General features: G+C 42.7%; 1 protein-coding gene and 1 long non-coding RNA gene across 2 annotated transcripts; one reads left to right on the top strand and one right to left on the bottom strand.

Annotated features, from left to right (window-relative positions):
- Nucleotides 1-26,081: 26,081 nt before the first annotated feature.
- Sppl3 (signal peptide peptidase like 3) lies at nt 26,082-137,867 on the top strand. Its single transcript, XM_041646576.1, has 11 exons — nt 26,082-26,551; nt 82,026-82,103; nt 98,812-98,900; nt 124,250-124,369; nt 124,883-124,961; nt 125,882-125,994; nt 130,375-130,481; nt 130,908-131,071; nt 134,307-134,506; nt 135,323-135,432; nt 136,334-137,867. The coding sequence occupies exons 1-11, from the start codon at nt 26,529-26,531 to the stop codon at nt 136,403-136,405; spliced, it is 1,155 nt and encodes a 384-aa protein (XP_041502510.1). The 5' UTR covers nt 26,082-26,528; the 3' UTR covers nt 136,406-137,867.
- Nucleotides 86,912-91,854, bottom strand: LOC121444861. The gene is made up of 3 exons (XR_005973833.1): nt 91,834-91,854; nt 90,029-90,088; nt 86,912-87,032 (listed from the first exon to the last, which is right to left on the bottom strand). It is a non-coding gene; the product is annotated as an uncharacterized LOC121444861 (long non-coding RNA).
- Nucleotides 137,868-144,179: the final 6,312 nt, after the last annotated feature.

The raw sequence follows: 144,179 nt of genomic DNA, 5'->3' as shown, positions 1-144,179 counted from the left end.
ATGACAAGCTAGTATTTAGAAGATCCCTCCTGGAAGACAATCTACATGCAATCCAAATTATCTCTAAGGATGAGGAGGTATCATTAATGGAAAAACTTAAAGACTTTGAATCATATGTACATGATAAGAACCAGAAATTAATTGATTTAATGAAATCATTAGAAATATTCACAGGTCAAGGGGGCTGGAGAAATGGCTCAGTGGTTAAGAGCACTGCCTGCTCTTCCAAAGGTCCTGAGTTCAATTCCCGGCAACCACATGGTGGCTCACAACCATCTGTAGTGAGGTCTGGTGACCTCTTCTGGCCTGCAGACATACACACAGACAGAATATTGTATACATAATAAATAAATAAATAAATAAATATTTTTTTTTAAAAAAAGAAATATTCACAGGTCAAGAAATCCAGACTCTACAAAAGACCATGATACATAGATTTAAAACCATTGAAGAACTTGTCAGAACTGGTAAGTAAGGAGATGAGATACAGACAAAAGACAATAATAAAATCTTAATACTGCCAGTATCTCTCAGAGTCAGGGATCACTTAGCAAGGGTTTTAGCTACCTATACTTTTACTATCTCTGAAAAGCCAGCAAAAGGATATACAGAATGTAAATGGGAACCAATATGTCTGAAAGATATAAAAGCTATTAAGCAAGCAGTAGTATCTTATGGCATGCATTCACCATATATGAGGAAGTTGGTAAAGACATGGGCTTCAAGAAATAAGGTTACCCCATATGATTGGCTTCAACTAGTCTCAGCTATATGAAACCATGGTTCACAGCTACAGTGGAAGAGTTATTGAAGACAGGAAGCTAAGGGCCTTGAATATCAAGGTCACATCAGAGGTTTTGAGGCTTCCCAAGATAAAATTCTTGGTAAGGGCTGTTATGCTGATCCAGATAGTCAAGATATACAATTAATACATCTTGTCCCTATGCTGTATAGCAGCCTTGAGTGCTTGGGACAAGGTTCAAGAACTAGGAAAAAGAGCTGAATCGTGTACAAAGGTTATACAAGGCCCACAAGAATGATTTAGTGACTTTTTGCAAAGATTAACTAAAGCTAAACAGGGGAAGCAGATTCAAAAATTAGACGAATACTCATTGAATCTTTGGCTTTTGAAAATGCTAATTTAGAGGCAAAGAGATACTAGGGCTTTTAAAGTTCAGATCAGTACCAATGAGCAAATGGATCCTACAGACTGCCAGACTTTTGACTATAACACTGAGGCTTGGTAGGAGAAGTGATTTCCAAAGGTATAACAAGACATTAAAAATCTAAATGTTTTAATTGTGGTAGAATAGGCCATCTGAGAAGGTATTGTAGACAGGGCATTCCAAGAAATAATGTTTCTTCTGGGACTGACCCAAATCGAAGGCCCCAACTTTCTGGATTGTGTAGAATATGTACAAAAGGCTGACATTGGACCAATGAATGTAGATCATCAAGAGACAAACAAGGCAACCCATTGTCATCAGGAAATTCCTTGGGGGGTCCTCTCGCAGGGCATCAGGTTGAAAGTGGTCTAGTCATTCCCAGTCACTGTGAAATACATGACTCCCCAGGAAAATTAGAAAATCCAGTGCCTGTTGTAAAAATCCATACTGCTCTGGATGAGAGAATAACCATGGAGGATGAATCAAAAATTCCAACAGAAAACATATATTTAGGCAGACTTCTATATAAATGATCAAAGACCAAAGCTAAGTGTATGAACAAATAACATTATAATGGAAGGATTATTAGACACAAGTGCAGATGTTACTCCAGAATCTTGGCATGCGAATTGGCCTCTTCAGGAGGCAGATGTTAAATTCCTGGGAATTAGAACCCTATCTCAGGTAAAACAAAGCAAGAAATGGGTTGAATGCATAGGGTCAGAAGGACAGAGAGAAAGGCTGAGGCCATATGTGGCTAATATAGTAGTGATTTACTGCAGCCATGGAATACCCAGATTAACATTCCTGCAGCTCAGAAACTGACCATAAACCAGCTCATGTTTCTGGGAAGGATATTGTAAGGTACTATAAAAAAATACAGTCACTGACCATTCAGGCTGTACAAAAACACAGAACAACTGCTGGTGAATTTGCAGAGGTACCAATGGCCCTGCCTTTAAAATGGTTAACTAAGAAACATATGCGAGTTAAGCAATGGCCTTTAACAAAAGAGAAACTGCACACTTTAAAACATCTGGTATGGGAGCAACAAAAGAGAAACTGCACACTTTAAAACATCTGGTATGGGAGCAACTACATGATCAGTATATTGAAGAATCAACCAGCCCTTGGAATTCTCCTGCATTTGTTGTTTAAAAAGAAATCTGGAAAATGGAGAATGGTAACAGGTCTAAGAGCTATTAATAAGCTGTTGATAAGGCCAAAGGGCCCTCTACAATCTGGAAATCCTCTACCTTCCATATTGCCTAAAAGATGGCCTCTTATAGTTATTGATTTAAAAGATGTTTCTTCACTATACCTTTACAAGAAAAAGACAGAGAAAAATTTGCCTTCACAGTGTCTACTTAAAATAATTCTCAGCCTGCTAAAAATATCAATGGAAGATTCTCTCACAGGGAATGTTACCAGCCCCACCCTGTGACAATAGTTTGTAAGTCAGACACTGGAAATTACATGTAAGCAATTTCCTGAATCTACAGTTTACTATTACAGGGACAAGATTTTACTTGTCTGATTTAAATGTAGGTGCTTTAGAAAGAACATTTGAAGAATAAAGAAAAATTTTGCCTTGTTGGGGATTACAAATTGCTCCTGAAAAACAAATACAAAGAGGAGATTATATTAATTATTTAGGTTATAAAAATAGGATTATAGAGAATTAGACCACAAAAGATACAAATTAAGAGAGATCGATTGCAGACTCTTAATGACTTCCAAAGATTGCTAGGAGACATTTTCAATCTATGACCCACTTTGTGATAAAACCTGATGACCTGATTTTAAAAAAGTTAGATAGTGACAAGGACTTAAATAGTCCCAGGGAATTATCAGTTGAAGCTGAGAGAGATTTGGCTTTGATTGAAGAGAAATTAAAGAAGGCGCATGTAGATTGTGTGGACTCAAATCTTAACTGCATTCTGGTCACACTACCTTCCAAACATTACCCTACAGGAATTTTAATACAGAAGAAATATATTATCTTAGATTGGATCTCTTTACCACATAAACAAAGTAAAAATTAAAAAACTTAAAAAAAAAACTAAAAAAAAACTAAAAAAAAATTAAAAAACTTACGTGGAAAATGTCTATGAGTTAATTATAAAAGGAAAATTGAGACTTTGTTTATTAACAGGAATAGATCCAGCAGAAATTATAGTGTCTTTTAATAATGATGAAGTTGACAAATTATGAGAAGGCAGTTAACCCTGGCAAAGAGCTTGTCATAATTTTTTGGGGGAAATTAATAACAACTATCAAAAAAGTGAGATAATTTGACTTATAAAGAGAACTAACTGGACTCTTCCTCACGTTGTACAGGACACACCAATAACTGGAGCCCCTACATTCTTTACTGATGCAAATAAATGAGTAAAGGCAGGTTGCAAATCAGAAAATTTAAGTAAAGTGGAACAAAGCCCTAATGACTCTATCCAAAAGTCAAAATTATGTTATTCTCATGGTACTAAGGGATTTTTGTTTTGCTTTGTTGTTGTTGTTTTGAGATAGGGTTTCTCTGTCACTTTGGATCCTGTCCTGGAAACTAGCTCTTGTAGACCAGGCTGGCCTCAAACTCACAGAGATCCACCTGCCTCTGCCTCCTAAGTGCTGGAATTAAAGGTGTGCACCACCACTGCCTGGCTCGTATTAAGGAATTTTAAAGAGCCTCTCAACATAGTTACCAGTTTGCAATAATGCAAAAAGAGTTGTTTTGCATATTGAACCTGCTGAATTTATACCAGATGATACAGAATTGACTTATTTATTTAGTTAGTTATAAGATATAATCAGGAATAGGCGTCATCCCATATACATAGCACACATCTGATCCCATATGGGTCTGCCAGGTCCTCTAGCACAAGGTAATGCAGAAATAGATCAATTATTGATTGGAAATGTGCTGAAGGCCTCAGAATTTCATAAAGAGTATCATGTCAGTAGCAACGGTTTCCATCACGTAGCAACAAATCAGGGAAATCATAAAATGCCCTACTTGTTCTTTATACGACCAAATACCACTACCTGCAGGAAGTAACCCAAAGGAATAAAATCTGGCAGATGGCTGGGTTCCCTTTTGTAGAATTTGAACAATTAAAATATATACACCACATGATTGATATGTATTCAGGGTTTCAGTGGGCAACTGCTTTGAGCTCAGAAAAGGCTGATTCAGTAATTATGCATTTATTAGAAGTTATGGCCATCATGGGTATACTTGCATTAAAAAAAGTCAGACAATACTCCAGGAGATGTCTGTAAGAAAATGAAACAGTTTTTTGCTGATTATAATATAAAGCATATTACAGGTATACCACACAATCCTACAGGACACACAGGTATGGAAAGATCAAACCGAACTATAAAGGGTATGTTAAATAAACAAAAAGGGATGATAAATACTCCCAGGAATAGATTGCACAATGCTTTATTAGTCTTAAATTTTCTTAATGCTAATGAGAAAGGAACAACAGCTGCAGAGAGACACTGGACAATAGAAAAACCTTCTGAATTTAATCAGCTGGTGTATTTCAAGGATGTAGTGACCTCAGAAGAGAAACCAGGAGATGTGCTACATTGGGAAAGGGGTTTCGCTCTTGTTTCCGCAGGAGAAGAAAAGCTATGGAAACCATCAAAATTAACCAAGATTTGGTTTGAAAGGAGAAGCCTCTTGATAAAGAGAAATGACAGCTCATCCACAGAGGTTACAATCCTACAAGTTGTAAGGAAACCTCATAAGGGTTGTGGAACGGTTCTGTTCTTGTTTTTGCAGGAAAATACCCATCTTCAAAATGTCCTAGACCTAGGATGTCTAGAAGCCTAAAGAAGAAAAGATAGCTATCAAGAAAGAATCACAAAGCAAAGAAAAATCTGATTTATGATAGCAATATTCTCTGCAGGGTAAAATCTCATTTCTTAAACATGCATATCTCCTTTCTTCTTGGTAGTCCCGACTCACTTAACAATCAAAGCTGGCTTTGGCGCTGGACTGTGGCTCTCCTTCTCTAAATCCAAGCACGTTGTTAAAAGAAAAATTCAGAGTTTCCATCTCATATCTGAAGAGCCACCTGGTGTGGGACAGAGGGAAGATAAAATCTAGGGACTAAGGTTATCAAAATTCTGCTTTCAAAAATTCTACTTCTCCCCATACCTATTTTTGTCTCTATGGTGCCTTTCTTTGGATTCATATCTATTAAAATTCAGACTTTCCGTTTTGTTATGAATTATGTTTAAGTTTCCACAGTGAACTACATATTTTCCTACAGTTATTTCTGAAGTTTCCAGGGAGAAGGTGAGACCCCACAACAATGATTCCACCTGGTCCATATGATGCCATTCAGCTGATAGCACCTCTTAAAAATAGGCTTTAGACTACAAACTGCTTAGAATAATTTCGAGGTGGCTAGCTGAGATGATCCAGCCTTATAGACTAATCTAGCCAGGACTTGAGACAAGCCCTCCACTTTCCCATTACACAGAGACTGGACAAAAAATAATACAGCTACCTAGCCCAGGACTTGACAATTAACCTATTATTTTTTTTCTTTTAAGGATCCCCTAAAGATACTGTCACCCACAGACAGTAAATTTAAGAATATGGCATCCACATTCCCAAGAGGTAGGGTAGGTGGTTTTGGTTGTTCAATGTCTTATGAATATTTGTCATTGTTTAGAGGGATAGGTTACAAGTTATTATTGGTAATGGTCAGGAAAAAAGCTAAACAAAAGAAATTAGATTCAAGTTTCTTGTTTTGAAAAGAAAAAAGGGAGATATAGATATGATAAGATAAAAGGGTAGATTATTGAATCTACTCTGAAAAGAAAGAAGGGAGGATAGAGATATAATAAGATAAAAGGGAGATTGTTGAGTCTACTTTTAGAAAGAAACTACTAGTTTTAAATGTTTTACATTTGATTGTACTTTTGTATATTATATACAAATTTTATATGTTGATATAAATTTGTTTTAACCTACTATACATATGTTTCTAATTTTGTTTGAGTTATTGCACTTATACAGCTCATTTAACAATGTAATGGAAATTGCTTACCTTTGAAAGTTATTATTGCCAACTGTTTAGGATAATAAGGAAATACAGGTTTGTAATTAGTCTCCTATTATAACCAAACTTGTAGTCACATTAGGTATGTTTTCAAAGTCAAACAAAGATATATTTTAGGTAGATAGGCCATCTTCTAATGCTTTGGAGATCTACAGGATACAGCATTTAGGATATTTTACTAACATAAGCTCTTTTTCATGACAATGTGGCATGTCTCTTCCTTGCAGCACTATTCTGCTTCAGAGAAGATAATGGGCATCGAAGAAACTCCACATGGAGTTTACTTTTTTGTGGCTAAAATAAGTCAGTGGGCAAGAAAATGCCCTTGCCTCGACTGCTGACAGTATGCTGTCCTAATTGGACAAGCAGGACACAAAAGAGTGACTACCAGACATTTTCAAGACAAGAAGAAACAGCCCTTCAGAATACAATGCTTCACAGAAGTCTGTTGGATATGCTTGGCCTGTAGGCTGAAGATGGATGCACCAGCATTTCAGATGAACTTTGGGTGACTGTCCAGGCAGCCAGCTGTTTCTGTCATTTCTCACATATTTTGGAAGTCACTTGCTCTCACCTCCTGTTTACGCAGTTGATATTATTTCCTTCTTGGGTCTCTGAAGAAGCTGAAGATTAGATAGTTAAAGTTTTCCTTGTTTACCTGATACAGAAAGCAAGTTATGATAGAAAGTAAATTAGGTACAAGACTTTGGACTCACCAAGATAAGATAGACATGGATTTTAGATAGTATTTTCTCTGAATTTGTCAAATGCAAATGGACTAGACATTGTTGAAATATTTATTGTCTGTATGTACTGAATATAGTCATTGTACTCATTGTGTATGGTTTTTCTTATGCAAGTTATAGCCTTCTTTTTTATTTTGGACAAAAAAGAACGTAGTGATACTTTATTTGTATTTTAATAAATAAAGCTTGCCTGAATATCAGAGAGTAAAACAGACCAGGGAGTGTGACACACACCTTTAATCCCAGTAACCAAACTAGTTTGCCATAGAAACCGGGCAGTAGTGGTACAAGCCTTTAATCCCAGCACCAGAGAAGAATATAAGATGGGAAAAGACAGCTCTCAGTCTCGTTTTGAAATTTCTGAAGGAAGGATCACCAGTGGCTGACGGTTTTGGTTTTCTGACATTCAGGTTGAATATATCTGCTTCTGGGTTTTTATTAATTGTGCTACAGTAGGGCATGGTGGTGTACGTCTGTAAGTCTAGCACTGGAGAGTTGTTAACATGCAGATCCCAGGAGCTCACTGGCCAGTCATCTCACTCAGTGAGCTCCAGGTTAGTGAGATTTTGTCTCAAAAATATGTGTTGGAGATCAATAGCAGATTCCTGACATTGACCTCTGGTGTGTGCACACACATAATATGTACATGAGTGTACACACACATATACATATATACACATATGCATACACATATACATTCACACACACATAAAGACACAGTCATACACACATAAACATGGACACACACACATACACATGAATGCACACATATACACATGCACACACAGAGACACAAATACACATACCCAAATTAAAAAACAGGTGGAAAGCAACAGAGGAAGATATTCCATGTTGACCTCTAGTCTTCATCTGTGTGTGTGCCCATACACACTTGCATATACACATATACACCATACACACCTGCATGTACACACATAGACCATATGATACGGTGAATTTGTGTGTATGTATGTAGGTGGACATGCTTATGTGTGTATAGGTACATGTACACATGTGTGAATGCATATGGAATCCAGAGGTCAACATCAGGTATCTTCTTCAATTGCTCTGACCTTGTTTTTGAAGCAGGGACTCTCACTGAGCCTGGATCTCACTGTGTTGACAGAGGTTTTCTGTCCTGCCAGGTCCCTCAGCCATTCTGCCCAGTCCCATAGTCGTTCAGCCCCAAAGAAACACACAGAGGTCTACATTAATTACAAACTGGTTGGCCTATTAGCTCAGGCTTCTTGTTAACACTTGCATCCTACATTAACCCATAATTCTTGTCTGTGTTAGCCACGTGGCTTGGTACCTTTATCAGTGAGGCATTCTCAACTTACTTCCTTTGAGTCTGGGTGACAAATGCAGACTGCATCTTTCCTCTTCCCAAAATTCTCCTGTTCTCATCGCCCTGTCTCTACTTCCTACCTGGCTACTGGCCAATCAGCATTTTATTAAAATACAAGTGACAGGGTACAGACCATTGTCCAACAGCACTACTGTTTCTGCTGGACTGACTGACCAGAGAGCCCTGGGCAACCTCCTTCCCAGCACTAGCTCACGGGGTGTGCGTCTGTGCACAGCTTTTGCTCTTCCTGTGGGTGCTGAGGGTCAGAACCCAGACCCTCACATCTCCACAGCAAGCCCTTTTCAGAGGGAGCCTTTTCCCCAGCCCCAATGAGGTAATTTTTGAGAAAGATCTTGACATAGAAATTACAAAGTAAATATGGTCCATGAGCCTGTCTCCTGTTAGGAAATAAAATGACCATTCCTGAAACTGCAGGTTTGGGCCTTTTCTTCCACTCATCGTTTCTTACTCTTTGATTGATGCTCCATTTCTCAAGCCTAGGTGTGCGTGAAGTCTGGGGTTCTTTACATGCAGGGAGGTCTCACTATGTAGTCCAGGCTGGCCTGGAACTCCCAGTGATCCTCCTGCCTCTGCCTCCCAAGCACCAGAATTACAAGCATGAGCCACCACTCTGGACTCTGTGTGTGTGATAAGCACATGTGTGGAGGTTAACAGTCAGCCACATGAAGGCCAGAGGAAGACATCAGGGGTGTCTTCCACTATCGCTCTCCTCAGGGTCTATCACTGAACCTGAAGCTTGCCATAGACTAGCTAGCCAACATGTTTCCAAGGTCCACCTCTCTCCACACCCCAGTGCTGGGGTTACAGGCTTATAGTGGGGTTGGACCTCTACTGGCGTCCCTTCCATTTCTCTCTCCACTCATGAGTCCTGAAGCACCTTACAGTTGGATAGAAAACCAAAATCAGGGCCTGGTGTGGTTCACTAATCTGTAGTCCCAACATCGGGGAGACAGGTCACACACACACACACACACACACACACACACACCAACAAACAAACAACCCTGATTTACAGGGTTTAGATTCCTTTTTCCTGAGCCTCACATTCTGAAAACATGAAAGACAAAAAAAAAGAGTGCTCATGCCTTTAATCCCAGCACTTGGAAGGCAGAGGCAGGTGGATCTCTGTGAGTTCGAGGCCATCCTGGTCTACAGAATGAGTTCCAGGACAGGCTCCAAAGCTACACAGAAACCATGTCCCAAAAGGCAAAAAAGGAAGGAAAGAAGGAAGGAAGAAGGAAGGGAGGGAGGGAGGCTGGGAGGGAGGGAGGGAGGAAGGGAGGAAAGAAGGAAGGAAGAGGGCTGGAAAGATGGCTCAGTGGATAAGAGCATTGGCTGTTCTTCCAGAGGACCTGCATTCAATTCCCAGCACCCACATGGCGGCTCACAGCTGTTTGTAACTCCAGTTCCTAGGTTTCTGACACCCTCACACAGACATGCATGCAGACAAAACACCAATGAACATAAAAATAAATTATATATATATATGTACATACATATATGTATACACAAATATATTTATAACACACACACACAGGACACTATCTAAGGTCCCTTCTGTCCTGACCTATGAATCGGGACAGTACTCAGTAATGATGAGAGACTCTTGCATCTGAACCTCATGTACATGTTTGGAGCTGTTGGAAAGCCCAATCCTCAGAACAGAGCAGCTTTAACTGCCTGAGAGTCCATCACAATAGGGTCTGTGGGCGGTTGACCTTCCCTCATAGAAGCAGGGCAGAAAGGGTCACTGAGTAGCCAAGGCTTCCACTTCCAGCTTTTTACAAGCCATTCTGTCCTAAATCCACAGGCCTTCCAAGGTCTCAGGGAGGGGCTGGAGTATTTAGATGGCCAAGTGAAGAGAAGGGACCTCTACCTATACAACTACAGGGAAGTCATCCTCCCTGCTGGGTAGGGGATCACCTATGCTCCTGCTGTCACTACAATCTGTAAGCCTAACAAGCTGACTGTGTCCCTAGGATGAATCTCAGTGAACTGTGACCTGTGGTTGGGCTCTGAGGAGGGGGACAGACTTTCCTTGCTTGTGTCTTCCTAGGGAGAGAATTATTAAAACAGTCCGAACATCAGATTTGATTCCATACTGTGAAACAAAGCTATCAGACATGTCTTCCTTGACTCTGACTGTTCAGGGAGAACAATGTACAACTTCTGCCCTGGCAATGCTGGCAAAGATTTAGCTCTGGTTGCAACCACCTGGCTCTGCTAGGCTTCTGTGAATTTTCTGATCTTAAATGCCCAGTTCCCTAAGACCCCAGCTATTCTAACTGGTCCTCACTGCCTAAGCTCCCAAAACCAGGTTCTATCTTTGGCAAGTGGAGACTGTAGCAGGCTGGGACCTTCCTACAGTGATACGCAGCCATGAAAAGATTTCCGTAAGTAGGAAGGAAACATCTTCCCATCATATGTGTCTCACGTCTCCCTGCACCTGATCAATCTGCCACAGAAGCAGGGTGTGTTCAGAGCCTGCACACAGTACAGGGTTAAAAAAAAAACAAAACACATCAGGCCTGGAGATGGCTCGGTGGTTAATAGTGCTTGCTGTTCTCGTGAGGGATGGGCGCTTAGCTGCCAGCCCTCATGTCAGATGGCTCACAACTGCCTGCTTCCCCGGCTCCAGGGGAGCTGATAACCTCTTCCAGCCTTCACAGTACCTGTGCACATGTAAACAGGTGCACACTCGTACACACACACACACACACACAAAAAATGAACTAAGCCTTCAACAGGCCAACCTGTTTTCTGGATCCCTTCTTACTGCAGAAATCTGGGTTTTCTGTTTTGTTTTACTTTTTAAATCTCATTTGCTCCAGAAAAACAAGACAACAACAACAACAAACAAGCAAACCAGGCCAAACCTGCTCAGATTTGTAAGCAGATTCTTTCAGTGTTCATGAACATCTTTTGTTCAGGGACCAATGTGTTTGGCAGTAACCAGCACCAGTTATATGTATTTTATCTAGAAATGTCATGTAAAAGTTTCAGATTTCTGAGCCAGTCAGTGGTGGTGCAGGCCTTTAATCCCAGCATCTGGGAGGCAGAGGCAGGCAGATTTCTGTGAGGCTGAGGCCAGCCTGGTCTACCAGGCAAGTTCTAGGACTCTAGGACAGCCAGGACTGTTAAACAGAGAAACCCTGTCTTGAAAACCAAGGAGAAGGAGAGGGAGAGGGAGAGGGAGAAGAAGGAAGAAGAAGAAGAAGAAGAAGAAGAAGAAGAAGAAGAAGAAGAAGAAGAAGAAGAAGGTTTCAGATTTCCAAATTTTCATGAAAAAAAAAAATCAGCCTGACCACACCAAACATGTGACAATGTTCATTTGGAGGAGCCGCTTTGGAGCCCAGTGGCCCAGACCCTTTGGAGCCCAGTGGCCCAGATCCTTTCGGATGGGCTGGAACTTGTCAGTTGCCAGGGCCTCCACTCACTCCCATGTTACACCTGGCTCACCTCCCGCGTCATCTCTGTGGGTCTAAGAGGCACTTGGGTTTACATCCTTTTGTTTAGGTTGAGGGGAAAGTTCGGCTGCCTTTCTTATTTCCTGGAGCCTGTCTCTGTTTACTTTTATGTGTATGAGTATTTTACTGGTACATCTGTCTGTGCCCACAGAGGCCAGAAGAGGGTTTTGAATTCCCCGAAAACGGCCATTGGGAGCCATCATGTGGGGCTGGGAATCAAACCCGAGTCCTCTGGAAGCGCAGCCAGTGCTCTTAACTGCTGAGCCATCTCTCCAGCCCCTGTCTGGTTTCTAATGGCTTCCTTTGAGAACTGGCAAAGCGGCACAAGTTTTGCAGTCCCCTCCTAGCTGCGGGACCTGGGTGTGTCCTTTAACTTCCCTGAGTTTCAGTTTCTTTTGCTGTGAATGGACAGTTCATAAAAAAGTATCGCAGACTTCAGTCTGGGGAGGTGACTTGTTAACGTGCTCTTTTGACAAGGAAGAGGACTTAAATTCCATTCTTAGGACCCACATTAAAAAGGTGGATCTCTTTGTGTTTGAGACCAGCCTGGTCTACATAGTAAGTTCCGGCCTAGCAGGGCCACTCGTGAGACCCCGTGCGTTTAGTACTATCCTCCGAGCTACACTGCCACCACTCTCGACCAGAGTTCAGTAGCTGGGCTTGTGGACGGTCAGCTCTCCTTCAGAGGAGGAAGGGCAGGAACAGTCATGGGACTCTCACCTGAGCACCCATGACTTCTCCAAACAGTGGCACGCAATTCTTCCCTAATTACTTGTGGCCTCTGGAGATGGCGAGGGGATAGAGGAGGCTCCATTTACCCAGCCATGGGGGAGTCATCATCCCTGCTGGGGTAGACATCTTTCATTGCGGCTGCCTTAAGTTCACCCACATCTCTGCCCATGACCCCCTCACTCTGTAAGTAAGTCTCATAAGTGCACTGGCTCCCCAGAGTGAACTTTGTGGAACAGCGCCTTGGTTTGTTGTTGGGATCACGAGGTGGGAGCTAGAATCATTTACGTCTTCCCAGGGAAGGAATTTCAGCAACACCCTGTCTTTAAAAACAAAAACAAAAAACCAGCCAGACTTGGTGGTGTGTTTCTAACCTCAGCACTGGGAGGGTAGAGACAGGAAGCCTTGGGGCTTGCAGGCCCCCCAGTCTAGCAGAGACAGCAAACTCCAGGTTCAGAGAGATAGAGAGACCCTACCTCAAAACATGAGGCTGAAGGATGGCGAGATGTCTCAGCAGCTGAAGGAGCTTGCCTTACGAACTCACCAGCCGGAGTTCTATCCTCCAAGAACCCCAGTACAGACAAAAGGAGAAACTGACTCCACAAAGCTGTCCTCAGATGACAAAATTCACTGAGACAAGGTCAGTACAGTGTGATCCATTGTAGCTACCCATGAAGCTAAAGGTGTAGGAGATTCTGAGAGCTTTCATTGGATATTTGGCTTAGAGCCAGGGCTCAGAAAACTTTATTTTTTTATCACGTGGTATTTGTTGTGCACGTGTGGGCATCCGCACCACAGTGACTGCACCCGTGGAAGGCAGAGAGCAACGTTCAGGAGATGGTTCTCTCTTTCTACTATGTGGGTCCCAGGGATAGAACTCGGGTCGTTAGCCTTGGTGGCTTGCCCTCTTAGCCCTGTTTCTTAAATGCTGAGTTTGTCAGATTTTGTTTGAACCCGGGTCAAGGCTGAGTAATCCAATCACACAGTGCTCTTGAGAAGGGGTCCTAGGGTCCAGGAACAGCCGAGTCCCCAGCTATCTTATGAAATACAGACTAGATGGGTGGATAGGACCTCTCATGAGACATATCCAGTCACATGCTCTGATACACATGGGATCTACTGGGCTTTGGGAAACAGGAAAGACATGCTGTGCAGGTATCTGAATTTTGGATTCAGACAGGCCCAAACCAGTCTAGTAGGCTTGACAGAAGCAGGCAAAAGTTGGATGGGCAAAAGCAAGAGGCCTGTGGAGAAAAACTCTCAAGAGAACTGCCATCTTGGAGCACCTGCATGAGGACTGGCCCTGCAGCATGGGGACTTAAGAAGCCATCTGAATCTGATGTGGTAGTACATACCTGTAGTCCCAGTACTCATGAAGCTGAGGCAGGAGGACCACCTCCAGTTTAAGGTCAGCCTATGTTACACAGTGAACTTCAAGTCAGCCTGGGCTACAGTGTAAGCCTTTGTCGCAAAATAAAACAAAAACAAACAAGCAAGCAGCCATCTGAGCCCAGCGTGGGTGCTCATGCCTCAAGTGAATTTGAGAGTTCCAGGCCAGCCAGGACTGTGTCAAAAGACCCTGTCTCAACCCTATTCACCACCAAAACCAAAACAAAACAAAACATCCCCACACACCCCCCAAAACAGTAAGGAGTGACCTTAGTAAGGATATTAGTACAAGCAAGTTATCACTTGGTTAAGGTTAACTTCAGGTGGCTGGGGCTGTGGGCCAGGCAGCCAGCCTCGACATTGGTGGTACCATGAGATGAACAGGGATAGAGGGGAGAAGGGTCACATCAGTGGCTTTGACTTGGGACCACTACTCTCAGGCTTTCTCTTCTTGGGGTTCTCTGTAGAATGGCTTCTCCGGGTCCTTGCTGTGGCTCCGGCAGGGAGACAACCCTAGGGAGAGAGTCTCACCACAAAATGAAGCTGAGTGGGTGGTTGTTCTCTAATGCACTGACAGGGGCCAAGAGCACTTGGGATTTGCTCCTACCTGCCCAGGGAGGCACAGGCTCCTGGGTGTGGCGATCTGTGACTCACCATGAGTGTAAGTGAGCCAGCCTCCTGTCCCAGCGCCAGCTCAAAGTCTCCAGGAGTAGGCTGTAACACCAGATGCTCAGCGAGGCAGATGATTGCTGTCTCTGGGGCAGCCTCTGGTCCTCTCTACACTATGTGTCCTGAAGTGGCTTTGATGGAGTTGGGGGTTCACTTCTGCCTCTTCCTGTGGGAAAGCACTGATGTCAGTGCTTCTTGGAGGCAGTGACCTGAGGTCATTTGGCAGCATTTAAGACACTTATTCTCTAGGGTGACTGATTGACAGCAATTCCATGCTGTATGCTCACTGCCTTTGCCCTTTCCTCCCACAGCACATCTCTTTCCCTTCTATTCCATCTCTCTTCTGGCAGTCCCTGGACCCTTCCGTGCCTTCCTGAATGGCCGCGTGTTGCTGGATTCAAAACTTGAACCCACTGCCCATCTCTTATTTGTCTGTCTTTGGCAGCTACTTTCTTCATATTTTTAGTTTCCTATGATGGAAAAAGAGGATGAAATTTCAGTTTCACAGGATTGTTAAGGATTTTCCTTTGATTTGTGTGTTTATTTTTTATTTAATTAAAATATAATTGTAGGCCAGGCGGTGGTGGCGCACGCCTTTAATCCCAGCACTCAGGAGGCAGAGGCAGGCGGATCTCTGTGAGTTCGAGGCCAGCCTGGTCTACAAAGGGAGTTCCAGGACAGGCTCCAAAGCTACGGAGAAATCCTGTCTCAAAAAACCAAAAACCAAAAACAAAAACAAATAAAATACAATTGTACCATGCCAGGCAGTGGTGGCGCACGCCTTTAATCCCAGCACTTGGGAGGCAGAGGCAGGCAGATCTGTGTGAGTTCAAGGCCAGCCTACAGAGCTAGTTCCAGGACAGCCAGGGCTGTTACACAGAGAAACCTGTCTTGAAAACAAAACAAAACAAAACAAAACAAAAACATAGAGAGAATATACATCACCTGTCATGAACAGTATGCTCAGTAAACAGTGGTGCTTCCTTCTTCCTTCCTATGGGCACTCCAGCGTTCTGAGAAAGCCCAGTGTTCACTGAAATCTCCAGACCTGAATCTCTGAAACAACAAGATGAGCTACAAGAGATGGGCCAGCCTAGTCGCCTTAGAATGTGCCAATCAAGAAGTTTCTCTGGGAAACTTGTGAGATGAGCAAGCTTTGAGGATGGCAATCAAGTCCTCTCTTCTAACTGGCGCTGCCACGTTCAGCTGGCTTCTAAAAATGAGACAGCGTTTGCCTTGCCCAGTCCTGGATCAGTCCTGGATTTTCATAGGGAACGGTGATCCATTCTTAAATCTCTGAACACAAACGGGGACCATCAACCATTTGCCCCTGGTTTAGCAGTTTTCATACCCCATGCGGATTTGCCACCTCAGTTTTCACAGACTGTGTGGTCTCTAGCTAGCAGGGAGGGCCATAATCTGAGGCTGGGGGTATCTGAACACTTCCCAGAGGTTCTCTGGGGGCTTTGGGATCAGTTTAAATGTTTCTTATTTTAAGAGTGTGGCCTGAGGGAGAGTATTTTTCTAGCATGTTTAAGGCCTGGGGTTCCATTCCTGGTACTGCAAAAAATAAATAGATACGTAACTAAAATGTTTCCTGTTCTTGGAAGAAAGCCCAGGAATGGTTGCATGGGTTGAAGGGTAGAGGCTGTGGGAAGGAAAACATGGGGAAAGGGAATCTGAAGTAACTTAGAGAACATAGGTATAATTTGACTGTAGACACCTGAGATAATATGTCAGGGATCGTGACAGAAGGAAACAGGAGGGCGACTATGCTAGGAATTACATAACAAGGCCGGGCGGTGGTGGCGCACGCCTTTAATCCCAGCACTCTGGAGGCTGAGGCAGGCGGATCTCTGTGAGTTCGAGACCAGCCTGGTCTACCAGAGCTAGTTCCAGGACAGGAACCAAAGCTACACAGGGAAACCCTGTCTCGAAAAACAAGAACAAACAAAATAATTACATACCAGAACTGGAGAGATGGCTTATCTGTTATCCTTGCAGAGGACCCGAGTTCAATTCCTAGCACCTACATGGTGGTTCACAACCATCCAGAATGCTAGTTTCAGAGGATCCAACATCCTCTTCCGGCTGCCTTGGGCACCCAGCATGCACATGGTGTATACACATATATGCAGGCAAAACACACATAGACATAAAAAAATAAATTTCACAAGCAATTGCAGTCTACTGGGGCCCGAGATGCACAACTGTAATTTCAGCAGCGGGGGCAGAGGGAAGCAGATCTCCAGAGAGTTCAAGGCCAACTTGGTCTGCCTAGCAAGCTGGGGCTACTTAGTGAGGCGTCTTTATTTGTTTGTTTGGGTTTTTTTTTTCAAGTCAGGATTTCTCTGTAGCTTTGGAGCCTGTCCTGAAACTAGCTCTTGTAGTCCAGGCTGACCTCAAACTCACAGAGATCCACTTGCCTCTGCCTCTAGAGTGCTGGGATTAAACATGCACCATCTGGTGAGACATGTCTTTAAAAAAGAAAAAAGTGATGTGTCTTTAAAAGAGAAAAAAAGTTTTTCAATCTAGAGGCTGCAGAGATGGCTCAGTGATTAAGAACACACCTTACTCTTGCAGAAGACCAGAGTTGGGTTCCTAGTACCGGTGTCAGGTGACTCACAACTCCAGGGCTATCTGACGCCCTCTTCTGGCCTCCACAGTCACTGCACTCACATGCACATTCCCTACCTCTATAATTATAAGCCATCTTTTTAAAAAATAAATATGTACAGCCTGCTGGAAGCTAAGGGGATGTCAGGCACCCTCTCACCCCTCACTTGCATTATCTTGCCACAGACCCATGAGGTTGGTACCAGTTTTTAATCTTCATTTAGGAGAGGAATCAGGAACCTCAGAAAGCCATTCTTTCCTGAGGCCTCACAGCTAAGAGACAGGACTTGAGTGATTTTAGAACCTCAGCATTCATGTCACCTGCCAGGTGAAGCCTGATGGAAGAGTCGTCTTGAGTGGAGGATTACCAGCAGGACGGACTGCCTCTGCCAGAGGGGGTTTCCGCCTGGCCAGGAAGTGGAATAAATTGCCGATTTCTCTGTCCCTACTGTGGAGAGATTACCTGAGTAGTTGAAGCATGCCATCTCTATCTTGCATGGATTCTCAAATGACGCTGGTGATACCTAGCCTTCTCTAAATAAGGCTTTGGAGACTCTCGCCTCCCCTTGTCTGTCAAGGATTTTCCAGAGGAATCGAGGCTGCCATTCAAACCACTCTTTAAGGTATAGTGGGGAGTGAGGGCAAGCGTGGAGAGGGCAAACCCTCTCTCTGTCCTGGGCTTAGCTGTGTGGCCTTGGACAATGGTTTTAGGGTTTTCCTTCCCAGGGCCTCAGTTTCCGCACCTTAGAAATGGAAAGAACGCTCAGTGAGTTGGAGGCAGTGCTGTGTGACTGTGACCCCAGCACTAGGATGCTGAAGGAAGGGGACAAAGAAGATGAAGCCAGCCTGTGTTACACGGGGAGTTCCAGGCCAGCGTGAGCCCTGGCTCAGGGGTGAGGGCTGGGCTTTCAACTAACGTTTCTGCATTTAGTGATGCTTGCTTTCAGAAGGACCCGTGTTATAGGAAATATGGAACCAGTCTTGTGCTGGTGGCATAAGCCTTTAATCCCAGCACCCAGGAGGCAAAAGCAAGTGAGTCTCAGAGTTCAAGGACAGCCTGTCTGGTCTACAGAGTGGGTTTCAAGACAGCCAGGGTTATATAGAGAAACTCTGCCTTAAAATTTTTTTCAGTTGATTGTGGTAAGTTAAAAATCCATGGCATTCATTCTTACTGTAGCAGCTAATAGAAAGCAATTTAGAGAACAAAAAGGGAGAAAGAGGAAGAAAGAAAGCCAATTAAAGGAATTAAAATATAATGCTAAAACTATTCAAGTCACATACTAGAAAATTAGAAAAACAAAACAAAGGGAAAATAACAATTAACAAAAGATGGAAGGCTGGCTCAGCAGATAAGGCATTTGCCACAAAAGTGTGTGGACCATGAAAAAGAGGGTGTGCATGAGCCACCTGCAATCCCAGCTCTGGGGAGGCAGAGACAGGCAGATCTCTGTGAGTTTGAGGTCAGCCTGGTCTACAGAGCAAGTTCCAGGGCAGTCAGGGCTACACAGAGAAACCCTGTCTCAGACAAAATATATTAATATCAGATAAAATCTTCAAAGGGGAGAGTTGATAAAAAGGCTCCTAATTAGGAGGATATTATAATTTTAAGTATATTTTAACCTAATCATATAGTGTCTGGGCTGTGGTGGTGGCTCAGTGGTGGAGCACCTGCCTAGCATGTGTACAACCCTAAATTCAATCCCCAGCACCACACACATACAAAAATGTGTATTAACTAAAGGAAATCAGATAGAATTAAAAGAAATAGACAGTCATAACATGTGGGGGTCTCTAAAAGTAGACACTCATAACCTCTGTGTGTGTGTGTGTGTGTGTGTGTGTGTGAGAAGGAGACAGTCATAACGTTTGTGTGTGTGTGCGTGTGAAGAAGGAGACAGTCATAACGTGTGTGTGTGTGAAGGAGACAGTCATAACGTGTGTGTGTGTGTGTGTGTGAAGAAGGAGACAGTCATAACATGTGTGTGTGTGAAGGAGACAGTCATAACGTGTGTGTGTGAAGAAGGAGACAGTCATAACGTGTGTGTGTGTGTGAAGAAGGAGACAGTCATAACGTGTGTGTGTGTGAAGGAGACAGTCATAACGTGTGTGTGTGTGAAGAAGGAGACAGTCATAACGTGTGTGTGTGTGTGTGTGTGTGTGTGTGTGAAGAAGGAGACAGTCATAACGTGTGTGTGTGTGTGTGTGAAGAAAGAGACAGTCATAACGTGTGTGTGTGTGTGAAGGAGACAGTCATAATGTGTGTGTGTGTGTGTGTGTGAAGGAGATAGTCACAACGTGTGTGTGTGTGTGTGTGTGTGAAGAAGGAGACAGTCATAACGTGTGTGTGGGGGGTCTCTGCAAGTTCCACTGCTGGCAGAGATGAGCGACAGGAAGGAAACCTGGTTCAACGCAACTTAGGCAGACAGGTTCAAACTTCTGGAGTCTGAGCCTGAGCAGTTTATTTTTTATATAACTAAGCACAGTACAACTTTGGAAAAGGTTTCCTCATGACAGGCATCACAGCAAAGCTTGGGGCACGACTACATCAAAACTCCTTTAAAGCAGATGCCTTTGCAGGGCACCTGTGTGTGACTTCCACAGGAATGAGTTCTGTTGACTGAGAAACAACGCTCAGGACAGGGGTCCAGGGAAGCCTGGCTCCCCAGATAGCAGATTTCCAGGATATCCACAAATCCAAATCCACTCCTGTCCTTCTGGATGGAAAACAGATGAGAAAAGCCTGCATGTTTAACAATTCTGGTTTCTCTATGTTTATCTGTAGGCACGTGAACCTCTTGCCCTCTAAAATAACAAAATTACTTTTGCTTTTAAATAACTGATTCAGGAAGCTGAAGTTGCTGCTCTTGCAGAAGACCAGAATTTGGTTCCCAGCACCCCACATAGTAGCTTACAAACACCTGTAACTCCAGGTTCAGGGGATCTGATGCCCTCTGCTGGCCTCTGTGGGCTCCTGCACACACATGGTGCTCATAAACTCAAACAAGCACATGGATATATAAATAAAAATAAATTAGTCTTTAAATGTTGCATTGCTAGAATGTGGCTGAAACAAAGATCTTTAGAAAACAGAACCAGTTCAACTCTGCTACCCCCCCCCCACACACACACACAGGAGGTAAAGATAAACTGTATGAACACAGTTGACTGCCCTGAATGAATTTACTGGACAGAACACCAACCCCTGAATTGTAACTGAACAAAGAGTAGTTGCAAAAATAAACTAGACTTTGGGTCATAATCACATTTTAATAAGCTTCAAAACATTGAAATCTTACAGAATATGTTAAATTTGAAAAATTCAACAATAAGATATCTGGGAAAGCCATAAGTGTTTGGGAAATTAAACAATATGTTTGCAAAACCCCAAATAAATGGCACATATGCCCAAACAAAGTCTGCTCGTGAATGTTTATCTCATTTTATTCATAATTTCCAGCCCTTGGAAGCAGCCAGGATACCCTTCATGAGTGGCTATATAAACAAGCCTTGAGATTTTCATCTCGCAGGGTATTGCTTGGTGACTAAGGAGGAGCTGTGTCTGGGCGTGCTGATTCAGGCTTGTGATCCAAGCTCTAGGCCCCTAACCCGGAACCCATGTGGAAGCCAGCAGGTGTCTTTCTGGGGCAGTTCTCTATCTTGTGAGTTCCGGGGAGCAAACCCAGGACATCAGGCCAGGCAGTTAGTGTCTTTACTTGCTAAGCCATCTCACAGGCCTTGTTTTGTTTTTTGGCAGGGACTCATATAGCTCAGGATGGCCTCCAACTTTCTATATGTCTGATCCCCCCTGCCTTCACCTCGCAAATGCTGGGATTACAGTATTTTACGGGGATCGAACCCCAAGCTTTTGTTCCTGCCAGGCCAACACTCACTTTCCCACCTGAGCCACATTCCTAGTCCTAGCTTGTACTATACAGCAAAAATCTGTCTCGAATTAAAAGCAAACTGGGTTGGAGAGTTGGCTCAGCAGCTGTGTTCTTGCTGCTATGCATTTCAGAGGACGCGGGTTCAGTTCTCTGCCCTGACGGGGCATTTCACAGCCATCTTCTGTGGCAGCGGTTCCCAAACTTCCCACGGTGGTAACCCTGGAATGGAGGTCCTCATGTATTGTTGCTCCTTTCTAACTGTAATTTTGCTACTGTTTTGAATGATGTAAATATCTGATATGTGACACAAAGGGGTCTCGACCCACAGGCTGAGAGCCGTGCTCGCTCTGTGGGCACCAGGCATGCACATGGCACGCTTACTTGCATTCAAACAAAGCACCCATAGAGATAAAATAATAAATCTTAAAAAAAAGCCTTAACAAATCCTGGAGAGGGCTGGATGTATAGTGCGGTTGGTAGATAGAGCACTGGGTTAGCTCTCCAAATAATCCTACTGTGTGGACAGGAGGATTCCAGCAGGAGGATCAGAAATTCAATCCTGCCTAGGATACATGAGACACAGAGAAAAGCTACAAGTGTGTCGCTAAGTGATAAAGAGCCTGTCTAAGGGAGTTACATCATGTATTGTTCTAATCACATGATGTTCTAGAAGAAATTAAAACTATGGAAACAGTAAAAAGAATCACTGGCCATCAGTGACAGCTGACTAGGAACAACTTGGGAATTTTTAAGACAACACTGGTCCACATGACAGTGTAATGGCAGATACATACCTTGACAAGCTGGTTCTAGCCCACAGAATTTACAACACAGAGGGGAAGCGTATATTGTTACTGGCGAATCAATTAGGGGAAGTTGTGTGTCAGAGCGGGTTCTGTACTTTCCCGTAATTTTTGCTGTAGCTTGAAAGTATTCTCTTTCCACATTGCACATATATGCATGTATGTGTGTATATGTGAATGTATGTATATGTGTGTGCATGTATGTATGTGTGTGTGTATGCATGTTGTATGTATGCTTGCTTGTTTTCCTTTTGGTACTAGAGATTGGACCCGGGGCCTTGTGTGTGCAAAACACATGCCCTACTACAGAGCCACATGCCTTCACTCCACGTTTAGGGCCAGTGAGATAGTTCCGTGGATAAAACACCTGCTGCCAAGCTTGCCATCCTGTGTTGACGATCTGAGTTGGAATTTTTTTTTTTTTGGATTTTCGAGACAGGGTTTCTCCGTAGCTTTTGATTCCTGTCCTGGAACTAGCTCTTGTAGACCAGGCTGGCCTCGAACTCACAGAGATCCGCCTGCCTCTGCCTCCCGAGTGCTGGGATTAAAGGTGTGCGCCACCACCTCCCGGCTCTGAGTTGGGTTTGCAGGACTCATGTGTGCAGAAGGAGGGAAACAACTTCAGAAAGTTGCAGGTGGGTACAATGAGGAAGCTGCCTGGGCTTTTTCACAGATAATGGAAGCAAAAGAGAACATAGGCCACTAGGGAATGACAGGCGGGTCTCTGGGGACAACCAAGTGTCCCCTGCTTGTTGGTGTAGTGGAACTGGGAAGATAGAAGTGAGAGATAGGCTTGGAGGGCAGGTAGGGCTCAGGTCTGCCCTGAGTCCTTGACCCTCGCAGAAGCATGCCTAAGCCAGACCTGCCAATGCTTGCTCCCTAGAGTCTGCGCCTCAGGTGGATGATGCGTCCTGGGAGGCTCTCCAAGCTCCTTTGAACACACTCAGTGGATAGAAGCATCCTATAATTACCATGGGGATAATTAGAGGCACTTTCATGGTCTCTTTCAACAAATATTACACAAGCTATGGCCTTCTTATCTTGGGGGTAGGGTTGGAGGAGAGTGAGGCACCCCTCCTGAGGGATAGCCAACACCTGAACCCTTGCCAAACACACCTGACTCCCGGGCTGAGGCTCAAAGACACGCGGATACACCCGGGGCGGCTCCAGCTTGGGGCCAAGTGCTGGCAGAGGCACTGGGAGTCACTTCTTGGTGCCACAAAGCAGGGAAGCTTCCTTCCAATGCTTGGGCTTCTAGTTTATACCCAAGTGGCCCTCCCAGAGGACTACAAGTCTGTAGAGATCTTGATGGTGACCCAGAGATGCCTTCCACCTTCTCAAAGTCTTACCCTTATACTCAAGTCACAAGGCTCCAGGCTCCCCTCATCTCTAAGGACCATGCTCACAGGGTTTTTGGATGACCTTCCTACCCCAGCAAGTGCTATCTGGTACTTGCCATAGACTTCACTTTGGGGGCCTCTGGTTTAGATCTCTGTCCTGCACTCCCATCAAGCCCCATTTCCCTCCTTTCCTATTTCCCCTACTGGGCAGCACAGTCTTCTCTTAGTAAGGCTTTGACGTTTTCTCCGCCACTCCTGTTCTGTTCACCTCATACTAGCTTCTCGCTTGGCTTAATCTCCTGTGACTCACTGGGAATCAAAGCCTAGGAGAATTGCCCAGAGCACCCTCTTGTCGTTTTGTTTCATTAGCAACATGTCTGGTTTGTTTTGTTCTTAGCTCCCCTGAGAAAGCGCTTTGGCACCTCCCACAGCCACTCCTGCTTATGACTTGGGGCCTTTCCCATGGGATCTGAAACCTTACTTGCTTAGCTTGGAGACTCAGAATGACTGTGCCGTACTTAAGGTCACAACTGGCTTTTCTGAGAAGTCCCTAAGAATTGTAAGAGTTCCATGAATGTCAAGAATTTGGGCTCTTTGCTGTTTTGTCTCCCCATGCCACCTATGGGGTTCATGGCTTAGCAGATGCTTGGAGGCTGGTACCTTTCTGAGTGGTTAGAAAGGCGGTTTTATTGAGTCCTTGGATTAAACCCTCCTGACAACTTTTCTTGGGTTTTCTCTCTGCTGACACTCAGGAGGGGTCGGTCACCTAGATATTGGGGGAAAGGAGGAAGGTAGAAAGCTTGCAGAAACCGTGTATTTGGCCATCTTATGAAAGGCTTCCCCTTGGGGAACAGGCAAGCAGCAACTGTATGGGTAATGTCCAAGTGATCTTTTCGGAGATAGATTGGGGTGTTGGCGTTCCCTGTAAGCCTGGGCCCCGCCCCCTGGGAAACTGGAGCAGAGTTACAGCCTGGCCTAACACTGGGTGAGCCTGGATCCAGGATGTGCGAGCCTTGCTTTGTGAAGGGAGAGAGAAAGGGGACCTACAGGAAGAGTAGTGTGCTTTTTAGCCAACCATGTCTCTGGAACCTGATCACTTTCATTCACAAGCACAATAACAGAGGGGGAGTCCTAGGGAGGCCCTTCAAAGCTTGGCCTCAACCCACCATGTTAGTGTCTTCGGTCAACAGCCTATAACACAAGTCTTCTTTCCCCTGCCTGGCTCCAAGCTCAGCCCTGACATTCCCATTTCTGGGTCTTGTTCGGTACCACAATCTTGCCAAAATGTTTCTGTTGGTAAGCCCAAGGGGAAGTGGGTGGGTGGGGGTTCAGTTCATTGCACCATCCCATTTTTCCTAAGGCGCTCCTGAGGTTGCTGTCTGATCTATTAAGTTTATATCTGTGGCAGTTTCTTTTTTCTTTTCCTCCTCCTCCTCCTTCTTTTTTTTTTATGTTCTGTTCTTTCTTTCAGCAAGGCGTCATTTGATGAGCCTGGTCTTAAACTCTGTCAAATTCCCTGTACAGCCGAGAATGACCCTGATCTTTTGCTCTGCCTACCCCGACTTCTGCAGTTCTGGGATTAGTTTTGTTGCTTTAAAAGTCCTCTGTTTGTCCCTTTGGCCCCTGATGACCAGTGACTTTTTACTGTTTCCATAGTTATTTTTCCAGAATGCCATGTGATCAGAAACATATACTATGTAGCTTTCTCAGATACCCTTCTATTTAGACATATGGCTTTCACTTTTCTCCTTGTCTTTCTTATTCATTCATTTATTTACCTATTTATTTGCTAACGTGTGCCTCTATGTAGTCTTGGCTGGCTTTGAAGTCTGTAAGAGATGGGCCTGCACCCCACACACACACCCTCCCCACCTCCCACCCCTGCCCCAACCTGACTCTGTTGGGATTAAAGACTTGGAACGGGCTAAATTGGTCCTGGATGGGAGAGGCAGAGCCACAGTTGGGGGCGGTGAGCCAGGCAAGGGAACCCCATGATCTGCTCGAAAGGGGCCTCTAGGACGAGAGCCTGAGGTCCGACCCCAACCCAGTTCCAGTTTCTTGAGCCTTTCATCTGGGGGACATGGTCTGGGTGGCAAAGGTCGTAACATGGGGTTTGGCCCAGGAACTGGGTTTCAGCGCTCCTTGCTGCGGGCCCGGGGAGGAAATGGTATCTTGGCTCCCACTCGGGGCTGTACATTGACAGGTGGCTCTCGAGTCCTGCCCAGGTGGTGCTCAGAAGCCTGGGGCAAAAGGCTTGCACCACGAGACCTGGCTTTTTTTTTTTTTCCAGACAGGGTCTCACATAGCACTCTACCAACTGAGCAATGCCCAACCATCCTTTAGTCTCTCTGTACCCTTATTCTATTAATAGCTTCATAACTCTGAAAATAACGTTCGTGCTTTGGTCGGCTTGAACAACTCATGCCTCCTCCCTGAGAATGTATCTGCAAGGACAAAGGCCCAGGTGAAGGAGCTGACTCCTAGCTGTCACCCAACAAGGCTTTGCTGGTCGATTCTATGAAGACAAACATGTAGCATCTGACTTGGCACCAGGCACCGCGTGGGATATTGACCGAAACCCACGAGGGAACGCAGCGCGCAGCCCACCCCATGACAGCTGACAGGCAGTTGAGGCCCCAGGCCAACGGACTGTTGATGGAAGGCTGAAAGTTGAGTGGCAGCCGAACGACGCGCACCAGGGCCTAGCACGCGGCTGCCGCCAACGGTGGCCTCGAGCCCGGCCGAGCGCTCCGCGCATGGGCCGCGCGCGAGGGGTGGGGCGCAAGGGTCACGTGAGCGTGTTTTGGGCACGTGACGCGCGGCCCGGGCTCTCCCCCGCCCGTTCCCTCCTCCCTCGGCGGGTGTGCTCCGAGCGGCCTCGCCTCACCGCCTAGCGCCCCCCTCAGCCGTTGCCGCCGCCGCCGGCCATGTCCCCCGGCCGCCGCCGCCGCCGCTCGAGCGCGGCGCTCCCGCGGCCCGGCGCGCACTGAGCGCGGGCCCGAGCTGCCGTTCGCCCGCCCCGGGCCCTTGTTCTCCGCGCCGCCGCCGCCGCCATGTTGGGTTTGGAGCCGCAGCGGAGCCGCCGCCGCCGCCGCGGCTGACAAGGCCGAGCACGGAGCCCGGCCCGTGCCGGGGCCCAGAGAGCGGGGCCCGTCGGAGTCCCGTCGGAGCCGGAGTGCCCGTCCGCCGTGCGAGCGAGCCGCCGGGCCCCCGGCCGCGCCCTCTGCCGCCGGCCGAGCGAGCCGCGGAGCCCCGAGAGAGGCAGCACCATGGCGGAGCAGACCTATTCGTGGTGAGTGCGGGCTTGGGGGGGCCGGGCCGCAGGTGCGTGCGGGGTCGGGGTGCGGGCGGCTGGCGTCCTCGGGGCCCGGGGGAGGGGCGGGCATCTGAGCGGCACGGCGGAACCGACTGGCGCGGGTGTTGGCGGGCCGGAGGGACTGGAGAGGGTGGGCAGAGGCGGGCCCGGGTAAAGATGTACCCCACTCTGGCTAGAACAGGTGGTAAGAGGCACAACTTGCTAGTGGTGGTAGGGGGAGCGGCCGCCTCCACGGTGGGCAGAGGCCCTGCGCGGAGAGAGCCTTGCACCGCGGAGGGGAGTCTGTTGGGATGACCACATTCTGGAAAGGAAGTCGTTGGTAGCAGTGGGGCATGGGCAGTCTTTGTAAGGGTTGGTACTCTGCTGGAGGGATTCGAAGTGTGCTCCTGTTCTAGGTCGATTACCGCGATGGAGGGTATGCACGTCAAGTCCCTTTCTGTGGGACTTTTCAGCACGTCCAGGGACTGAAACACAGGCTTGGAGTTTACTGGAGTGACAAATGTGTCCTGATGAAGGAGTGCCAAGTTTTTGGGGGAATGAGGGGTGAGAAGTGCAGAGGTGTGGAGTGTTTGCAGTAAGGGAGGCTGATTGTATTCGGGACGAGTGGAGACGGTGTAGCTGAGAGCAAGCAGTGGCTTGGGGGTGAGAAAAGAGTTGGATGGGAGGTGTGGGGCGGGAAGCCTGGCTGCAGTCTGGAGAGGCTGGAGGAGGTTTGAAGCACTTATGGTCTGTAACAGAGCTGTAGACTTTCCCTGGAGCAGAGTTGAAGGTTCACTTCGTTTGGTCATTGGAAAAGTGAGTCCTTCCTCACTTTTCAAGTATAGAAAGTACAAGAATTGCCTTTCTTACAGCCTGTGCGGATTAAGTGGGCACTTAACAAAGCACAGAACAAACCGTCAAGTGTCAAAATTATAATGATCGTCGTAGGGAGACCATGAAAGAAACGGGTTATATATGAAAACAAGGAATGGCTTTAGTAAGTCAGGAACTCACTGTGATTGAAGATAATTTAATAATGCAAACTTCAGCGATGTGTATACAGCCTCAGAAAGAAGGTAGCCGAGAGACAGAGAGGAGATAACTAAAAGCAAAGTTAGGTTTTGGTTGATTACAGTTGTGTTTTAAAAGGACAGACTAATTGATAGTTTGGGGCTGCAGCGAGGGGCAGGTGGTGTGGGACACACGGCTACACTTTGCTGTCCTGAGGAGAGGATGGATTAGGAAGTGAAGGTGATCGGGATAGCTATGCTGCCGATGAGGGGTCCTGCAGCACGAACCCTTATGGCTGCCTTCTTGTGGCTTTTTGTTTTGTTTTTTGACTATTTTGTGAAAAGGCCGTGGGTTTGTTGAAAAATAACATGATGGTCAGGAAATAGGGAAGCTGCAGTGCATGGTGGCACACACCTAACCCTACGTATAAACACAGCTAACCCTATCTATAAACACAGAAAGTTGAAGTGTCTTCCTTTGCCGCTCATAGGCCCTACTGGTTAAGAAGAGACTACTTCGTGAAGGCTGAGCCTTTATCTACAAGGCATAGTCTCGCTGGGCGGTGGTGGCGCTAGCCTTTAATCCCAGCACTCAGGAGGCAGAGGCAGGCGGATCTCTGTGAGTTCGAGACCAGCCTGGTCTACAAGAGTTAGTTCCAGGACAGGCTCCAAAGCCACAGAGAAACCCTGTCTCGAAAAACCAAGAAGAAAAAAAAAAAAAAGACATAGTCTCTTGACATATTCGCTTAGGTCTCAGCTCTGTTGATTTGCCTTGCCATCAGGATGCCCAGCCTCTCCTTTCTAGCATGTTTTCAGGTGCAGACAGTTCACAGCATCTTGAGAGAGCGTGGGGAAGTTAGGCTTCTACCCGTTTTATGAAAAAACTAAACATATAGTGTTTAGCATGTAGCAGTTCACTTCTAAGGTGGGGAGATCGTCCCTATTTTCAGAGAAACAAACATGCTGAGGATGCTGAGTGGAGCGTCCTGAGTGTGAGGCCTATGAGTTCTCATGCCACTTTACACATCTCACAGAAATACCGATGTGTTGGCGGGGTTCTGCACCTACATGTAAGCTGAATTTTGGGGTTTTTCTGTCTTTTGCAGTATCTTTTGTCATTCTTGGATAATACAGATACATAAAAAATGATTTTTTGAAAACAAAATTGCGTTTGACTATTTGTATTCTGCATTTAGGGAAAAATCTACTATGATCTGTGCATTTGTCTGAGAAAGTACAGAAGGAATGTACTACTTAAAAATAGGCTTATAAGATGTGACATGTAAGTTACATATAAAACAAGATTGGTAAATGCTGTGATCTCACGTGTTTGTTATTTTATTCGGTTGATTTGTGCATGTTTAAATTTTTTGTAATAAAATTTAAAAATTAAACTCTGCCTATAAGACCATATGGTTCTGTTTTCTTGTCCATGCTTGTTTCCTAGAAAATTGTGTCACTCAAGGGGACTGACTCAAGTTCCATTTGCTGTAAAGGGTTTTCTGCTCACTCCTGATGATGGTCTTTTTATTTTTAATACTTGTGATCCTGCCTGCAGTCACCCCTTCTATTTCTTGTGTAAAAACTGAGCCTGCTCACTGAACTTTCAGAGAGAGGACCATGTCACACTAACCTTTGTCCTCTGGTGCCCCATGCACCTCTGGCACATAGATTCTGCCCAGTGGTAAATACCGTGTGATTCATGTGACGGCAGCTCTTCAGTTTATCTCATGTTTGGTAGGGAAGGGACTACTGGAGGACTCCTGTCTACTAGCTTTCCTGATGTCCCATCGTGTTTAGAGTATGGAGCATCAAACTTTGTCTTTCTGAGACAAGCTCTCATTGTAGCATCCAGATTGACCTGTAGTACATTATGATTTCAGGTTGACCTTGAACTCACTGTCTTCCTGTCTGCTGGATGCTGGGGTGGCAAGCCTGCAACACTACTCTCTCTTAAAGTGTGAAATAAAAGCCGTTAGCAGAAGAAATTAAAATAGTTGATAGGAACATCCGGATTTTCTTCACGTAGCTAGGACTGACTTTGAACCCCTGATCTTAGCCATTCCTCTTTAGTGAGTACAGGCACATGCGTTGCCTTTGGTTCACCAAGTGCTGGGATTAGACCCAGAGTTTTACTCATTTGTGCTAGGCAAGTAGTTACCAACTGAGCTACATCCCAATTTCACAAGGATCCGCATCATGAATTAACTGCAAGGTCCCGTTTCTATCCTTTCTACTCACACTGAGGAAGTAAAAGAATGCATGCAACAACACAAATTGAAGGTTAAAGGGAAACACTTGCCCAGTGTATACTTAAGAGTAGTTGTTTCAGTGTAAGTACTGTGAGAAACCCCAACTGGGCTCTTGAAATCAATGCAATCCTTGTGTGGGATTGCACTCGAACCTGCTAATAGTTGGTTGTGCTTGGCTTCCTGTTTCTGTAGGGAGAAGGCTATTTTCCTGAAACATTGTAGTGAGTCTCATTACCAAAGAACTAGCATGGTGATTTATTTTGTATTTTTTGTGTGCTCATGTTTTGAGGATTGTAAAGGGAAAAAAAATATGACCCAAAGAGTGTAAGGTAGGGCTGATGAGACGGCTGACTGCTTCATAAGTCTGTCCGCCTGAGCTTGTTACTGAAGCAACATATATGTGGAAGAAGAGACCTGGTTCCACAAAATTGTCCTGTGCTACAGTTGAATGCTGGTACTGAGATGCACATGCTCATACATGTGCACACATTCCACATACAAACAAACCATAAAACCATACAAACCTTAAAAGGCCTCAGAGTCAAGACTGTTTGACAGTGATATTAACAATCTAGTAACTCAGGCAGAGAGAGCTGTGAGCTGGAGGCCAGCCTGGTCTACACAGCCAGTTAGTTCCAGGACAGCCAGGGGCCACAGAGAAAGACCCGAAGAAAAGAGAACGAAAAAGAAGAGCAAACAAGCTGTAAACATAAAAGTTTAGGAGCTTAGGGAGGTGGCAGAGGAGGTTGTGAGTATGTGAGAGAGAGATGGAAGGCTTTTGCTAGGCAGTTGTGTTTAGAAGTAAAATAAGGCTTTAATAAAAAAAAAAATCTGGTTAGTGACTGAAAAAAAAAACACTGAGTCTGTCTTCTGTGCTCCCACTGTCGTTTTGCAGTGTCTTTTGTCATTGAGTTCCTGGATTGTACTCCTCTTTGGGTGACAGTTTTTCTGAGTGGCCTTCTTATTATCTAAGATTATGAAGTCCTAGACTAGTGATTTTTGGCCAGAGTTGGGATAAAATTCCAGTTCCTTGGTACAGTTCTCTCTGAGAGATGACAGACGATAAACAAAACACCTTACAGAAGGGTAAGTTTCTATGCTCTGTTGAGTTCTCGCCCTGTAGTAGGTAGGTGGTAGAATTTCCTGATCGGATGAATGAGAATGTTTCTGTCTGTCCTGTCTACAATCAGACAGATTGTAGAGCAGCATGCCATTAAGTCAGGTGGTCTGTGGCCTTGGTCGTGTGCAGAGAAGGAAAAAGAAACAGATCTCCAGAGCCACTGGAGGTCAGTTCTGATTTCGGTTATTGTATGTGTTCTGAGCATCACTTTTTAGCAGCTGTACCTTTTTCAGAACATAGTGTAAAACATGGAGTGCTGTAGACTGAGTTATTCAAACATTTTTTGCCTATAGCTTAAAGTGCTATAATATGATATGATTTGGATAATATGAAATTTAAGCTAAAATTAACCAAAGTTTACACCTTAAGTTCATTTTTAAATCACTTCTCAATTTTATTATGAAGTCTTTGAGGGAAAAGAAACTGGAGACATTTTTGTGTGTTCATTTCCTTTACAGATGGCAGATGGCCACTGTAGTGTGAGATGTCATGCCGCTCACTCTCTGTCTGATAGTAACGTCAGTAACATCGATAAATCGCTGTTTCTTTTTTTATTTTTTTTAAACTCTTTTTTAAAAATTTATTTATTATGTACACAGTGTTCAGCCTCCATGTATGTCTGTAGGCCAGAATAGGGCACCAGATCTCATTACAGATGGTTGTGAGCCACCATGTGGTTGCTGGGAATTGAACTCAGGACCTCCTGAAGAGCAGCCATTAACCTCTGAGCCCTCTCTCCAGCCCCATTACTAAGTTTCTTTGTTCTTACCTGTTTCTTCAAACCATTTCATACAAAATTTAAAAAAAAAAAATGAAACATGTTTTGTTTTGTAGACCAGCTAGTCTGGAACTCACTGGTTCACCTGCCTCTGTCTCCAGAGTTTGGAATTAGAACCTTGCACCACCTACTCCTGAGGTGGAAGAATATTTTAAAAGTAACTGACAAAATGTTGCCTTAGTTGGGTATTGACATCTGAACATTTAAATAATTTATTTTCCTGACAGTAAGCTATGAGTACAGTTTTTTAGAGTACTGTAATCTTTAAAATGTTTTTTAGTTTTTTGTTTCATTTTGTTTTGATTTTTTGAGACAGGGTTTTCTGTGTGCCCCCTAGCTGGCCTTGAACTTAGAGATTCCTCTGCCTTTGCCTTGAGTGCTGGGGGTTTTAAAGGCGTGTGCCACCACCACCAGCTTTGTTGTTAAAGTTTAGTGGTTCTTTCTTAGAAGTTAAGATACTGGTTTTATGTGATTCTATAAACTGAGATGTATCTGTAACTTGGAGTTTCTATATCACATTTTTCTAAATTTAAGGAGTTAGAAGCAGACTGCCTTAACATTTTAATCTTTTAGGTGTCCCAAGGGACTCCCAGGTAAACAAATTCAGTTTTATAGGGAAAAATTCTGCAGTTAGTTCCTAGAACCTTTGGTAATCGCTGTAATTAGGTCTGTGTCTTAAAGAAGATAATCTTGCTTACTGATGGAGCCCCTGTTATAGCTTAAGAAAACCAAAAACGGTTAGACTAGTTACTGCATTGCCTGCTAGAAACCTTCAGAAAAGTTTTGATTTTGTTTTCCTTGTTTGTAGGATTTATTCTAACTTGTAGAAAAAATTATAAAGCCTTTTGGGAATTGAGTATTGATGGCTGCCCGCCCCCCATCCAGACATATCCCCTAGTTGTTTTCACTGTGAGTCCCCTGCATGAAGCGACCACTCAGAAGCTGGCTGCCTTACTGCTTTTCAGCTTGAAACCCTAAGACAGAATTCTGCTCTTGGAAATCTATATAGTTTGAGAGTGACTTTTACCTCTCATACCCGTGACTTAGCTGTATCTCAGGTGCAGTGTGGTGCCTCAGGCACTAACTACTGAGCACCATCACCACAGTGCTTCTGTGGGTCCTCTGCCGGGCTGCAGAGGGTCTGTGAGATGCTCTCTGTTTTCTACAGCTATTTGTTAGATTCTGGTAGGCTCCATACAGTTCTTCAGGATAGGAATGCTTTTTGTTGTTGTTGTTGTTGTTCAGTCTAACCAACATTTAAACTCTTGAGGTGTCCACTTTATCAGAAATGATGATAGAAGTAGAATGTCTAATCTACATGGGAAGTAGAAAAAGATAACATCTCCTGAGTAAATTGGAAGTGTGGGGATCATAGGAAAAGGTAGAAGGGGAGAGGAGCAGAGAAAAATATCTAGATCAATAAAAACAATAATAAAAAGCCTCAGACGGGAGAGAAAGCACTCACCAGGTGACCTTTGTCCAAGCTAGCACAGCCTAAATGTCACATATAAAAAGCAAACCCAGAAAAAAAAAACTAGTTTTAAAGCCCAGACAATTGATAATAATCATAAGATCATCTAAATTAAAATGTATCTACATTAAAGAATGTATTGTTATAAATTATGTTTTAGGATATACTTTCAAAATAGGATCCCATATTCATGATTTAAAGGGATTCAAACATTACCCTCTTGGATGAATATCCCACACTTACATTCAGCTTGTAAAGAGAAGTGTGTTATGTGTATAATGTTAAATTTTTATATGTGGAGCAGTTAAAGGAAAATATCTTCAAAAGTTCTTTTGTGAACTAATAATGATCAAAAGATTGAGCGCTGGAAATGTAAAACAATTATAACCACCAAAAAAAAAAGTAGAATGACTTGTAAATTGCTACTGACTTATAAGTCTGAGTAGTCAAGTCCCGACCTTTCGACCTTTCGCAGGTTTCATTGTCCACCCCTGCAGATCGCAGCAGAAGAGAAATCCTAAGGTTACATTTATTTTCATGCAATAATTATTTGGGTCCTTTCAGGGCGAGTGGGCTTTCCCTGTATTTCTCTGTAATGCACAGGGAGGTAAGTTTTCCACTCTTCTAAAGCCAGGGCAAGGCTTTACCAGTTTCTTATCTGTTTCCTTACCCACAGTCTGAAGGCACACCCACTTCCCTCCATCTCGCAGCAGACCTAAACCTCACTCTTGACCTAAACAGGACATGCCTAATAGAATTTTGTCCATTGTTTCTTCAACCTGTCTACACAGGCATTCTGAGTTTTGTGCCCAACTTTGTTTTCTTGTAGTCTTGTCTTAATTTGTCCTCCATGCCATCTAACTTTACCTTCAAAACTTGATTAAATCTTGTTTATGTTTTTTTAAAGAAAATATTTTACTGCCATCCATAGCTCTTTTTTGATATCTAAACATCCACACATTTAAACCCATTTCTCAGAAATGTTCATAAAAAATCTTAGAAGTCTTAGAAGTAAGAATTATAAAGAACAAATTTTCTTATCTTTGACTTGGTTAGTGTAAACATTTTTAGCAATGCTGTCTGGTACCACAAGCCCAGTTAGCCAGCAGTGAGCCAAAGGCTAGAGAGAGATAAGATCACTGAGTGAGGGCAAAAATAGGAGACACTCAGAACACTTGGGAAACTTAACTGTGAGAAACAGGAGGGAGAAGAATCGGAAGCCTGTGTGAGGTAGAGGGATTAGGAAAGGGAGTTTTAGGGGCAGGACAGTAAAAAAACTGGATTCCGAGGGGCTGAAAAACAGACCATTGACTTCGCAGAGGAAGTCCTTAGTGGAAGTGTGCTAGTGAGATCAGAGCAGTGCGGTGAGGCTGCAGGCCGGCTGGACAGTGAAGGTTGTAAAGACCTCTTGAGAGAACCAAGAAAGGAGAGAGGAGCACCAGCGGGGCCATAAAGGGTTGGTTTTCACTCTGAGTAAGAGAGAGAGTTGTGTGTTTGAAGACAGGAGGAAGAAATAGATTTTGGAAAGAGAAAAGGCATTGTTTTGTTTTCCTTGTAGTTTAAGCTTAGAGTTTATTTTTCTTTAAATTATTGTAGCTATTATCTAAGAGTTGTATAGAAACTTAATGGGGAATGTTTAGTGTGTTCATCTAGCCTCTGTCACTTGGTCTTCATTATGTTGCCCCTAGGTTTGGTTGTATTATCTTTAGTGATATTGTTTTCAATTGCTTGAATATAAAATTCAACCTCTTCACATCTGACTTTTGAATAAATATGATCTTACAATCCCATTTCCCTTTAAAATGTTACTTGTGCTAAATTAAATAACTGTGTTTGTCTAGTTTCAGGGACTTTCTATAGCCCTGGCCATCCTGGAACCTACTCTGTAGACCAGGCTGGCCCTGACCACTGCCTTCTCAGTGCTCCACCACCACTCAGCTGGGTTGTTTTTTGTTTGTTTTTTGTTTCTAAATATCTTCTTTTAAAAGTCGTTTTCTTTTTTTAAAAACATTTTTTTATTTTTATTTATTATGTATATAGTGTTCTGTCTGCATATATGCCTACTCGCCAGAAGGGGGCACTAGATCTCATTACAGGTGGTTGTGAGCCACCATGTGGTTGCTGGGAATTGAACTCAGGACCTCAGGAAGAGCAGTCAGTGCTCTTAACCTCTGAGCCATCTCTCCAGCCCCTAAAAGTTGTTTTCTAAAGCCAGGAATGGTGATGCATGCTTTTAATTCCAGAACTCAGAGGGTCTGTGTGAGGCCAGCCTGCTAGATCTAGATAATGAGTTCTTTTTCCTTTCTTTTTTAATTTTTATTTTGTTATTTATTTTATTTTCCATGAATGTATGCCTGTGTGAGTTTCAGATCCTCTGAAACTGGAGTTACAGATAGTTGTGAGCAACCATGTAGGTGCTGGGAATTGAATCTGGGTCCTCTGGAAGAACTGCTGAGCCATCTCTCCAGCCCTAGATAGTGAGTTCTAAGACAGCCAGAGCTACATAGTGAGACCTGTTCTCAAAAAAGTAAATAAATTTGTTTTCTATATTCTATTATTTTGTGGGACATATGTGTTTCTCTCTCTCTCTCTCTCTCTCTCTCTCTCTGTGTGTGTGTGTGTGTGTGTGTGTGTGTATACAGCAATGTACACATGTGTATGTGTGGAAGTTGGTGGTAACTTTGTAGACTGGGTTCATTCTCCACCATGTGGATTCCAAGGACTGAATCCAGGTCACTTTACCTGCTGAGCCACCTTAAAGACTCTGAAGTTTTCTCTTTTAACTTAGACTTCTTTCCTGTTTAATCATTGTTATCCAGAAAGGGTAAATTAAAACAGTGCTGTGATGTGGCATGTGTGTATTTAACCCTTACTAACTTAGCGGGGCCACAGTCTTACTTAGGTCATGGTTGTGTCCTGTTGCTTTCTCGGTCTTTTATACAGTCGCTTTAAAGTTTTCCTTCTCACTGTCCTCATTCCCCCAAAGAGAGAATGCTCTTTTCCCACACTTGCCTCTTGTAAGAATTGTGGGGATTTATTTGTTTGTTTGTTTGTTTGTTTGTTTTTCAACAGGATCTCACGCTGTCGCTCAGGCTAACCTAGCTCTTGCCCATTAGCCCAGGCTGGCCCCAGACTCTGGGTATTCTTATTGCCTCAGCCTTTGACATGGTGGGATTACAAGAATGAGCCACTAACCTAGTCTCTCCAGGAATGGGATCCTCCTGCCCCAGCTTTTCCTTATGCTGAGACTATAGGTCTGTCTGTACCACCACACCTTACTCTTTTTTTTTCTTTTTTTAATATTTATTTATTATGTATACAGTATTCAGCCAGCATGGTGCCAGAAAAGGGAACCAGATCTCATTACAGATGGTTGTGAGCCACCATGTGGTTGCTGGGAATTGAACTCAGGACCTTCGGAAAAGCAGCCAGTGCTCTTAACCACTGAGCCATCTCTCCAGCCCCTCTTTTATTTTTAATATATTTTTTATTGAGCTCTACATTTTTCTCTGCTCCCCTCCCTGCCTTTACCCTCCCCCTTCAATCCTCCAAGAAGGTCCCCATGCTCCCAGTTTACTCAGGAGATCTTGTCTTTTTCTACTTTCTACTTCCCATGTAGTCTCTGTTAGTGTCCTCATTGTTGTCTAAGTTCTCTGGGATTGGGATTGTAGGCTGGCTTTATGTTTAAAAACCACTTATGAATGGGTACATGTGATAATTGTCTTTCTGTGTCTGGGTTACCTCACTCAAAATAATGTTTTCTAGTTCCATCCATTTTCCTGCAGAATTCAAGCTGTCGTTATTTTTTCTGCTGTGTAGTATTCCATTGTGTAAATGTACCACATTTTTCTTATCCATTGTTCGACCGAGAGGCATTCAGGTTGTTTCCAGGTTCTGGCTATGTCAAGCAAAGCTGCTGTGAACATAGTTGAGCACATGTCCTTGTGGCACGATTGAGCATCCTTTGGATATATACCCAAAAGTGGTATTATTATTGGGTCTTGAGGAAGGTTGTTTCCTAATTTTCTGAGAAATCACCACACTGACATCCAAAGCGGTTGTACCAGCTTGCATTCCCACCAGCAATGCAGAAGTGTTCCCTTTCCCCCACAACCTCTCCAGCATAAGTTGTCATCATTTGATCTTGGCCATACTTACAGGTGTAAGATGGAATCTCAGAGTTGTTTTGATTTGCATTTCTCTGATGACTAAAGATATTGAACATTTCCTTAAGTGTCTTTCAGCCATTTTAGATTCCTCTGTTGAGAGTTCTCTGTTTAGGTCTGTATTCATGTGATCTTTTGGTGTTCAATTTTTTGAGTTCTTTGTATATTTTGAAGATCAGACCCCTGTCTGATGTGGGGTTAGTGAAGATCTTTTTCCCATTCTGTAGGCTGTCGTTTTGTCTTGTTGACCGTGTCCTTTCTTTACAGAAGCTTTTCAGTTTCTGGAGGTCACGTTTTATTAATTGTTTCTCTTAGTGTCTGTGCTCCTGGGGCTGTATTTAGGAAGTGGTTCCCTGTGCCAATGTGTTCAAGTGTACTTCCCACTTTCTCTTCTATAAGGTTCAGTGTGGCTGGCTTTATGTTGAGGTCTTTGATCCATTTGGACTTGAGTTTCGTGCATGGTGATAGATATGGTTCTGTTTTTCATTCTTCTACATGTTGATATCCAGCTATGCCAGCACCATTTGTTAAATATGCTTTCTTTTTTCCATTTGATATTTTTTGCTTCCTTGTCAAAAATCAGGTGTTCTAAGATGTGTGGCTTGATATCCGGGTCTTCTATTTGGTTCCTGTCTGTTCTTATGCCAATACCAGGCTGTTTTCAGTACTGTAGCTCTGTAGTAGAGTTTGAAGTCAGGAATTGTGATGCCTAGGATTGTTTTGGCTATCCTGGATTTTTTGCTTTTCCAAATGAAGTTGAGTAACGTTCTTTCAAGGTCTGTGAAGAATTTTGCTGGGATTTTGATGGGCACCCACCTTACTCTTATATTCTCTTTTTTGTATCAAATCTAAGGACACAAAATTAAATTCTAAGTGGGTGATAAAGAATGAGATAATAAACTTGGCTCATCAGATTCAGCTTAGGCATGTAGTTTTGGAGGTGGTAAAAAAGAAACAGGATGTCGCTCCTTTTCCCTAAAGTCTACTCTAGGGTAATCACAAAGGTAAATTTGCATGTGTCTGCAATTTTACCTGTCCATGTGACAAATACTTAGCTGTAGCTTATTTCAGAATATATGACATGTGAAAATTACGCTACAGGAGGAAATAAGACTCATTCAGAGCCGTTTATGGAAAACAACCCTGGGCCGGCAGTGCTTCTCTCTCACAGGTATTAAGCACAGCTTCTGTCTTGGTCCTGACAGAGCTGTTGTGGTTGTTTATTTCAGTTATACCACAGATAACAAACTGATTTAAGAATTGAAAGATTGTTGAGGCTGTATTATTTATATATTATATCCAAATTTAATTATTAAATTTATTTATATTAAATAATTAAAATGAATCTTATTTTAAAAGTAGTGTCGCCAGGCAGTGGTGGTGCACGCCTTTAATCCCAGCACTCGGGAGGCAGAGGCAGGTGGATCTCTGTGAGTTCGAGGCCAGCCTGGTCTACAAGAGCTAGTGCCAGGACAGGAACCAAAAGCTACGGAGAAACCCTGTCTCGGGGGAAAAAAAAAAGTAATGTCAAGAGATGGTCAGCAAATGAATGGATAGTAACCAGTTTGTATTGAGTCAATTGTGAGCTCTGTAGAGACTCAGTCTCTTGGTTGGGTGTTTTGTTTTGTGACAGGAGACTATGGGGTGAGTAGTTTGGTTTTGGAGGCAACCTTGAAGTCTAAACTGACCTTAAATGTGCTAGGTATCTGTGATGACCTTGAATTCATGATTCTTTGTGTGCTTCCTGAGTGTAGGGATTAAAGGTGGGCTGTTGCTTTTGGTATTTCATAGGACTCTCTGTTCTTGGTTAGTTTCTTGGTTTTGAGACAATCTTGTATTGCAACTCACAGTGGCTGACCTGGAATTGATTCACTGTGCCTCCCAGTGTATCCTTGAACTCATTGAAGTTCTCTGTCTCAACCTCTCAAGTGATGGGATTACAGGTATGAGCCTATATGCTCACCTCTTGGTTTTTATAGATTTTTTTTTTGGTATTTTGTTCATTTATTTTTTTCCAACTTTCCAAGTTCAATAAAGTATCTATCTTTATATTCAGATTATTTCTGGATGGTTGGCTCTTGTTTGTTGTCTGATTTGGTAGTCTTTGCCCCTACTTTGTGGTCTTACCAACATCAACCATTTTATGCCACTGCACAATCTTCATTACCTCTTCATTGAAGAAAATAATGAACTTACATTTAGTGTAATTATTTAATACAATTGTATTTGATTTTTTTTCCTCTTTTGAAAAATTTCTGTCCTACCCTTTTTCCCTTAACATTAGTTTTTTTTTAAAGAATTATATTTAATTATGTGTGTGTGTTTGAAAGTGTATGCTTATGAGTGCAGGTGCCTACAGAGGCCAGAGAAGGGAGTCGGATCCCCTGGAACTGGAGCTACAGGTGGTGGGGAATCTTTTGACCTGGGTGCTGGGAACTTAACTTAGATCTTCTGGAAGAGCAACACTTGAATTTAACTTCTGAGTGTCTCTCTAGCCTGGAGTTAGTTATTATGTCTTCATATTTGTTACATATTCTCTCTTTTATTTTCTCTCTCTTTTCATTTTTTTGCTTATTTTTGGAGACAAGGTTTCTCTTTGTAGCCCTGGCTGTCCTGAAACTCACTATGTAGACCAAGCTAGCCTTGAACTCATGTAGATCTGTCAGCCTTTGCCTTTCAGCTTTTTTTTTTTTAATTAATGTTCTTGTTTAGGTTACTTTAGTGATTTAAGAATCACCTGTAAGCTGGGTGTGATGTCATGCGTCTTTGGTTCCAGCACTTGGGAGGCAGAGAAACCCTGTCTTGGGGAGGGTGGGAATAATTATCAGTAACTAGGAACTAAAATAGCATTATACCAGCTTGGTCTCTATGTTGAGCAGAAAATGGGGCACAGTAGAAAGGTGTGCCCCCACTTCAGGCTGCCTGTGATTCTGAGGGAGCTCAACGCTGGCACTGGAATTATCTTAAGGCAGTTTTTGGATGGTGCTTTTGTATTTAAGATGTTGTGTCATTGTATAGGCCTAAGCTCCTCCTGCCTTGGTTCCCTGAATTGGGGGATTACAGGTGTGTACTGAATTGAGCTCTGGTTTGCTCACTTACATGTCATGCTCATTTGTTTGTTTGTTTTTTCGAGACGATTTCTCCGTAGCTTTTGGTTCGTGTCCTGGAACTAGCTCTTGTAGACCAGGCTGGCCTCGAACTCACAGAGATCCGCCTGCCTCTGCCTCCCAAGTGCTGGGATTAAAGGCGTGCGCCACCACCGCCCGGCGAATCATTTGTTTGTTTTTAGACAGAGTTTCTCTGTGTAGCTCTGGCTGTCCATGCTCTGTAGACCAGGCTAACCTCAAACACACAGAGACCCACTTACTTGCCTCTGCCTCCTGGGTGGTGGGATTAAAAGCATTTACCACCACTGCCCAGCCATGTTCCTTTTTTCTTTTTAAAGACTTTTTTAGGGCTGGAGAGATGGCTCAGTGGTTAAGAGCACTGTCTGCTCTTGCAGAGGTCCTGAGTTTAATTCCCAGCAACCACATGGTTGCTCACAACCATCTGTAATGGGATCTGGTGCCCTCTTCTGGCAAAAGCATTTACCACCACTGCCCAGCCATGTTCCTTTTTTCTTTTTAAAGACTTTTTTAGGGCTGGAGAGATGGCTCAGTGGTTAAGAGCACTGTCTGCTCTTGCAGAGGTCCTGAGTTTAATTCCCAGCAACCACATGGTTGCTCACAACCATCTGTAATGGGATCTGGTGCCCTCTTCTGGCCTGCAGGCGTACATGCAGGCAGAATACTATATACATAATAAACAAATTTAAAAAAAAAGACTTAAAGACTTTTTTAATTTTTTAAGTTCATGTGTTTGTGTGTATGTAGGAATGTGTGTATAGAGGCCAGAAGTAGATGTCATATCCCAGGAGCTGGAGTTATACAGAGTTATGAGTTGCCCGACATGGGTGGAACCAAACCCAGGTCCTCAGTAAGAACATCATGTGCTCTTAACCACTGAGCCATCTGTCTAGCCACCTTCCCCCAATTATTTTTTCTTCTGGCTATTTCATCTTTTCCTGCTTCTTTGTATGCCTAGCCATGTGAATTGTGTGTTTTACTGTGTGCTGATGTTTGCTGTATTCCTCCCGTAGTCAAACGGCATTATGCTGTCCTTAGCCTGTGATGCTTGCTAAGGTTTTCATGGCATTCACAGTCGCCACTGTGCATGGACTGATTATCTCCCACTGCCAAGGGCTCCTCCCTTGCAGAGATTCTTACAGAGACGTTGGTGTTGTGCTCTGGGGTGCTTTCTTTACTCTAACCAGTGGACCACAAACTATTTCCAGTCCTTTGTGAGCTCTGGTGTCACGTAGAATACAGGCTTTCTGTATATGGAAAACAAGTCCTAGATGTTTCTTTCTCCCCAAACTCAGTGTCTTCTCAATTCACTGAGACCTTCTAATTCAATGCTCTCTCCTTTCTTTAATTCTTTTTGTTTTAGTTTTGTATTTATACTTTCTTCTTCTTTAAAAAATAAATTAGTATATAGGGACTGGAGAGATGGCACATGATGTATTTACAGAGGACCTGGGTTTGGTTCCACCCATGTCGGGCAACTCATAACTCTGTATAACTCCAGCTCCTGGGATATGACATCTACTTCTGGCCTCTATACACACATTCCTACATACAGAGACCCAGATTCAATTCCCAGCATCCACATGCCTGCTCACAATTGTCTGTAACTCCATACATGCAGATAAAACACCAGTGCACATTTTAAAAAAAATCAGTATATAAAAAGATACATTTTTGGTGATAGAACAAAAGGTTTTTTATGGTCTAGCCTCTAAGAACTGACACATTTTTTTTTAACTTAACACTATTTTATTACCTTTTTGAAGAATTTTTCCACAGATTTTAAACTTAAATAACATGTTCTAAAACAGTGTGCTGGCTTCAGTGTTTTTGCTTTGTTTCTTTGCCTTGTCACAGATTGTCATTTTAGATAACATACTGGTGGTAAAGGACCTGCTGGGTCAGTAACGCAATTTCCAGATATTCTTGTTTTTTTCTCAACTGCATATTTGAAATTCCTTTTTTATAATTATGTGTTATTTCAATTCTCGGTTGTATTTGAGTTGTGTTGGTTTGCACATACTTACAATGTATGTGTTATAGTATTTGTTTCTGTATTCACAGTTGCTTCTGAGCCACAAAACAATACTATGTAGCACCAAATGTACTTGCTTCAGTAAATGTGCAACACAGGTGCCAAGGGTTGTGCACTCTTTCCTGGTCACACTATCCACTTGTAGTAACCCTTCTCTAGAGAAGATGCTGATGTCTGAGTGTGTATTTGGTTGTCATCCTAGTGTGCTTATTGTAAGTATTTAGTGAGCAGGTTAGGCTTATTAACTTTTGCAGTATGGAGACCAGTATCCTACAATGAACTATTTTGTCTTGTGTGGTACTTGATTTTGTTTGGTTACTTAAGCCTGAAATGCTTTTGTGCAAAAATTTAGAACATTTAACATAGTGCATTGTCCCTGAGTCTATATGCTTATATGTTGGAGTATACTGTCGTTTTATTTAGAGTTTGGCCAACAGTTTCACATTTGGAAAGTATGCCACATGCAAGAGTGCTCCTCTGGGTGTTCTAGTCACAGCTTAGCTACAGTTAGGACATCATAATTGATTTCCTTAGTTTTCTATTTTGAGACAGGGTTTTCCTTTGTAGTCCAGGCTGATCTCGGATTGAATTTTTAGCAGTCTTTGTCAGCCTCCCCCATAACCTGAATACAATTTTATTCAAGATTTTAAATAATATTTTTTCATAAAACAAAAGTTTGTGTTCATTGAACTATTAGAAAGCAACAGTGTCACTCACTATGTTAGCCATCCTGGTATTCAGTCTGTGGTTGTTTAATAGCCCTAGTCATCCCTGATTGTGAATTCATTAGCTACTAATCAGGAATCGTTTTCTTGCACTTATTTGCACATGTAGTTGTCAGTAAAAATCATGGCATATGACCACAGTGAATCAGTGATGTGTTTAAGGAAGCTAAGAGTGGTTTGGACATACATCATCAGAGCACAGTATCAGCTGCCACACAGCAGCACAGCCACCAGCAGCTGTCAGTCTCCATTCTGCATTGCTATTAAAGGTTACCGTAGCCATAGTTTTCCTGTTTATTTTATTTTAGTTGAGAACAAATATCAGAGGTGGTTTATTGGCCATGTGGTGTGTTTTGTAAGGCTTAAGGAAACATTCCGCTGAGTGGTTTTCAATGCCTAATTAACAGCGTTTATCTTAGAGGACTGGTTTTATGAGTTGCACTACTGCTTGTCTGTTAGAAATGCATATGCCCTAATCCTTTGATAAGTACCACTTTTTTGCATTATTAAAAATACAATACAATCTCATGGGCTGGAGAGATGGCTCAGAGGTTAAGAGCACTGCCTGCTCTTCCAAAGGTCCTGAGTTCAATTCCCAGCAACCACATGGTGGCTCACAACCATCTGGAATGAGGTCTGGTATCCTCTTCTGGCCTGCGGTCATACACACAGACAGAATATTGTATACATAATAAATAAATAAATAAATAAATATTTTAAAAAAAAGCATTAAAAATACAATCTTGGTCGGGCGGTGGTGGCGCACACCTTTAATCCCAGCACTTGGGAGGCAGAGGCAGGCGGATCTCTGTGAGTTCGAGGCCAGCCTGGTCTGCAAGAGCTAGTTCCAGGACAGGAACCAAAAGCTACAGAGAAACCCTGTCTTGAAAATTCAAAAAAAAAAAAATACAATCTTTAGCCAGATGTGGAGGTGCACACTTTTAATTCCAGCACTTGGGAGGTCAGAAGCGGGTGGATTTTTTGAGTTTGAGGCCAGCCCCATCTACATAGTGAACTCAGAGAAAGCCAGGGCTACATAGAGGGACTTTCATAAAAACAAGCAAAAATTTTTAAAATGTGTTGTCATTACTTACCTCCCCCTTTCCGTGGTGTTAAAACAATTTTTTTCTTACTCTTTGTCAAGTTACAGTACCAGGTAGAATTTTATTGTACTTATTGTTTATTGTCATACTCCTGAGAAAGGAACCAAAAATAAAAAAAAAGAAAAAAAGACTAGAATTTTATTGCTGAACCATCAGTATGAGTTAGTTAGCTTCCTGAATAAGCCGCTGCCTACAAAGAAGAGAGAAAGGTTAGAATTAAAAAATTCTTAAATTGTGACAGTGTCATCAGGTCCAAGTTGCCAATGTATACTGCAACAGTGCAGATGTATTTGTGATCTGAGCTAAGATGGGAGTTCTGGATGCTGAGGAGGTTAAAGGTAGAAAAGTTGCCTTAAAGCCACTCCTTACCCCACTTGAGACAGGGTCTCCGATATCTCAGGCTGGCCTCAAACTCATTGCATATAACCTTGAACTTGTGGTTCTCCTGCCCCAGCTGGGAGTGCTGGGGGGTGCTCCTAGGAGGGTGCGCCACCATCGTCTGTGCTAGGTGCTAGGTCTAACCCAGGACTCCATGCCTGCTAAGCAAGCACGCTACCTGTTAAGCCACATTCCCAGCCAAAGGACATTTTCTTACCATTGTAATCACCTTTATAGGTGTTCTTCAAGGCCAGGTGACATGAACAAATTTTATCATTTTTTTTCTTCTGTGTAAACAGTATTCAGCTATCCTGAGTATATTTACAAGTATACCCCAAATTTAAGGAAATGACGAAATTTTGACCCAGAACTCCATTCAAATCCACTAGTCATCACCCACACTTGAACTGTATGCCTTTTCCACTTACCAAGACTTCCAGATGACAAAGCAGCTTGCTACCAAAATTTAAATTTAAGGGAACAAGACATAAGTATTCTACTGTTACTATAAAAATGTTTGATGCTGGCTAAATTTTATCCTTAATTAGAATTTAAATACTCCCCCTACCCCCCAAACATCTCAATGGTGTTAACCCGCTGCCTCGTCCACAAGGTGACCAGTTGCAGGGATAATTCTTCACTCTTTCCAAAGGGCGCTGGGGCCCCTGTGTTGACTTCTGCAGTTGCTGTGTAAGGAACAACCAACGATAATCTAGTAAGAGAAGGTGCCAGGAGTGATACAAAAATTGGCTACACTTAGTAATGCAGCCACACATAGACACATGCATGCACACAAGCAGACACATACACTGCTATGTTTGTTCCATTTGAAAGCTCTCATCCTCTCATTCCACTGGAATCTCCATTTCCACCCCCATGGCTTAGGCTACCAGCTGTTTGTTTGTTTGTTTTCTCGAGACAGGGTTTTTCCGTGTAGCCGTGGCTGGCCTGGAACCCTCAGAGATCTGCCTGCATCTGCCTCCCAAGTGCTGGAATTAAAAGTGGGTTACTACCAGCTTTTTTTCACCCAGCCCCAGAAGTTGACGACTTGTCAGCTTTCTACATGTCACCGTTTACCAAGCCCCCAACCACCACCACTACCCACTTTCCCTAACCGCTGACTCCACACTAGAAAGCTGGCAAGATCACGTTGGGGCTAGACCTGAAACGCAGGCAGCTCTCCCAGGGACACAAAGCTGGTTGAAGGATTCCTTCTGAAGGAAGATGGATTCACTCACACCTTCCTGATCCTGGAAACCATTGCTAGGTGCTTCTTTCTCCACTGTAGATGGGAAATAAAACAACAAGAATTTATGGTCCCTATAGTCTGGTCTTCCCATGAGGTGTACAAAATTGACCTCTGGAAACTTCCAAGGGCCAGGAGCAACCCTGGCTGTCCCCCAAACCTGCCTAGCAGGGTCGCAGGGAAGGAGCTAAACACCTTGCACCTGGTCCTCATCTTCTTAATATGGGCTGCGATGTCCATTTCTTTTATTTCTCTGCTTTATTTCTGCCTGAGTGGTACATCCTGTGAAGTCCTGTTGCATCTTTTCCGGCATCTGGATGTTTTTGATAGCTACCTTCCTGTAGCACATCATTCTCTGCGGTGGACTCTAAATCCCCAGCTCCTCTCCCAGGCAGCATAGTGGGGTCTGTCATTGTTGGGAGTAGATGGTAGAAGTCTTAGGAGGACGGGAACTGGCCAACTGCAGTCATCATCTGGGGAGGTGCCAGTACAGCTCATTGGGAAGTGGATGATGCTGCCTTCTGTTGTCCCGAACCCGCCCCTACCCTCGTACCGCTTGTCCCTATTCGCAGAACGTAACCCCCAGAATTCTCCCATTGCTCCATGGACGCAATGGTGGTTGCTGACTGGATCTTTTCTGCTGCTTTGTGGTGAGGCACATCCTGTAGGTTTTCCCAGCTGTGCGGAAAGTCACGTCAAATCCCAAGTGGCTGTCAGGTGTATTCAAGTATACTCTTCGAAGGAGGCCTCCGGAGGTGGGTGGCCTCTCCCTTCTTCCAAAGGTACCTGAAATAGGGCCGACTGGGAATAGCTACCGAGGTATGCTGCAGGCACATTGGCACAGGAAGAGTCCTTGAGGGCTTCTACAGTCTCATTCTTAATTTTTAGCAATGCTTACATTCTTTTGTTTGTTTGTTTGTTTTTATTTATTTTACATTCCAACTACAGACCCGCTCCCACCCCAATGCTTACATTCTTAGCAAGGGATAAGGGATCCCACTTATAACTGCTCCTACACTAAAGCAGCCCAGTGTGAGGGGACTGGGGATAAGAAGGGAGGGAGATTTGTTTTTAAAGTCAGGGATTATTATCCCCAAAGGGATCTCCACCAGGCAGTGCGGATTTAGTTTAAGAAGTTGGTGCTCTGGGTGGATTGGGGCTTATTGAGCCCCAAGGTGTGTAAAGGATGGCAGTGTTTGCCCCGGGGAAGGAAGTAGCTACTGTGTGAGAGAATCCCTTAATTTAGTATTATATTTGGGGGGAAATACTCCAGTGGACAAGAAGGTGTTCATCTGAGATATCTCCCCTAATTTAGGGAAACTGATGACTTAAGTGATTGCAGAGCAGTGAAAATTGAGGACGAGCCCAGGGACAGATTTGGGTGTAAACAGCACGTCACACAACTAGCTGCTTGCCGTTCAAGTCTGCTCAAGTGCATAAACGAAAACGGGGAATCTAGTAATTGTCTCCCAAAGCCACAGCAGGCTTTGAACAGCTAACCTTAAATGCCTATATATGTAGTTTTGATACATAAATTGTATGTCAATAATGTGATTAGAAGTTTCCTGTTTACATTTTTACATTTTTCTCTACTTGGTTTGACTAACAGTTTGAACAAAGACACATAATATAAAAGTGAAAGATAGTAGTAACAATGAGTATTTCTCCTAGGAGCATTCTCTCTCTCTCTCTCTCTCTCTCTCTCTCTCTCTCTCTCTCTGTGTGTGTGTGTGTGTGTGTGTGTGTTTAAAGAGTTTCTTTTATCCTGCATTTTTCTAATACTGGGCTTAGGATTTTGAGGAGTTCATAGTTGTATAAGGTGTGTATCCTGAGGAAGAAGTGGCACCAGGTAAGGCCTAAGATTAAGCACTATGACACTAATGATGATACCAAAATCTGAACCTCTGATGCGCACACACACACAGCCTCTGATTAAAGGCTTGGCCAGCCTTGTTTCATTTATTTGAATTAAAAAGCAGTATTTCAGGAGACTGAGGGAAGGTCACTGAGTGGTTGTAACCGTTAGATTCAGCACTGGCAGTCTCTCTGCAGTTGCTCAGAAGCAGCTCTTCCTGGGGTCACTTTCTCTTTTCCTTTTTGCAAAGCTGTCTTTTCATTTAGACTCCAGCTTAGGTGGTACCTCCACCCCCTTTAGTTACTGCCACAATACTTCCATCACCTCCCTTGCATTTAGCTCCTGACTGTTTGAGTCAGCATCCTTCATCAGCATTGGATTTAAAGCTACCAGGTCTTGTGTCCTTCAAATGCAGATTAGAAAGGTAATTTTCTAAGAACATATGTTTTCTCTATACTCCTTTATTTTATTTTTTTTTCTTTTTTTCCATTTGTATTCTTGTGATAATACTCCTTTATTTTTTAAACAATCAAGGGCTTGCTTGTTTCTGTTGCTGGGGATAAAACTCAGGGCCTACTTCCTGATGGACATCATCATTTTACCCACAAGGGTATTTCCTCTCCCTCCCCCCCACCCCCCAAGACAGAATTTCTCTGTGTAGCCCTGGCTGTCCTGGAACTCATTCTGTAGATCAGACTAGCCTCGAACTCATAGAGCTCCACCTGCCTCTGCCTCCCGAGTGCTGAGATTAAAGGTGTGCGCCACCACTGCCTCTGCCCCTGAGGTTCTTTGATGTGGGAGTACTGTTGTAGATGTTGTCTTGGTTGCTGTTCAACTGCTGCAAAGGCTCTTTTGTGTGTTGTATGTGGGGGTTACTGTTCTAGATGTTGTCCTAGTCACTGTTCTCTTGCTGTGGAGAGACATTAATGAGGCAACTTGTGAAAGAAAACATTTAGTCTTGGTGATACTGGCACATGCCTTAAATCCCAGCATTCGGGAAGAGACAGAGTTGGAGGTCAGCCTAGTCTACATAGTAAATTACTGGACAGCCAGGGCTAGCTACACTGAGATCCTGTCTCAAAAAACAAAAGAGGAAAAAGAAAACACTTAATTGTGGGCTTGCTTTCAGTTTCAGAGGACTCATGGCAGCAAACACGGTACTGTAGGAGTAGCTGAGAGCAGAGCTCACATCTGACCAACAAGTTTTAGGTGGGGAGTAAGAAATTGAAAGTAGTGTGGGCTTTCGAAACCTCAAAGCCTGCCCCCATTGATACAGCTCTTCCAACAAGACCACACCTCCTGATGCTTCCTAAGTAGTCAACATCTAGGAACCATGCATTCAAATATATGAGCCTGTGGGACCATTTTCATTCAAACCACTACAGAATTCCAAAACCTTTTGACCATTTTTCATTCCTTTTCTGCTCATTTTTACACTCTTGTCAACTCTGTGGTGATAATAGAACTTCCCCAGAAGCAACAAATATGCATCAAATTAAGAGTCCCCTTCTTCCTGCAGACTGCAAATGTCCCCATTAGCAGAAAAGTGTTGTGCTGTGCTGTGCAGTGCAGCTTTTAGAAGTTTGAAGTGTGTGTGAAGCCTGTTAGAATCCCACCCTCAAGGAGCTTCTGGATAATAATAAACTACCTCTGATTCGTTCTGAGAAGATAGTAAATGAGTGTGAGCTAAGTGGGAATAGTGGGAACTGGTAAGTAGAAACGCCCTAATGTTGCCATCTAGAAGTGCTGCCCCACAGTATTTCTGATTTTTAAGAAAATTTCAGATATCTAGGTTATTTTTATGGGCATATCCTCATTTTGAAATGTAATGGAGGCCACTTGTTGGTTCATGTCCGCTCAGCCCCAAAATAACTACACAGATACTGTATTAATTAAGTCACTGCCTGATCCATTAGCTCTAGCTTTTTATTTGCTAACTCTTACATCTTAATTTAACTCATTTTCATTAATCTGTGCATCTCCATGAAGTCTTGGCCTACCAGCAAAGTTTCAGCATGTCTGTCTCCGGTGGCTCCATGGCTTCTCTCTGACTCTGCCTTCTTCCTCCCAGCATTCAGTTTAGTTTTCCCCACCTAGTTAAGTTCTGTCTGGCTGTAGGTCCAAAGCAGTTTCTTTATTAATCAGTGGTAATCACAGCATACAGAGGGAAATCCCACATCAGAAATGTAAATTTATTACTAATATAGTTTACAGTTTAAATATGTTCTGGGCCTCCTACCTGCAACTTCTTATTTATTTTGACCGCAAGTTCAGGCTTTGTCATAGCATCAGAGAGACTGGCTTATTCTTGGGTGCCAGGGTATTCTAGCTCTTCTAACTTAATTTAGCCTGTTTCTATTCATCTATGTTTTGCCTCAGGGCTTTTTACTTTTTTTTTCATTCTGTATGGCCTACTTTTTTGCTTTCTCCATGTTTGTCTGGTGTCTCTTTTTCTTTCTTTTCTTTTTTCCTGGGGCTAAGTTCTTCCTCCAATTTTCCCTGCCCGGAAGTCCTGCTTCTACCTCCTCCCTTGCTGGTGGCCGTTTATCTTTTTATTAGACCAGTCAGCTGCCTTAGGCAGGCAAGCTAAAACAACAGCACATCTTAGTTAAACAAACCTAATACTTTACTTTTACATAGTTAAACAAATATTACTCAACATAAACAAATGCAACACATCTTTGCATAGTTAAACAAATATTTTGTAAAAATCAGCCCTTGACCAAATTGATTTTCCTACTACAGAAATTTTTTTTCTACTTTGGCCTTTAGACTTTCCAGGGCTTCTAGGAAACCCTTTATGGTTGTCATTCTCAGGCAGAGCCTGTAGTGCTTTCTGCCCACATTCTGACTAAAAAGAACAGTGGTCTGCCCTCCCCCACTGGACCAGGGTTTCCTTGAGCCCTGTATTGAGCCATGAGTTCTGTGGTCATACTAATTAGCAACTTCATTCTTCCCTGATCTGAAAAAAAAAAAAAGATTGAGGTGACCTTGTGATTCCAGGGTTTACTTAAGATTCAAGGCCCTTGCCAAAGAGGAGGTTGCAAGGTCTAGATCTTGAACCCCTATCTTCCACCTCATAGAGCTGGGGCTGGTAGGGGAGCTGAGCTTTGGAGCTAACGATGGTACTTCATTGTGGGCAAAGTGAAGCCAGATAGGGTGAGACAACTCAAGTCCCTGTGACCATAGCCAAGCATTGCCTGAGTAAATGACACCCTTTTGTGTTACATGCAGAGTGTCTAGTAGGCTTCTCAATCCTGGTCAGTGGGCTTAGCCAGCCAAAGCAAATGTAAACAGGTAGGTGGAGGTAGGAGGATCATGAAAACAGCCTTGGATACACATCCCAGCTCTGTCCCAACAAAGTTTAATTTGGCAAACTCATCTACCTCTTTGAGTTTGGTTTTCTCATACAAAGGGGACTGTGATTGTCCTTATTTCTTAGGGGCAATTTGGGGATAAAATGCTATATTCAGATTATGTAGTATGGTATTAGACACCTTACCAAAGATGCTAGCAGCCAATTAGCCTTACCCTAAAACCACTGTCTATGTTTGGACTAGGAAGTATTGTTGTTGTTGTTGTGAATTGTTCAGTGCCTCAAAAGATGCTGTCAAAGGATTTAAATGTGAAGATCTGCATTGGTGTTATTTGCCCTTCCACAGTCATGTGTACTTCATAGTGTCCCCATGTGCTAAGCAGAGGTCAGTTAGGCTGAAAGAGGCCAAAGTAGGTAAAAACACAGGAAAAAAAAGAAAGCCAATATGGTCTTTTCCTTAGAAGATGGTAGGGAACAGGGAGATAGAACAATACGCTGGTTAAAGTGGATTATTTTTCTAAAGTTTGAAACATAGGGCCTTTGTTTTTATGCCCATTGAAACTGGCCTGTTTGGGAAACCTTCTAGGAGGGTCACATAGTTCATTTTAGTTTGATAGGGTGGTTACTCCATCCTCACTTTTATCCTGGCCTTTTAGGGCCTATTGTAGGAACTTCAGAATAGGAACCTCCTACAGTTTTTTAAAATTAGCAGTTTAATGGATATCTGACCACTACCCAGGAGATGTTGTCATACTGCACTTCCAGTGTTAAGAACCAAAAATGTATACAGATAATACCAGATGTCCTCTGAAGGGTAAAACTGCTTACCTCTGTTGAGTAACCACCCCACATAGTCTGTAATGAGCGCCTAACTCTCTTAGCATCACGTGAAGTCTACAGGGCATTCAGACCCACTTACAGATGAAAGGTTGGAAATAGCCTCAATTACAGATCACACTAGCTTGAGGGTAGAATATACCATAGGATGTGTAATCAGCTCTAGGAGCTAAGGAGCTGGATTTGACTCAGTGTCATGCTGTATGTATAGTGAGTTTCTTTTTGCAGTGTTAGTAGAACGAAAGCTCTGTGCAAGACAGGCAAGTACGCTAGCGCTGAACCTCAGCTGCCCATCGTTAGCGGCTCTGAACAAAGGATCAGGCAGTAGGACCAGGTTCTGGCATTACATTCTAATTCACTGACGGGGGAAAAATCCGACTGTCCAGAATTTAAGAGAGTTTGTTCAGACCTTCATTCAGTTCAGTTAAGATTTTTGAGGGGCTGGAGAAATAGCTCAGCAGTAAAAAGCGCTTGATGCTTTTATAGAAGACTCAGTTCCCAGTGCCCACATAGTGGCTTAAAATTGTCAGTAACTCCAGTTCTAGGGAATCTCATACATGCATGGTGTACAGACGTACATGTAGACAAAACACATTCATAAAATAAACCTTATGTTTATGTATTGTGAAAAGAATAGCTAAAGATTTTTGAGAGAGAACTTGTCACACTGTTCTAGGTGGTATGGAAGCAAAGTGGACAGTCTAGAACTTCTGTTCAACAAGATAATAAATGAAAATAAATAACCTGGCCCTGGCAAGTACAGTAAATAAAAATAAGAGAATCCAAGTTGACAGACTCAAAGCTTTGCTGTACTAGAATCTCAAGAGGGCCTGTCTGAGAAATGCCCTTGAAGCCTGAACGTGATGACCTCGCTCCTAGGTCTACCTCTAGGACAGCCAAGGGAAGCCAGTGCACACAAGTCAGCTAGTGCTTGTTGTACTCTGGACTAGAGGTCATGCTGTCTTACTTCAGAATAGTAGTGGCAGAGATGAGACAAGCGATGGCCAATTCCAACCGTAAGATAGAGCTGACAGTTTTACTAATGGATTGGATACAGAATAGGAGGGAGGGTGGTCAAAGACTCCAGCTCTGTGACCTGAACAGTGACAAGAATAGATTGTGACACAAATGCTGGTGAAAAAAAATTCTGTCTGCACTATGGTTTGGTTGAGGTCCCTTTAAGACATTCTCAGTGGAGGTGTTAAATACAGAGTTGTATATATAAGTTCTTCAAGTAAGTACAGGCTAGGGGTAGAATGCAGGAAGCCATAAGCTTACAGGTGACATTTAAAGTGATGGGACCTGATATGATGGTGACCAAGGGCAGGATACGTGTATGTGGAGGAGAGTGATGTTTATTCAGTTTGCATTTTCTTCTGTGTATTTACTGTGGATCAGGCTTTAAACAAGTACATAGTCCAGATACGCTTCCACTTGCCCAAAAGAAGTCCCATTATATATTATGATGATTATCTTGGCAATCAGCTAAGGTGGATTGAGAACCACCTAAGTAAGTAAAGCACACCTTTGGGTGTGTCTATGAGGCTGATCCAGAGACCGTGGGCTTTGACCTGATGGATGGGCTCCTCCTGGACAGCACTGAGAGGTGATAACAGGTGATTCCGCCTTGGGAGCAGTACGTCACTCCAGATGTGTCCTACCCTTCCTGTATTCCTGTCTGCTCTGCTTCCTGTCCTTCATGAAGTGAACAGCTTGTCTCTGCCACAAATGCCATCCATCATGTAGTGCCCAAACACACAAAACCCACTAACTAGATGGAAGTTTCTGAAACTGAGCCAAAACAAATCTTTCTTCTCTGAGTTGCCTTTTTTCAGGTATTTGACTACATTTTTTGAGTAACTACTTGGTACAAGGTGCTCATCTAGGCACTCAAGATATAAAGGAGCAAGCAGTCATAGCTTTTCATGGAGGAGTCATTTTGTGGTTGAGGAAGCAGCCATTGAACAAGGATACAAAACAGGATGTAATGAAGCCAGTGGGGTAGAAAGCAGAGACCTTTGGACTCTCACATAGCCTCGTTACAGCATATAGATTTCATCCTGAGACATGGTGGCCCTGAAGGGTTATGTGGAGCTCATATGAGCAGATGGCCACTGAGTAGACTAGGTTTCAAAGGACACCAGGAAGTCAATGAAGAGGTTCTTAAGGCACCTGTCTCTACATTTCTCAATTTTAAACATGTTTTCAACCTGCATGTGGTGGTAAAATAATAATAAACATTAAGATTAAAAGTAAAACATTAAAACAATAAATAATAAGATTAGTGCAGCCAACTGGGTCTGTCCTCAGATTTGTCATTACCCGTTGCACCTGGGAACTATTTGTGGGAGCATTAACAATTTTCTTTCCCGACGCACACTTTTTTTTTTCTTTAATTAGGGTCTCATTATAGGCCTGAAACTTGCTATGTATGTGAGGCTGGCTTGGAACTAATGGAGATCCACCTGCCTCTGTCTGCCTTTTGAGTCCTGAGATTAAAGGCATATGCTACCATCCTGGCAACAGTTATAAAAATAATAAATGTACATGGGAAATGATGTGGGAATAGGAGGTATGCATGATAAATGTTGAGTTCACAGAGGTGACTATTCCTGTGCCTTAGCTAGATCTAATTACTTTCTGTGTGTATCCATAATCATGGTATCTGTACCTTCATATTTTGTTTTTATTACTTTTAAACTTTCTGAAGTATCTGTATAATACTTTCTTAATAGTTCATAACAGTTTTCCTCCCATTCATTTTTGAAATAATCCCTTGTGTTAGATATTTATATTATTTCCAGCTTTTCAGTATTATAAATATTGCACATGGGTATACAATGTTCTCCAAGGATTAAGAGAACCCTTGTTTTAAATTTCCAGATTTGCTAACTGAGGGAATTTAGAGCCTGAAGACAAAGTTCCTGGTAATCTTGCAACTCACAGATATCTGTTAAAATTATGTATAATTTTAGAAAGAGGAGGCCGGGTGGTGGTGGCACACGCCTTTAATCCTAGCACTCTGGAGTGGGAGGCAGAGGCCAGCGGATCTCTGTGAGTTCAAGGCCAGCCTGGTCAGGAGAGCTAGTTCCAGGACAGGCACAAAAAACTACAGAGAAACCCTGTCTCAAAAAAAAAAAAAAAAAAATTAGAGAAACTTTCTTGTGAGTCTACAAGTGGCCAGAGGTCTTTTTGATCTTATTTTTTGAGAGTCTTCCACTGAACCTGAAAACCCCTGATTGGCCAGGGTGACTGACCAGTGATTTCGTAGGGATGCGCCTGTTGCCACCACTCCCTTGACTGCACCTGACTTTGACATGGTTCTTATGCTCATGACCTGAACTCAGGCCCTCATGCTTGCATAATGTGCTTTAATGGACTGAACCATTTCTCAGTTTAAAAAATGGCTGATTCTAGATTTCTCTCTCTCGTCAATACGATAAATTATCTCATTCTTTTTTTGTTTTGTTGTTTTTTTTGTTTTGTTTTGTTTTGTTTTGAGACAGGGTTTCTCTGTAGCTTTAGAGCCTGTCCTGGAACTAGCTCTTATAGACCAGGCTGGCCTCAAACTCACAGAGATTCACTTGCCTCTGCCTCCTGAGTGCTGGGATTATAGGCGTGCACCACTACTGCCTGGATACATTATTTCATTCTTTTAGTGAATTTTTTAAAGTTCTTCCACCTTTACCTGTGCACCTGAATCTGTTTGCAGCTCCTGCCCCCTTCCAGTATGAATGGTCTGTGTTCTGTCTAAGGCCATCATTCTGGTTCTGAGTCCACCTCTTCTCCTTTTCTTCCCCTGCTACATTGCCTCAATCAGCAGGGCTTTGGGATTGACCTGGCTGGGACAACAGGAAGACAAAGAAAAACTGGAATCTGATGGACCATGTGCTCTGATGGAGATACATCAGCAGCAGCCCAATTATTATATACATGCGTGTGTGTGTGTGTGTGTGTGTGTGTGCGCGTGTGTGTGCGCGCACTCACGCGCGTGCACGCATATATGTTTGTATCTGGAGGAGGATACAAGTTAGCTAATCTCAGTGTTTTTTCTTTGTTGAGGAGCAGTCTCATCAGTCATATGGGAGGAGGAAGCTGTGCTTGGTGTTTTCTGCACCCAGGGAAAGGCCTTGATATTCCCACAGGTCTTTAGCTTTGGAGTCCTTAACATAATCATGCTTATGTTAAGAATTCTCATTCAAAAGGGGGCTTACTTGCTACCCACACTCCATTACTCATAGCCTCTGAGTAGCAAATTATTTTCCTACAAAGATGCTATAAATACTCTTTATACCTTCTTTGCTCCCACACTGTCTCAGCTCTGCCAAAAGTTGCCTATACTCACTGTCTCCTTTCATTCTGTTTCAACCCACTGCACCAAAACAGCTTCTCCAAGTCACAGTGACCACTGTGAAACTGACTGCAATTGATCAATTAATTCTCCATGTATTGACACACTTGTTCACAGTTGACTGACTTTCTTTAAAAAGCTTGTTGGGTTTCTGCTTGGCTTCCAGGATTCCACATTCTGTCTGTCATTTCTCCTGTGCCACTGACTGTGCCTTCTCCATTTACTACTTTTCGAACTCTTCTCTCTCAACCCACTGTCCGTCACCTCTCCTTAAATGTTTTCTCCCTGGTCTCCATTTTCATGTTCTTATTTACTGTCCCTGTGCTCACAGTTCTCACATTTGTCTACCCCAAACTTACTCCTAAATACTTAGCCCATATTTCCATCCTAGGTGAAAGATTTCTGGATTAATGCCCATCTCAAACTTTATTTCTATCAGCCCTAGCACCAGGGAGGCAGAGGCAGGTGGATTTCTGATTGGAGGCTAGCCTGGTATACATATCAAGTTTCAGGCCAGCCACAGCTACATACATAGTAAGACCCTGTCTCGCGTCAAAACCGAAACACCTAATGCCCGACAGTTTTTATGAACCCTGAGCCTCTGCCACTGCTGCTGCCCACTGCTGTGAGGAGAAGTTACTGCTTTGTTCAGAGTCTTGGAAATAAATAACATTTTAAGAAAAAACTTCTGCCTCTTAATGTTTTTGGAGGCACAGTAAAATTTTCCTGTGGGGAGATTTTAAAGTTTTAACTATAAGAAAACTTAGAAGGTACTGCAAGTGAATGCTCAAATAACCTGGCTTTCCCTGCACTTGCGGTTTAGAAGATAAAGCTCTACCAAGTCTGGTGCTGCTCTCCTCTCCTGCACACTAGATGGTCGCCATCAGGCAAGCCCTGTGTGCTGCCTCCTTCTCTCCTCGGTAAGCAGGCACATTGGAACACCTGGCATATTGTAATTAGTCTAATTCATTTCTTAATATCATTGCTATAAGAATGTTTTACTGTACTAGTTATCAATTGAGCTGGCTTCTGTTATGCCAAAAACAAAGTGACCTGTTTTAGAAACACAAATAGCTTTTAAGCTATTGTTTAAAAGAACTAACAAGAAGTTCAAATCTCCATTCTGTCATAGAATGAGTCCCAGACTTTGTGGCATCTAAATTTTAGGTGGATTCAATTAAAAACCATTTTGAGTCTTAGAAATACTTGTAATATTATTAGAAATTTTTTGTTTTAATAAGACATAGTATTATTATTATTATTTTACTGTTAACAACCTTAATGGAACCTAAAGCTCTTGCCTATCAATTACTCTTTTACTGATATGTAAGATAGGTAAGAGTGTGTTAAAAAGGAGGTGTTTACAGCATATAAGGGAAAAGAGGATCTGTGCTACCTGTTTTCTTCTCTGTACTTCGTAAAAGAGTGTGTTTGTGTCTGTATGTGTGCACGCTCATGAAAATGCACACGTGTTCATGTGCATGACATATACCATAGTACCATATGTTGATGTAAGAGGACAATTTGTGAAATCAGTTTTCTCTTCCACCTTTACTTGGATTGAACTTGGGTGTGCTGCTTGCCCAGCAAGTGCTTTACCTTGCCTACTGAGCCATCCTGCTAGCCTTTCTTTATATATATATATATCAATATATCAATAAGACTAGTTTTAATTACATCCAACTACTAGCCTATACAATTTAACAATTTAACTAGTAAAGCTAGCTTCAACATTTTTAAATAGTTCGGAGGTGGATTTTACATAATATTTTATTAGCATATTTTGAATATTTTATACATATATGCAATGTATTTTTATTATATTTACTCCTCATTTCTCTACCTAACTCCTTCTAAATCTGCCACCTCCTTACCCTGCCAACTTGGTATCCCTCCCCTCATTTTTTAAAAACTGCTCATATACCCATGCATATACTACAATGTGGTTTACTTAGCAGTGGCCCCGCCTGTTAAGAAAACTGACTGTCCTTTCCCAGAAATTACCCATAGCTCCTTAGTTAGGGATAGGGATCTTATGAGTCCCTTCCATTTCCAAACTAGAATGCTGATTGTCTTGATCATGTACAGGTCTTGTGTAGTCAACTGTAGCTGCTGTGAGTTTATGGTTGCTGTGACCCTGTTGTGTCAGAAGGCACTGTATTGTTTTTATCCTCCCTGACCTTTGGCTCTTAGAGTCCTCTGCCCCTTCTTCTGTGATGGTGCCTGAGCCTTCAGGAGAGGATGGGATGTAGATGTTCCATTTGTGACTCAGAGCTTCCCTGGTCCTTGTCCTCTGTACTTGATTGAGTTTCTGTGTTGACCACTGCCCGCTGTACAAAGAGACTAATCTCTGTGGGATGTGAGAACTGCACTAATCTGTGAAGACTGGCATAAGAATTTAGAAGGCAGTTTGATATTATATCCATTTAGCAGAATAGTAGAAGTTTCACCCCTGGGTTCTGCAGGCTCCCTAACTATCTATGGGTTGTTGGCCACATTTGCAGTATCAAGCATGCGTTTCCTCCTCTAGAATGAGCCTTAAAACCAATTGGGAAAGAGTTTGTTAACCCCATAACATTCATGCCACTATTGCACTCATAGGTAGAAATATGGTCTTTGGTAATTTTGTTAGAAAAAAGAAGATACATCAAGGTAATATATAAATGCAGTTTTAGTCCTATTACTATAAAAAAATTTTATGGCTATCAAGTATGCATTAGGTCCTGAAAGAGTGAGTAAGACAAAATAAGTTAAATGTTAAAGTTGTTAGTGATGGAGAGATTGCTCAGCAGATAAGAGCATTGGCTGCTCTCCCAGAAGTCCCAGTTTTAATGCCCAGTGCCAATATGGTGGCTCACATAAAAGAAAAAAAATTAATGTTAGAAGTTATTTAAATTTCCATATGCTCATTACAATTGTTGCACATATTGTTGGTTAAAGAATAGTTTATAGCAGCCGGGCGGTGGTGGCGCATGCCTTTAATCCCAGCACTCAGGAGGCAGAGGCAGGTGGATCTCTGTGAGTTTGTAGCCTGGTCTACAAGAGCTAGTTTCAGGAAAGGCACCAAAGCTACAGAGAAACCCTGTCTTGTAATAAACAAACAAACAAACAAACAAAAAATAAATGAGAAAGAGAGAGAGAGAGAGAGAGAGAGAGAGAGAGAGAGAAGTTTATAGCCAGGTGAGATGGTGCAAACCTCTTATCCCAGCACTTGGAGAGCAGAAGGGTCAGGAGTTTAAGATTATCCTCAACACATTGCATATTCAAGGCCAGTCTGAACTGTATGAAGCCTGTCTCAAAAAAATAAAATGAGAAATTTTATCTTTGGTGTTTGCTTACTTTTCTTACATGTCAGATGTAATTCGATATGCCAAAAAGATTGGTAATTTAAAGCATTAGTGAGAACCTAGCTATTTGTGTGCCTTTGGGTTTAAGTGAGATTTTTGGGAAATGGAACAATCAGTAGTAGTTAATACAAATTATAAATTTGACTTTCTTTAATTGTTAGTATGTAGTTCAGTAACACAAGTATATGTAAAATATAACATTTAAAATAACAATTTTAAAATAATACGTGTTAAGCTAGCTCTAGGCAGGGGGCAACAAGGAACTTGGGGTAAATAAAGCTCTGCCATTCTATGACTAGTCTAAACCACTTGGAAGGAGCCTAGAAATAGCATCTGCCACACCCAGCCCTTCACCTTCTTAGTTTAAGTTCATTAACTTGAGGTGGAGTGAGGATAGAGAGCTCTAGATCCAAGCCTACCCCTCAGGTTGCCTTAGGACTGTTGACTCTTCCTGTGAGGTGGCCTGACATTTATTATTCTGTTCCTGGTATATTAGGAAGTAGCTGGTGACGACAGTGAGATTAGACATCAAGTCCACCTTTGCCTCTTTGTCAGGAAGCAGAAAGATGAGATTCTTGTCATTCAATGCTGGTGGGTCTTCTCTCCCTATAGTAGATCCGTCTGTTCCCCTCCCCAGGAGGTGGGAGTGGCCTGGGTTCCATGGTGCTCTCACAGGCACACAGGCACCACCTTCTCTTCCCAGTGCTAGTGATGCAGACCAGACTAGGGTGTTTTCCATGCCTCCTTTTCTTTCACTATTTAGCTGCTTCTAAGAGTTATTCTCTGGCTAGAGAGATGACTCGGATTATAGTATCTGCTCTTACAGAGGACCTGAACTTGATTCCCAGCACCCATATCAGGTGGCTCACAACTGCCTGTAATTCCAGTTTCACTGGAGAAGATGCCCTCCTCTGAACTTCACAGGCAACTCATATGCACATAGTTCCCACGTATGCATAATTAAAAATAATAGGCATTAAATCTAAAAAAGAAAGTTCTCAGGCCAATGATTATGCCCTTTAAGGTGAGCAGAGTTCATATTTGCTGAGACAGTTGAATATGGTGCAGGATACAGGAGAGCAGGAGGACAGTGCTCTGCCAGGGGACGTGAAGTTCAACACTAGTGTTCATCAGTTTTCAGACTCCCCAAAGCAAGGAGGTGAATTAGTCCTTTCCTTGTTACTTTTATAATCAACAGTGTCTTCCTTGATGCTTACATTTTGTTCTATGCATACGGACACTTGACTACTGGTATAAAGATTCAGTAATATAAAACTTCACTTATTTGTATTTATTAAGCTAAAATGCTGTTATACTTCTTGAGCCTTTGGAGAAACTTTAAAAAATCCATTGGGACTTAAGGTATAATATGTATACCACTTACTTAATTACCACCCCAAGTTTAGTCAGGGTTCACTGTCACAAGTAGAGGGCTTGTAGAAGCTTCCACACCTCCACAAGCTCTTGGCTTTTCTATTCCTGTTCTCTGTCTGGCAAACAAAACCACAATCTGTTCCAAAACCTTCTGTGAAAGCAGTTAGAAACCTGGGGAAGGCTCCAATACATACTCCAAAGTCTGGCGTTTCCATTCCATTTTACCAACTTTATCCACACTGTAGAAATAGGAAAATTGGTTACTTTTGAAAGCTTTGTCACTCCCTTCCTAAGAACTTTTAATTTGTTGCAGGTTTTTAAAACTCAGATTTGGGAGTTAGACACTCAGCAATTAAGAGCACTAGCTGCTCTTAATTTAGAGGATCTGGATTTAATTCGTGGCACCTATGTCAGGCAGTTCACAACTATTATAACTACAGTACCAGGGAATCCAACACCCTCTTCCAGCCCCACAGACTCCTGCATGTACACAAAGCACATATGTGCATTCAGGCCTCCACCCCCACTGCATATACTAACATGCATAGCTCACTGTTCTCCCTTCCAAGAGCCTCTGAGAAGTCTGTAGTAGACCATGACCAGATACTAGAATTCTGGGACAGCTGTTTTAAACTGAAATAGTTGCTGTGTAAGCCAGATGATACATGTGTTTCATCGATAGAAAGCAGCAGAATTCCATTCGTTTTATTTTTATTTATTACTTATTATGTATACAATAGTCTATTTATGTGTACGCCGAAGGCCAGAAGAGGGCACCAGACCTTATTACAGATGGTTGTGAGCCACCATGTGGTTGCTGGGAATTGAACTCAGGACCTTTGGAAGAGCAGGCAATGCTCTTAACCACTGAGCCATCTCTCCAGCCCCTCCTTTTATTTTTTAATACAGCTAAAATCTGTTTAAGGATGCTGGGCTGTGATGGAGCACAACTTTAATCCCAGCACTCAGGAGGCAGAGGCAAGCAGATCTCTGAATTCAAGGACAGCCAGGGCTACACACAGTGAAACACTGTCTCAAAAGTGGAGTTACTGTCCAGAGGTTCAAGTACCTCTTGCTGTTTGTTGCAGAGGACCTGAATTTAGTTCTCAGCACTCACATGGTGGTTCACAGACACCTGTAACTCCAATTCCAAGGGATTCTACACTCTTCTGATCTCCATAGACACCAGGTCACACACATGGTGTGTATATATACATGAGGCAAGACACTAAAATAAATCTTTAAAAAATATGTTTGAGGAACTCATCATACATGTTTGACAACTTGACATGTATCCCTTGTGCATGTTTATAATGAATTTGTGAAATTAAACATCTATTGATTCCCCTTGGTGTCCCCACAATTCAGTTATCTAATCATTTGTAGTATTCAGCAATATCATGTGGTGTGTCTGGACACTGTCTTAAGTACTCTAGTTAGAACAGTGGACATGTCTTCAAAGCCCCTGCTCTCGCAGAGCTTTGCCACTGCTGCTGCTGCTGCTGCTGGGCATAAGCAAATACAAACACAATTAGTATTGATTCCTCGGCAGATAATTAGAACAGTGTGCTGGAGTGATTGGAGTAGCTTGGTGGGAAATGGTGTCTGGGTAAAAAGAAAGGTCAGAGGAGGCAATATTCTGTGCAGAAGGAATAATCCTAATGAAAAATTGTGTGATGTTAATAATGAAATTTTCCATCATGTTCACCTAAGGTGTATTTAGTTACATTTGAAATGTGTTTTATGTGTATGTGTTTGTATAGAAGGAGTTAATAAAGTTGTTGAGTAACTTGTACTTTAAAAAAAAACAAACTGAAAGAAAATCATGAAACTGACAAGCCATGTTTGTTAAGATTGGGGAGGGATAGACGGATGCTTAGCATAAGGACAAAATTGGGGACCAGAGAGGTAGGCAAGAGCTTAGATGTTATTATTTTTTTCACATTTAAAAAAGATATTTTATGTGTATGAGTGATTTGTTTGCTTTTATAAATTTTTGATCTTATAATTACATAATTTCCCCCCTTTTCCTCTCTCCACTTCCTCCCATGTCTTCTCAGCCTAAGACCTTAGATTTTAACAGTACAGCAGATAGTCATTGAGGATTTTAAACAGGTGTGACTGTGGTACGGATGTTGAGGACATTAGTGACAGACCAGTTAGGAGCTTGTGACGGTACTTCAGATAGTTTAGTAATGACTTTAATTACTTTAATTAATTAAGGTGCTCATTGTGGATCTAGAGATGGAAAAGGCTGGTGAGTTTTGGAGGTGAGAAGTTGATAAGTTTTGGAGGTGTAAGTGATTTGCTTATGTCAAAGATTTTACCTTGTGTATGGGGTGATAAGTACCTTTACCAGAAGAGTGTGCACAAGGCCCTAGACTTGATTCCCAGTGCCACAAAACAACACTGACTCCATAAAAGTAATAAGGGAAAATAGAGGCTAGAAAGGGGGAGACCTAGTGCCCTGGAGACTCCAGGAGAAAGAAACATCTGACTGACTGAGAGAGGAACAGCAGCAAGTGAGGCGAGGGAACTGATTTGCAGTGTTTGGATCCAGGAGCTGGAAAACTGCCAAGCACTTCTGAGAGGAGGCATCGGCCTTGGGAGCCACTCCTGGTCTTGACAGGAACATTCTTAGGAGAGTGGAAATGAATGGATCAAGGAGAGAGGAAGCAGTCACAAAAGATTATATAAAACCATGGCTATAGCAGGTAATTAATTGTACTAAGACAGTAGATAGCAAACATGCTTCGATCCTAAGGTAAACCTGCAAAAATGCTGCTGATCGGTTTATGTGTGCATACTTAATACCTATGGACCAGGCTTGTTCTTAGTGGATTGTGACCAGTCACTGAGTGCTGTGGAATGGAGCCCAAGCACAGAGAGGGCTTGGAAGCTGAGGTTTGTGTTGAAAAACTTTAGTACTTTGGGGTTGTAATTTAGTATATCTCCAGCTAGAATTGATGTAAAATGATTGTGTATGTGTGAGTTGCCTCTGTAGCTTCCATATCATTGATCAAACAGGTTATTCAACTTTTTTTTTAAAAAAAAAGTCTTCTTGGCATTTTTTTCTATTAAGGATCAATGTCTAGATGTTCTGTCTTCAGTAATTTGTGCTGTGATCTCAGAGTTTGTGGTTGACTCCTCCCCCAAAAGTCAGGTGTTGACACTTAATCCCCCATGTTGTGATATCAAGTGAGGCCTTAGGGGCAGTGACTATGTAGTAGGGAATTTTCCTTATAAATGAGCTTCAATACCCTTACTCAAGAGTTTCAAGCCTCTAGAGTAGCTCCTCCACCCAGGTAAGCACGCCCTGAAAAGGCGCTGTCTCTGAAACAGTGTGAGTCCTCACCAGGTGGAACCTAGGAGCACCTTGATGTCAGTCATCCCAGCCTCTAAAAGATGTATCTGTAAGAGATACATTTCCTTTGTTTACAATTAATAATCTGCTTTACCAGTTTTAGCAACTCAGTCTTAAGATACTGTGAAGAATTCTTCTTTTCTGCTGTTTTTGAAATGACTTCTTAGCTAGCAAATACCAGTAATCCCCATCTCTGCTCTGGCCCCACGGAGCTGGTCTTAAAAGTGCACATGACCATGCCTAACTTTTTTTTAAAGATTTAATTATTTTTATCTTACATGTGTGAGTGTTTTGCCTGCCTGTATTTGTGTTCTGTATGCATGTGTTGCCCTTAGAAGCCAGTAGAGGGCATCAGATTCTCTGAAACTGGAGTTAGATGATTATGAGCTGTCATGTGGTTCCTGGGAACCCAGCGTGGGTCCTCTGCAAGAGCAGCCAGTGCTCTGAACCCTAAATGATCTCACCCCCCATCTTTTTTTTTTTAATAAGCATAGATACTGAAATCTACACTCAGGTCCTCGTGATTGCCTATGAGGTGTTCTTACCTATCTCCAGTACAAACCCTGACTACATTTTTCTCTCCCTACCTGCAGCCTTTTGTAGTGACATACATACCCACACTCTACCTTTGCCGTAAGAGTTTCTGGTTTGTCTATGGTCGTCTCTAACTGTGGGACCTGTTACATCATTGCTTTCATTAGTCAAATAGGCCATCAGGAGATGTGCATAGCAGTCTCTCCTTACTCTACTTGAGCAGCACCAGCTTCCTATGTGTGCTTTAGGCTTATACTTTCAGAAATCTTTTTTATTTCTTAATGTCTTTCCCCTGCCCCCACCCCCAAGACGGAGTCTGTGTTGGTCTTGCACTACTGGATGTAGGGACTCTTCCACCTCTGGCTGGAAGCACCACCTAGCTTGCCATCGTGGGGTTTTTTTCTGTGCCTTATTTTCAGTCTAAACTCCTGAATATAGTCTGTGTTGACAATCAGAAATGTTTCACCTTTCAGGTCCTTGGATGTACAATTCCAGATAATAAGAAAGTACTGATGGGGGCTGGAGAGGTAGATGGCTATGTGGTTAAGAGCACTGGCTACTCTTGCAGAGGACCTGGGTTTAGTGCCCAGCATTTGATGCCTTCTTCAGTCTTCCATCAGCACCAGGCACACACATGATGCGTGTATGTGTGTGTGTACACACAAACACATTCATACAGGTAAAGCACCCACACACATAAAAAATAAAAATAAATTCTTTAAAAAGAAAGGGAAAGGGGGACTGGAGAGATGAATCAGCGATTAACAGCAAGAGATGGCTTGCTTTTCCAGAGGCCCAGGTTCAATTCCCAGCACTCACATGGTAGCTCACAACTGTCTGTAACTATAGTTCCAGGGGTTCAGATACCTTACACAGACAAAACACAAATGCACATAAAATAAAATTAAGTATAAAAAGGAAAAGTACTAAGATATACTGATTGTCAGATTTTCTCTTTAAATATGTGATGCACATTAAGTCCATAAGCCAGTACTTGAGACGCAGGCTACTGACCAGTGCACAAAGTGGAGAGCTAAGCAAGCTCCCTGTATGCACATGTCACTAGGAAGAAAAAGCTAGCTAACTAGTTGGATATTGGCCTCTTTGACAAGAGAAAAATCAATTTATATCAAAGCTGAGTTTTTTACTTTCTAAACCACTGAGAAGCTGAGTGGGTTGTACACGGGACTATTTTTATGTCGTTGGGCTAATTGTACAAAGTGTAGTGGTTTGCCTAGTGTACATATTGTTTCTTAATCTGAAACTTCTGACTGACAAGTGATGACCTAATTGACATAAGCTGGAAAGGTCTTTTCACACTTTTAAGGGAAAATATGACCAGGTATACAACATACAAGTTTTAAGAATTCCTAGTGTGGGTCTGGAGAGATGGTTCAGAACTTAAGTGGCTGCTCTTTCAGAGATCCTGAGTTCAATTCCCAGCAACCACGTGATGGCTCATAACTATCTATAATGAAGTCTGGTACCCTCTTCTGGCATGCAAGGATACATGAAGAATACTGTGTACATAATAAATAAAATCTTTAAAAAAAGAATTATTAATGTGGAATATTGGGTCAAGTGGAGAGGTGTTTGACTATTTTTTTCCATCTAAAAATACATCAAAAAGAACTAAAAACTATTTTAATGGTTCAAGGTTTTTTTTTTGTTGTTTACTTAATCTCGTTTCTTGTGATAACAGCTTTCCACCGAATACAGACACGCTTTTTCAGGCTGGAGAAGTATAGTTTGGATCCCCAGGAACCTGTCAGGTGGACATGGTTGTCCACCCATAAGTCCAGCCTAGAAAGGTAGAGATGGTGTCCTCCAGGAAGGGCGTGCAAGGCTAGCTGCACCCGTGAGCTCTGTTTGATTAGGAGGCCTTCAGTGAATCAGGTGAAAAGGCAGTCAAGGATGATTCCCAGCATCAAATACACACCATGGTATGTCTTGTTTCCCATTAGTACTGCGTTCTTTTCAGTGGCTCAAAATGCCCCATTACCTTGCTCTGCCACAATGTATTGAACCATTCCATTGGTGATGGACATTTCTGCTGTTCTTTCCTTTGGATTATCACGATTATTGCTGCTTTTAAACATGAAAGTCCACGTGCGTAGTATAAACATTTTTTCCAATTCTGATTAACTGGGCCATATGACTACTCTATGTTTAATGTATTTTTTAAAGATTTCTTATTTTTAATTACATGTATACAGATGTGTACATGAGTGCAGGTGCCAGAGATTCCTATCTCCTCATGCTGGAATTACAGGAAGTTGTAAGACGCCCAAGGTGGGTGTTAGGAACCAAACTCTGGTTCTCTGCAGGAGTAGGAGGCTCTCTTACTGCTAAGCCATCTCTGCAGCTCCTGTGTTAGGGTTAGGAGGAGCTGTCAGGGTTGTTTTCAGAATGACTAAATGGATGTAAATTTTACAGTCTGTCTGTGTTTGTCTCCCCTGCCCTACTCCTTGTATGACTGCATTATTTTAGAGCACCCTCCCTGCTTGCGCGCTTGCGTGCTTGCGTGCGTGTGTGCGTGCGTGAGTGTGTGTGTGTGTGTGTGTATGTATACATACCCAGAGCCCTATTCATACTAAGCAAGTGTTCTACCACTGAGCTGTGTCCCCAAAATTGTTTTTTTTTTTTTTATTTTTCGAGACAGGGTTTCTCCGTAGCTTTTGGTTCCTGTCCTGGAACTAGCTCTTGTAGACCAGGCTAGCTTCGAACTCACAGAGATCCGCCTGCCTCTGCCTCCCGAGTGCTGGGATTAAAGGCGTGCACCACCACCGCCCGGCTCATCTGGTTTTTCTTAAATAAGTTGTTGGCTTGTTAGGTAACTAGGATGTAAAGGTGTATGTGTATAGTGAGTTAGCTACAGAGCTCAGGACTTTCCCCATCTTTAGCTAGTTGAGGAGAACGCTTTTAGCTTTAAAATGTGTAAGAGACTGAAAGTGTTGGCACCTTCTTTCAAACTGCCCCCCCCCAAAAGGATGAGTTATAGAAAAATCCATCAGTTTTTTTTTTTGAGTCTGCATACTTTCTTGGAATGGTGATTTTATACCTTGATAATCTTATAATATTCATTTACTCTTAGTGAAAATTTTATCAGTTGAATGATTATATGTGCAAATAACAAAGAAGTTAATTGAGCTAATAATGGTTTTCTAATAGTAGTTGTAGAAAGTCCAGTTAATATTGATTTTTTTTTTAAGGTAAGAATTGATCTCTACTTGTTCAAGGACTAAATTCCTTCATATTAAACAGAAGTCGCAGTCAAATCTTACTTCTTCATTAAGACAGGGTCTCTTTATGTTGTTCTTGCTGTCCTCCAACTCACAGCAATCCCAGGTACTAGGAATAAAGAGGTAAGCCACTGTGCTCTGTTTCAAAAATCTCAGTTAAACTGCCAGCTGCGGACCAAGCCACTTATACACAAGCCTGTTAGTGGGTACTTCTTACCCAGGCTATTGGGGATTAGGTGGCCGGTTGAGTTTATGTTACATACAGAAGAGGAGAAGGCCATATTTTCTTTTAAGAAGATTTCCTATAAATTCCACACAGTTATTTTTACTATGCCATTTTGGTATTGTAAAAATTTAGTGTCCTTGCTAAATGTGACTGAAGGCAAATTTGGAAAATAAGTTATTTTAAACATCATTTGAACTTAGTGATAGAACACTTAGTGTGCACAAAGCCCTAGGTTCAGTCTCTAGTACCCTACTCCTCAGTCAGGATTCTGACCAAGAACGGAGAGAACATAGATGGGAGTGAAGCCTTCAGACTCTGTCCTGTTGTAGCTTTGTTGTTTCTTTTGCTTTTTGTCTTTTCCTTTGTTAATCAAAGAGATGCAGTTATACAGTGGGTATTTGGGGATGGAGTATAGGTGGCTGCCTGCTAAATTGTCATGGTAGAAGTTAATCTGTTGCCTTGTAGGGATCTCACCTCCTTTTCATAGTGAATGTAAAGTTACCATATAAGTAAAGTGTGAGGACAGATGTGCTAATTCTCAAGTTCATTGATTATAAAGGGAAAAATTAAGACACTATTTAAAATGCAGCTAATTTGAACTCAAAAGAATGATTTGAACATCATTTGTTTCAATTAATTGAGGAATTGATTTTAAATGAACCATTCTTTTTATGCCACTAAAAAAAAAGCTGCTCAATTTTATAATGTACTTCAGCTTCAAAGTTGCTAAAATGTGGAGCAAGTGTGTCTTTATCAATATTAACTTTTTCCATGATCGGCTTTTGTCTCCCATTTCTCTCTAGCTAATCAAACAGATAATTATTACATGCCATCGAGAGCTGTGTGGTTATATACAAATGCTATCTTCTTCGTTTTTGTAATGTGGATGTTTTGCAAACCCATAAAAAGTAAGAAATAGAATGTGATGATTGCTTAGCTTCCTTCTGCAAACAGCCGCTTCACATAAAACAGTTCTGCAAGGCAAGTTGCCTGAGTTAAATTATCAACTAGGCTGAGGATCCCCAAGGTTTGACAGTTACTTCAGGTGGCTGGTAGGATGTGAGGAAAGACTCAACCACTATCATTTCCCTAGACCAGCTGTTTCTTGTGCTCTTAAAACAGAGGGGACTAGTAGACATAGTTTCAGATTCTGTGATATTAATATTGGGAGACCACACAAATTGTGCTTTGTTTTGGGTAAGGCATGTATGGATACTGTATTCTAGGATGCTTTTAGCTTCACAGAACATATCTTTTAAGAGGTTAAAGAAGAAAAGAGACTTTATTGGGCAAGTAATTGAGACCAGGAAAGCATTGTCTCAAGATTTTTCTATGAAATGTTAAACTTAAGTTTGTTGTGAAAATGACAGTGGGATCAAAGGTTTAGGTCAGCTTCTTTAGCAGATATGTGTGTGTGCCTCTCTGTATATGTCTGTGTGTGTGTGCCTCTCTGTATAATATGTCTGTGTGTGTGTGTGCCTCTGTATATGTCTGTGTGTGTGTCACTGTGTATATGTGTGTGTCTGTATGTGTGTGTGTCACTCTACATATGTCTCTGTGTGTCTTTCTGTATATGTGTGTGTCAACTCTGCATATGTCTCTCTGTATTTGTGTCTCTCTCTCTCTCTGTATGTGTGTGTGTGTGCGTGCGCGCACACACACACACACATCCTAAAACAAGTTCTCATATGTCCCAGCCTGGTCTCAGTCCTTGTGTTTGCAGAGCAAGCACTCTACCCACCAAGCCATCTCCCCAGCTCTTGATCTGAGTCTTTAGAGAAATAAAGTGGTTTCATCCCAGTCAACCACCTGTCAGGGATCCTCTGTTAAACCTCTGAAAGAACAAGTGTTGTTCCTGTTGTTGCTAAGGATGTAGAACAGTTTTCTCTGCATAGCTGAGTACTCGTTCTTTGGAGTGCATGGTGTTCTGAGCTCATCTCGATGTATGAGTCCAGATTCTTAATGCTAGCTTTGTAATACTGAATAAGTTTCTCTCATTTGCTTTATGTTTAAAAACCACTTATGAATGGGTACATGTGATAATTGTCTTTCTGTGTCTGGGTTACCTCACTCAAAATAATGTTTACTAGTTCCATCCATTTTCCTGCAAAATTCAAGCTGTCATTATTTTTTCTGCTGTGTAGTATTCCATTGTGTAAGTGTACCACATTTTTCTTACCCATTCTTCGGTTGAAGGGGCATTTAGGTTGTTTCCAGGTTCTGGCTATGACAAACACAGCTGCTGTGAACATAGTTGAGCACATGTCCTTGTGGCACGATTGAGCATCCTTTGGATATATACCCAAAAGTGGTATCACTGGGTCTTGAGGAAGGTTGTTTCCTAATTTTCTGAGAAATCACCAAACTGACATTCAAAGGGGTTGTACCAGCTTGCATTCCCACCAGCAATGCAGAAATGTTCCCCTTTCCCCACAACCTCTCCAGCATAAGTTGTCATCGGTGTTTTTGATCTTGGCCATTCTTACAGGTGTAAGATGGAATATCAGAGTTGTTTTGATTTGCATTTCTCTGATTACTAAGGATGTTGAACATTTCCTTAAGTGTCTTTCAGCCATTTTAGATTCCTCTGTTGAGAGTTCTCTGTTTAGGTCTGTACTCCATTTTTTTATTGGATTATGTGTTCTTTTGGTGTCCAATTTCTTGAGTTCTTTATATATTATGGGGATAAGACCTCTGTCTGATGTGGGGTTAGTGAAGATCTTTTCCCACTCTGTAGGCTGTTGTTTTGTCTTGTTGACCGTGTCCTTTGCTTTACAGAAGCTTTTCAGTTTCAGGAGGTCCCATTTATTAATTGTTTCTCTCAGTGTCTATGCTGCTGGGGTTATATTTAGGAAGTGGTTCCCTGTGCCAATGTGTTCAAGTGTACTTCCCACTTTCTCTTCTATAAGGTTCAGTGTGGCTGGCTTTACGTTGAGGTCTCTGATCCATTTGGACTTGAGTTTTGTGCATGATGATAGATATGGGTCTATTTTCATTCTTCTACATGTTGATATCCAGTTATGCCAGCACCATTTGTTAAATATGCTTTCTTTTTTCCATTTGAAATTTTTTTACTTCCTTGTCAGAAAGCAGGTGTTCGAAGGTGTGTGGATTGATGTCCGGTCTTCGATTTGGTTCCATTGTTCCTCCTATCTGTTTTTATGCCAATACCAGGCTGTTTTCAGTACTGTAGCTCTGTAGTAGAGTTTGAAGTCAGGGATTGTGATGCCTCCAGAAGTTCATTGCCCAGGATTGTTTTGGCTATCCTGGATTTTTTGCTTTTCCATATGAAGTTGAGTACTGTTCTTTTGAGGTCTTTGAAAAATTTTGCTGGTATTTTGATGGGCATTACATTGAATCTATAGATTACTTTTGGCAAGATTGATTTAATTTTGGTAAGTGATATTTACTCAGAAAGTTGTCCATTTCTTTTAAGTTTTCCAATTTTGTGAAGTACAGGTTTTCTAAATATGACCTAATGATTCTCTGGATTTCCTCTGTGTTATGTCCGCCTTTTCGTTTCTGATTTCGTTAATTTGGATATTCTTTCTCCGCCGTTTGGTTAGTTTAGTACAGACTATTTTTTTTTTTAAGTAAGACTTAAATCTTAAGTAACACCTTTAATCCCAGCACTCAGGAGGCAGAGGCAGGCAGCTCTGTGCATTTGAGGCCAGTCTGGTCTAAGATTGAGTTCCAGGACAGCCAGAGCTTCCCAGAAAAACCAGGTCTCAGGGGAAACAACATAAAAAACCAAGACTTAATGGTAAAAGCCAATTATACCACTGGTTATAAGGGAAGTGTTTTTAAAAATCCATTAATTTTTTTTATTGAAAAATATTGTGTTACAATATACAAAGCCAAAGCTTCAGCCTTACCATATTAGCTATTGATCAGTATACAATTCAGTGGCACTAGTATGTTCAGTCATGTTTGATGTAACTGCCCACGGGTATCACAATCACCCATAGCCACAGCTTTTCTATCCTCCCCCCAAAGTGCACACATCAAACAGTAACTTCCCCATCTCCTTTGCTCCAGCCATCATAAATTCTAGCCTTTTTATTTCTATGAATTTGAACTATTTTAGATCCATTATGTGAGTAAAGTCAATCTTGTTCTTTTGCATATGGTTATTTCATCAACATCATGTTTTCAAAATCCATGCACATTGTTATGTGATGAGAATTTCTTTGCTACATCTGACTGATACATTTGTGTCACCCTTGTTCATCCATCTATCCATCTTTGGCCATGTGGGTGGTTTCTGCCATTGAGGTGCTGTTCATGATATTAATACAAAAATTGGTGTGTCTGAGTTCCTGCTTTCAGTTCTTTGGGAACATGCATACCCAGATTATATTATGTTGTTTGAGACATTTAGGAGTAGTTTCATTGAAAATGCCAATTTTGGTCATGATCTGTGATGTCAATTCTTGGTTGTTGACATCTGGAATTAACCAAAATCCAAGTGGCTGGGTATACCTGAGAGGGAATTTTGTCTTTTTAATTAGTCATTTGAAATTTAAGGACCCACCTTTACTCTGGGTGATAGCCTCTGTAAAGGACATGGAAGAAGGAATCTTGCTCTCTTTGCCTGCTTGCCCTAGCTCTTCCTGGCAAGTCCATTTCTTCATTGGCATTAGAGCATACTTCTTCAAGATTCATGTACTGCAGACCAGCTGAGACATCCAGCCTCATAGACTGAACTACTGGATTCTTGGACTTGCATTTATGGACAGCCATTGTTGGACTAGCTGGACCACAGCCCATCTGTCACTCTAATAAACCCCTTTATATGTGTTATAGATTCTTTCTAACAGTTCTTTCTTCTAGAGAACCCTGACTAATAGAAATTTCTGTGAGTTTTTGTCAAGTTCTAAAACAGTCTTGGATAAGACACAAAGCTGCTCCCCCCCCCCCCCCCCCCCGTGAATAGATCATTTGAACAGTGATATGTGCACTATTTTCTTCCAGTTTGTACTTTTTTGGAAATCGATGGCCTAAATGTTTCTTTGCCATATGTTTGTTGTAGTCAATGTAGTAAAGTCTTTAATACTGGATATTTTCTCAAATCACAATTAGAATGTGCATGCTTTTGCATCTGTGACCTGAGGAGGTAGAGGGTCATCATAGGAAAGAGTTGAAGTTGTAACATGGACCTTCATGTGCGGTCTTCTGCGGTGTGGATTCATTCTCACCTTCCACGGGCTACCCATAAAGTACTTGTGTAAAACAATTCTAGTTCATTTCTGTTGCCTTGGAGACTATACTGTTTTTTTTTTCATCTGAATTTGCTTGGTCAAATGGAAGTAATCTTTTTTTGCCATGTTAGTCCTGGTAAATGCAGCTGTTAACATATGGTTTACTTTGTATATGTTCTTTCCATTTAGTATCTGATAGTCCTGCTTGATAATAAAATAATATAAAATATAAGATAATATTTAAAATCGTAAGAAAAATAATAAATTGCTTGATACTTGTGAAGGAATGATGATATTTTGATACTTAGCAACACCATCTTTTTGTGGTCTGACTCGAGGATGCTGCGGATTGCTGCTAGTTCATACACACAGTTCTTGTGTACAGAGTGGCCATGTGGGTTTAAGGCTTACACACCAATACTAACTTTGTGAAAGAAAATCCACTCATCTCTCCCGCTAAATGCACCATGCAATAGTACATGGTTCTGCTTAACAGATAGTATCCACTGTAAAAATTAGTCCACAGGGAAGAACGAAGAGGTTGTCCTTTAACTTAGCGGCAGTCTTAGCCAGGTGTCCTTGTTGAGAAAACAAGAGGACATAGCAGTGTCTGTTCAAATAGTAAACATTTGGAGCTTCGTGAGCCATATGGTGTCTGTCACAAATACTCAGTGGTTGAAGTGCTGATGTGGCAGCCTCAACACTACATAGAGAATTGGACTTGTCTTTGTCTATTGGGATGTAGTAATTGCCTGTAGTTTGCTGATTTCCTAAAATGTGGTAACCCGTCCCATAGCTATTTCTTTCTCCCTCAACTTCATTCTGCTGCTTTGTATCGTGTGTCCTCGCAAGATTGGGCTCTTGCTCATTTTTTGTACTTTGCATATAAATGATAGATTTGTTAAATTTTTATTTGATAAGATACTGGTTCTGTCAAGCTTACAATACAGTCAGTCACTCATTGTGTAACTGTTTTGAAAAGTACTCACTGGAAGTTTGCCACTGTGCTGACATTACTACTTGCACAAAATTGAACAGTCCGTGATTTTTTTGATCAAAATGTCACTATGTCGTATGGTTCATATTGGGATTTTTCCCTTAAAAAGAAAAAAGAAGGAAAATAATTATGAGCATTATGTGTTTTATTATTATTATTATTATTATTATTATTATTATTATTGAAAAAATTTCCGCCTCCTCCCTGCCTCCCATTTCCCTCCCCCTTCCCCCACTACTCTCCCCTTCCCCCCACTCCTTTCCCCCTCCCTCTCCAGTCCGAAGAGCAGTCAGGGTTCCCTTTATGGGCATTATGTTAGACAGATTGTTTTAAGTCAAAATGATTGGGCTAGCCAGGCCACCACACCTTTAATCCCAGCACTTGGGAGGCAGAGGCCGGTAGATATCTGAGTTCAAGACCAGCCTAACCTTCAGGGCCACACAGAAAAACCCTGTCTCAAAACAAAACAACAACAACAGCAACAACCAAAAAAAAAAAGAAAAAAGAAAAAAAAAGAAAAAAGAACAACAACAAAATGCTTGGGCTGAAAAATCGCTTGCCAGATAAAGTTGCTTACTGACGTGCCCAACAATCTTTTTAATCATTAAAATTTATTTTTGGCCTTGTTGATGTGTCTGAACGTTTTGCTCATCTGTATGTCTGTGCTTCGTGAGTGTGCCTTATGTCTTTAAGGGCAGAGGGTGCTGGATCCTCTGGAACTGGGATTATAGATGCCACTGTGTGAGTACTGGGAGTCAGACCTCGATCCTCTGGTTAATTCTCTCCAGAACATACATGGTAGAAGGAAAACACCAGCCTGTGCAAGTTGTCCACTGACCTTCATACCAGACTGTGGCACATGCACTCCTACACATATGCATCGGTATATACACACAACGTGAATGTACTGAAAATGTAGATGTTAGTGGCCTATATTGTTTGGACTAACCTACCCACCAGAAAAGTCCCACTGTGTGGTTCACAACTCAGTGGCACCTAAAAACTTAGGTCCCTTGAACCCAGTGGCACCTTACTGTAGTACTAATCATGGTGTTGTTCAGCAGGCATGCAAGTTTTGTTTTTGTTTTTAAAGCCTATTTATCCTAGAATGTTCTTGATGAAGCAGTAAAGATTCCTTAAGTAAGTCAATCCTTTTACGCTTTTTAACGAGAAAGTGGGAAGTTCCCACAAGAATCTGTGCATATGACAGTGTCATTGCTCATCTTTAGCAGAGTACCTGTGCAGCTGTGTGACACTAGCTGGGGTAGACATTATCTGTTCTTTAGGGGAAGGTGATTTTTACTTGAAAGAATACAGTGAACACACTAAAGTTAATCAAACTATCAGTTCTTCAAAGCAAAATAAGCCTGGCTAATGGTAAAATTTGAGCTTTCAAATAGAAATTAGAGGTTTGGGGGATTTTTATCTACTGCCACCAGCTTCAGGAATGGCATTAACAGGAATTTTCAAATATTGTATAAGGAAAACTGAACAACTTTCAGAACTGTATGAATTTAGTGCAGCAACAGCTTATATATTGCTTGCATCATCTTACAAAATCTTCTGTGGATAAAAAGATTATCCAAAGTACAAAATAGGCCATCCAGTTCAGATGTAATCTATCCTTGTAATTGTGGTTACTCTATTAACAGAGTTTCAGTTCTCCTCACCTTTAAGAAAACTGCTCTAGTCAAGTGTGGTGGCTCATGCCTGCAATCCCAGAGGCTGCGGCAAGAGGATTGTGATTTCAAGGCTAACCTAAAGTCGGTAGTGAGACCCTGTCTTAATAAATAAAAAGCAACAAATCACCCTATGAACATCAGAGAAAACTGTCTCACCCCCATTATTTGAAACAGTTGTTTAAATACCCACTGCATGCCTGATTTTTTGGCTGGGTTTTCCCCATAGAGTTCAAGCCTGACAACATGTGGCAGTGTGTGAAGTATACACACAGAGTATCCAGCTGTGTTCCAGGTCAGACATGGGGAAGCTTACAAAGGTGTGAAAGAAGGTGTTATTTATGTTCACACACAGTAATTTTATTTTAAATAAATTAACGAATATTTTAAACTTTTCTTTTTTCTTTCTTTCTTTTTTTTTTTTTTTTTTGGTTTTTCGAGATAGGGTTTCTCTGTGGTTTTGGAGCCTGTCCTGGAACTAGCTCTTGTAGACCAGGCTGGTCTCGAACTCACAGAGATCCGGCTGCCTCTGCCTCCCAAGTGCTGGGATTAAAGGCGTGCTAAACTTTTCAATATCTTGGGGTATTTTGTTTTGTTTTGAGATGGTATCAGTTGGTCTAGACGGTTCCTGAACTTCTGCCTCCACATCCCAAGTTCTCTAATTACAGGTTTATATATAATCAAGTTATTCCATTTCTAATAGAGTAAATATCATAAACTCCCACTTACCAAATAAAAGCTTAACTCCAGAGTCCTCAGTTTTAGGAGTGTAATTCGTCACACAGCTGAAAAGTGGGTGGCTGGTCTGAGGCAGCACTCTTGAGAGCTGGAATAGGAGGACTGGGTTTGTTGATGGACAAGAATGCTTTTCATTGTACTGATGCGTGGGACACATTACTCAATAGTGCTCTCTGTGTTTTGGCTTAGCAGAACTTTTTAGTGTTACACACACTCTCTGGTAAAGCAGCTCGAAATAGATTTTAACTGCCCAAGTTTCTAAAGTCCAGCATGGTCCTGACGTTCTTAGGACACACAACAACGTCTTGGATATTAGAGTACTTCTTGGCTTTGTATATTAAAGCAAAGACCTGGTGGGATAGGATTAGAGAATCCATGCTTTTTATACTTAGCCTCAAATATCAGCACCTGACAGGCATCAAGACGTCACTGGCCAAGTTTTCCCGTCTGTGTAAAATATAATAGGCCAACCTGATTTGGGCATGTTCAAATGTATGTAATTGCTTCACATCTCATAAGGATTTGTTTATTTCAGAAAACAGCATAGTTCTTTCTTTAATATACATTCAAAGTCTTTAGGAACAGACCCACCAAAGGGCTCAAGGTACAAGAATTCTCTGACAGTCTGAGATGGAGGGCAGGAAGAAGCTCTGGAATAAGGTTGCTGGGCAAAATTTCCTAGAATTCCCCAACCACCCACCCATTTTCTTGACAGAGCTGTCTCCCTCCCACCCTCTTTCTCCTGTCTGCCTGTCTGAGTTATTATTACCTTTAAATAATAACAGTATGCTTCAAAAAAGCAAGACTACAAAAGCCAAGTCATTGCCTTAAACCACCATCAAGCCAGCCCCAAGGAGAACTTTGTTACATCTCTAGTCAGGGAAAAAGAACAATTTTAAACTGCTTTCCAAAACACCTACAAAAACCATACAAGCCGCTGCCTAACCTCATTTTCAACCAAATTTTAAATTGTAACTACATCAGAAATTCAGTGCAAATGTAAATCATACTAGCATAGCAGTTTTCAAGCACGGCAGCCTTGGCAGAGTTTAAGGGAACAGGAATTTGAATCCATTTCTGGTGCGAGTGCAAAATAGTGTGCCATCTCTGTAGGCAGTGTGGTACAGCCTGCCACATCGCACACGCCTGAGTACAGCTTTCAAGAGTCTGTACAGAGTAGTTTGCTCTAGCAGAAGTTTTATAGTTTTATTTATTTTATGTGTATGAGTGTTTTGTCTGCTTTTATGTATGTGCATCACACGTGTGCTTGGTACCCACAGAGGTCTGAGGATATCGGATCCACTGGACCCACTGCCACCCCTTAGGTGCTAAGCACCTAGCCCAGATCCTCTAGAGAGTATCAAGTACTCTAAAGTGCTGAGGCATCACTCCATCAGCTGGAGTAGAATTTGAAACAGGTCCAGTTTTTGTCCATAAGGGATAGGGGTGGGGAGAACAACCAGGATCGGTGAGGTGAGTTGGCAGTTAAGAGCTCAGGTTGTTCTTTCAAGGGACCTGAATTTGGGTCTAGTTTACCAGCTTAGCTGTCTTGCCAATCCTCATACTTCTAATTATAATCAAAGACTTTGCCTTAGGTTTTGCCAGAGTAGGGCTGTGGCTCTGCGTGCTCGCCTGGCATATATAGCGTCCTGGGTTCAATCCCCAATAAGAAAGAAGAGAGAACTAGCAGTAATCAAATTAGGTTTTTTTCTTTTTTAAATTTTATTATGTGAGTCTATGTTTGTGGACAGTCAGAGGACAGCTTGTAGGCGTAGGTTCTCCTTCCACCATAGGGAACATGGGGATTGAACTCATGTTAACAGGCTTGGCTGCAGACACCTTTACTCACCAAGCCATCTTCTCAGTCATGACTCTAAAAACAAAATTTTATTATTGAAATTTTCAAACATATGCAAAAAGTGGAAGACCATAATAAAATTCTCTGTACTTGTTATTCTAACTTAACTATTTCCCCCTGGTTTTGTTGTTGCTGTTATTTTGGTTTAGGTCTCTCTTACCTTTTTTTTTTCCCCTTGAAGCATTTTATATTTTACGAATGCATATTTTACTTATCAAAGGATGGGTTTAGGTCTTTTAATGTCTCAATCTGGGAGCCCCACTGAGGACAGTTTAGGTGGGCAAAGAGGGTCTACACGGGGAGTTCTGAGCAGCCAGGGATACACAGACTTTCTCTCAAAAACAAGCTAATATCTTTGAGACATTTTCTAGCCAAGCTGTCATTGAACTCTCTAGGTAACTAAAAATGACCTTAGACTTCTGATTTTCCTGACCCCCCTTCCAAGTGCTGGGGCTACAGGCATGGATCACCACATCTGGTTTTAAATAAGGTGTTTCCAAAAGCAAAACAAAAAAAAAGTTTTTTATTGGTTAAAGTGAAAGTCCCAGTTAGACATTAGTTGACAGTTTCTGATTGGGTAATATGCTATCAGGTTTTGATTTACTTAAGGTTGGCGCCATCTAAGCTATGAACTTCTGACTAAACTTTGTTTGTTTTAAATACCCCTAAGTGTTTTATGTATCTATAATAGCTGCTGCTCAGAAACTGACTGCAGGGTTGACCAGATGACTCAGCAGGTAAAGGCACTGGCTGCTGATAAGCAATGACCAGAGATGATCTCCAGAACCCACATAATGGAATGAAAAATTGTACCCTAAGGGTCTCACATACCTATGTGTACACATACACACAAAAGTAAATAAATAAATGTAATGATTATTTCTAAAGATACACTGCCTGTGGACCCTTATGTCTTAACATGAAGTCTTTTTGTTTGTTTGTTTGTTCGTTTTTGTTTTTTTCGAGACAGGGTTTCTCTGTGGTTTTGGAGCCTGTCCTGGAACTAGCTCTTGTAGACCAGGCTGGTCTCGAACTCACAGAGATCCGCCTGCCTCTGCCTCCCAAGTGCTGGGATTAAAGGTGTGCACCACCACCACCCGGCCTGAAGTTTTTATTGTATGCTTTGAATGGGAGCATGGCATTGGGAGCATCTCCAGTAGATGAGACTTCACTTTGTAGCCAAGGATGGTCTTGAACATCTGATTCTTGGACTTCCACATCTGAAGTGAGCAGGTGTGCACCTCCATACCTAACTAAAGGTTAGGACATACAGCCTTTCCTCCTCACTAGGAAGTATTCTGTTCTCCTATTACACACACACACACACACACACAGAGAGAGAGAGAGAGAGAGAGAGAGAGAGAGAGAGAGAGTCTTAGCTCTATTTTTCTTAACTTGAATTTCTTACCAGTTCCTATTTGATATTCATCACTTCGTTAGAGCACTCTTTGTTGAGGTTACCACTCCATGTGACACGGACAACACTGAGTAAATGTGCTATATACTGTGACCTGCTCATCTTAACCAGTGATAGCTCTGTAGAGTGCTGCTGTTGCAGATGGGAAAAATGATGTGTAAAGAGAATGGGTAGCCAGCCTCCAATGACCACAGGATTAAAGCTCAGCATAATCTAACCCTACTCCCTCATTAAAGTGACAGTTGTCCTTGACTCCTTCTCTTTCTCCATTTTGATTTTCTTTCCTGTGGTCCTCCTAACTGATGTTCAGATTTGAAGGGTCCTCAGGCCATCGTCATCTCTGGCCGTTTCCCACTGCTGTTAAGACACACTCGTGCACACCTGTGGACTCATTTAGAGGAAGCCGATAAGCTTCTGCACGTGTACATCTTGCTGTCTCAGTGTACTCAAAACTTCGCTCTGACTCTCCCGCCTCTGTTTTGCTCTTTTTCTGAGTAGTACAACTCAGATAGTCAGTAGAAACCTGGGAATCATCCCCAGGTTGTCCTCTCTTGGTTCCCACACTCAACCAGATCCTGTTTATTGTAGATTATGTGTTTCATTCACCTCTTTCCGCCCCATTCTTAGAGGGGGTCCACCTGCTACCCTTACATGCCATGTCTGTTCTTTCTCCTCTGCAGCACTGCCCACAATTACATTCACTTAGGTTGAGGGGAAAAAGGGAAGAAGTCTCATTCCCCAAGTGGCTCACTCTCAGAATACCTGGCTCATATGCATCATTAAATTGTCAGAATTAGTGTGCTGGGAATGTCGTTGAGTGATAGAGCACTTATTTCAAATGCTTACAATGTATTGAGTTCAGCCCTCAACACAACAGAATCTTTATCTGGTGGTGCACACCTTTAGTCCCAACACTTCAGAGACAGAGGCAGAAGGATCTCTGAGTTTGAGGCCAGCCTGATCTACAGTAGTGAGTTCCAGGACAGTCAGGGCTACATAGAGAGAACTCTTTTTGCTGAATAAAAAAGAGAAATAATAATAATGGTGATAAAGATACTGTTCTGCCCAGGACTGGGTAGTGTGAATGGTGAGTTCCTGGAGATGCTTGAAAATAAGAGTTTGCATAGTTGAGCATGGGAGCTAAGGCATTGATGGTGGGACTGGAGGTGAAGGGTATGAAATTGTAGGGCTGCGATCCATCCGGGTCAGAAGAGAAGCAGCCATCAGGAAGATGTCAGTTTTTTCAGACAATTGAATACAAAGTATAAGATAGTAATTAGTTTTAGATCCTCCCTACCACATCCAAATGACAATAATCAGTAGACATTAGAAAACAAGAAAGGGAATCGAGGAGAGATGTAGTTTTTACCTTATCATTAATTCAAACCAACAAAGGACTATTGGTTATTCATTGTAAACACATAAAAGCATAAGCACTGAGTTTTTTTTATTGGAATAGGTTGATAGTGGATGTTACAAATGTGTTATGTATCATATCATCATACAGAGGTGAAGTTTTTACACCATTATCTTTTAACATCCTAAGAATGTTAGCTAACAATGCTGTGAAGCTCTCAGTGTGTCCCGTGTGGTAAGCTAGCATATCTTGTTTTAGTGGTTTGTGTTGCTAATGCTAACGTACATCTCACTTAGTAAATACAGGGACTGTGAACTCCTTGAGCACCTGCAGCCTGTGAGTTAATATTTGTCCTCTTTATTTCTCTAGGGCCTATTCCCTGGTGGATTCCAGTCAAGTGTCGACATTTCTGATTTCCATTCTTCTGATAGTCTATGGTAGTTTCAGGTAAGATACTCTCCATGGGGTTGTTTTCATTTGCAGGTAGAAGGAACGTTGCTCTGTGGAGAGAAAAGGGTTTTGTAAGGACTTGAGTTCCAGTGGCTAATTCTAATATTTGTTCTTTGGTTGACTGCTGTTAATCATGTTTAACACGTTAAACTTAGGACTTTAGCATATTAATGCAAATGTGGAAAAACTAATTGCTTAAAACTAGGTCCGCAGATAGTGAGTGACTTGTAGAAAAATTGAGCTTATTGGGAAGGCTATAAGGGGAGCTGACAGTGATTTTTCTATACCACAGGGATCAAAAATTAGAAAGACAATTCAGAATACAAAAAAATACATGCTGCAAAATGAATAATAGTCACTGTTATGTTTGTTTGTTTGTTTGTTTCTCTAACTCCAAATCAAAGTGTTAACCAGAGTGCAGCTGTGCTCACGGAGCTGGTAAAATTCTCCTTGTCCTGAAGAATTGCTTCGTGACTAGCATCTTTACAGAAGTTAATTTTCCCTTACTACAAAAGCATTGGCATAGCTTGATCCCTACAAATTGCTAATAATAGACTTTTTTTAAACCTTTGGAAACCATTTCATGTAATTCACCCTGTTACTCTAGTTGAGTGTGGTAAATTACCAAGTCTTCTTTCTCCCTGTTGTCTTTGGGAGTGCTGAGACTGGATCCTGATGACTACATACTCATCCTAGCACTCAGTCATATGACTAGGAAGAAAACATAAAGAAGACAGACAGATGTCCCCTTCTCAGACAATCTTCCGTTGAAGGAGCTATAGTGGGTGTGTAATTCAGATCATTGTGTGGCTGACACAACCAAAAATGAAGGCTGTGGCCTGGAGAGAATGGCTCAACAGCCAAGAGCATTCCCTGCTCTTCCACTTGATGCTTTGGTTTCTAGAATCCGTTGTAAGTCCAGCTCCAAGGGGTCCAACACCCTCTTCTGGCCTCTGAGGGCACCAGGACACGTATGGTATACACTCAGACACAGCACACATACACATAAAATATGAAAATGAAAGTAAAGGTGCTTGGGAAATTTTAAGTTAAAATTTCATGAAACAGCACGAATAATAAATACATCAGCAAAAGGATTTTGAACTACCTAATGTTTCTGGATGTTGATACTTTGTGAAATCACAGACTTTCAGTTCTTTATTATAGCCATTGTAGAAGAAAGATGTAGCACTATATACACACACTGACTAAAGTTTTAACCACAGAGATGTCTACAGAAGCCTTAAGCTCTTTTGCTGGTTTGTTGGCTTTTCTGTTTGGTGTTGTTGTTGGTGGTGTTTTGTCAACACAAGCTAGACTCCTCTGGGAAACAGGGAGCCTCTGTTAGATGACTTCTCCATCAGATTGGCCTGTAAGCAAGTCTGTGGGGCATATTCCTGATTAATGATTGATGTGGGAAGGTACAGCCTTCCAAGGCAGTGCCATCCCTCGACAGGCAGTACAAGTGGTCCTGGGTTGTGTAAGAAAACAGCTGACAAGCATGGAGGGCCAGCCAGTGAGGAGCATTCCTCTGGTTCTGCTTCAGAGTCCCTACCCTGATTCAGTGATAGACTGTGATCGGGGTTTGTGAGCCAGATAAATCGCTTTCAGGTGTGATGTTTCTCCAGCAGAGTAAAATAGGACACATTTCTATTTATGTATGTATTTACTTTGAGACAGAGTCTCTATATATAATAACCCTGGCTGTCCTGGAACTCCCTCTTAGACCAGGATGGCTTCAAACTCACAGAGATCTGCCTGCCTGCCTTTGCCTCCTTAAGTACTGGAACTAAAGACATGTGTCACCATGCCCGGTTTAAGACTGCTTGTTATTTGAGACAGGGTTTTTCTGTGTAGCCCTGAACTGTTCTGGAACTCCCTCTGTAGACTATGCTGTCCTTGAGCTTGCCTCCCGAGTGCTGAGATTAAAGGTGTGGACCACCATCGCCCAGCTAGGACACAATTCTTAATCAGTTTTAGGAAGCCATGGCAATTTAGAACCTTACCAAAGTGATCGATATTATCCATATTTTGTGTTTTTACCCCTATTTTATCTTTTATTGCCACTGATACCATGTATCAACATTTAAAAAAAAACTTACAATTTAAAACAAAAAGAGGCATCTTTAGAGTTACAACTCATACCACTTTTATTAGTGAAAATTACCTTTTCTTTCATACACACACACATATACACAGAGTTGTGTACATTTAGAACGTTCCTTTATATACTGATTCTTTTCACACAACACCCCAAGTATTTTCAGTAGTCATCATATTAGTGTTTAGTAATTCAATATTTCTTCATGCTGTTTTTGTTGGACATGTGAGCTGTTAACATTTTGTATCTTTTTTTCACCTTTGGTTGAACTCTATTATTAAGATAAACATTTAGGGCCAGTTAAAGTGGCTCAGCAAATAAAGGCACTCGTTACACCAGCTCAGAAATTCAAGTCAGATCCTGTAGACACAAGCTTATGTCCCACCTGGTTCTAGTCCCACAGTCTTTCAGTACCAGAGAAGCACACAGAGGCTTATATTAATTAGAAACCATTTGGCCTATTAGCTTAGGCTTATTATTAACTAGCTCTTACAACTTAAATTAATCCATAATTCTTGTCTATGTTTAGTCATGTGGCTTGGTACCTTTTCTCAGTAAGGCATTTTCATCTTACTACTTCTAATCTGACTCGTGATTGCATCTCTGCCTTTCCTCTTTCCAGAATTTTCCTAGTCTGGTTGTCCCAGCTATACTTCCTGCCTGACTACTAGTCAGTCAATGTTTTATTAAACCAATATAAGTGACATATCTTTACAGTGTACTGGTGTGGGAGGTCCTTCTGTCTATGTGTTGCTCTCATTGGTTAATGAATAAGGAAATTGCCTTGGCCTGTTGATAGGGCAGAACTTAGGTAGGCGGGGAAAACTAAATGGCAAGCTGGGAGAGAGGAGGCAGAGTCAGAGGAGAAGCCATGGATCCTCCACCTGAGACAGACGCTGGTTAGAATCTTTGCGGGTAAGCCACATCCATGTGGTGATATACAGATTAATAGAAATGGGTTAAATTAATATAAGAGTTAGCCAGTAAATAGCTAGAGCTAATGGGCCAAGCAGTGTTTTAATGAATACAATTTCTGTGTGGTTATTTTGGGGCTAAGCTAGCCAGGTGACCGGGTCAAACAAGCAGGCCCTCCCCCTACAGTGTACAAAAGCATTATCCCACAGCAAGATCCCTTGAATCCATGTAAAAGGAAGGAGAGAACCAACTATGCAAAGAACCTCCCCCCCCGCCATGTGAAATATATTTGTTTAAAGATAAACATTTAAAAGTTGAAATACATGAACTGTCTCTTCCTACTACATGTTGCTGTATTAGTTCCAGAAAATTGCACCAGTTCAAGATTGGGCAGATCTTAGCATTGTATTAAAGAGAGTAACAGAATTGTTGTATAGGTGTTAAGGGTCTCTTTGGTGAACTTCTTGGTTTACAGTGAGAAGACTGGAGCACTGCTTTTGTGCCTGGGAGAGCAGAAGACATCAGAGCTACAGATAGATGTGAGCCTTCAAATGGGTGCTGGGAACTGAACTTGGGTTCTGTGCAAGAGCAACAACTGCTTTTAACATCTGAGATATCTCTCCTGCCCATTTTGTTTCTTTGTTTGGCAAGGTCTCACTGTGCTGTGCCCTGGCTGTCCTGGAGTTTGCTGTGTACACCAGACTGCTCTTGAACTCACAAAGCTCCAACTTCCCGATCCATAATAACTACTCATCTCCCTAGATGTGCCTGCTCAGGACACCCCAGCCGTGATTCTTAGGATGTGACCCCTTGTCATTGTCTGCTTTCATTGCTCTGTTTTTAACAGCATCCATACCTGTTAGTGTATTTCACTTCTTTTTATTGCTGAGTAGCTTTTCTGGCTGACTGTGCTGCTGCTATTTTGGCTGTTATGAATAACAGTGCTGTGAATGCTTATGTATAAGTGTGGGTGTGAGAGTACATTTTTATTTCTCTTCAGTAGCAGAAATACTAGATGATATGGTAATTCTTTGATTTAACATTTTAAGAATTGCCACTGTTTTCCAAGGCATCTGTACCACTTTACGTTCTCACCAGCATTGTACGAGTTTCTTCATATTTTCACCAACAGTTCTCTAATGTTAGTGTTTTCTTCATCTTTACTAGCATGTATTAATTACATATCATAGACTTCAACTATCTGATTTCCATACCTGTATATCAGTATTTTCCCCTTAGTTCATGCAAGCACATTACTTTCTTATTCCCTTCCTTTTGACTCTATTCTTCTTCCCAAATAGTCCTTTTCTGCTTGCATGTTTTCTTCTTTGTTATTACTGTTCAGTCTAGACTCAGCATATAAAAGGAAATATGATTTTTATCTTTCCCAGCCAGGTTAATTATACTTAATATAATGAATTCCACTTTTACCTATTTTCCTGCAAATGGTATACTTTCATTTCCTTTATGGCTAAATTCTGTGTGTGTGTGTGTGTGTGTGTGTGTGTGTGTGTGTGTGTGTGTGTTCCGTTGGTTCATTAAAAAACATCAAAGGAAATGCATGACTTGCCTATTACCACACATTGGTGTGGGGTATCTCTGTTGCATGCTGACTTAGCTTCCTTTGACTCTGTAACTAGAAGTGATTATCAGGATCTTACTGAAGTTTTCTTTGTTGTTGTTGTTTTTGTTTTTGTTTTTTCAAGAACCTGCATCCTGGTTTCCATGGCATTGGAACTAATTTATATTCCCACCAGCTAGGTGCACATAATGTATTCCCTTTCCTACCTGTGTCCTTAACAAGCATTTGGGCTTAGATATGTTGTTTGTTTCTTGATGGTAGCCACTCTGGGTTAAGATGGAACCTCAGCATCATTTCAGTTACCCATTGTCGTCATTCTTCTGTGATCCTATGGGTATAAAGTGGTACCTCATTATAGCTTTGGCTTGCATTTCCTTAGTGACTTACTGTGTCCCCCATTTTTTCATGTGTTTTGTCATTCATGTAGATTTTTGTGGCCCCCCACCCCATGAGGGTCAAGTCCAGGGTCATAAGCATGCCATACTTACACCGAGTCCCTCTCCCCATTTTTATCTTCCTAGTGTTGAATTTAAGAGTTCTTTACATACTGTGAAGATGTCTTTACTGGTTACATACTTGCAAAACATTTTTTCTTTCTTCCAGTCTCTGGGTTTCTCTTTTCATTTTCTATATAATTGTAGTTGTATATTTCCTGGTGGACTGACCTTTGTAAATTATCCCTCTGTATCAGTGGTTCTCAACTTGTGGGTCAAGATCCCTTTGACAAACTTCTGTCTCCAAAATGTTTGCATTATGATTCACAACAATTGCAAAATTACAGTTATGGAGTAACAATGAAAATACTTTTATTGTTGGAGTCACCTTAACATGAGGAACCATATTAAAGGGTTGCAGTGTTAGGAAGGTTGAGAACCACTGTTTATACCTTCCTAACAATTTTTGTTACTATTTTACTGAGTCTGATGTTAGTATACCAACTCAAAGTCTTTTAATTTTTTTTTAATTTTCAAGAATTTGTTAAAGATGTATCAAAATCAAGCTACAATGACAGATTTAAATGGCAGCCTTGGGAATCCCAAAATTCTTTTTTTTTAACATTTATTTTTTTAGTGATGTGTATGTAGGGTGTGTGCACATACAAGTGCATCATTTCATAGCCTTCCTTGGAGGCGTTCAGATAAATAAATGTTTGTTAAATGATTCATAATACTCTTTGATAGAAACATTTGGGAAGTATTTCAGTCAAAATTGAGGCTATACAACCAACAGCAGGGGCTGTGGTCTGGATGACAAGTTTACTCTAGAGAATAGCCTGAGGTTGTCATGCTGTCTGGCTGTTGATCCCACAGTTCTTCCTGACCATGGCGCTCTTAAATACAGTGGTGATCCAGATGTGTGCTGTTGCCAGCTGAATACGGACCGCCTTGTGCATACCATGTTTCTCCTTGTCCTAAGGCACATAGTGTAGGTTTTCCACAACAGGCCAAGGACTTTGCTCAGAAAATCCTTTAGAGTCTAAAGCATGAGTTTATTTCCAAGCATTGGTGGGGTAAGAGTGTAGTTCAGTGTAGAACACTTGACCTGCCTGTCATGTTCACTCTGGTTTTGAGCTGCAGTGGCACAAATTACTAAGTTTTTGGTGTTTGTGTTGCCTGTACATGTTATGTGGGGGTATATTATGGTGGAGTCCTCAACAGCACTCTACCTTATTTTTTAAGATAGCATCCCTCACTGAACCTGGAACACATCAATTCGGTAGCCTGAGTAGCCAGTAAGCACTATGAATCCTTCTCTCTCCAGCCCTAACACTGGGGCTATAGATAACCCTACTGCACCTGGCCTTTACTCTGCTCCTGGGGATCTGGGCTCAGGGCCTCGTGCTTGTGTGGTTTAACTGACTGAGGCATCTCCCCAAATTTTATTCCTTTTTTCAAATTTTATTTCTTATGATTTAATTCTTACCTTTAAACAAAGAAAAATTATAGTTAGATCTCTACCTCAGCCTTATTAAAGACTTACATTCAGTGTGCTAAACAACTTCCTGCTATAATGTTATGATAAACTCTTGTCGTGACCATGATCTATTTGACACTAATTAGTTGACCTTTGGATTCCACTCAGCTCAGGATTAAACCGTAGCATCATGTCGAAAGTTGCTGACCTGACATTGTCTGCAGTGAGACAGTACACACGCACAGGTCAGAGGAACTGCATAATGCAGTGATATGAAAGCTATCCTTAGCACATTAGTACATGGAAGACTCTAAAGTGGTGTGTCTGTCCTAGAAGTGGATGGGGAGATGGCTCGGTAGGTAAGAAAGTGGAATGATCTTTGTTCGCCTCTCCAGCACACATGGTAGTGTGTACCTGTAACCCTGGCTTTCGGGGATGGACACAGGCAGATCCAGTAAGCTTAGCCCAAACAGCCATGTTCAGTAACAGACCATCTCAAAAACTGAGGTGGAGGCCAGGCGGTGGTGGCGCACGCCTGTAATCCCAGCACTCGGGAGGCAGAGGCAGGCGGATCTCTGTGAGTTCGAGACCAGCCTGGTCTACAAGAGCTAGTTCCAGGACAGGCTCCAAAACCACAGAGAAACCTTGTCTCGAAAAAAACAAAAGAAAACAAAAACAAAAAAAAAAAAACTGTGGTAGAGTATGATAGAGGAAGATGCCAGAAGACTTCCTCTGTCTCCCGCAGGTGCTCACATGGGTATGTGTTCCTGTGTACAGCACACAACACACACACACACACGGAGAGAGTGTAAATACATACTAAATGTTCTGGGGCTCTCTTGCTTTGTACTATTGTTGTTGTTATTTTGCATGTTTCGTATTGTGGCTTTTGTGTTATTTTTCTGGGGGTGAGGGGCTAGAGGTCTTGTTTGGTGAGTAGCTAAAGGTCAGGCAGGGGACATGAGATGATAACACAATAGCACTAGTGCTGGTTTGCTAGGACCGCCTAACAAAGTGCCGCAGACTTCCTGGTTAGACAGCAAAGAGCTTTACTTTAGTTCTAGAAGCTGAAAGTCCAGCATATAAGATGCCACCAAGGAGGCCTTCATCCTGACACCTCTCCTTGCATCATGGATTTGATCTTCACAGATAGATGGTGCCTTCATACGTTTTTTTCTCCTGACTACACAGATGTCTGGAAGGACCATCTGTCTCTCCCTTTCTCTTCGCCACATATGCTCATTTTCTGTGATACCATTTTAAGCCAGGTGTGGTAGCACACACCTTTAATCCTAGCACTTGGAGAACACAGGCAAGTGTATTTCTGTGAATTCAAGTTCAGCTTACTAGTCCAGTCCTAAGACTGCACAGTGAGTCTAAGGGAGGGGTAGAAAAAGAAAACAATCTTACCTGTAATATTTAAAACTGTCTGCATTCAGTCAGTCACATGTTCAGGTCCTGTAGTTAAAACTACAGATAAGAATCTTGTGAGTGTACTGTTCAGTCCAACTTAACTTAATAATGATCATATTACTGTTCAGACTACAATACTCTGAATGATTTTGAAGCGGGGTACTTTAATCTTGCTATGAAAATATAATGAATAATTGCCTAGGAATTTGTAGTCCCCTGCTTATAGGGTTACTCTGGAAATCGTGCCTTGGTCAGTGTGGCACACTTCTTTAATCCCAGCAGGAAGACTAGATAGGCGAATCTCTGTATCTCTGTGAGTTTCAGGATATCCAGGACTGTTACACAGAAAAACCTTGTCTCAGAAACAAAAGAGAGAGAGAGAGATATCTTGGACTGGGGAGTTCCAGTTCAGTGGTAGAACGTTTGCATGGCACATCTGAAGACTTAGGTTCCATTCCCAGCACTGAAGAAGGAGCCATTTTGGCACAGTGCCTGGCCAGTGAGTCAGTTAAGGCTAGCTGTTATAAACTGAGTGTGCTGGCACACTCCTGTTATCCTTGCAGTGAGCAGATAGAGGCAGGACATCAGAAGTTCAAGGACATGTTTGGTTACATAGTAACTTCAACCCAGTCTCACACTGTCCTTCCCTTGACCACCCCCAATAAAACCCAGCTGTCATCATTGTGGCCCCAGAATATTTCCAGCTACTTCATCAGAATACCATCCTCTTCTCTAATATGCATCTATGGTGGGTTAGATGGTCAAGAGACAGGATTTCTTTGCTATATAGCCCAGGCTGGCCTCAAACTTGCTGTTCTCCTCTATCTTCCTCTTGAATGATGACTGTGTGCATCAATAACTGATATTTGCCTCATATAACTTGACCTACTACTACTTCCTGTTCAGTTATAGTTTATGTAAAGTGGAAATAAAAATAATTGGTTTGGTTATTTTTTTTAAGACAGGATTTCACTGTGTAACACTGGCTGATTAAGATTTTTAATCCAAACTTGCTCTCCTCTTGCCTCAGCCTCCCAACTACTGGCATTTTGGGCTTGTGCCACCATGTCCAGTTCCTTCTGTTGCTCATTTTTCTTACTTTCTCATTGTATATGTATTTGTGTGTGAGTGGTGTGTTTGTACCCCAACATGCATGTGGAGGGACCACTCTGTGGAGCTGATCCTCTCCCTCCATGTTTATGTGGATCAATTTCAGATCATCAGGCTTGCACAGCAAGCTCTTGACCTGCTAAACTGTCTCGCAGCCCACGGTGATCATTAAAACATTGATTTCAGTAAGCAAATAGCCAGGTGCAATTTGAATGGAGTGTACAGTAATAACATTTTGGTGTGTGGGCATCATATTATGTTATTGCACAGCAGTAATAAGATTATGGTGGTGGGACAGGGCTGGGAGAATGAGAGTAATTATCTTTGAAGACAGAACAGACTGTTCAAGGTCTAGCCAAACACTTTGATGTCCGTCGTTAATAAGTTACCAAGTAAGTGAGGATAAAAGCCCATAATTCAAAATAGTCCCAGCGCTCTGAGGCAGAAGTCTTCTGCAAAGGCAGTATTTAAACAGTTGGAATCTGCTGTCAGCTGTGTGAGTATACCAAGCTATTGCTGGATTCCAGTCACAGAGGCCTGCCCAAGCCAGGCCAGCAATCCTAACACTTCCCAGCTTGAGCCCTCCACTTCACTTACACAGATTTCTGTGTATGCAGCAGTGACCCTTAATGATCAGACAAGGCTTGATTTTGAGCAGGATTGAGGCAACTGAGAAACTCAAAGTCACTTACATAAGACCTGGTAGAAGTGGTCGTCTCCATAACTCCTTGTGCTGCAACAGGACTTGCCAGCAAGACAGTGAGAGATGCATTTGGTTGCTTGGTTGATTTGTTCGGGAGTTTTACTGTAAGATACTCTTTAAAAATTACACGTACAGATGTGTATTTGTTGGGGAATGTGTTTGTGTGAGTACAGGTACCCAGCTGAGTCCAGGAAGCATCCAGTTCCTTGGAGTTGTTACAGGTTACTAACCACCCACATTGGGCACTAAAAACCAAATTCAGGTCCTCTCAGAACAGAGTACACACTCTTAACTGCTGAGCCATGTCCCTGGTACTTGCTTTTTTTTTTTTTTTTGTAAGACCTCTAGGTAGTCCAGGCTATTCTCTAATTTGTAAAATCTCCTGCCTCAGCCTCCTGTATGCTGAGATTATAAACCTGTGCTGCCATGCCCATCTTCAAGGTAGAGAGTTTTTTTTAAGGGAGCAGGATGTGGCAGTTCGCTTCTTTGCAAAAGTTTCACTATATATTTATGTTTATGGGTGTGTTCGTATGAGTACAGGTGCTTGAGGAGGCCAGAAGCAGGTGTTGATTGGTTCCCTGGAGCTGGAGTTACAGTGGCCATGCTAAAGTCCAGGAGAGTGATCACAAGTCCTCTATGAGAGCAGTTCACGCTCTTCATGGCTGAACTCTCTCCAGCTCCTATTTTTTCTGATGCTGCTTTTATTTTTATTACATGCAAGTAAGTGGGTTTGTAACCTTTCCTATGTATATTCTCATTCTACTTTGTCCTCTGTCACCAGTGACCTTCCACTCCAGTCCTCTCTTTCCCACAAACACACCCTTTCTGCCTTCTTGGTATATATTCTTTTTGACTTCCTTTGCTGTGCCTTTAGACACAGTTCATCAGAATCAGCTGGAATAGGAAAGACAAATATCATATTGTTCCCTCATATGTGGAATCTAGATTTATATACATGTATGTTGTTGGACTTTCTTTGGACTGCCAGCTCCCCAATAATGACACAGAGACCTCTTATTAATTATGTAAGCTTGGCCTTTAGCTTAGGCTTGTTCCCAACTAGCTCTTAGAACGTACTATTTGTATTATTCTATGTTCTGTCACATGGCTAGTTACCTATCCTCCATAATGTATGTCCAACTTCTTCAGTGTCTTGCTAGTGTCTCCTGCTGTGCAGATTCTAACCCTGAGTTCCTCTCTCTGCCCAGAAGTCCCACCTATTACTGCCTACCAGCCATTCAGCTCTTTATTAAACCAGTCAGGTGCCTTAGGCAGGTAAGGCAAGACAGACACATCTTCACACAATGTAAACAAATATCCCACAACACATCTACATAATACATATATAAGAAATGAAGTAGAAAGGATGGCTGTAAGAGAAGAGGAGGGAGGTCTAAAGGTAGAGTTCTTAGTAGCTCTCAGCTAATAATAAATTGAAAGAGCTAAATAGTCCCTTAACCTGGCTAGCGCTGACCTCAGCACCCAGGTTCATTCTCCCATCTTCGTAGAGAGGCTGTGTAATGACTGTGCCTCCAGTCAGACCAGAAAGGCAACTGGCAGCTTTCCAGTCCAGAGTGTCAGGGTGTGCCAGAGTAGTGGAAGCCTGGCCCCAGGGCAGAGATGTAAATAAAGATTCTTGTAAAGTTACCCAGCTGTCACCAGAGTCAGAGAAGCAGTGTGGACATAACAAATGTACTTACTGTTATTATATTCATAAGTGGATTTGAAAACTCAGATTACTGCACATCTTCCCAAACTATGCCCACAGGGAAGAGGCAGTCTGTGTTCCCCTGGCTGCAGAGATGTCTCCATGCACTGCATCACCAGTCTAGACGTCCCAGCCTTTCAGGTGATTAGCGCTGTCATGAGACCTAATGAATGTTAGGTACAGAGGGGTGGAACCGTTCATTGAAAATTACCATAGGTGTTGTGGCAAAAGAAATTCATTTTAAAATGTCATGTACAGGATTTTTTGGGTTTTTTTTTATGTTTTATTGTTGTTTTATAGACCTAATTAGAAGCAAGAAGTAACAGTTTGTCCAACATCCAGTCACTATAACAATTCCTCTAGGACCGATGGGATTGGATAGTTAAATTAGTCTTTCATTTAGATCCTTTGGTAGATCTAAAAATAAATATAAGATCCCAAATGTATATAAGCAGATGAATGTTAGAATTATAAAACTAAATAGTCTAGATTTGTTTATTTTTGTTGTTATTGTTATTATTATTATTGGTCTCTCAGTGTGTGTGTGTGTGTGTGTTTGCATACAAAATACAAAAAGTGACGTTTTCAAGATAGTGTTCTACAGACAGCAAAGGAAAGCAATTCTGACTCATAATGAGTGATCCCTGTTTCCTGGCTCAAGCTTCTATACCATGCAGCAAAAGCATTCCCTGAGTCAAGAGAGATTTGAGAGAGTATGGATCCATGCATGTGAGGAAACTATGTGACAGTATCTGAAGAAAATGTCTGTTCCCATTGTAGCCAGCTTGGAACAATTTATCATTCACATGGCATCTGATTATTGTCGGATCAAATGGTCATCTGATTAGGTCTATAAAACATGTAGAGTGGGCTGGAGAGATGGCTCAGAGCATTGTCTGCTCTTCCAAAGGTCCTGAGTTCAATTCCCAGCAACCACATGGTGGCTCACAACCATCTGTAATGGGGTCTGGTGCCCTCTTCTGGCCTGCAGGCATACACACAGACAGAATATTGTATACATAATAAATAAATAAATACTTAAAAAAAAACATGTAGAGTACTCAGTGATAGAAAGTAATTTCCGAGACCAACTGCTGCTTCACATCACTCCATAAGCACCAGAACAACAACTGAGCAAGTGAGAAATTAGACAAAATATATAGTTGTAGAGTGAAGTTAAATAATACACTGGATTGTATGGCACTATCAGCTATTAGACATTTCAGAGAAGATAGTGGACCTAAAAATGAAGAAATAGAGACTGCCCAAAAAGAAGCAGGGAAGAGCATCACTGAAAAGCAGAGACCTGTCATTGCCTCTCCTGTCACACCACTCCCTCAGGAAGCTGCCACAAAAGGATCACATACTGAGACCCCTGCCTCACCCGTCCCCAGCTACATAAAGGTGAGATCATTGCCATATATTTTTAGAGTTGTTGAAAACCAGAATTCACAGATCCAAGAGCCTCAGTAAACTCCAAACACAAGAAGCTGGATTTATAGTGCCTCAAGGTACAGCACAACCTGCATGTAATAGCTCAGAACCAGTTAGAAAAGGAGATCCAGAAAGTGGCAAGAGGCAGGGTCATCTGCAGATGGGTGGGGTTATCTACAGAGATGGAAAGACGAAGATGACAACTCAGTTCATCATTAGAAAAGAAAAACACAATGTCAAGACATTAGAAATAAGCTCATCACTGTAAGATTCTATGGCAAAAAAAATATCTTTCAGGAATGAAGAAAAAATATTTTTAGATAACAGAACCTGAAAGAATTTGTCTTCAATTTCCAGCAGCCACATCGTAGCTCACAGCCATCTGTAATGAGATTTTGTGCCCTCTTCTGGCCTGCAGGGATACATGGAGGCAGAATACTGTATACATTATAAAGAAATAAATCTTTAAAAAAAAAAACTTTCTAAAGGAAATCCTTCAAACCAAATCAAAGTAGCAGCACTTGAGCTGAGTGTGGCTAAGAGGCAAAGCAGACCCATATCTGCAAGTTTGAGGCCAGCCTGGTCGTCATGGTAAGTTCCAGGCCACCTAGAGCTACATAATAAGACCCTTTCTTTAGAAAAATTTTAAAAAATAGCTGTTTGTGTCTGTAGAGGTGGCTTGGTGGTTAAGAGCGCTGACTGCTCTTCCAGAGGACCTGGGTTCAGTTAGAGCCATCTGTAACTCCAGTCTTAGGGGATCTGATGGCCTCTTTCTGATCTCCATGGACTTCTACAAATGAGGTCCAAGACAGCCAGGGCCACAGAGAAACCCTGTCTCAAAAACCTATAAGGAAAAAAAAAAAAGAAAAGAAAAACCTGGATCAGGATATTGCTCAACCCCTAAAGTGACTTCTGCACAAACATGAAGACCTGAGTTCAAATCCCCAGAGCCCACATAAAAACTGGGTGCGGCACAACTAGTAGACAGAGACAGTTGGATTTCCGGAACTCTAGTCAGCCAGTCCAGCCTAATCCGAGATAGAAGTGGAGAATAATAAAGGAAGACATTTAATATTAACCTCTAGCCTCCACACATCTGCACCCTTACATATACACAGAAAAACATAATTGCTGTAAATATAAAATTTAAAAAGTTAAAAGGGCAAGCCAGGCAGTGGTTGCACATGCCTTTAGTCCCAGTACTCAGGCAGTAGAGGAAGGTATGGATTTCTCTCCTGAGTTTGAGGCCAGTTTGGTCTACAGACCAAGTCCCAGGACAGCCAAAGCTACACAGAGAAACCCTGACTGGGGGGGGGGGGGACAAATAATAAATAAAGACTTTAAAAGACTCAGAAAAGATGCATGTTGCTTATACTCATCAATGAGGAGATAGAGTTCTCTGTCTGCATTTCCACAGACAGAGAACATAGCCCTGAGTGTTAACTTTTATAAGAGAACATTGTTGTGGAATATTTAACTATATAAAGTTATGTTGCATTTGTTTAATTATGTAAAGATATATTGCACTTGTTCATGTCATGGAATATTTAACTATGTAAAGATATGTTACATTTGTTTAATTATGTAAAGATGTGTTGCTGTTTACCTTGCCTGCCTAAGGCACCTGATTGGTCTAATAAAAAACTGAATGTCCAATAGCAAGGGAGGAGGTATAGGTGGGATTTCTATGCAGGGAGAGTAAGTAGGAGGAGGAATTTAGACCGAAAAGGAGACAACAGAGAGATGCCAGGGGTCAGACAGACAGACAGACAGACACAAAAGAAGGAAAGTAGGACATACAGAACAAAAGAAAGGTAAGAAGCACTGAGGCAAAATGTAGATGATTAGAAATAGGTTAAATTAGGTTAAAAGAGCTTGGTGGGACAAGCCTAAGCTAAGGCCAAGTATTCATAATTAACAATATTTCCCTGTGTCTTTATTTTATATTTCTTTTCGTATGTGCACGCACGCACACACAACTTGCTGTAACCAGTTCTCTCATTCCACCACATGGGATCATGGACTTGCAGCAGAGTCATCTTATTGGGCCTCCTAAATGCCTATTCATATATGATAAAAGATCTTCAAATTAAAACTGGTAGACAGAAGAAAACAAAGCCCACAAATATAACTAAAGATAAATATCCCTCATTCAATAACTGAACAAGACAAGTAGGAATAAAATGAACAACAGTATAGTGAATTTAATGTTCTTATATGTCTGTGTCATGTGTGCATGCCATGTACAGGTCAGAGGTGTCTTCTTCCTCAGTCTGTCTCTCATGGAACTTTGAGCTCATCAGTTGGGCTAGACTGGCTGACGAGTAAGCTTCATGGATTGCCTGGTTCTTTCTCCCAGCACTTGATTACATATGTGTGCCACCATATGGTATGGTTTCTAGGGATCCAAACTCAGGACTGCGCTGCAGTCTTGACTGAGCAATCTCTGTGGGGTTACTCTAGCTGGCGTTTGTGAAGTGCCCCCAAACAAAACCACGTTCCTACCATACGGGAAGATATTTGCTAATATTGGACATATCAAAATATATGAAACAAGCTGGAATAATACAAACATCATCTGTACTCCTTATTAACTCATGCTACCATACAAAATACCATATAACCTAGGTGGCTTAGACAACAGAAATTTACTTTCTCAGGGTTCTGGAGGCTGGAACTCCAAAATGAGATGCATGATTGGACTGTTGGCCAGACTGTCAGACCCAATTAACGTCAGCATCTCAGTGCGTAAGGTTCCCAGCCTTGTCCTTCCCAACACTTGGACTGTTAATCTAGCTTTTGATTCTTGCCATTCTCTACAAGTTCTTACCAGTTACATGATTGCAGGTATTTTCTACCATCTTGGTGTAAGTGGCCTTTGTTTATCTTTATTTATTTTATTTATTCATTTAATGGTTTTTCGAGGCAGGGTTTCTCAGTGTCACTGCCCTAACTGTCCAGGAACTAGCTCTTGTAGACCAGGCTGGCCTCGAACTCAGAGGTCCACCTGCCTCTGCCTCCTAAGTGCTAGGATTAAAGGCAGGCACCACTACCACCCAGTTGTTTATTTTATTTATTTTTAAGAACGTTGTTAGAGGGGCTGGAGAGATGGCTCAGTGGTTAAGAGCATTGCCTGCTCTTCCAAAGGTCATGAGTTCAATTCCCAGCAACCACATGGTGGCTCACAACCATCTGTAATGAGATTTAGTGCCCTCTTCCGGCCTGTGGACACGCACAGACGGAGTATTGTATACATAATAAATAAATGAATAAATATTTAAAAAAAAAAGAACGTTGTTAGAAGCACAGATGTTTTCACCTTAGAGAGTTTTCAGTGTACCCTCTCTAAAAACTGTTGCTTGGTACAAAAGTCCCAAAATGTGCTTGCTCTTACCCAGCATTTCTCTGTCCAGATTTTTATCACAAGAAAATAAAGCCAGGCAACAGTGGTACCCACCTTTAATCCCAGCACTCCAGAGTCAGAGGCAGTCAGAGTCCTGTGAGTTTGAGGCTAGCGTGGTCTACAAGAGCTAGTTCCAGGACAGCCAGAGCTGTTATGCAGAGAAACCCTGTCTTGAAAAAGCAAAAGAAAGGAAATAAAGAAGGATGGGTGTTAAGAGAGACTGACTGAAAGATCCAGCTACACTGGAGTGCATTTTGTAGCCAGGAGAATTCTTGAACTGACACTGGTAGACTGTATCCGTAGTTAGGAGAGAGCATCATTTCCCTAGTAACTTAACATTTTAGAACACTGTCTAATGACTGGCCTTGTTAAGTTCTTTCTTAAGCAAAACTGAAATTTACCTGTTCAATTTTTTTTTGCAGGTCTCTTAATATGGACTTTGAAAACCAAGATAAGGAGAAAGACAGTAGCAGCTCTTCCGGGCCTTTCAATGGCAATAGCACCAATAACAGTAAGACTCTCCTGTCAGTCATCCCACCCCCATGTGTTCACCTCAGCTGGCCTCCCTCTGCTTCTAGTTAATCATATGATGGGCTTTGGTTTGATAGACCAATAAGTAGTCTAATACAGATAGTACAATCTGTCATCTGCTACACTGTTATATTCTAAATCTGTACCCACTGACTGCTTAAGCCTAATGCTCACTTCCATCAAGATAAGTGGGGTGGGTTTCCACCTGCTTGTGACTTTGATGGCTCTTTTGTGAGGTTGGTTACTTTGTATTGATGACAGTTTCATTCAGTGACTCAGAGAGAGAGAACACATCCAAGTACTTGAAAAACTAAGCATTAGGAATGTCTTCTGATTTCAAAGATCTTAAAAGAATATACATTTTTAAAAAAATAGAAGTGAGTGTGTAAACAAATTGTTTATCTATACAGTGGAATATTATTTCATATTTAATAATGAAGTACTGAGGGGCAAGGAGATGGTCTTTTCAGTAAAGTGCTTACCCTGCAAGCATGGGACCCAGCACCCATGTAATAACCTAGGCTAGTGGCATGTACGTGTAACCCCAGTGCTGGGGAAGCAGGGGTAAGAGCATCTCCAGGGTTTGCCGGCCAGGGAGCCTGGTCTACTCCGTTAGCTCTAATTAGGCTGAGACCCTGCCTCGAAAAATTAGTTGGAAAACAGAAGACACTTCTGACTTGCACATATGTGTCTATGCACTTCATATAAAAACATGTTTGTATACTATATATATATACACACCATGTTCATAAAATGAAATTCTAGTACATGCTTCAATACAGATAAAGCTCGTACTAAGTAAAGGAAGCCATGCACAGTTACTTCCTGTGTATGAAATCCCCCAAACAACACATATGTCTGGACAAGAAGTGGATTAGGTAGTTGCCTGGGACTGGAGAGAAGTAGGAAGATTAACTGCAAATGGAGGCAAAAACTAGAGTGTAGTGATTTCAGAGAAATTGATTAAAATTTTGTATCTAAAATGGATTAGCTTTTATGGTGTGTGAATTGTACCTCAGTAGAGTTAGAGAAAATGCAGTGCTTGTTATGGAAAGAGATGAGAAATAAGAAGAGCCGGTTGATCTGGCAGTAGATTCCCTGCAGCACCACAAAGAAGGCTTGCCCATAGTAGTAGCATTTATACCGAGTACTTTCATTTACACATGGTTTGTTACGTGCTTTAAAGAAGAAAAGCGCCAGAGCTGTTCCCTCCTGCATGTGAGGGTGTGACCCACAGTGGAGCTGTTCCCTTCTGACTGTTTAGGTATGAGGGTGTACCAGCACCCAGCACCAGAAAGACAGGAATAAGCTCTAGAAACCAAGTTGTTCACCTCCCAGAAAGAGAGCAAAGAAAGTTGACCACAATGGCGGGTCACTAGGTCTTTTCTCTGGAGAATGATATGGCTGACACTGGCAGCGACATCAGCCTTCCAGGAGAGGGGAGTGTGATTTCAGACAGGAGGAGAAAATGAGCATGACACTAGGACAGGTTATTACCTAGCCTGCCAGTGAGGGCTGTGTCTTAGAATAGTGACAGAATATGGACCATGGGTTGGAGAGAGACCACTTAATGCCGTTTATTTTTATTTATTCCTTAATACTTAATACCAAATTGCACTTCTCCAGTTTTTTTACGTCAAAGTGTGAAATGAACATGACAAAGACAATAAAATAAAATCATTTAAATAGAATGAATCTCAGCCAGGTAATCGTGGTGCACACCTTTTATCCCAGCACTCCGGAGACAGAGGCAGTGAGATCTCTCTCTGTATGTCTGAAGCCAACCTGATCTACAGAGCGATTTCCAAGACAGCTAGGGCTACACAGAGAAACCCTGTTTGATTAAGAAAGAAAGAAAGAAAGAAAGAAAGAAAGAAAGAAAGAAAGAAAAGAAAGAGAAAAGCGAAAGAAAACGAATTAGGCCTGAAGAGATGGCTTAGAGTTTAAGAGCAATGGCTGCTCTTCCAGAGGACCTGAGCTCAATTCCCAGCAACCACATGGTAACTCACAACCATCTTTAGTGGGATCCGATGCCCTCTTCTGGCATTAAGACATACATGTAGACAGATCACTTATGAACAAAATAAATCAACATAAAATACATAAAACAAAAATAATTTTAAAAAATTTAAAAAAAAACAATAAATCTTGAGCAATCTGAGGTGGCCTTAAACCTCAGCCATTGAGAAGCAGGAGCAAGTAGATTTCTGTGAGCTTTAGGTTAGCCATGTCTACAGAGTGAGTTTCAGGCCAACCAGGGCTCATAGAGAGGCTCTGCCTTTAAAAAAAAAAAAAAAGTCTTATACAAGGTGATAAAATCTTTGGGTGAAATAAAGTCAGTACCAATAATTTCCTAGAAAGCACACTAAAACCACACAGTGTGAAATATGAATTTCAGATTGATGTGTTACATAGCTGTTATGTTCTGTTAGTACCTCAAGTCAAATCACTTACACCCTGTAACTTTTTTCTTTTTGCTTTTGTTTTTCGAGACAGCGTTTCTCTGTGTAGCCCTAGCTGTCCTGGAACTCACTCTGTAGACCACACTGGCCTAGAACCCCAAGATCTGCCTGCCTTTGCCTCCTGAGTGCTGGATTTAAAGGAGTGCACCACCACTACCTAGCTTTTAATTTTATTTCTTATGTCCTGTATTGTTTAGCATATATACAAATGGTGTAATTAAAACAAGATTCTAATCTCTGATACACTGCATCACAGAATCTAAGGGAAATCTGCAGTGTGCCCAAGTAAAATCTCTGATACACTGCATCACAGAATCTAGGGGAATCTGCAGTGTGCCCAAGTAAAATCTCATTCAACAGAAAGTGGAAGGAAGTACCTGCTAATACTAGTTTTTATTTCTTATTATTTATCAGGGTCAAAAGAGAGTCATGTACCTCCACAGTAACACACTGAGACTCAATTGCCAAGAAGATTATGATAAAATGCAGTTCTCTTTGATTTAATGTGGGAAAGTATCAAGAAAGTAAAAGCCATTGTAGAGAAAACCAGCACTCAGCTGTAGAGTGTTCTTCCCAGAACTATTTCATTTCTCCTATCTGGTTAGTTTGTCTCAGACCACAGGTGCAGGCCCTTCCTCAGGGTTCCTGCCTCACCCTTTGACCCTAATATTTGCACATTGCTATCTACAATCTTTCACCTGTACATGCCTGTGACTACTGGGTTGGGGAGAGGGTTGATTTTTACCCTCTGTAGATAATGTCAAGCAGTTTCCATAGTGACTGTCACTGTACACTCTCCCAAGGGGTTTCTGGCCTGCCTGGTTCCCCAGCTGTTTAGTCCCAAGAAAATCACACAGAGTCTTCATTAGTTATAAACTGATTGGCCCATTAGCTCAGGCTTCTTATTAACTCTTAAAACATATATTAGCCCATTATTCTTGTCTGTGTTAGCCATGTGACTTGGTACCTTTTTCAGCGAGGCAGTCACATCTTGCTTGCTCTGTGGCTGGATCTGAACTACAGAGTTCTCCTGTTCTCATTGACCTGCCTCTTTTTCCTGTCTGGTTGTCTCACCTATACTTCCTACGTGGCTACTGGCCAATCGGCATTTATTTAAAATATAATTGACAGAATACAGGCCATTGTCCCACACCACCACCACCCCTCCGAGGGGCATGCTGCCTGTTGCCCTTTCCCCTGGTAAACTTTGAGAGATCGCCTATGTCTGGTGCAGCTGTTTGTAGTAGACTACAGTGTGGCTAAGGACGGCTTTTAGAAAGCATCTGCCTCTTGGAGGAAGGAACACCAATAGTAGATAAGAGGAAGAGAAACAGCAGGCCAGACTTGGAGGTCCAGGTCCTAGAGGCAACCTTCCTATGATCAGCTCACTGTTCTCACTCTGAATGATGTCCTTTTGCTTTTCCTTTATTGTCTACCAAACCTTTGGTGGCTCTTAATACCCAGCCATAAATCGTCCTTGCAAAGTACAAGGGCTGGCACTGCTGCCATGATTGAGATCAGAGGAAACATCACCTGTAACATGAAGATAACTGTAACCCGTTCTTGGGAAACTAAGGAAGAAGAATTGCAACTTTAAGGTCAGCCTGGTCTATAGAGCAGCCTGGGCTACAAAGTGATACAGTCTGTCTCCAGTTTTTTCTACACCCTGGAAACTCAGGTAGGACACAGGCTTCCCTGGGTGCCTCTGTTCAGCATTGCTATCTTGCTTTGCTGAACAATCAAGGACCTCCCCAGAAACATAAGTTTTTGGGGCTGCAGGAATATTAATCTGGGTATTCCATTGCTGCAATAGGTCTCGACCCCACAAATTCACTGCAATATTAGCCACAGCCTTCCTCTCTGTCTTTTTGGCCCTATGCATTTGACCCATCTCATGCTTTGTTTTACTTAAGATAGGTTTCCAATTTCTAGAGGAACTGAACATCTACCTCTTGAAGGGGGCAATTCAGATGCCACAATTTTGGGGTGACGATACTTACATTCGCACCTGTGTCTAGTAAGCCTTCAATAAAATGTCATTTATACACACTCTTAGCTTTAGTCTTTGATCATTTATAGAAGTCTGCCAGAATATGCATTTCCTATGTTCTACTGGAGTGTTCAATTCATCGTCCACATCTATCCCATCATCCAGACCAGCATGGTTTTTTTTTACAGTAGGCACTGGATTTTTTTATTTTTTCTGGTGAGACACATTTTTCACAGTAACTGGATATGATTGGACCACATTTCAGGCCCCCCAAGGGGTTTTCCGATGGTATGGGGTTGCCTTGTCTGTCCTTTGTTGACCTACATTCATTGGTCCAGTGTCAGCCTTTGCCACACCTCCTATATATACCTGAAGGCTGAGTCCTTCTATTCTTGCCATTCCCAGAGGAGACATTATTCCCAGGAATTCCTTGCCTACAATCCCTTCTCAGATGTCCTATTCTACCACAATTAAAACATTTGGTATTTTGATGTCTCCTCATACCATTGGAAATTGCTTCTATCCAAGCTTCAGTACTATAGTCAAGTGTCTCAATATTCATTATTTGGAAGATCCATTAATCCATTGGTGCTGATCTGACCTTTAAAGGCCCAAGGATCTTTTTGCATTCTAAGCTGACATTCTCAAAAGCCGAAGATTCAATTAGTATACATCTAGCTTCTGGGTCTTTTGCCCCTATCTATACAGCCTTAGTTAGACTTTGTAAAAAGTCACTAAAGGGTTCTCTCTGACCCTGTTTAACCCTAATATATCATTCAATTTTCTTTCTTGGTTCCTGAATCCTGTCCCAAGCATTTAAAGCTTCTGTGCTACAAGGTGTGTTCATTGTAAAGAGCCTGATCCTGAGGATCAGAGTAAAGACCCTTGCCTAGAATTTGATCTTGGGAAATCTTAAGTCCTTTTGCTTTTCCCTGTTTCTCTAAAATTTTTGCTTCTTCTCTCCAGTAATAATTCCAAAGCAACTGAGGTCCATTTTTTCGACTGCTGAGATTAACTGAGTCCAGTCCGTGGTGTTGCTTTGTTGCTTGAAGCCCACATTTTGACCATTTTCTTAATGAAGGACGAATGTATTCCATAAGATACAATTGCTTGTTTAATTTCCTTTAGATCAGTCATACATATGGACTCCCATGTATATTCTTCAACTACCGTAGGGTGTTTGGTGCCAGATGCTCTTTCTGATATCACTGCAAAAACAGGTATAACTCTGGGTAAGCTATCCCAGAATACCAGTACATACTGATAAGGCTACATTTTGTCTTTGTACCTTTTGTCCCTGGTTGTCAAATTCGATAAATTCCTCAAACTTTTCAAATTACCACTGCCTTTTGTAAAGTCTGAATCCTCCTGTCCAGTGTTCTGTTCTAATGCCCTCACTGAGGATTCCAAGGTGTGAAGTCTGTCCAGTTAAAGATAATGTCTCATCCTTGGTCATAATTTTTATAATATGCATATTACCTTCCTGGAGGGACATTCTATCAGTCAATCTATCATAACCTGTATCGGCGTAAATAAATGCAATGCAGATATTAAAGAATATTTACCACTTTAATGATAAACTTACAGAACCGAAGTTCCCACGTAGCACAGGAGGTAGGAAGGAAAAAGGGCAGGGTGCAGCCTCCACGCGCTCGATTTATCCGTCCACAAACTCCGCCCCCTAAAGGGGCTGACTTAACCCTACATCTCCCCCTTTTGTCTAAATAAGACAAAACTAAACCAAATATAACTAAACAATAATAAAAAATGATAAATATAACAAACAATATTGAGAACAAAAGTTTTGATAGACATTCTATCTCAAGGAGTCTAAATAATGTAGAGAGTAACTACAATTAAATAATCTTCAACTCCATCAAAGATCTGAGAAGGGAAAAAATATTACTTAACAAGTGAGAGATATCCAAAATGTGCAACAAATGACAGAGACAACTGACTACCTGGGCAATCACCCAAAGTCTCATTTGCAATGTTGAGTCAACCAACTTTGGCTAAGGCCTAATATAACTGACGTACCATTATCAAATGCAAGGAACTTTCTTAGAATTATCTTACCCTGTTTTGGCAAGATAAGACAATCCTGTTTCATATCTTAGTCAGTAGTTGAGGTATGGGCTTTTCTTAACCCAAAGGCCAGTTCTGCCAAGAAGACAAGCTCCCAGTGGAGTGTCTTTGGTGCTCAACGATCTCTCGGGAGTAGAGTGGTGTTGCCAGGAGTAATTGTGTCTTCTTGGCACAGAATTCTAGGTTAGATTAAAGGCCATTTTCTACAGCTCTTCAAAGAGGCTGAAGATTATAATACTATCTATACTAAAAATAATCTCTATGTATCTAAAAGACCTGATAAACCTAAGAATAAATATGACAAACATATAATTCTCTATACCTATCTAATTTGAAAACTAAGAGAATAAACAACTGTGCAATATGAAGACAATGATCTTCACCTGTAAACAATGTCATTACATATCAAATGTAAACAATGCTATTACATAAATAGTACCAGAGGTAGAAATGTACATTGTGATATGATAGATGTATCCATACAATATAAGCATACTCTTATACAAAAATAGAGGTAGGAACACTCACATTCAATATTCAATATATCAATATACAAGAAACAGTACCAATATAATTTTCTAAAAACAGTAAGTCACAAATACCAATCATCCCATCAAACCAGTTACTCCCCCCTTTTTTTTGAATATACCCCTAAATCCATACAATATCTCCCCATCCCCTCAACCCTAAACCAACCACTAAAAGATGTCCCTAACCCTGTGGGCAAACTCTGTTGGGAGAGGGGACGTCGTCCTCTTAGATTGCTTCTAGCTGACATAGGGGCGACGTTCTTCTTAGGGGCCCCTGTGAAAGCAAATGATGGTAAAATTCCCAAATTAACCTTTGACTTAAGAAAATTATAACTAGTCTCTGAGCGTTTTGAGAAGGTCCGGCCAGAGTGTTGTCAAAAATGTGCATCATTCGAAATTGTCTCCTGCAGTTGGTACCAAAAAACAGGTCTAAAATTAGCGCTTAAAAAAAAAATTCATGACGTCATAAAAACCAGATTGAGTTGATGTTGTGGGGCCCCATCTTCATCTTGGAAACTTCAAAGATTACTGTAGGAAAATACGTTGCTTGTTATGGGAAATTTAAACATTAACAACAAGGACATATACTGACATATAAAGAAAGACACAGATATGAGGAAAGGCAAAGAAAGCTTATCAAGTATAAAATTATTCTTGTTCTGTCCCATTTCATGGCTCCTGACCTGAGACAGAAACTCTGAAATATCCCTTATTAACAGGCTTGGAATTGAAGAGGGACTGAGCCATAGTCCAACTCCAAAACCAGCTCTACAAATTTATAAAGAAGTGTTCAATAAAACATATAAATGTATATAAAAAATCAATACTTACAATATGTATAGAATTTTATTGTTGATGTTTAGTGTGTCGTAACTATTTTCCATCCATCAGTAATTAAATATTCAGGTTCCCTTAAATTCTTTGGAGATGAGTATTTTCCTGTGGAGATAAGAAAAGAACCCTGCCCCCAACCTATCTGTAATCCTTACCATCTGAATGCCGGTCATCCTTGTGAATGAATTGTTATTTATCTTTTCCAAGTGACTTCTCTTCTTCAAACCGAACCTTTATTAATTTTGACGGTATCCATAATTTTTCCTCACCTGTGGAGATAAGAGCAAAACCCCTTCCCCAATGCAGCACATCTCCTGGCTTCCATTGTGAGGTCAGCACATCCTTGAAATAAACTGGTTGATTTAGTTCAGCAGACTTTTCCATTATCCAATGTCTTTCTGCAGCCATCGTTCCCTTCTCATTAGCGTTGAGAAAATTCAAGGTTAACAAAGCATTATGTAACCTATTTCTGGGGGTGTTTTCCACCCCTTTCTGTTTGTTCAACATATCCTTTATAGTTCGATTTGATCTTTCTCTGACTGCTTGACCTGTAGGATTGTATGGTATACCTGTAACATACTTGATATTGTAATAATCAAAAAACTGTTTCATTTTCCTAGAGACATAAGCAGGACCATTATCTGTCTTTATTTGTGTAGATATACCCATGATAGCCATGACTTCTAATAAATGAGTGATTACTGAATCAGCTTTTTCTGAACTTAAAGCAGTTGCCCACTGAAAGCCTGAATAAGTGTCAATGGTGTGATGAACATACTTCAATTTGCCAAATTCTGCAAAGTGGAACACATCCATCTGCCAGATTTCATTCCTATGGGTGCCCTTCGGATTAGCCCCTGCAGGCAGTGGCGTTTGGTTATAGAAAGAGCAGGTAGGGCATTTCTTCACAATCTCCTTAGCTTGTTGCCATGTAATAGAAAACTCTTTCTTCAAACCTTTGCTATTAACATGATGTTTTTTATGAAATTCAGAGGCTTGTAGCACACTACCAATCAATAATTGATCAATTTCTGCATTACCTTGTGCTAGAGGACCTGGCAGACCCATAGGGGATCGGATGTGTGTTATGTACATAGGGCAAAGCCTGTTCCTGATCAAATCTTGAACCTGGATAAACAATGAGGTTAGTTCTGTATCATCAGGTATAAATTCAGCAGTTTCAATATGTAAAATAACTCTTTCTGCGTATTGTGAATCAGTAACTATATTAATAGGTTCTTTAAAATCTCTTGGTACCATAAGAATGGCATATAATTCTGCCTTCTGGACAGAATCATAAGGACTTTGTTCCACCTTACCCAAGTCTTCTGATTTGTGACCTGCCTTCCCTGATTTATTGGCATCAGTATAGAATGTACGGGCTCCAGTTATTGATTGGAGCATCACGGACGATTCGAGGAAGGATCCAAGAAGTTCTCTTTACGAAGTTAAGCCGCTTGCTTTTTGGATAGTTGTTATTAATGTCTCCCAAAAAATTAGCACAAGCTCTTTGCCATGGTTCATTATCTTCCCATAATTTATTTCATCAGCAGTGAAAGGCACTATAATTTCTGCTGGGTCTATCTATGCCTGCTAGTTGTTGAAGTCTCAGCTTGCCTTTTATAATTAACTCAGAGACTTTTTTTTTTTTTAATAATTTTTTTATTAAGAAAAGAAGAAAAAAAACATAAACAAAAAACAAGTTTCCACCTCCTCCCAGCCTCCCATTTCCCTCCCCCTCCTCCCACCCTTCTCCCCCTCCTCCCACCCTTCTACCCCTCCCCCCACTCCTCTCCCCCTCCCTCTCCAGTCCACAGAGCAGTCCAGGTTCCCTGCCCTGTGGTAAGTCCTAGGTCCTCCCCCCTCCGTCCATATCTAGGAAGGTGAACATCCAAACTGGCTAGGCTTCCACAAAGCCAGCACATTAAGTAGGATCAAAACCCCGTGCCATTGTCCTTGGCGTCTCATCAGCCCTCATTGTTCGCCATGTTCAGAGAGTCCGGTTTTATCCCATGCTTTTTCGGTCACAGTCCAGCTGGCCTTGGTGAGCTCCCAGTAGATCAGCTCCACTGTCTCAGTGGGTGGGTGCACGCCTCGTGGTCCCGACTTCTTTGCTCATGTTCTCCCTCCTTCTGTTCCTCATTGGGACCTTGGGAGTTCAGTCCAGTGCTCCAGTGTGGGTCTCTGTCTCTGTCTCCATCCATCACCAGATGAAGGTTCTATGATGATATGCAAGATATTCGTCAGTATTGCTCTAGGATAGGGTCATTTCAGGTTCCCAATCCTCAGCTACCCAAGGAACTAACTGGGAACCTCATGTTGGGCACTTGGGAGCCCCTCTAGGGTCAAATCTCTTGCTCACCCTAAAGTGGTTCCCTTAACTAAGAATTGTGGTTCCGTGCTCCCCTATCCACCTTTCCTTTATCCCAATTCTCCTGATTCCCCAAGTCCCCCCTCCTTCCCTTCTACCTTTTCTCTCCCCATCTCCCCTTACCCCCATCCCACCCCACCCCCAAGATCCTAATTTTCTCCCCGGCAATTGGGTCTACTTCCCTTAGCCAAGAGGATAACTATATGTTTTTCCTTGGGTTCACCTTCTTACTTAGCTTCTTTAGGTTCACCTATTGTAGACTCCGTGGCCCTAATTTATGGCTAGAAACCAATTATGAGCGAGTACATCCCATGTTCATCTTTTTGGGTCTGGGACACCTCACTCAGGATAGTGTTTTCTATTTCCATCCATTTGCCTGCAAAATTCGAGAAGTCATTGTTTTTTACCGCAGCGTAGTACTCTAGCGTGTATATATTCCATACTTTCTTCATCCATTCTTCCATTGAAGGGCATCTAGGTTGTTTCCAGGTTCTGGCTATTACAAATAATACTGCTATGAACATAGTTGAACAAATGCTTTTGTCATATGATAGAGCATCTCTTGGGTATATTCCCAGGAGTGGTATTGCTGGGTCCAGGGGTAAGTTGATCCCGAATTTCCTGAGAAACCGAAACACTGACTTCCACAGTGGTTGCACAAGATGGCATTCCCACCAGCAATGGATGAGGGTACCCGTTCCTCCACAGCCTCTCCAGCAAAGGTTATCCTTGGTGTTTTTGACTTTAGCCATTCTGACAGGTGTAAGATGATATCTCAAAGTTGTTTTGATTTGCATTTCCCTGATTGCTAAGGAAGTTGAGCACGACTTTAAGTGTCTTTTGGCCATTTGAACTTCCTCTGCTGAGAATTCTCTGTTCAATTCAGTGCCCCATTTTTTAATTGGGTTAATTAGCATTTTAAAGTCTAGTTTCTTGAGTTCTCTATATATTTTGGAGATCAGACCTTTGTCTGTTGTGGGGTTGGTGAAGATCTTCTCCCAATCAGTAGGTTGCCTTTGTGTCTTATTGACTATGTCCTTTGCTTTACAGAAGCTTCTCAGTTTAAGTAGGTCCCATTTATTCAATGTTGCCCTTAATGTCTGTGCTTCTGGGGTTATACATAGGAAGCGATCTCCTGTGCCCAGCTCCTGTAGGGTACTTCCCACTTTCTCTTCTATCAGGTTCAGTGTGTTCGGGCTGATATTGAGGTCTTTAATCCATTTGGACTTGAGTTTTGTGCACGGTGATAGATAAGGGTCTATTTTCATTCTTCTACAAGATGACTTCCAGTTGTGCCAGCACCATTTGTTGAAGATGCTTTCTTTCTTCCATTTTATACTTTTAGCTCCTTTATCGAAAATCAGGTGTTCATAGGTTTGTGGGATAAAATCCGGGTCTTCTATACGATTCCATTGGTCGACTTCTCTGTTTTTATGCCAGTACCACACTGTTTTCATTACTGTAACTCTGTAATAGAGTTTGAAGTCAGGGATGGTAATGCCTCCAGAAGATCCTTTATTGTATAGGATTGTTTTGGCTATCCTGGGTTTTTTGTTTTTCCATATAAAGTTGATTATTGTTCTCTCCAGATCTGTGAAGAATTTTGATGGGATCTTGATGGGGATTGCATTGAATCTATAAATAGCCTTTGGTAGAATTGCCATTTTTACTATGTTGATCCTCCCAATCCAAGAGCAAGGGAGGTCCATCCATTTTTTGGTATCCTCTTCAATTTCTTTCTTCAATGCCTTAAAGTTCTTGTCAAATAGATCTTTCACTTCCTTGGTTAGATGTACCCCAAGATATTTTATGCTGTTTTTGGCTATTGTGAATGGTGAAGCTTCTCTGATTTCCCTCTCTGCTTCCATATCCTTTGTGTATAAGAGGGCGACTGATTTTTTGGAGTTGATCTTGTATCCTGCCACATTACTAAAGCTGTTTATCAGCTGTAGGAGTTCTTTGGTGGAGTTTTTGGGGTCGCTTATGTACACTATCATATCATCTGCAAATAACGAAAGTTTAACTTCTTCCTTTCCAATTCGAATCCCCTTGATCCCATTATGTTGTCTTATTGCTATTGCTAGAACTTCAAGCACTATATTGAAGAGGTATGGGGAGAGTGGACAGCCTTGTCGTGTTCCTGAGTTAAGTGGGATGGCTTTGAGTTTCTCTCCGTTTAATTTGATGTTAGCTGTCGGCTTGCTGTATATAGCTTTTATTATATTTAGGTATGACCCTTGTATCCCTAATCTCTCCAAGACTTTTAACATAAATGGATGTTGAATTTTGTCAAATGCTTTTTCAGCATCTAATGAAATGATCATATGGTTTTTTTCTTTCAGTTTATTTATATGCTGGATTACATTGATAGATTTTCGTATGTTGAACCAGCCCTGCATCTGCGGAATGAAGCCTACTTGATCATAATGGATAATTTTTCGGATGTGTTCTTGGATTCGATTTGCCAGTATTTTGTTGAGGATTTTTGCGTCGATATTCATGAGTGAGATTGGCCTGTAGTTCTCTTTCCTGGTTGAGTCTTTGAGTGGTTTTGGTATCAGAGTAATTGTGGCTTCATAAAAGGAGTTTGGTAATGACCCTTCTGTTTCTATCTTGTGGAATACATTAAGGAGTATAGGTATTAGATCTTCTTGGAAGATCTGGTAGAATTCCGCATTGAAACCATCTGGTCCTGGGCTTTTTTTGGTAGGGAGGTTTTTGATAACCTCTTCTAATTCTTCGCGACTAACAGGTCTATTTAGATTGTTCACCAGGTCCTGATTTAACTTTGGTATATGATATTTATCTAAAAAAGTATCCATTTCCTTTACATTTTCCAATTTTGTGGCATATAGGCTTTTGTAGTAAGATCTAATGATTCTCTGAATTTCCTCTGTGTCTGTGGTTATGTCCCCCTTTTCATTTCTGATCTTATTAATTTGCAAATTCTCTCTCTGCCGTTTGATTAGCTTGGATAGTGGTTTGTCAATCTTGTTGATTTTCTCCAGGAACCAGCTTTTTGTTTCATTGATTTTTTTGTATTGTTTTCTGTGTTTCTATTTTGTTGATTTCAGCCCTCAGTTTGATTATTTCCAGTCTTCTACTCCTCCTAGGTGAGTCTGCTTCTTTTTTTCTAGAGCTTTCAGGTGGGCTGTTAAGTCTCCAATGTGAGCTTTCTCTGTTTTCTTTAAGTGGGCACTTAGTGCTATGAACTTTCCTCTTAGAACTGCTTTCATAGTGTCCCATAAGTTTGAGTATGTTGTTTCTTTATTTTCATTGAATTCCAGGAAGACTTTAATTTCTTTCTTTATTTCTTCCTTAATCCAGCTATGGTTCAATAGTTGACTGTTCAGTTTCCATGACTTTGTATGCTTTCTGGGGGTAGCATTATTGTTGAATTCTAACTTTAATCCATGGTGATCTGATAAGACACAGGTGGTTACTAATATTTTTTTGTAACTGTGGATGTTTGCTTTGTTACCGACTATGTGGTCGATTTTCGAGAAGGTTCCATGAGCTGCAGAGAAGAAGGTATATTCTTTCCTATTTGGATGGAATGTTCTATAGATGTCTGTTAAGTCCATTTGATTCATTACCTCCACTAATTCTCTTATTTCTCTGTTAGGTTCCTGTCTGATTGACCTGTCCATTGGTGAGAGAGGAGTGTTGAAGTCTCCTACTATTAGTGTGTGCGGTTTGATGTCTGCCTTGAATTTTAGCAATGTTTCTTTTATGTACGTGGGTGCTTTTATATTAGGGGCATAGATGTTCAGGATTGAGACTTCATCCTGATGAACTGTTCCTGTTATGAGTATAAAATGCCCCTCTCCATCTCTTCTGATTGATTTAAGTTTAAAGTCAACTTTGTTAGAGATTAGTATGGCCACACCTGCCTGTTTCTTAGGACCATTTGCTTGATAGGCCTTTTCCCAGCCCTTTACTCTGAGTAGGTGCCTGTCTTTGTGGTTGAGGTGTGTTTCTTGTAAACAGCAGAATGTTGGATCCTGTTTTCTTATCCAATCTCTTAGCCTGTGCCTTTTTATAGGTGAGTTGAGTCCATTGACATTAAGTGATATTAATGACCAGTGGTTGTTAACTCCGGTCATTTTTTTTTAGTCGTAGAGTTTGTGTGTTTCCCTTCTTTGTTTTGTGTTGGTGAAGGGTCTCTAGATGTCTGAGGTATTGTGGTCATTGTTGGACTCCTTGGTTAGTGATTTTCCTTCAATTACTTTCTGTAAGGCTGGATTTGTGGCTGCGTATTGTTTAAATTTGTTTTTATCCTGGAAAATTTTATTTTCTCCATTTATAGTGAATGAAAGCTTGGCTGGGTATAGTAATCTGGGCTTGCACCCATGGTCTCTCAGTTTCTGCAGTACATCTATCCAGGACCTTCTGGCTTTCATGGTTTCCATGGAGAAGTCAGGTGTAAGTCTGATAGGTTTACCTTTATAAGTAATTTGGCCTTTTTCCTTTGCAGCTCTTAATATTCTTTCCTTATTCTGTATGCTTTGTGTTTTGATAATTATATGGCGAGGGGATGTTTTTTTTTTGATCCAGCCTATTCGGTGTTCTGTATGCTTCTTGCACCTTCATAGGAAAATCTTTCCTTAGGTTGGGAAAGTTTTCTTCTATAATTTTATTAAATAGATTTTCTGGACCATTGAGCTGCCCTTCTTCTCCTTCTTCTACTCCTATTATTCTTAGGTTTGGTCTTTTTATCGTGTCCCATATTTCCTGAATGTTTTGTGATGAGAGTTTGTTGGACTTGCTGTTTTCTTTGATCAGTGTGTTTATTTTCTCTATGGTATCTCCAGAATCCGAGAGTCTTTCTTCTATCTCTTGTATTCTGCTGGTTATGCTTGTTTCTGTAGTCTCTATTCGTTTACCTAGATTTTCCATGTCCAGACGGCCCTCTGTTTGTGTTTTCTTCTTTGCCTCCATTTCAGTTTTCAGGTCTTGAACTGTTTCCATTATCTGTTTGATTGTTTTTCCTTGGTTTTCTAGGGTATCATTCACTGATTTATTCAATTCTTCAAACTTTCTGTTATATTTCTCATCCATTTCTATAAGGGCGTTTTTTACATGCTGTTTAAGGGTGTCAATCACTTTCATGAAGTCAATCTTTTCTCCTTCCTCTTGATTAAGGGGTTCTTGTCCTCCCGTTGTGAGGTCGCTTGTTTCTGGTAGCTTCATGTTGCTTTTCAGCTTGTTGGGCGAATTCTTGCCTTGACGTCGGCCCATCTCTTCTTCCAAATGCTCCCTATGGATCTTCTTTTACCGGATTAGGTCTCCTTGCCTACCAAACGCTGTCTCTCCCCAATGTTGGCTCTCCCAATGCTGGGTCTCCTGGCACCGAAAGATCAGGCCTCCGTGCTGGTTGGGCAGCTCGCAGACAAAGCGCCTACCCCGCTTGGTGCAGGCAGGCCACAGAAACAAAGGAACGGCTGTCCGCCCGGGAGCCCCGGATACTCGGACCCTGCGCCCAGATAGGCTGGGCTGGGCGATGCCACGCGCCTAAAGAGGGCAGTGGGGGCGAAGTGGGGAGGGCTCTGGACGGAAGCTGGGTGGGCCAGGAAGAAAGAGGCAGCAGAGAGCCCAAGCAGGACAGGGGGCCAAGAAACCCCCGAGCTCCCCGTCCCAGGCTGGCGCCGTGGGCCAGAAACTCACCCCAATGCTGGGTCTCCTGGCGCCGAAAGATCAGGCCTCCGTGCTGGTTGGGCAGCTCGCAGACAAAGCGCCTACCCCGCTTGGTGCAGGCAGGCCACAGAAACAAAGGAACCGCTGCCCCCCGGGAGCCCCGGCTACTCGGACTCAGCGCCCAGATAAGCTGGGCGATGCCCCGCGCCAAAAGAGGACAGTGGGGGCGAAGTGGGGAGGGCTCTGGACGGAAGCTGGGTGGGCCAGGAAGAAAGAGACAGCACCCGGGGAGTAGAGGCCCTGCAGAGAGCCCAAGCAGGACAGGGGGCCAAGAAACCCCCGAGCTCCCCGTCCCAGGCTGGCGCCGTGGGCCAGAAACTCACCCCAATGCTGGGTCTCCTGGCGCCGAAAGATCAGGCCTCCGTGCTGGTTGGGCAGCTCGCAGACAAAGCGCCTACCCCGCTTGGTGCAGGCAGGCCACAGAAACAAAGGAACTGCTGCCCGCCCGGGAGCCCCAGGTACTCGGACCCAGCGCCCAGATAGGCTGCGCTGGGCGATGCTACGCGCCAAAAGAGGACAGTGGGGGTGAAGTGGGGAGGGCTCTGGACGGAAGCTGGGTGGGCCAGGAAGAAAGAGGCAGCACCCGGGGAGTAGAGGCCCTGCAGAGAGCCCAAGCAGGACAGGGGGCCAAGAAACCCCCGAGCTCCCCGTCCCAGGCTGGCGCCGTGGGCCAGAAACTCACCCCAATGCTGGGTCTCCTGGCGCCGAAAGATCAGGCCTCCGTGCTGGTTGGGCAGCTCGCAGACAAAGCGCCTACCCCGCTTGGTGCAGGCAGGCCACAGAAACAAAGGAACTGCTGCCCGCCCGGGAGCCCCGGGTACTCGGACCCAGCGCCCAGATAGGCTGCGCTGGGCGATGCTACGCGCCAAAAGAGGACAGTGGGGGTGAAGTGGGGAGGGCTCTGGACGGAAGCTGGGTGGGCCAGGAAGAAAGAGGCAGCAGAGAGCCCAAGCAGGACAGGGGGCCAAGAAACCCCCGAGCTCCCCGTCCCAGGCTGGCGCCGTGGGCCAGAAACTCACCCCAATGCTGGGTCTCCTGGCGCCGAAAGATCAGGCCTCCGTGCTCAACTCAGAGACTTTTTCCACATAAGTTTTCAGTTTCTTACTTGGTTTATGAGGTAAAAAGATCCATTCCAAGATAATATCATCTCTCTGCACTAAAATTCCTGTAGGAGAAATCTTTGATGGTAATATGACGAGAATACAATCGAGCTCTGGATTCACTCTGTCCACATGTGCCTGTTGTAATTTCTCCTCAATCACTGTCAGTTCCTTTTCTGCTTCAGCTGTTAATTCTCTGGGACTGTTTAAATCTTTATCACCATCCAAGGTTTTGTTCAAATGAATTATTAGATCAGGTGTTATTCCAATAGCTGGTCGTAGACTGGAAATGTCTCCTAACAGTCTTTGAAAGTCATTAAAAGTCCATAGGCGATCTCTCCTAATTTGTGCTTTTTGTGTCTTAATTTTTTGCAAACCTATAACCTAAATAACAGAATCTCCCTTCTGAATCTTTTCAGGAGCAATTTGCAATCCCCATTTAGGTAACAGTATCTGTATTTCTTCAAACAGTCTGTTCAAGGTATCTATGTTTGAATCAGATAACAATATGTCGTCCATGTAATGGTATACTATAGATTTGGGAAATTTCTTGCATATTATTTGCAATGGTTGGTTCACAAAATATTGGCACAAAGAGGGGCTATTTAACATACCCTGGGGGAGGACGGCCCACTGGTACCTCCTCGAAGGTTATAAGTAGGCACTGTGAAGGCAAATTTTTCTCTTCTTTTTGCAAAGGTATAGTGAAAAAACAATCCTTTAAATCAATAACTATGAGAGGCCATCCTTTTGATAATAAAGAGGGCAAAGGAATTCCAGATTGCAGAGGGCCCATTGGTTGAATAACCTTGTTGATGGCCCTGAGATCTGTCACCATTCTCCATTTACCTGATTTTTTCTTAACCACAAATACAGGAGAATTCCAAGGGCTGGTAGATTCTTCTATATGTCCAGCATCTAGTTGTTCTTGTACCAGCTGTTCTAAAGCCTGTAACTTTTCCTCAGCTAAAGGCCATTGCTTTGTCCATATTGGTTTCTCAGTCAACCATTTTAGAGGCAAGGCTGTTGGTATCTCTGAAGGGACATCAATTGCTTGTTCTTGCACAGCCCGAATGGCTGGTTTTCTCCGTTTGTAATATCTTTTAATATTATTTTCAGAAATATAGGCTCTAGAAGTAGCAGGAATGTTAATTTCGGTATTCCATTGTTGTAATAGGTCACGACCCCATAAATTCATTGCAATATTGGCTACATATGGCCTTAATTTTCCTATTTGTCCCTCTGGCCCTATACATTCAACCCATCTCGTGCTCTGCCTTACTCGAGATAGGGTTCCAATTCCCAGGAGCTGAACATTTACATTCTGAAGAGGCCAATATGGATGCCAAGATTCTGGGGTAATGATACTTACATCAGCACCTGTGTCCAGCAGGCCAGTAATAAAAATGCCATTTACACACACTCTCAGCTTAGGTCTTTGATCATTTATAGAAGTTTGCCAAAACACACGTAACTCATCTTTCTGATTACTATTGCTTGTAACAGTTGGCATGTGGCTTCCTAATTTTCCTGACGAGGCATGTTCTCTGCAGAAACTGGAAATGACTGAACCATGTTTGCCATGGGGGCCTGTGAGGCCCCCCCTCTCACGTTTCCCATCTGTATCAGGTTGCCTTGTCTATCTCTTGTAGACCTGCATTCATTCGTCCAGTGTCTGCCTTTTCCACATCTTCTACATAAACCTGAAGGCTGAGTCCTTCTATTTCTGTTATTTCTAGAAGATGCATTATTATTATTTCTGAAAATCCATTGTTTACAATTCCTTTTCATATGACCCATTTTGCCACAATTAAACATTTGGTATTCTGGTGTCTCCTTTTACCATTGGAAATTGCTTCTTCTACCCATGCTTCAGTGCCATAGTCAAATGTGTCAACATTTAGTGTATGCAAGACCCACTCTTCCAAGGATGCTGATCTGAACTTTAAAGGCCCCAAGATCTTTTTTTGCATTCCACATTTGCATTTTCGTAAGCCAAAGACTCAATTATTATACGTCTTGCTTCTGGGTCAGATATCTCTATTTGTACAGCCTTAGTTAACCTTTGTAAAAAGTCACTAAAGGGTTCTCTCTGACCGTTTAACTGTGACAAATGATTCCATTCTCTGTCCTGGGTCTTGTACCCTGTCCCAAGCCCTTAAGGCTGCTGTAGTACACATGGAGAGTATGTTTTCATCCAAATTAGCTTGTTCCTGAGGTTCGGAAAAGAGTCCTTCACCTAGAATTTTATCTAGGGAAATGTCAATTCCCTTCGCCTTTTCCTGCTATTCTAAAAATCTAGCCTCTTGCCTGAATAAGCATTTCCATTTCAATTGCGGTCCACTCTCAAGGACCGCGGAGCTCAGCTGGAGCCAGTCCAAGGGGGTTGCTCTGCTTGTTGTGGCCCAAGATTTTAGCATCTCTTTAACAGAAGAGGCATGCATCCCAAAAGTCATGACAGCCTGTTTAATTTCTTTGAGATCATTCATACGGACAGACTCCCACGTATCTTCCTTGATGACCCTAGGGTTTCTGGAACCAATCACCTTTTCTGTTGTTATTACTGGAAAGGCATGTAGAGCTTTGTGGAAATTGTCCCGGAGGGATTTATCCACAGATGTAGTTAAAATTTGCCTTTCTACCCTTTGCTCTTCTTCATCAGAATTTAGAAATTCCTCAATCTTTTCAATTCTATTCACCATTGTTTTTTGCAATGTCTGAATGTCCTGTCCAGAATTATGTTCCAAAGCCTTCATTGAGGATTCTAGAGTATGAAATTTGTCCAGTAGAGATAACTTGTCATCTTTGGACATAATTTTTATGGCATAAACCGTGCCTTCTTGTATTGATAATCTTTCCGCCAATCTGTCATAAGCTTTAGACAAAATTCTATTGTCACATTCAGCAGTTTTGATTCTCTCAGTTAATGTTTCAGTTCCTACAGAAAGGGACTGCTGGAATTTACGATCTAATTCAGCTGTTCCTTCTTCCATAGTAATGAATTTCTCCTTAACATCAGCCTGTACCTTTTCTAGATTTTGCTCAGTTAACCAAGTCATGTTAAACAAAGATCTGTTTTCTTCCTGGAGAACTTCAAACTGATTCTTGAGAAGATTGTTGTCATTTTCAATAGTTTTTAAACGTTCAACCTCTGCCTTAAGAGATTTGATCATTTTCCTATTATCAAACCAAATAGTGCTAAGGAAAATTAAGAATCCCAGAAATATCCATAGATGTGGGGTAATAGACACCTCTTGTAAAATCTCCCATATGGTACACTCAAAAAAGCTGTTGAAATTCGAAATAGTCACATTCTCAGAGATTTTATTTATAAAAGAAAAAATTCTTTTACCTGCAATGACCGGTTCCTGCCAGTGGTCACGAAAGAGTCCACTTGAGTCCACGTGGCCTAAGTCTGAAATAAATGACTCAAAAACAAAATTGGAGCAGACAACAGGCTGATTAATAGCAATTGGGCCGGAAAAGGAACAGAGAGAAAGCCGCCAAAGTGAACAAATCAAAGGGACCGGGCGTGTTTGGGCTGGCTGGCAGGGCCGCTGTCACGTGACCCGAGCGCCGGCGGAGGTGGGAGGGGAACAGAGACTCATCACGCTGTTACAGAGGCGCTGCCGATTTCAAACCGCCGGGGAGTGCTAGCTCTCCCGTCCCGCTTGATTCTCTAGCAAGCAGCAGGGAAAATCGAGTCGCTCAGAATCTCAGCTGTGTCCCCAGCCGTAGTCGAGTCGGACCGGCTGAAAGGGTACAGTCTGCGCGCCCAGGGAGACCACCGCTAGGAGCGGTGGCCCCAAGAGACTCCGATTTGGGCCGGGTCTCGGCAAAGCCCCACGGGGCGGGCGCCTAATGTATCGGCGTAAATAAATGCAATGCAGATATTAAAGAATATTTACCACTTTAATGATAAACTTACAGAACCGAAGTTCCCGCTTAGCATAGGAGGTAGGAAGGAAAAAGGGCAGGGTGCAGCCTCCGCGCGCTCGATTTATCTGTTCACAAACTCCGCCCCCTAAAGGGGCTGACTTAACCCTACAATAACCATTTGACAGAGTCTGATTAATACATTCAGCAGTATGAATTCTCTCAGACAATGTCTCAGCACCCTCTGTCATTGAGTTTTGTCAAATTGGTTGTATCCTTTTCCAGAATGCTGAATTTACCTTTTAGTTGGTTAGTATCAGTCTGTAAAGACTGTATCATTTTTCAAAGTGCATCATTCCTGGCCCTATTATCAAACCATGTTTTTAAGGAGAAAATACGAAGGACAAAGCTAATCCCCAGAATCAAATAGAGGGATGTAGGAAGGAAATCATATAAACCTTGCATAACATCGTACATGGTATAAGTAAAAAAGCCTTTGAACTGGAATGCTGAATTGTCTGTAATCTTGCCCTTTTAAATTATAAATTTATATTTTAAATTATAAATCTTACCTGTGGCTGGAGTAGGGCAATAACCGTTATCTGCCAGTAGGTGTCATGGCACACTTGTAGTCGTGTGGTCAGTTTGAATCTGATTTTAGTGTTAAATGCTGAAAGATAGGCTCAAATTAAAAACAGTTATTTAGTGTAAATCACAGACTGTGTGCTCTGCGGAGGTCCCTGATTGGTCAGCAGTCATACAAGCACAAGAATAGCAAGGTAGCAGTGTCAAACAGAGGCACCCGGGGAAGCCCACATCCCGCCTGAGTTTCCACAGTGCAGGAAAAAACTGGGCCCAGAAGTCAGCTGAGACATTTAATGAAAAAATATGAAGGACCGTGGCTACTCAGGGCCGCTGCATGGAAATTCTATACCCAAATGAGTGACGTGGAGCCTAATTGTGACTGGCTAGGATGTAGAATAAGGGGAATATTCCTCCATTGCTGGTGGGAGTGCAAACTCATACAGCCACTTTGGAAATCAGCATGGCAGTTTCTCAGAAACTTGGGAGTCAACCTCCCTCAAGAGCCAGCAATACCACTCTTGGGCATATGCTCAAAGGATGCACACTCATACCACAGGGACATTTGCTCAACCATGTTCATAGCATTATCTTAGTAGCTAGAACCTGGAAACTACCTGGATGCCCACTCAACTGAAGAATAGATAAAGAAAATGCGGCACATTTACACAGTTGAGTACTACTCAGTGGTTAAAAAAAAAAAAAACAAAAAACAATGACACCTTGAAATTTGCAGGCAAATGGATGGCACTAGGGAAAAAAAAAACAAGCACATTCTGACTCAGGTAACCCAGACCCAGAAAGACAGACATGGTATATTGGACATAAAACAAAGGATAGCAAGCCTATAGTCCACGACCCCAGAGAGCTAGGTAACAAGAAGAACCCTAAAAGAGACATACATGGATCTTCCTAGGAATAGAGAAATAGACAGGATCTCCTGAGTGAATTGGGAAAGGGGGGGGCGGTACATGAGGGAATGGGATGGTCCAGGTGGGAGAAGGAAAGAGGAAGAGAAAGGAAAGAGATATCTTGATTGTGGGAGCCATTGTGGGACCAGTGTGAAACCTGGCACCAGGGAAATTCTCAGGAATCTGCAAGAAGGACCCCAGCTAAGAACCTAAACAAAAGTGGAGAGGGTACCTGAACAGGCCTTCCCTGTAATCAGATTGATAGCTACCTTAATTGTCATCATAGAACCTTCATCCAGCAACTGATGGAGGCAGTTAACACTGGGCCAAGCTTCTGGAGACCAAAGAGAGGGAGGAGCAATAATATGAGCACAGATGTCAAGACCATGATGGGGATACTTACAAAAGCAGCTGACTTGAACTAATGGGAGCTCACTGACTCAGGCCTGACAGCGGGGGAACCAGCATAGGACCAAACTAGGCCCTTTGAATGTGGGTGACAGTTGTGTGTCTGGGGCAGGCTGTGGGGACAACTGACAGTGGGACTAGGGTTTATCCCTAGTGCTTGAACTGGCTTTTTGGAGCCCATTCATTTTGAAGGACTTCTTTGCTCAGCCTAGATATAGGGAGGAGGACTTGGTCCTGCCTCAAAGTGATGTGTCAGACTTTGTTGACTCCCCATGGGAAGTTTTACCCTCTCTGAAGAGTGGATGGAGGGAGGGAGGTGGGGGAGGGGATGGAGTGGAAACTGGGATAGGTATGTAAAATGAGAAAAGATTGTTTTAAAAAATAAAGAGAAAGAAAGGAAAGAAAGAAAGAAAGAAAGAAAGAAAGAAAGACGACTAAAGAACAGGGGCCTGGAAAAAATAGCTTAGCAGTCAAGGGCACTGACTGCTGTCCCAGAGGACCCAGATTCAATTCCCAGCACCCACATGGCAGCTCACAACTGTCTGTAACTTCAGTTCCAGAGGACACCCTCACACAGACAAGTGTGTACAGAAAATATAAATAAATAAATAAAATGTTTTAAAAAGGGAAAAAACAACAACCAATGAGCTACATCCTGTTGTATCCAGGATTTATTCTCTATTACTCTCCTATTCTGGTGTCTTTGAAAGCTCACACTCAATACCTTCTCTGATTGGCTGTTTGAAGCTGCCTTTCCTACACTTCCCTACCAGAATGACAGTGAATCAATTTACTGAGAGAAATGATGTCTCTGAGGGTGTGTGTATGTTTGTGTGTGTGTGTGTGTGTGTGTGTGTGTGCGTGCGTGCGTGCGTGTGTGTGCGTGTGTGTGCGTGTGTGTGTGTGTGTATCATGAGCATGCCACATGTCCAAGGAAGCCAAAAGAGGATGTCAGGTCCTCCTGAAACTGGAGTTACAGACTATTGGGAGCTGCCATATGGGTTCTGAGAACTGAAACTTGGGTCCTCTGCAAAAACAACAAATACTCTAAACTATTGAGCCATCTTTCCAGCCCAAAATTATTTTTTTAATAATACATAAGCATTGTGTACATGTGTATGAAGCTGTAGGACAACCTCAGTTGTCACTTCGACAATGCCATCCACCTCCTTTAGGACAGTCTCTCATTGGCCTGGTGTTGAACAGTTTTGCTCTACTGACTGGTTATCTAGCCCCAGAGACCCTCCTGTCTGCTCTTGCCTAGTGCCAGCCCAGCAGTTTTGGTTTGGTTTTTTTACATATGGTTTTGAGAATTAAACTCAGGTACTTGGGCTTCCAAAACTAGTGTTTACCTACTGAGCTATCCCCTAGCACCAGGAAATTATTCTTGGGGTTTTTTACCCCCCTTCAAGACAGGGTCTCACTAAGAAGCCTTAGCTACCTGGAACTCACTCTGTAGACCAGGCTGCCCTCAAACTCACAGAGATCCGCCTGTCTCTGTCTCCCAAGTGCTGGGTTAAAGTCCTGCACCACCACCACCCAGCTCAGATGAAGTGTCTGTGGTCACTGTAGTAGTGAAAGCACCCAGGGCAGCAAGAAGCTCGCAGTCTCATTGAGAGGAAGTCATCAGGCCTAGAACCCACACGTCATACAGTAATCCTAAAAGCCACCTGCATTTCATGGGTTATTGCATTAAGTATGTGGGCATGTTCTGCCCAGGCTGAGTGGGAAACTAGATTCCTTGAAGGACAAGAGATGGCAGCTATAGGATATGGAGTTTGGACCAAAATTGAAATAATGGTAGGTCTAGAGACGGATGGCTAGTTCCAGCTCACTGATGTTAAGAAATATTTCAGAGAGCTGGAAAGAGAGCTCAGCAGTTAAGAGCACTGGCTCTTCTGTTTGAGTCCCAGCACCCACATGGTGCTTCACAACTGTCTGTAACTTCAGTTCTGAGCGATCTCATGTCCTCTTCTGGCTCCTGTGGGCACTGCATACATGTGGGCAAATCTCCTAAAAATTTAAAGAATACACTGAAGTTTTAGTATGCCAAAACAGGGTTTCTCTGTGTAACTTTGGAGCCTGTCCTGGAACTCACTCTGTAGACAAATCAGGCCTCGAATTCACAGAGAACTAACTACCTGCCTCTGCTTCCCGAGTACTGAGATTAAAGGTGTGTCACCACCGCCAAGCCTCGGTACTTTTTATATTCTCTTGAGTAGAATGGATTCAGTCCTGGCTACGTACTGAGGTATTTCTTTGTTGCTCTGTTACTTTCCAGTTAAGGTCTTAAAAATCCTTAAGCTGTGAAAACTACATAAATGGATTCTAAAATGCCTGAGCTCTTCTTTTAAGCCTAGCATAGGTGATGTTGGCTCATTGTGTAAGACTCAGTTTGTACAGTAAATTGTGAAGGGGGAGGGCGTGTGGCCATCTTGCCTGTTATGAAGTAAGTGGTCAGTGTGTCTTGTTCTCTCTTTCAGGTATCCAGACCATTGACTCCACCCAAGCTCTGTTCCTGCCCATTGGAGCGTCCGTCTCTCTCCTAGTAATGTTCTTCTTCTTTGACTCAGTTCAAGTAGTTTTCACAATATGTACAGCAGGTAAATTAGCTTCAAGTATACTAAAAGGAAAAAATTATATTTTTAATCATTGTTCAAATATTATGATGTAAATATTATCTTCTGTGCCATGAAAGTCAAATCGTCTTCATTCTGTTAACACCGTCTGAAAGAAGGTGGGCATTGGAAAAGTGAAGAACTTCAATGACAGTAGATGTCTGTGGCCTCTTTCTGCCAGGCAGCCCAAAGGCCCGTTCAGCATAGTGGCCAGTGCATTCTCCAGCACTGAGCCTACAGCCAGCCAAAGTCATTAGCTTTCAAGCTAAGCCATGGTGGAAGTACAGAAAAAAAAATAAAAGTTAGTTGACTTTAGCAGTTCACCTCCGCCTGCTGCTTGTTCTTTCCTGCTGAGTTAAGAGAATTAAGAAAAATCTTTACGTAACTTTCCCAATTGTCAAGAAAGATGTTTTGGAAATCTGTTTTGCATAAGTTATGCCATTTTTTCCTGTAATTAGTAAAGAAAAAGGTTTTTAATGAACCGTTTTCTTTTCCTAGTTCTTGCAACAATAGCTTTTGCTTTTCTTCTTCTCCCGATGTGCCAGTATTTAACAAGACCCTGTTCGCCTCAGAACAAGTAAGTTCTTAGGGCTTTCCTCTAAATTAAGAGTGATGGATTGGCTGGAGTACACAAACAGCCAGGGGTGGGGAATGGAGATGTTTAGCCGCACTTGTTAAAACTGGGAGATAATGTCCCCTTTGCACCTTTTCATGACAGAAAGTACAGACAAATCTTCCCAAGTGGGAACTGGTGTAACCTGCTTTCTGCTTAGCTAGATTAGGAAGGACAGGCAGTGAGAATAATGATTGAACTCAGAATTTCTTATTATTCTGCCTTCTTGTCAGTACATTGTCTGCACCTTCCCTCCAGAAGCCATTGCTCCATGAAAACCATGCAGCATGGTGGTGGAGGTGGTGTTAAAGCTAATCCATGTGGCAGCTGATTTTCCAGAAATTAGTGTTGACCATGTAGATTTTCCTCCCATCTTACAAATGTTATTTCATCATTGCTAAATGAATGAAATCTGTTCCTTCTCTTCATTTTATTTTCTCTTAAGAGAAGGCTTTCCCTAAGTTCAGTTCTCCTCTAGACTGAAACCCATGTCAATAATTCAGTACAAAAACACACTGTCAGACAGTCCAATGGTTCAGTGGGTTAAAGTGCTCATTGAGCTAGCCTGATGGCTTGAGCTTGATCCTTAGAATCCGCAGTGGAAGGACAGACTCCATGAAGTTGTCACCTGTCCTCTACATGTACCCCGCCCCCCACACACACACCCAATAATAGTAATAAAAAATGTAAATTTTAAAAATGAAATGCATTGCCAAATGGGAGCTAAAGATACCTCCAATGAGGCTTGGGTCATTAATTTCCCAGATAATTAGGTGTTTCCTACAGCTCTGATTAGCCATTATGAGCTCTGATCACGAAGAACCGCAGGAGCATTTGGTTATTGACTGAAACACGTCCCTAAGTCCAATAAATGTGTCTTCCAGGATTTCCTTCGGTTGCTGTGGACGTTTCACTGCTGCTGAGTTACTGTCATTCTCTCTGTCTGTCATGCTTGTCCTCATCTGGGTTCTCACTGGCCACTGGCTTCTTATGGATGGTGAGTAACATGACAGGTTGTAATTGTAGCTAGCATGCTTTTATAACGGGTCATGGCTTCAACTGTGGGCCAGGAACCTGCGTGAATGTGTGAATTGCAATAAAAACAAAAACAAAAAAAGAACGTCACCAGTAGAAGGTTACTAACCATGCTGTGACTAGAGGTTCAGAACTAGACACATAATGGATCCACGGTTCTCACAGTGTCACCTGTGTTGGAGCCTCATGTCCTTTCACCAGACTTAGTCCAGAAAGCACAACACCCTCTGCCCAAAACACTTCAGCTTATAATGACACCTATTACATGTTATAATTGTAGGGTTTTTGCTTCACTTCAAAGTCTCGTCTCACAGAAACACAGTGGTGTAATAGAAAACGGAAACATTTAGTATTTTCCTACTGTCATTTCTCAGCATGTAAATACTGAATTAGCATAGCTTTGGAGTGGGTTGTGTTAGAATATTGAGTTTTACAATTGCTGTTTGAGCCAGACATGGTGGCACATGCCTTTTTTTTTTTTTTTGTATGTATTTTCCAAATGTAGTCCCAGCTGCCCTAGAACTCCTTCTGTAGACCAGGTGGCATGTGCTTTTAATTCCAGCACTCAGGATCTCTATGAACTTAAGGTCAGCTGGTCTACAGAGCAAATGCCAGGAGTCAGGGCCACCCAGTGAGACCCTCTCAAAATATAATAAATCAATAAAATTGGTGTTTTGAGTTGCTGAACTAATTTTCATTTTTAAAAAATAATCTAGTAAATTTTGGCTTGGAATTAGGACAGAATTTCCAACAGTTTCTAAAATGGTACCAAGGATACTTCCTAGTGTTTTGTATTACATATTTATGCAGAGCAACATTCTTGCATTGACACTGATCAAGATAGCAATCAAATTTAGGAAATAGTGAGACATCTTTGTAGAGAGTGTCATTCAGCCAAGATTTATTTATGTAACAGTTGTCAGGCACAATCTTCATTAGTATGCAGATTTTCTTTTGTTTCTAATGGTAAAATTATATGTAAACCAAAGGATTTCTATAAGTTTATAATTTACTATCAGTGAATGTTTGCTTTGTATATCAGTTTTATATGCCTACTATCCAGGGTCACATAAACATTTATTGAGCAACCATATAAAGACAATACTAAGAAAGAGAATTACAGACCAATCTCACTCATGAACATTGATGCAAAAATACTAAATAAAATACTGGCAAATAGAATCCAAGAACACATCAGAACCATCATCCACCATGATAAAGTCGGCTTCATCCCAGAGATGCAGGAATCAACATATGAAAAATCTGTCAACGTAATCCACCATATAAACAAACTGAAAAATAAAAACCACATGATTATCCCATTAGGTGCTGAAAAAGCTTTCGACAAAATACAATATCCCTTCATGATAAAGGTCTTGGATAGAGCAGGGATACAAGGTGTAGTAGGGGCTGCGGGCAGGCCTGCTTTTCGTCCCACCCAGCTCCCGCTCGGCTAGCTTAGCCCCAGAAATAACAACACACAAACTGTATTCATTTAAACACTGCCTGGCCCATTAGTTTCAGCCTCTTACTGGCTAATTCTCACATCTTGGTTAACCCATTTCTAATAATCTGTGTAGCACCATGAAGTGGTAGCTTACCAAGAAAGATTCAGCATGTCTGACCTGGTGGCTTGTTCCATGGCGTCTGACCAGAGAGGAGAGGCATGGCGTCTGGCTCACTTCCCTTCTTCTGCTCTGTCTACTCCACCCACCTAAGGGTTGGCCTATCAACTGGGCCAAGGCAGTTTCTTTATTAACCAATGAAATCAACACAAACAGAAGACTCTCCCACATCAACAAGGAACATACCTAAACATAATAAAGGCAATATACAGCAAGCCAACACCAAACTAAATGGAGAGAAACTCACAGCGATCCCACTGAAGTCAGGAACAAGACAAGGTTGCCCACTCTCTCCATATCTATTCAATATAGTTCTTGAGGTCCTAACTAGAGCAATATGACAACAGAAGGTGATCATGGGGATACAAATTGAAAAAGAAGGAGTCAAACTCTTACTATTTGCTGATGATACGATAGTTTACATAAGTGATCCCAAAAATTGTACCAAGGAACTTCTACAACTCATAAACACTTTCAGCAATGTAGCAGGATACAAGATTAACTCAAAAAAAAAAATCAGCAGCCCTTCTGTAGACAGATTATAAAAATTATAAAAGGACCGAGAAAGAAATCAGAGAAACATCACACTTCATAATAGCCATAAATAGCATGAAATATCTTGAAGTAACACTAACCAAACAAGTGGAAGACTTGTATGACAAGAACTTTAAATCTTTGAAGAAAGGAATTGAAGAAGAAACCAGAAAGTAGAAAGATCTCCCATGCTCTTGGGTAGGTAGAATTAACATAGTAAAAATGGCAATCTTATTAAAAGCAATCTACACATTCAATGCAGTGCCCAGCAAAATTCTTCACAGACCTCGAAAGAACAGTACTCAACTTCATATGGAAAAGCAAAAACCCAGGATAGCCAAAACAATCCTAGGCAATAAAAGAACTTCTGGAGGTATCACGATCCCTGACTTCAAACTCTACCACAGAGTACTGAAAACAACCTCGTATTGGCATAAAAACAGACAGGAGGACCAATGGAACTGAATAGAAGACCCGGATATTAATTCACACGCTTTCGAACACCTGATTTTTGACAAAGAAGCAAAAAATACCAAATGGTTAAAAGAAAGCATATTTAACAAATGGTGCTGGCATAACTGGATATCAACATGCAGAAGAATCAAAATAGATCCATATCTATCACCATGCACAAAACTCAAGTCCAAATGGATCAGAGACCTCAACATAAAGCCAGCCACACTGAACCTTATAGAAGAGAAAGTGGGAAGTACACTTGAACACATTGGCACAGGGAACCACTTCCTAAATAGTAACCCCAGCAGCACAGACATTGAGACAAACAATTAATAAATGGGACCTCCTAAAACTGAGAAGCTTCTGTAAAGCAAAGGACACGGTCAACAAGACAAAACGTCAGCCTACAGAATGGAAAAAGATCTTCACCAACCCCACATCAGACAGTGGTCTGATCTCCAAAATATACAAAGAACTCAAGAAATTGGTCATCAAAAGAACAAATGATCCAATAAAAAAAAATGGAGTAAAGACCTAAACAGAGAACTCTCAACAGAATCTTAACAGGAATCTTAAATGACTAAACGACACTTAAGGAAATGCTCAACATTCTTAGTCATCAGAGAAATGCAAATCAAAACAACTCTGAGCTTCCATCTTATACCTGTAAGCATGACCGAGGTTATGACAACTTATGCTAGAGAGGTTGTGGGGAAAAGGGAACACTTCTGCATTGCTGGTGGGAGTGCAAGCTGGTACAGCCCCTTTGGATATAAGAGTGGCGATTTCTCAGAAAATTGTGCCACAAGGACATGTATAGAGCTCAATAAAAATCAGTAGCATAGAAAGAAAACTTCATGTGCATAAAAATGCTGGGATCTGCTGTGTGCAGCAGTGGTTTTCACCACATGTCCTGTCACATGAGCAGTCACATGACCAATGCTTCCATAAGGTGTTGTGCTGTCACATGGGGGAACACTGTCGGAAGATGTCCCAACTTTCTTGTTTAGGTTTTCTCATTAATTTTTGACTTGTGTATTTACAAACCTTCACTTTTACTAAGGTTTTTGCTAAACACAGCTTAAGAAACTGGCTTTAAAGGACTTTTGTATAAATTGGGTCAGAGAAATGGAAGGAAGGCAGCTAGAGAGAGGGATGTTGGCAAATATGTTGTTTAAGACTAAAATGTTGCAAATATTACATTGATGGATTAATGGAGGAAATGCAATAGAAGAGTGAATTACTGAAATGAATTTTGTTTCTAAATGAAGTAAGGGGGCGTGACTCAGGGCGTGACCCTCTTTTGTAGAAAGGGTCTCACTGTGTAGACCAGGTTGGCCTTGAACTCACAGAGATCTGCCTGCCTCTGCGTCCTGAGTGCTGGGATTAAAGATGTGTGCCGTTCTAGTTCTTAGCAAGAATAATATTCTCTACCCACAGGGTATTGAGAAATAGAAGTGAGAATGTATCCCCTAGCTTGTGGCTAGGTAGCTCAAGATGACAGAGATCCTGGGTTTCCAGACAGCCCAGCTTGGTGTGGTAGCATAAAGAGAGCTGTCACCTACCTGAAATCCCAGCAGGTCCAGGTGGGCTGCTGCAGTAGGGACAGTTGTCTGAAATGAGAGTTCAGAGCACTACTACAGACTAGAGAGCTGGGTACTCACAGACTTGTGCAAAGAGACCTGCCATCCACATACTGACTAATCCCCATGCTCACCCCACCCCAGCTCTGGCCATGGGTCTCTGTGTTGCCATGATCGCCTTCGTCCGCCTGCCAAGCCTCAAGGTCTCCTGCCTGCTTCTCTCAGGGCTTCTCATCTACGATGTCTTCTGGGTGAGTGTCTGTTTCAGTAGAAGCCCTGTGCTCCTATGAGTTTAACTGAAGCAGTTGGTGCTTAAAGCTGTCTGCTGCTAAATATGCAAAGCCTGGCATGCTGGTCATCCCAGGTGAGTCCTGCTACTCTGGGACTGCAGGTACTGACCTTGTACAAGCATTTGTCTGTCCCTTTGTTGGTGGGCTCTGGGATACAGTAGGTAGTATGTGTGACGGGTGCAACAGGCTGTTGAGAATTCTTATGTAGAATTTCCACTGGAAAGGGAAATGTGAGTGGAAAGACAGAGCGACCTGCAGGCCAACACAGGAAGTAAAGATTCTTCAGCCAAAGCCTTGACCAGGGCCTTCTGGTTCTGAGCTGTTGGGATAACTGACTAACGTGGGTGGCGTGCAACTTCTGTTACAGTTGTGTGTTCATTTTGGCAGGTATTTTTCTCAGCCTACATCTTCAACAGCAATGTCATGGTGAAAGTGGCCACACAGCCTGCTGACAATCCCCTTGATGTCCTATCCCGGAAACTCCACCTGGGTCCCAATGTTGGGCGTGATGTTCCTCGCCTGTCTTTGCCTGGAAAATTGGTCTTCCCAAGGTAGGACTGGCCTCTGGGTCCCCATCCTGCAATGAACATCCTGCCTTCTTGTGTGTCTTCCCCACCATGGGCATCCGTCTGTCTTCGGTAATCCCAATAACAAAATACCACAGAGATCCCCAAGAGAGAACAGAGCTATCCTGCTCATGATCTAAAGGACCCTGTCCATCCTGGCAGGGAGGTATATGTGTGGCTGTGGCTTCACCTCTCATGGTAGAAGCTTAGGGCATAACTTGTTCTCTCCAAGGATCAGGAGGCAAAGAGTCCCTCAGTATGCCACCCCCTTTGCTCCAGAGGAACCCCTTTCTCCTTCTAGGCCTTGCTTCCTAATGGTTTTTACAATCTTGGAAAACAGAACCACCACCTGGGGCCAAGTATCAAAAGACAAGCCTGTGGGGTATTTTGTTTTCAAGCCAGGACTCAGATTCTATAGTTTTCTTGCTTATTCACTTCTAGTTCTATTCCTGTATGCTCTGATAAGATTCATAAAATTGTCTCAGGTTTAAGACTTGCTTTATTGCCTAAAATGTGATGTGTTTTTAAAGTTCGATAGGCTGCTGTGAAGAATGTGTGCTCCACAGCTATTGAAATAGTCTGTAGACATCTGGGTTTTCTTTTTTAATCTAAATCACCTACATTTTGATTAGTGGTTATTAATTTGTGGGTCACAACCCCTTAGGGTAGAATAACCCTTTCACAGAGGTCGCAGATTCGATACTTACATTATGATTTATGACAGCAAAATTACAGTTATGGAGTAGCATAATAATTTTATGCTTGGGGCCGCTACAACACAAGGAACTGTATTAAAGGATGAGAACCACCGTGCTAGAGTTTCTCCAGTTTTTTCCAGTCATGAGTAGTCTCTCCTGTGAGTTCAAGGCCAGCCTGGTCTACAGAACAAGCTCCAGGACAGGCTCCAAAGCTAGACAGGGAAACCCTGTCTCAAAAAGAAAAAAAAAAAAGTAATCTCACTAGTTTTGGAGAATGAGGAAACAAGCCACCAGAGCTCTGTGCTGGGACCAAGGTCAGCACTTTCACATCCCACCAGTGGTGACTGTCCTATGGGAAGTGGGAGGGAGAGGTTGCAGCATTCCAGTACTCCCTCGGGTGACAGATCTCACCAGAGGAGCAGGCCTGCTGTCCCCTGTGCACTTACCGCTTACACCATCTAAACTCAGCGTGTCTAAAGCCAGACCACCTCATCCAACCATCCCCAGACTGTGTGCCTAGTCCTAGTTTTCAAGGTTTCAGAGTAGCTCATTCTCAACTCAAACTATCTCTCAAGGTTACACCTAGTTCCGAGCCCTCTGAGATAGAAGAGTGCAGAATGCTGTCTGTCCTGCCACACCCAGCCACTTAACTGACCCAGTAGACCCTGGCTCCCCTCCTTCCTGTTTCTCACTGCTTATAGCCTTTCTGTTGTTCTGTGCTTCTCAGCTGTCCTGGCATCTCATGTGATTTCTGATGCAGCTCCTTCATTGTCACCCTGACTCTTCTCATTTGCAGCATCATAGAGACATTGTTTAGGTTGCCATCCTCCACCTTGGAACAAGTACTGCTTAATATTGCCACACCGTGGCATATCACTGCAGTTGGCTGTAATGAACAGAATCTTTGTTTTTCTGAGACATTTGTAAAACTATATTCTCATGGTCACAGTCTTTTTTTTTTTTTTTTTTTTTTTTTCCTCTCTCGGAGACAGGGTTTCTCAGCTTTGGAGCCTGACCTGGAACTAGCTCTTGTAGACAAGGCTGGCCTTGAACTCACAGAGATCTGCCCGCCTCTGCCTCCTGAGTGCTGGGATTAAAGGCGTGCGCCACCACCACCTGGCTCATGGTCACAGTCTTGTTGAAGCAGCCTTGGCAACCAGTGTGCTGCTTCAGTTTCTGTCTGATGGGGAAGAGACCCTGTGAAGGACTCCTAATTCTTCCCGATTCTGCCCAGGTAGAATCTAGCTAAAGGAGCTGCTTGCAGAGTGTCAGAAGCAAGGAGTTTCTGCAAGGCCTGCTCGAGAATGTAGGGTGCTGGGTGTAAACATCTGTTCACCAGCTGTTAGGCCCATTCCTGTGACAACGGAGACAGCCCTGACTTAGCCCAATCCTGTAACAGAAGACATACTCGTTGGAGCAACTCCCTTATGTGTGCAGGATCCCTACCACCAGGTCCCCTATGCTCTTACCAAGAAAAGCATAATTCAGTTAGGTGGGCAAGAAACCCTGGGTGACAGCTATTCAAAAACCAATGCTGGCCGGGCGGTGGTGGCGCACGCCTTTAATCTCAGCACTCGGGAGGCAGAGGCAGGCGGATCTCTGTGAGTTCGAGGCCAGCCTGGTCTACAAGAGCTAGTTCCAGGACAGGAACCAAAAGCTACGGAGAAACCCTGTCTCGGGGAAAAAAAAAAAAAAAACCAATGCTGATGTACTTAAAATGATTCTGGCTTTGCTGTGTTAATCCCCCATTTGCCTAACAGACCAGACTTAACCTCCTGTCTGTTTAAATTGTTCAAAGTGTAACCTGGACCTGGGAACCAAAAGAGATTTAAGGGTGACAGCATATGGCGGCCCAAACCTAAGATGTGTGTAAGTTAGTAACATCTTCTCTTCTGTCGGCTCCTCTGGACATTAGCCACACCCTTCCTCATGCTTTCTCATTCTCTCAGTGAAGAGATTTCTCCTTCCCCAAATGTGTGGAGTGATTTCTGTAACATGTGGATAGGTCTCATGTGTTCCAAGAGTGAATGTGTCATAGACGGTGACATTCCCATAAGAGGTCACCCAGTACTCAACTCACTGTCTCCTGGAAGAAGCAGCTACCTTGGAGACCACCAAGGCCAGTGCTCTGAGGTCTTTGCACTTCTTAAAACTAGTGTTGAGCCTGCCATAGTGGTGCATCATGATAATCCCAGAATTCAGGGGCTGATGAATGATTTAAGTTTGAGGCCAGCCTTGGACCATAGCAAGACCCTATATCAAAAAGAAACAGACAGGACCAGGCATGGTGGCACATGCCTTTAATCCCAGCATTTGGGGAAGAGGCAAGTCGATCTTTGTAAGTTCAAGGTGACCTGGTCTATATAGTGAGTTCCAGGCAAGCCAGGGCTACAATGAGACCCTGTCTCAAACCAAAAGAAACAAGTAGAGATCCTTTTATGTCTTAAAAAGCTAACGGACTTCAAACAGAAGCATGGAGGTTGTAGTGTGCAGTTTCCCTAACAAGTGATCCTGTGTTTCAGCTCCACTGGCAGTCACTTTTCTATGTTGGGCATCGGGGACATTGTGATGCCTGGACTCCTGTTATGCTTCGTCCTTCGCTATGACAACTACAAGAAACAAGCCAGTGGCGAATCGTGTGGTGCCCCTGGTCCGGCTAATATCTCTGGGCGCATGCAGAAGGTCTCCTACTTCCACTGCACCCTCATCGGGTACTTCGTAGGTAAGAAAGGCCAGCAGGAAAGCAGCCAGTCCCTCCCTCCTTCCCCAGCACTTGCAGTTAGACCGCACCTTCAGCTGCTGCCCAGAAGAGCAGTGACTCTGCTGCTTATAACCAAGGAGACCCATGAAAGTGTGTGCTCCATGTGCCCCGTGCCCCGTGCCCCTGTCTGAGAAACATGTAGGAAGAGCACGGCCAGTTCTCAGTCCAGCACACACCAGGTGCTAAGGGTCTAGCCAATTTCTTCCTTGTTTACTTTCATTGGTTCCAGTGCCTGCATCGCCTGACTCTTCCATCCTAGTGTTTCTCTAGCCAGCACACAAACCGCACAGGAGGAAACAGAAACAATACACAAGCTCCTTCCTTTCCCTTCCCTCCCTCCCTCCCTCCCTCCCTCTCTCTCTCTCTCTCTCTCTCTCTCTCTCTCTCTGTCTCTCCCTCCCTCCTTCCCTCCCTCCCCCCTCCCCCCACTCTCCGGATGCTGCAGGGTAAGTATAAGAAAGCATCTGCCTTTACTGACCTTGCATACACCAGAGGTCCTGTCAGTCTGTAAACCCTGAGGAGTCAGGCTAGTATTACCGCATCTAGCAGGTAAGGAGGCCGAGAGGGGAATGCTCAGGCAAGTTGTCAAGTATCTTAAGTCTCAAGAGACCAGGCTTAATGCCAGCACCATCCGCATAGTGGGCCGTGAGCCAGTCATGGGGATTTCCATGACAATTCTACCTGTTACCTGTGTCACAGCCAGGTGGCAAAGGGTCTCTGTTCTCTTCTCTTCTCTTCTGGCCACTCAGAGCCACTCAACAATGTCTTCTCTCCTAGGACTGCTCACTGCAACTGTGGCATCTCGAATCCACCGAGCTGCCCAACCTGCCCTCCTCTACTTGGTGCCATTTACCTTATTGCCACTCCTTACCATGGCCTACTTAAAGGTGAGAGAGCTGCAGCCACCAGCAGGGAAGCAGCAATGTGCCCTCTTGGTTTTAGTAGGTTTTGTTTAGAGCTGTCGACAGGAAGGGCTAGTGACTAAGTCACTGCATCTTTACAGGTGATTGAATAACTGAAGTCTCAAGAGTCATCCTGTTGACTTCGTTAGCTTTGTTTGGGATAAATTATTTAATATTGAGGCTAGAAAGATGGATCAGTGGTTCAGAGTCCTTGCTGTTCTTGGAGAGGGCCCAGCTTCAGTCCCCAGCACTTGCATGGCAGCTCACAACCATCTGTGTATTACTCTTGTTCCAGGAGATCCAACACCTTCTTTAGGACTCCATGGGCACCAGACACACACACGCTGTACATGCACACATAAAAATAAATATAAATTAATATTTACTATTAAGACAATATATGATTTCAGTCCCCCAAATCCCTATTTTGGAGTAATTTTTTTTTTCTTTTTAAAGATTTTTGTTGTTTTTGAGACACGGTCTCACAGTGTAGCCCTGCTTGGTCTGGGAACTGGCTATGTAGTCCAGGCTGGCCTATTTACAAGGATACACCACCTGCCTCTGCTTCCTATATATACTGGACATACCACCATGCACAACACACATGTACACATGTGTATATCTGTGTCAGCCCGAATAGTGATTTATTTACCAGGTTTTTAGCCTCTCGTTTTACAGATAAGAAACAGATAGATGTTCACGAACATGCCAGGAAGGTAGACCTTCCCTCAGGAAAGGCTCAGGGTGGGTGTGCCAAATCCCCAGAGGCCTGGGCACCTGTAGTGAGTAAGGCTGATGCTCTGTGACCACCACAGAGCATTCCAACACGAGAAAAGAGGTGCCTCTTGTTTGACCCTGAACTCATCACTGTCCCTTGTGTCCCCAGGGTGACTTAAGAAGGATGTGGTCTGAGCCGTTCCACTCCAAGTCCAGCAGCTCCCGGTTCCTGGAAGTATGATGGATCACATGGGGAATGACCAGGATGTTATCATCGCCCTATCTCTCACCTCGCAGTTTTGTTTCCTCTAAAAGCTGGCCTGGTACTCAGAGGAGCTGCAGCGTGACTGGGATTTGCTTGTGAAGGGAGTGCCGGAGGGTGCTGGAGCCTGCAAGCCCTTCGCTTAGTGCACGCTAGGAGAGTGGACCTTCCAGAAGTGACTGCTCTCCCCAGCACTCCCTCCCCAGGTTTTATGGATCTGCACTAGACTGTTTCCTTGCGGGGAGCGGCAGAGCTGACTTATTTAACAACTCCAGACAGCAAGGACTTGTTCTAGAACGTTGAACACTAAAAGGATGGGAAAAAATAGCAAACAGAAGTTTCTTCAGTGAACCCTCCAAAACTTTGGGACCAGTTTCCTATGGGGGACTCCATTTCAGAGACCTGGGACAGAAGTTCTGTCCTTCTACTCTTTTTTTTTCCTTTTGGATTTATTAAATATTTTCTGTGGTGTGAAGTGACTTATTAAATCCACAGACATTGAATGACTTCTCACAACACACACATGAGAATTTGTTGTGATGACTGTGTCCAACCGTGTTGGCAGTAAGCAAGGACGCGGTTTTATACATACGTACATATATATATATATATACGCGCACATAGATATCTATGAGTAAACAGCGACTAACCCTGCTAAGATCATGCCGTGTAGCAGACAGGGCTTGCTGTGGTTTGAGCATGTAGAGCAGTTGACTGGCTTCCTTACATAAGCTGCCTCTCCCTCAGGAGTCACAGGTGAACTGGTGGCTCCTGGGCTCTGGGGACCCCTACTTCTTTTGATCAGTGTAGCAAATTAGGGATGAAAAGTTTCAACTTTTTGACCCTTTTCTTTTTACAGGATTCTCGCAGTTTTTAGTAATCGCCTCTTGAACCAGTGCATGTATTATAGCAGCCAGGTGTCTTTGTGCTTTCCGATCATAGTAATGTACTACCTGTAAATACAGTTTTCTATTTTATATTTTTTTGTATTTTTTTTGACATTTCGTTTCATTGGTGCGCTGTATTTTCCATGCCCTCACTCCTTTAAGAAAAAAAAAAGGAAAAAAGCAACACAATCCTGTCCTTGCTGTTGTGATTATAGTCATGGTTCACCTGTGGTGACATCTGCGGACAGATGTCAGTTGCCTCTCTGAAAATGGAACTGAAGTCCACAAGCTGGGGCCGGAGAAAGCTGTATCAGGACTTCAGATCTGGCCCCATGCTGTCTGTGGCCTCCACAGGGCCGGGCACCCAGTGACTAGCACAGTGTCTGCTCACCTTTATTTCAGCATCTCTGGCTGGTAAACTGCCTGGGGTCACCGCCAGCATGGCCTGTCTTGTCACCAGAGCAGGATGCCATCATGGTGTTGGGTTCCTCTGTCATCTTCAAATTCTACTGAAGGGTTTGGGGTTTTGTCTCTAATAAATGACTCCTTTTCTAGCTCTTGTCCTGACTTCACTTTGCTAATTGGTGCTGAGCTCCTATAACTTGCACTGTGCCAGACACTGATGAGAAAACCCTGTCCCCAGATGTCAGCTGCAGCTCTGGCTCCATTCTGGCAATGTCACAATATGGAAGCTCCCATTGTCTGCAGAAGCTCAGACTACATGTGCCATTGGTGACCACTGAAATAGGCCCCTGCATTCAGTGCTGGTGGGGAGGAAACTCCGTAGGAAGTGCCTGTAAAGGCCAAGAATGCCCAGCAGTTGGTCATTTCAGTCCCAGACTAAGGAATGGGACTCTGTCTCACTATGGTATGAGTTTGTGGGGAAAATCTTGCATGCCACTTTGACTACAGCACACATTCACAAGCCTGTCTTCAGAGCTTGGAAGCATGTCCCAGAAGCCTTGGCAGATACCAGAATGTCTTTCCCGTTCTGGAAGGCTATCAGAGGGCAGTGGGGCCTGGGGAGATGCTGTCCCCTCCCTGTGCCTGCTACACACCCTTGTCCTGCTCCTTCATGGTTCGATGTGTTCTCAGTTGTCTGTTAGGCAGGGTCTTTCATCATTCTCAGATTTGTTCCCCAAACCTGCATGCTGCATTCGCACCCACTCACGGGTGAGCTGGTAAACATTTCACCCAAAGCGTGCCGTGCTCCATTCAGACTGCCATGGGATAGGCCATCTTCCAGTGAGGTGTATGGAACAGCTGGAGCCGTGGGGACAAAAGCTTGATGTCTTCCAGCAGGCCAGCATAGGCCTCTGCTACCTGGGTTGGCTACTGTACCCACGAGAAAAAAGGGCAGTGGGAAAGGGATTTGGTCTTGTCACTAGTATTAAAAGTAGAACCTGGGGTTTGTGGAGCACTCCGTACGGGTCACCGGTCGGCCCTTGTGGAGATACTGCATTTTAGGAAACACGCGTTTTCAGAGCCAGGGAATAAAATGGGTTTTTATTTTTGTTTTATCTGTAGGTCTTAAGGGCGCACCATGTGCTTGTCTGATGTCCATGGAGGCCAGAAGAAGGTTTCAGCTCCCCTGAAACCGCAGCTACAGGTAGTTGTGAACTGTCTTGTGGACACCAGAAACCAATGAGTGCCCTGCAAGCGCCCCCTTCTCTAAAGGGTGGATATGGGTGTTTCCCCTGCATGTATGCGTGCTCCCCAGGAACTGGAATCAGAAGTGTTTGCAAGCTGCCGTGTAAGTACTGAGAACCAAACCCAGCTCCTTTGCAGGACCAAGTGCTCTTAACCACTGAACCATCTCTCCACCTCTTAAAGATGTTGATAAAGAAGCCAGTAGTATGCACACTTGCTCTCCAGGGCTCGCCGCTCAGCCTCACCACTGCCCATTTCTTCGGCACCCATGACAGTGAGATACCTTTGGAATGGTGGCCCCAATATCTTTGAGCAGGAGACAAAAGCAGTCAGCTGAAACTTGGAGCTAATGCCTACAGTCTGGCTGCTCTTGGGAAGTGGGAACTCAGACTTGCCTGGGTTTGCATTCAGCCTCCTTAAAAGTCCCTCTCTTCTCCCTGAAAACCCAAGGTCCTTTCTGTCCTTGTAAGACATTCAGTTGTATGTCACTACTGGCACAGGTACTGGGTATTTACACAAAATTTAACGTCCTAGTCCCTTTACCCTTGCAGTCAGGATGGGAGAGGTAGCTCTTGAACACTTAATGTGGTAGCCAACCCTAGACACAAAGACACAGTCACGCTGCAGCTCCATGTTGAACTCGCTACCTACTCTGCCTCACTGTGGGTAGCACAAGATCCCAGGTCCCATGTGGCAGAGCTAGACATGCTTGCTAAGAGAGGACTGAAGAGCAGGCTGGTGCAGAAGCCAGGGCTCCTGTTAGATGTAACAAATGGCCAGAAAGCATGGCAGCAGCTTGTGGCACAGTAACCTTTAACCACAGCAGGGCTCAGAAGTCTGTCTTAGGGGCATTCCCCTGCCAAGAGGGTGTGACAGCCCTGTGTGTGGCACTTAATGCTGGTTAAACCAGTGTGCTGTTGCCTTGGGTATTTGAGTCACACTGGGTGTGGCAGCCTACATAGGAACATTGCAAGATCAGAAGAATTACAAGCCCTAGCATGGACACTTGGGATGGTGTTCATGTCTTCTGGATTTTCAAGACAGGGTTTCTAGTCCCAGCTGTACTGGAACTCACTCTGTAGACCAGGCTAGCCTCTACTTCTCATGGTTTGGTTCTGCCTAGTTGGACACTTCCCTGTTCAGTAGATCGTGTGAAGTTTGGTGCTGGTACTCCAGCAACAGAGGCACTGAGGGTCTCAATCCATGAGCCTCAGCTGCTCCAAGTCCCATCCCCACCAGAAATGAAGAGGGGGCAGGAGGGAGGCTGTTGGACAGGAGTGGAAACAGGCTAAGACACAGGCTGGGGAGTCTGCCAAGCAGTGGGCAGGGAGACTACGCCTCGTACGGAATGAAAGAAGTGGGTGTCCACAGGACAAAGAGCTGGATGGCCGCCTGCCAGCATTCCAGGCCGCGAGTGCCAGTTCCTCTGCCTCACCCTGGCACCACGCCCATGTGGGAGACACAAAGTACAGCCCAGGACCACACAGCTAGAAGTTTTCTTGGAACCAGGTCTGCTGCCTGAGACCCTAAAGCCAGAGGACGGGAGGAATGGGCTATCAACCCAAGGAAGTTTAGTGAGTCTGGTGAATGGCAGCCACCAGGCATCAGAAACAGCTCCCACTGTCTTTTGAAGCAGGTGCTATCGGTGTCAGAGGACAGGCCACAGCACCAGACTGGACCAGAAAAACCCAAACCTTTGCCCACCAGTACAGAGATGGCTTTAACCATTCCCACATCGGGCCCCTCGCAACCCCAGCTCCAGGGGACGCCATGCTTCTGCCCTTATACCTGTGAACACACACGCAAAGTTTACAGACTAAATCTCTAAACCGCTGTACGTATGAACAAACTGATTTTCCTAATCATGAGATCACAGCTTCACACAAACCAAGAATCCCTAGAGAGGAGGCAGCAGGATCCGTACATTCAGCCAGCCAGAGTCCTAGCAGATTTGATGTCAGCAGCAGAACGCCTGTGGCCAGTGTGAAGACAGCAGCTACCGCTGAGACCTCAGTCCTGCCAGACAGAACCTTAGACATAAGAAACAGGGTGTCCCAAGTGGTACTAAAAAGGGTACCAAGCCCCTGTCCACACCACCCTCCTGAAAAGGACAACTGTGAAGTCCCAACCAAATAAACCACCCAAGAGGCAATGAGGAGTGACAGAGCAGGGGGAGGTGTCGGGAGGGCCTCCCCAGCCATCGTCAGCGGGAACGGTGACTCAGTGGTGAAGAGTGCTTGCTGCTCTTACAGAGGACAACAATCATGAGTCTGTTTCGGTCCTCCCCTTGCTGAGGTAGGGTCTCTGGCTTCAGCTGCACACTTTAGCCTGGCTGGCCCCGAGCCTCGAGCAGTTCTGTCTCTATAGGGATGCTGGGGTCATGGTGTGCACAGCCATAGCTGGCTGTTTTGTGGGTTACAGGGATTGAACTTGGGTCACCAAAATTGAACAGGTAGTGTTTTGACCAACTGAGCCATTGCCCAGGCCTAATTGCTCAAGTTTAAAGGAAACTCGTCAGCAGAATTTCTGTGGTGTGCAAGTCCTCAGGACGCACATTTGAACAGAAAATGAGACCTGTTACTCCAAGGCAGTTTGTACCAATTGAAGTGGCCCAGGTGTTGCTAGAACCGTAAAGGTTTCTAGATAATTATTTTTATTACTTATACACATAAATATGTATGCATGTGTTGCTGTTTCATGTATGTATACCACACTGCGTGTGTGCAGCTCAGAATAGGCGGCTGCCTTATTTCAGAGCCAGATATCCATGTGTTGCCCAGGCTGCCACAACTGATCCTTCTGAGTAGCTAGGACGGCAGGCATAGGCCCTCATACCTAGCAGCATCTTAGACATGATCTCTCTCTGTAGCCATGGCTGGCCTCGAACTCACAAAGATCCACCTGCCTCTGCCTCGTAAGTGTTGGGATTAAAGGTGTGTGCCTCCATACATGGCAACATTAAGGACTTAAAGCAGCTATTATAACTACATTCCAAAATCCACAGGAAAATACACTCATAATAAATGAACAAATAAAAACTGAGAAGAAAAAAAAAATAAGGCTGGAAAGATGGGTCAGCAGTTAGAGCACTGGTTGCTCTTACAAAGGACCCACATTTGAGTCCCAATACCCACTTGGCAGCTCACAGCTGTCCAGCCCTGAGGATCTGCTGCCCTCTTCTGGTCTCTGTAGTCACTGCACGTACATCACGCCCAGGCATGCAGGTAAAACAGTAAACAAGTTCAAACTGGGTGAATCCCAGCACTTGGGAGGCAGAGGCAGATGAATCTCTGAGTTTGAGGCCAGCCTGGTCTACATAGTAGTTCCAGGACAGTCATAGCTACATAGTCTTGAAACACCAAAACAAAGTACAGTCACAAGGGAACCAAATTGGCCAGTCTTGGTTTGAGTGATTCCCAGGGCCCAGCAAAGGATTGAGTTGCCAAAGCCTTGCACATTCGAATATGGCTCAATTTCTATTTCACACTCACTCAAGAGGCAGTGTGGTCTGTAAAGTGAATTCTAGGCCAGCCATGATTACATAGTGAGACCCTGTTTGAATTTTTTTTAAGATTTATTTATTTATTTATTTATTTATTTATTTATTGTGAAGACTCTGCCTGCATGTGTACCTGCACCCCAGAAGAGGGCACCAGATCTCATTGTAGATGGTTGTGAGCCACCATATGGTTGCTGGGAATTGAACTCAGGACCTCTGGAAGAAGAGTCAGTCCTCTTAACCGCTGAGCCATCTCTCCAGCCCCCTTGAGTTTTTTTTGTTTTTTTTTTTTTTTTAGCTTAAAAAAACAAAACCCAAGAACCTCTCAAACCCACCAGAGCTAGGAAAGGTGTAGCCCTCATTTAGACCCCATGAAGACATCTGGCTGCCTGGTATGTCTATCACGGGAGCGGCAGGCAGCAAACTCCCAAGTGTCCTGGGGGCTGCCACTCAGCTCAGCTCCTACTGTGGCCTATTTGAACTGCCAACCTCCATCTGGATCCACCCTGAACTCTGCATGGGCCTCAGTCCAGAAGTCCTGCAACTTTGCTTGAAGTCTCTCCAGCAGTCTCTGCTGCTATTTCACCGCCACTGCAGTGACTGGGGAAAGGGGCAAGAAGTGTATCAAAGGAAACCTACCTCATACTTGGGAAAGTGAGGCAAGGGATCACTGCAGGTTCAAGGCCAGCCACATGTGTATATATATATGATGCTATATAGCTGGGTGGTGGTGGTGCACACCTTTAATCCTAGCACTTGGGAGGCAGAGGCAGGCGGATCTCTGAGTTTGAGGCCATCCAGGACTACACAGAGAAACCCTGTCTTTGTTTGTTTATTTAACTTTATTTTTTATGTGTATTGGTACAAAGGTGTTAGATCCCCTGCAACTATATCTTCAGACAGTTGTGAGCTGCCATGTGGGTGCTGGGAATTGAACCTGGGTCCTCTGGAAGAGCAGTCAGTACTCTTAACCACTGAGCCATCTCTCCAGCCCCCCAAAACCTTGTCTTGAAAAAAAAAGATACTATATATGGCATGTATATAAATAGGTTATATATCATATATATGTGATAATGATACACAAATATATGAAAGCCACACTTAAGGACTTCGTAAGTGTGGAAACCAAAATCAAGAAAACCTCGAAAACAACAGGGGGCTGAGGAGACAGCTCAGCACTTCCCACACAAGCACAGGACTTGACCTGGACCAGCACCCGCACAAAAGCCAAGCATGGCACACAGCTGGATCCCCAGCACTGGGTAGGGAGAGACGGGGATCACTGGGGCTTCCTGGCTGCCTACCTCCAGGTTTGGTGAGAGAGCCTGTCTAAAGGGAACAATGGAGACCATAAAACAAATGTAAAATATGCCAGATGAGATTAAGAACATGTTGGACACGGCAGAAGTAGTTGAAGGCAGAGCAACAGAAATGACCTAGGATAAGGCATGCAGACGAGATAGTAGAAAAACCAAACAACAGTGAACAGAAAGGAAATGGGCAGCAAAAAGAGATGGAGGATGAGCAGTGAACACTACAGGTATAAATCAGGATGGGAGACAATGCAGGGCAGGAAACCAGAAACACAATGGCCTTCCTAGCACTGAAGAAATTGAAGCAGGGGCTGGAGAGATGGCTCAGTGTTTAAGAGCTTTGCCTGCTCTTCCAGAGGTCCTGAGTTCAATTCCCAGCAACCACACGGTGGCTCACAACCATC

The sequence above is a fragment of the Microtus oregoni genome, unplaced genomic scaffold (genome assembly GCF_018167655.1).
Source record: "Microtus oregoni isolate MIOR12 unplaced genomic scaffold, Mior012 000003F_ref0000135, whole genome shotgun sequence".
NCBI classification, from domain to species: domain Eukaryota; kingdom Metazoa; phylum Chordata; class Mammalia; order Rodentia; family Cricetidae; genus Microtus; species Microtus oregoni.
The sequence above is the reverse complement of the archived record's forward strand: the minus strand, read 5'-3'. Positions and strand labels throughout refer to the sequence as shown.

Coding starts and splice junctions, on each gene's coding strand:
- Sppl3 (XM_041646576.1), top strand. CDS start 26,529: ATGGCGGAGCAGACCTATTCGTG. Junction 98,901..124,249: donor TGGCAATAGCACCAATAACA/GTAAGACTCTCC, acceptor TCTCTCTTTCAG/GTATCCAGACCATTGACTCC. Junction 124,962..125,881: donor CCCTGTTCGCCTCAGAACAA/GTAAGTTCTTAG, acceptor TGTGTCTTCCAG/GATTTCCTTCGGTTGCTGTG.